This window comes from Microcaecilia unicolor, chromosome 1, assembly GCF_901765095.1.
Source record: "Microcaecilia unicolor chromosome 1, aMicUni1.1, whole genome shotgun sequence".
NCBI lineage: Eukaryota > Metazoa > Chordata > Amphibia > Gymnophiona > Siphonopidae > Microcaecilia > Microcaecilia unicolor.
This window is the reverse complement of record NC_044031.1, coordinates 701,378,319-701,486,493: the sequence shown is the minus strand read 5'-3', so window position 1 is coordinate 701,486,493 and position 108,175 is coordinate 701,378,319. Positions and strand designations below refer to the sequence as shown.

At 43.7% G+C, this 108,175-nt stretch overlaps 1 protein-coding gene across 2 annotated transcripts; it reads left to right on the top strand.

The window, feature by feature from the left end:
* The first annotated feature begins 23,777 nt into the window (after positions 1–23,777).
* On the top strand, positions 23,778–97,522 carry FAM81A (family with sequence similarity 81 member A). Of its 2 annotated transcripts, none has more exons than XM_030190408.1 (9): positions 23,778–23,823; positions 32,746–32,811; positions 38,192–38,462; positions 42,078–42,196; positions 63,882–64,011; positions 77,714–77,820; positions 88,771–88,906; positions 91,467–91,662; positions 97,050–97,522. In XM_030190408.1, exons 2-9 carry the CDS (start codon positions 32,765–32,767, stop codon positions 97,172–97,174), a joined length of 1,131 nt encoding a protein of 376 aa, XP_030046268.1. In that variant the 5' UTR covers positions 23,778–23,823; positions 32,746–32,764; the 3' UTR covers positions 97,175–97,522. The 2 variants fall into 2 exon arrangements, with proteins under 2 accessions (XP_030046268.1, XP_030046267.1); XM_030190407.1 differs by lacking the exon at positions 23,778–23,823 and adding an exon at positions 23,951–24,125.
* Positions 97,523–108,175: the final 10,653 nt, after the last annotated feature.

Sequence of the window (108,175 nt, the reverse complement as noted above, 5' to 3'; positions counted from 1 at the left end):
ATTGGAGTCATCAGAGCAGACTGTTTATTGGTTGTTTATTTTGTGTGCTTTATTAAAGTACCGGTAGTGTGGTTGCCATTTGAATGCATCAACTGCTTTATGCATAGTGTGCAAGATATTTGCGTTGTTCTTGTGTTCCATGCTGTAGATCTCTCCCTAGGAGATAGTATCCTGCTATGCTGTTAATTATTAAAGAGTTGAGTGTATCTTTGCAGCTGAGCACATGGCCACCACACAATGCCAATCATCATCCTGCCAGAATCTAACAACCATATGTAATTACTAGTAAAAAAAAGGCCCGTTTCTGACACAAATGAAATGGGTGCTAGCAAGGTTTTTCTCCGAGTGTGTATGTTTGAGAGAGTGTATGTGAGAGTGACTGTGTGTGTGAGAGAGAGTGAATGTGCGAGTGTGTGTGTGTGAGAGAGAGAGTGAGTCTGGGTGCAAGTGTGTCTGTGAGAGAGAGTGTGTGTGAGAATGAGAGTGTGTGCAAGTGCGTATGTGAGACAGTGTGAGAGGGAGACAGTGTGTTTCACACAGATACAGTGTGTGCGAGAGAGTGTGTGTGAGACACAGACTCTCTGTGAGACTGAGTGTATGAGACCAAGAGAGAGTGTGAGTGACTGTGTGACACATAGAGAGTGAATGTGATAGTGTGTGAGACAGTGTGTGAGAGTGAGAGAAAGATATTGACTATGAGAGAGAGAGAGTGTATGAGAGAGAGAGTGTGTGTGTGTGACAGAGATACCTTCCCCCCCCCCCCCCTCTCTCTCTGGTGTCTGAGCGTTACTTGCAGGACGCTGAGCTCTGGCTGTGCTTCAAGGAACTGACCAATCCTATTTAATAGAATGCACCTCCAACATTCTGAAGCCGAGAAACCTTGTGTGGTTGGTCACTTCTGCTTGTGACGAACCCGGAAGTATGTGATGTCAATTCAGGAGATGGATACAGAGAGCAGGAATGCCTCAGCCATGCAGTCAGCTTCAGAATGTTGGAGGTGCGTTTGATTATATAGGATATTTTGCCCAAACCGTACCCTCATGCTTGTACTGAAATTTGGTGTTCTTAGTATTGTTGTTGACAAGGATAAAGTTATCACATTTCAACAGAACTGAGCTAAAATAGCAGCTTTCTATTTTTCCTTCACCCACATGTGGACTACAGTTTCAAAAGAGTCAAACTCTATTGCAGATCTGGAAAAGATTCTACGTTAAATGGTTTTAATTGGTTAAAGCTGAGAGACAGCAAACACATTCAGAGTAGTTTTCGGTGATAAGGTTACTTACTAAAATATATTTTCCATTCTGCAAACAATAGAGGCATGTTTTATTGATCTTCATAATTATAAACGTGCATATATTTGTCCACAAATCTCAGAAATATAGTTACAACCAAATCCAAGAATGTAATCACTCATATACACTGACCACATCTTTCTTAAGAAAGTAGGAAAGATGTAACAGTGCTGTGTTATGACAGATAAACTGACAATTAACACTCAGACCTGAGACCCATTCAACCTTAGGTCCAACCCCCCCCCCCCCCACCTCCCTTCCATGTCTCCCCCCTACCACACCTTTTAACTCCCCATATTGCATTAATCCATTAGTGCCCAATGTTCCCATAAGAAGCCATATGGGAACAAATTTGTTCCCATATGGGAACAGTGGGCACTAATGGGTTAAACATGACACAACTTGGAGTAACAAAAAGGCCACAGCTTTATTTATTAATACAAAATATGGCAAAAAACAACAACTTAATCCGAGCTGCATACAATACCTTTTTGACAAAACTTTGTTCCCCTCCCCCTCACCACCACTCATCAGCAGAGTGGCAGAATTCTTCCATGACATCATGTAGATGAACTCCTTAGCCTTGCCCTAGACAGCAGGGGCCTATGAAGTAGGCATGGACTTCCATGCCTGTTTATCCAGGTCACTTGACACAATAGCTAGTCTCATGATTCATCGCCTATGAGCCAGAGACCCTGTAGCTCATAACATAAGAACATAACTGTTGCCATACTGGGACAGACCGAAGGTCCATCAAGCCCAGCATCCTGTTTCCAACAGTGGCCAATCCAGATTACAAGTACCTGGCAAGATCCCAAAACAGTACAATACATCTTATGCTGCTTATCCTAGCAATAAGCAGTGGATTTTCCCCAAGCCCATTTTAATAATGGCTTATGGACTTTTCTTTTAGGAAGCTAGCCAAACATTTTTAAAACCCTGCTAAGCTAACTGCTTTTACTACATTCTCTGGCAACAAATTCCACCGTTGAATTACACATTGAATGAAGAACTATGCTCTCCAATTCATTTAAAATTCACATCTACCCATTCCACTCAGTATTTTATAGACCTCTATCATATCTCCCCTCAGCTGTCTCTTAAAGATGAAGAGCCCTAGACGCTTTAGCCTTTCCTCATAGGGAAGTCGACCCATTCCCTTTATCATTTGTGTCACCCTTCTCTGTAACTTTTCTAATTCCACTAAAGCAACCTATGGAACTTTGTAAGTCTAAGTGCTTTGAAAATGAGCCTCTATCTATTTTTTGAGATGCGGTATGTGCCCCATGTGTAAATGCACAAAAAGGTAGCACTTACTTGTGTTAAGTACTTAGATTGTACCATAGAAAGGTAATATTTATTTATTTACCACCTTTTTGACTGCCTGCTGTGACAAAGGCTTCTGGCTCCCATATCCACGTACTAGGTCAAAGAGAATTAGCAGATGAGGGGTGGGAAGGTGGGAAAGCCGCCTCTGAGGAGCAGGAAAGCCCTGCACCTCAGAGGGGGGCAGTTTAAATACTCTGACCCCCAACTACTCCTGGCCATTAGATCCGCCTGACCAATCCCAACTCTAGTCAGCCCTGCATACACTTGAATGGGCCAATAGCTGTGCCTATAGCTGTGTGTCATGTTAACTTTCTTTCTCTCCCTCCCCACCCTTCCTGCTCCTGCCGCCCACACCACTAACCTCTTGAACCTTCGATGCCTTGACTTTGTGCCCCAGGTGAGTGGGCCCAGCCTTCTGTTAAAGTCACCCTTGAGACAAGATCTCGAGCTTGTTAATTCTGATCCAGGGGTTTTTATGAAAGCCCTCTCTCTTTGGCACAGCACTGTTTGTGCAAATTAATTTAACAAGGAGCTCCAAAAAACTCAGTGACCCTCTCCATCTCCAGCATATTATTGGTGCTGTATTCAAAACAGCACTTGAATATAGCAGGCAGGACTCTCCTGATGGCTCAATGGTGGGGCTGTAGGTTGCCCTTTATGAGATTAGGGTTCAGATCCCAAGCTTGTCTTGTGCTCCTTGGCTTAACTGGGGCTGGAGACGTGGAAACAATGCTCACAATCCCAGGAAAGAGGAATGCAATCCCCCAACACACCCTATGGTTAGTTTTTATAGGCAAGTATATCAAGTTCAAGAGGGAACCCTCTGGATCTCCTGGCCAAAGGACTGTTACTGCACTTTGTCCATGGGGGAAAGAATATGGGAATAGCAGGCAATTTGGAAATGAAAGCATATGGTGCGGTAAACCCAGAGGAACAGGAAGAAATTACTAGGGTGTGTGAAGGGCAAAAATGTTCATTCTATTTAGTTTCCCCATGATATGTGTAAGAGTTTTTATTTCTTTTTATTTAGTTGTTTTACATTTTCATGTCAGAGGCAATGCCATTAATAATGCTCTCTTCACAAGTGCACTATTTGCAAAGAGTATGTACTGTTCACAGAGTCAGACACAGCAGCAGAAGAACAAGTCTTCGCAAACAGCACAGAGCTTCAAAAAGCACTGTTAAGATGATAAAAACCATACAATGGTGCTAAGAAGTTTGAATAAAGAACTTCTTAGCACCATTGGCAATGTATGATTTTTGTCATCTTCACTGTGCTTTCGAAACTCTGTTCACAGAGTTCACACTCTGGCCTATTTTTGCACTATTAATGACATCAGGGCTCATTTTTAAAGCACTTAGACTTACACAGTTCCATAGGTTACTATGAAACTTTGTAAGTTTAAGTACTTTGAAAATATGCCTCATTACCTCTGAAACTAAAATGTACAAAGCTATGGGGAATGTTTATTAAGGTGTGTCAGCATTTTAAACGTGCCTTTAAAGTTAAAGTGAATTAAATGCTAACATGCCAATACATTCCTATGAGCGCATTAGCATTTAACGTGTATCAAATATTAATGCGTGTTAATAAATGCTAACGTGCCTATAGCGTGCCTTAGTAAACATAGGGCTTAGTAAGCATTAGGGCTCACAAGCGACAGTGAGCCTTAATGCATGCTTACTGCAACTTAAAATGGTGTACTTTTATTCTTTATTTATTTATTGCATTTGTATCCCACATTTTCCCACCTCTTTGCAGGTTCAATGTGGCTTACAATACATCATGAATAGTGGAAATAAGAAGGGAATAGACGTTTGGTATTACAGAAGGATTTTGGGTTACATGATAATGAAAAACATGATAGTAAAATAACAAGAGAACATTTTAAGACAGTATTGGACACATGTGGGGGAGATCATATGTGTTAATCTTTGTTGTATGTCCTGTTAAAGAGATGGGTCTTCAGTAGTTTGCGAAAGTTGGTTAAATCATAGATCGTTTTTAGGTTGCGCGGCAGTGCATTCCAGATTTGTGTGCTCATATATGAAAAGGTTGATGCGTGCATTAGTTTGTATTTTAGACCTTTACATAGTAACATAGTAGATGACGGCAGAAAAAGACCTGCACGGTCCATCCAGTCTGCCCAAGAAGATAAATTCATATGTGCTACTTTTTTTATTTGTACTGTCCTCTTCAGTGCACAGACCATATAAGTCTGGCCAGCCCTATCCCCGCCTCCCAACCACCAGTTGGGGAAATGTAGATTAAGGAATGTGCAGATGATTTTTTAGCATTCCTGGGTGCGTTGAGGTATCCCATGGTACTTTTGACATGTGCATGCGCTACCAGCATGCTAAAAAATAAAATTAATTTTTTAACTGAGGGGAAGTGTTTGGAGGCAGAGAGTGGGTGTACCTGTGCTAATCAGTTAGTGCAGGTACATTACCACATGATGATTAGTGCAGGATTAGCGTGTGAGCCCTTACTACCTACAGAATAGGTGATGGTAAGGTCTCACACGCTAATTTTTGTTAATGGCCCCATGCTAATAGCAACATTCGCATGGCCATTAAATCAGTAGCTGCATTTACTGCCACCTCAAGAGGATGAAGGAAGTGCAGCCACACTACCGGCAGTCCTGTAGTTTGGCTGATGTTGATCCAAGGTCTGTGGCAGCACTTCAACCTGCCCTGTCAATCCCTCTCCCTGACACCACAAAGTGCAGTGAATCCCCCTCCCTCCCTCCCTCCTATCCCCTGACACCAAAAAGTGCACTCAATCCCCTTCCACAGACCCCCACCATTGCAGCTCCCCAGCTTTTAAACCTCTCCCCCTGGCCATAATCCTGCCCCCAGAGAACAACCTCTTCACACACTCTGACCCTCCCCCGGGTCATATCTGTAGAAATCATTGATGGTAGAGTCGGGAGGCAGCAGTCCCCCTATGCTGCCACTCAGGTCAATACCATCCTCCAAAATGGCACTTCTGCCCTCTAGTGGTAGTCTTGTAAGTCTCCTGCTGAGGGAGGGGAGTCATCCTTTCATATATGGTGAGGGAAGGGAGGGAAGGAATTGGGTGCCCTTTGGGGTGTTGAAGGGGGTGGAGGGGGGATATGATGGTCTTTGTGGTGTCAGCAAGTGTTGGGGATCGGGATTGGATGCACTTTGTGCTGTCAGGGTGTGGGGGTGTGGTTGAATGTGCTCGGTCACTTGATATTTATCTATTTCTGGATATATATAAGGAGTGATACAGTGTAAATAATAGAAGTTCTTCAACAAAACTTTCAAAAGTTGAAAAGGATAAGCAAACCAGTTAATATATTATGTACAAAAAATATAAGTGGAGAAAAAAAATCTCAGTATCTCACATACAACAAACAAAGTAAGAGCAAAGAATTACATCACTGGTTAAAAAAATACCACTATGTTTTGATGAAAAACCATATGTAGTAAATAATCTTTTAGAAACTTCTTTAACTGTTGCTCAATCCTTAACAAAAAGATGCAGAACAATTGAAAAGGGCGATTTTAATAGAAAAAGTGGCCATTTTACCCCATTGGTAAAGATGGCCTTAGCACATCCTTACAAGGGTCATTCCCGTGCACTAAGGCCATCTTTACCACTGGGGTAAAATGGCCACTTTTTCTATTTTTTTTTTTGCTATTTTATATCTCTTTCCTATATGACTAAGAGGTGTATTTTCAAAGCACTTAGACTCACAAAGTTCCAAAGCCGACCTAGCGGCTGCCATGCAGCAATGCCGACACAGCCCATTCAAAGGGAATGGGCTGTGCTGGCATTACCGCACTGCCAGCTGCTAGTGCAGCTTTGTAAAAGGGGGCCATAGTAACCTATGGAACTTTGTAAGTCTAAGTGCTTTGAAACTGAGTTCCCAAGTCACTTAGAGGACCTTTTCTGAAACAGAAGTAAAAACTGGCCTTAGCACATCCTTACACGGGTCATTCCTGTGCACTAAGGCCATCTTTACCACTGGGGTAAAATGACCACTTTTTTTCTATTTTTTGTGTTAATGGCCACGCACTAAATTTCCCATTAGTGCATGGTCATTAGTACGTGAGCCTCTACCACCACCCATTCTGTAGGCAGTAAGAGCTTACATGTTAAGCACATGCTAATCAGTTAATGCACAGCAATGTAGCTGCGCTAACCGATTAGGGCAGAACACACCACTCTCTGCCCCCAAACCTGCCCCAGCACTAAAAAAAATAAATGTTATTTAGCACATGGGTAGCATGCACCAATCCCCAAATTACCCACGGGACACCTGAACATGCCCTGTGGTAAGTTTTTTTTTTTTTTTTGCTGTGGTAAGCACAGCTTTGTAAAAGGGCCCCTTAGCTTTTCAACACTGCTCCAGAAATGATATACTGCACCCAAAATCGCCTTTCACACATCACACCCTGACAGAGAATCCCTATTTTACATGTTGCTGTATCAAAGGAAATTTCACTATTCTATCATCCATGTGGCTTCAAAGATGCAGTGCACTGAGATTTTTTTTCTCCACATCTTATATATTTTTTTGTATATAATATATTAGTTGGTTTGCTCATCTTTTTCAATTTGAGAAAGTTTTGTTGAAGAGTTTCTTTTATTTATGCTGCGCCAGCACCATGACACATGGCATGGTTCTGCTTAATATGCCACTGCAAGTAATGCAATGCTATGCAGTGCGGTAACTCTGTCTTGGTTGGTAAACACAGAGCAAATACAGAGAAAAGATTGTGCACTGTATGCAAAAAGATAGCGCACAAGTGTCACAGTTCGTGCATTCACACATTATTGGGAAAGAGTGCAATCTCTTTGCAAATAGTGCACAGTTTGCATAGTAGTGCAATCTTATTGGCAAACATGAAAAAGTCATGCCTTTTCTGTTATTTTCATTTGTTGATGACATGCAAAATGGGATTTATTGACCTTTCCTAAGTCATTGCAAAAGACAGCCCATCCCTAATTACTATATTGGAGTGGAAGCTTCTTTTCACTGTACTTTTCTCATTAAAGGTCTCACTATTCTAATGTTCTGAAGATAGATATTCCATTCTTGATATAGGTGGGATGAAAGGGCAGATTGGGTTATGGATGAAGCCATGGGCATAGTATCAGATCCGTACTGCAAGCATGTTGTGTACATAGAAGTTTTGTTTATCGATAAAAATAGTGGCATGTTTCCTATGGTGTGGAAGGTACAAAGGTAAATTCATGAATATAGTAGCTATGGCTACTGAGTTGGTAATTTTCCCCCTTAATGTGAAGGAATTTAATAACCCTATTAAAAGAAATAACATTTTGGATTTTGTTCAGAAGCGAAAGACAGATATTAATTTTTTGCAAGCGACATATTTTCATTTAAAGAAAATTGTAAACTAATAGCCAAGTAAATTGCTGAAAGTTTGTTTTTTTTGCTGCTCTGAACTAAAAGAATGAAGTGCCAAGTCTTACCAGGAAACATTCTAAGGTAGGGGTTGGACACATCTCAAACGTGAATATGACTTGTAAAATGAGGGCCATAAAGATTTATCTCACCCTCAGTCTATCCCAAGATCACTCCCCTTTTCAGGACACATAACTTTGGTTGTTTGTGAATAAAGCAGTAAAAGTTATTTAAAGAACCTTCACAGATTTTTTTTTTTAACAGATGCACTTATTTGGTTGGTGCTGCTACCAAATCATATAAATAACATAGTAGATGACGGCAGAAAAAGACCTGCATGGTCCATCCAGTCTGCCCGACAAGATAAACTCATATGTGCTAGTTTTTGTGTATACCTTACCTTGATTTGTATCTGTCTTTTTCAGGGCACAGACCGTATAAGTCTGCCCAGCACTATCCCCGCCGCCCAACCACCAGCCCCGGCACAGACCGTATAAGTCTGCCCAGCACTAGCCCTGCCTCCCAACCACCAGCTCTGCCACCCATTCTAGGCTAAGCTCCTGAGGATCCCTTCCTTCTGTGATTATCGATCCATATGTTTCTCACTCATTACAACCTTTTTCCTGCTCATGCTCCACTCTACAGACTGACTCAGCCAAAAGTAAAAATACCGCTAAGGCTGTGGGAAAGATGTGTGGAGATTGCAGCATGTCCACTTTGAGCTGCCATTTTGCAAGGGAACATAAAACTACTAGACAAGCCATTTGAATGCCCAAGAATACAAGTGGTAGTGAGAAGTTACGAATTTAGAGAAAAGGACTGCTTAACTAGCTGCCAACAGTCTGAACACAGTCACTACATTTTCATTGCAGCAGTAGCAGATGTATTGCCACATCAAAGTTCCCACTATATACTATGGGCAGCTATGACTGCTGGTGGCTCTGGAACTGGGTGGGGGAACGTTAGATGTTTATTTTAAGGCACAAAATCTAAAACTTGTAATTGCATAAAGATCTGATTTGGAAACCATAGTTTAAAGGCCATTTAATTTCTGGACTGTTAACTCTTCCATTTAAAAGTCTGAGGGCTTCTTTTACAAAGCCACACTAGCGATTCCCACAAGGTAAATGAGAGGAAGCCCATAGGAATTGAATGGGCTTCCTCTCATTTGCCACACTGAGAATTGGTAACGCGGCTTTGTAAAAGAAGCCCTGAATGTTTTGGAATCCTATTATTATTTTATGAAGAATAGCTGCAAACTTAGGGCTCCTTTTACAAAGCTGTACTAGTGATTTTGGTGTGGCAAATGCGACAAAGCCCATTCAATTCCTATGGGCTTTGTCACATTTGTCACGCCAGAATCATTAGCGTGGTTTTGAAAAAGAAGCCCTTAGGGAATGCTAATTTATTTGAAAACTAGGAAAAAAATGCCCGTTTCTGAGCGGAATGAAACGGGCGCTAGCAAGGGGCCCCCTCCCTCCGTCCCTCGAAGCTACTTGCCTTGTTCGCCCTCCCTCCGTCCCTCGAAGCTACGTTGCCTTGTTCGCTGTGTTTCGGGCCTCGAGTGTCAACAGCTCCGCCCTCGACGTCATGACGTTTTGACGCGTCATGACGTTTTGACGCGAGGGCGGTGCAGACACTCCAGGGCACACCGGATATCTCGGGCGCCTCAACTTCCGTGGAGGCTTCAGAACGTTGGGGTTGCCTTTTATATATATAGATTAGCTACACTTAGGTGCTCATTTTCAAAAGAAAAAACTATCCAAAAAGTGTCATAAAGCACCACTTGCTACTGGGAGCTCAGGGCCTTGGGACATTGTTCTTTTGCTTTTTAGTTTGTCTTTCACAAGCAAGATGTTGATCAGTTCTAGGCAAGACCTGATAGCATAACAGACCAAAGGCTCTATCTACTAAACAGTACCCAAGTACCAGAGTTTGCTGAATCATACAGATGCCCACTGGATGGAAACAGAATGATCCCCCTTTACTCCTCCAGTGGTTACTGACCCCCTCCCACCTCCCAAAAATGTGACTAAAAATAGTACTCACCAGTCTCTATGACTGCCTCAGATGTTATAGCCAGGTCCATTAGAGCAGCATGCAGGTCCCTGGAACAGTGTAGTGGTGGGTGCAGTGCACTGTAGACAAGTGGACCCAGGCCCATACCTCCCCCTATCTGCTATGCTTGTGGTGGAAACTGTGAGCCCTCCCAAACTTACCAGAAACCCACTGTACTCACATATAGGTGCCCCCTTCATTCATAAGGGCTATTGTAGTGGTGTACAGTTGGGGGTAGTGGGTTTTGGAGAACTCAGCAGACAAGATAAGGGAGCAACGGTCAGATGTGTACCTGGGAGCATTTATATGAAGTCCATTGCAGTGTTCCCTTTGGTGCCCCATTGCTCTCCTGAGATGTCTGTGCGACCAGTCTGCTAAAAATGCTGGCCCATTCTACATTCCAGTTGCTTGATTGTGTTCATTTTTAACTTGTGCAGTTTTTTTTCTGAAAATGGCTTGCAAAGATACTACTACTACTACTACTAATAGCATTTATATAGCGCTACCAGACGCACGCAGTGCTGTACATTTGACATAGATAGACAGTCCATACTCAATGAGCTTACAATCTAGGTAACACAAACAGACAAGACATTACGGGCAAGGAAATTACAGGATAAAGAGGAACAGGGAAGGAGGGCAAATAAGTAGCGGTTAGGAGCCAAAGGCAGTAGTGAAAAGGTGAGCTTTCAGCATAGAGGTGAAGACAGGCAGAGATGGAGCTAGACGTATGGGTTCGGGAAGACGGTTCCAGGCATAAGGTGCCGCAAGATAAAAGGAACGAAGTCTGGAGTTAGCGGTGGAGGAGAAAGGGGACGACAAGAGAGATTTGTTCAGAGAGCAAAGATAAATGCATACAGCACAAAACCTTGTTACAAATGGTATTTAAAAAAATAAAAGATAGACATTTTGCTTTTTTGAAAATGGTTACATTTGATATTCAGGTTTGGGATATTTAGTGCAAAATTTCCAAAGTCTGACTTAGACATCATATCGAAAATGCCCCTTTTTGTTTACGTAATTTAGAAAATATATGCTATAATACATATTAGTAGATGTGAACCCTGATTTTGCATAGGTCATCTAGGTAACGACAGGAACATTCAAGTCTGGACATCCACAATTTACACAATATTTTACAAAAGGCTTGCTGAGCGAGCAGCCTTTTATAAATACCCTTAAGGATGTGGGAAAAATATGTGGAGTTTGCAGTATGTCCAGCGTGAACAGCCATTTTGCAAGAGAACACATTGAAAAAAGTATGCATCACTCGGGGTTTTGAACATGTAGGTGCCAGTACTTCCATATGTGAGCAGCAATTTTGCAACTTATATATGTAAGCTATCGAAGGGGAGCCAATTAATAAGTGAATCTACAAAAAGTGATGCTTTTCAGGTGATTTTGAAGTAAACACAATTTAACTCCCATCACTTCTCCAAAGCCCAGGGCCTGACACTTACAGGGTATATGAGCCTCAAAGCAGGTATAAATGCTAATGTCTTGATCTTATGAGGAAGATATGTAAGATATGCATTTCCTTTACAAAACAGAAAATATATGCATACTTTCAGGCCTGGCCAAACCATGCCCAACAACATGAAAATGCTGTGGAAATAGCTCAAAATTGAACTTGGCAATCTTCAGCAAATCTCACCACAATAGCAATCTCAAACTGAAGCACAAATTGTTTATAATTATTCCCTTCTCTAGGTCTGCATTTTCATCACCATGAAAAATGAAAATAAAGATCAATATACATGTGAAAAAAAATATATGTATGGAGGAAAAAGACCTCAAATGTCCTTATCGTGGGAGCAAGCAAAAAGTCCTAGGGGGTCTTTTGCTAAGGCACACTCACGTTTTTGGCACGCGCTAAAATTGTAGGCGTGCTAAACGTTAGAGACACCAATGCATTCCTATGGGCGTCTCTAACGTTTAGCACGCCCACTATTTTAGCGTGCACTAAAAACGTAAGCGTGCCATAGTAAAAGACGCCCTTAGTGTCCACATCATTTGGAGCACTTGCTTTTGAACATAATTCCCAACGGTGATCTCCGTTTCACGTTCTTTCAAAACTTCATCAGGGTACTAAGTGCCGAATATCCCATACGATCATTTATCATGGTGCTGAATACTAAAATGATAAATGAGTGTATGGGATATTCGGCACTTAGTCCCCTGATTAAGCTTTGAAAGAAAGTGAAACGGAGAGCCCCATTGGGAATTATGCTCAAAAGCTAAGTGCTTTGTTCAAGTTTTATTCCCATTACGTTTTGCACAGTCATTTTGAATTGTGAAGATTGTTTAATAAGTGCATGATACATACGCAAGTAAAAGAGCAAAAAATGAAAGAATGTTACATGAATATGAAAAGTAAAGATATTTAATTAACAAGGAGGTTTTTTAGACTGATGAGAAAAATGGAGTCCAAATGTGGGCACTAAGACTTTTTGCTTGCTGCTACGAAAAGGATATTTGAGTTTTTTCCCCTACATTTTTCACATGTATATTGATCTTTATTTTCATTTTTCATGGTGATGAAAATATAATCCTGAGAGAAGGGAAGAATTATAATCAATTTGTGCTTCAGCTTGAGATTGCCATGCTGTGGACATACCCAATGGAAGAGTAGCCTAGTGGTTAGTGCAGCAGACTTTTATCCTGGGGAACTGGGTTTGATTCTCACTGCAGCTCCCTGTGACTGGGCAAGTTACTTAACCCTCCAATGCCCCAGTACAAATAAGTACCTATAGATACTATGTAAACCACTTTGAATGTAGTTGCAAAAAAACACAGAAAGGTAGTATATCAAGTCCCATTCCCTTTCCCTTCCCATGAAAGTAGGATCTTTGCTCAAATGCATTGGACCATTTACCCAAATAAATCCACTATTTACACATACAAATATTATGCAAGCCTTCTAAAATGACCACTGAAATCTACCAAACATTTAGAACAATGGTGGACATTATCAATGCAAAAGGAGAGACTGCTGGGAGCTCAGGGCCTTGGGACATTGTTCTTTGCTTTTTAGTTTATCTTTAACAAGCAAGATGTTGATCAGTTCTAGGCAAGACCTGATAGCATAACAGACCAAAGGCTCTATTTACTAAACAGTACCCAGGTACCAGAGTCTACTTAATCATGCAGAATTCCTTTACTCAAGTTGCTGTGGCTAGGAAATGACATGCTCCTGGCTATGGAAATCTATGATGGCAGCCTCCGATCTTGTGGCAGCCATTTCAAACAGGGAACAAATCCTTCAAAAAGCCCCTCATCCTTTGTAGAAAAAACTTTCATGGTAATCTATAGACCTTGATCTCCCATGCTACCTATCCAGGACCAGTAATGTGCAGTCTTAGCCTTGACCTTGTAGCCCAACCCTGACCATACAGCCCTATGGAGTTCGATCGGATGAGGGAAAGGTGAGCAGTGGAGTGCCTCAGGGATCGGTGCTGGGGCTGATTCTGTTCGATATATTTGTGAGTGACATTGCCAAAGGGTTAGAAGGTTGCCTTTTTGCTGATGATACTAAGATTTGTAACAGAGTGGACATCCAGGAGGGAGTGGAAAACATGAAAAAAGATTGCGGAAGCTAGAAGAATGGTCTAAGGTTTGGCAATTAAAATTCAATGTGAAGAAATGCAAAGTGATGTACTTAGGGAGTAGAAATCCACAGAAGACGTATGTGTTAGGCGGTGAGAGTCTGATATGTACAGACGGGGAGAGGGATCTTGGGGTGATAGTATCTGAGGATCTGAAGGCGACAAAACAGTGTGACAAGGCGGTGGCCATATCTAGAAGGTTGCTAGGCTGTATAGAGTTACATACATATTTAGCTAATTGCTGCTAAATTTGTACTTAATTCGAGATAAGTATCAATAATTGGCACTAATTAGAAGTTGCATGTATAACAGATTTACGCTCCCATAACTTCCATAGCACCCAAGTGCAAAGGACGCATTGGGAAGAGGGGCAAGGGTGTGTCAAGGTTGTTTCGACTATTCCTGCGCACGCACTTTACAGAATAGTTGTATTTACATGCCCAACTGCTGCTTTTAGGCACCAGTATTTAAGCCAGTCATAGACATGATGTACGAGGGGTTTTGCTTATAGTTTAGTGCGTAACTGCAAACTTACACTAATATTCTATAACAGATTTGGTGTAGAACTCTGATGTTATAGAATACTAGCTTAGCATCCAGTTTTTTTGGCACCTTTTATTTATTTTATTTGTTACATTTGTATTCCACATTTTCCCACCTATTTGCAGGCTCAATGTGGCTTACATAGTACCGTAAAGGCGTTCACCAATTCCGGTATGAACAAATACAGTAATATTGTGGTAGAATAAGGTTCGTGTGCAACAGACACATTAGGGAATCGTAGAGAGGAATAGTTATTATATGTCCATTATGAGCTTTGGTTTCATTCTGTTGCAGGGTACAGGCATTTAAGTTGGGCCAGTAGGGTATGCCTTTTTGAACAGGTTAGTTTTTAATGATTTCCAGAAGTTTAGGTGATCATAAGTTGTTTTCACGGCTTTTGGTAATGCGTTCTATAGTTGTGTGCTTATGTAGGAAAAGCTGGATGCATAGGTTGATTTGTATTTGAGTCCTTTGCAGCTTGGGTAGTGGAGATTTAGATATGTTCGTGTTGATCCTGTTGTGTTTCTGGTTGGTAGGTCTATGAGGTCTGTCATGTATCCTGGGGCTTCGCCATAGATAATTTTATGAACCAGGGTGCAGATTTTGAAAGCAATACGTTCTTTGATTGGGAGCCAGTGCAGTTTTTCTCAGAGGGGTTTGGCGCTTTCGAATCACGTTTTTCCAAATATAAGCCTGGCTGCCGTGTTTTGAGCGGTCTGAAGTTTCTTTAGCATCATTTATAGAATTCCCTCCTTTACATGGAGTAAGTGCAGCATGTCAACTGCCACATCCCTTCTTCACCCACTCTCTGTCCATGCTACAGTCCCCACACTTAACACCTAATTTACCACATGCTAAGTGTGAACATACTGCAAAATCTCTTAATGCAGCTCTCAGCTAGCAGTTAACCCAGTGCAAGCCAGGCGTTAAGGGGTAGATTCTACAAAGGGCACCAGAAATACAGGCACTAATCGCCAGTGGCGTTCCTAGGGGGGCGGACACCCGGGGCAGCACCTCCCCCGATGCAGCGCGGACCCCCCCCCCCCGGGTGCAGCACCACCCCCGATGCAGCGCGGACCCCCCCGGGTGCACGCCGCTGGGGGGGTGCCACAGCGCGCGACTGCTCAGAGTTCCATGACTTCGCGCGTTCGCTGCAGCTCCCTCTGACCCGGAACAGGAAGTAACCTGTTCCAGGGCAGAGGGAGCTGCAGTGAACGCGCGAAATCAGCGAACTCAGAGCAGGCGCGCGCTGCAGCACCCCCCAGCGGCATGCACCCGGGGCGAATCATCCCCACCGCCCCCCCTTGGTACGCCACTGCTAATCGCCAATTCTGTAATGGCATTTGCACATGAAACTGCCATTATAGAATAGAATGCAAGTCGGCATGCATGTGCCTAACTTTAGGCACAAGCACTTATGCCATGTCAAAGGCTTGCGTAAATGCTGGCTCCTAAAGTTGGTAGTTACACCCATGATCGATAGTATTCTCTAACATATGTGTGCAACTGCAAGACATGCCCGTGACCTGCCTATGGGCGTGCCCCCTTTGTAGTTGTGCACTGTAGCATTTAGGCACTATGTTTACTGCAGTTGCATGCATAGGAGTGGCCTAGTGGTTAGGGTGGTGGACTTTGGTCCTGAAGAACTGAGTTCAATTCCCACTTCAGGCACAGGCAGCTCCTTGTGACTCTGGGCAAGTCACTTAACCCTCCATTGCCGCATTGAGCCTGCCATGAGTGGGAAAGCATGGGGTACAAATGTAACAACAACTGCAAATTAGTGAAAATTAGCACTAATTAACACCACCTAAAGGCTATTATTGGTACATGCCAATTGGCACCTAATGTAATAATTTGCTCTATACTTATGTTTCTTTCAAGTTGATTACTATATTGTGTATTTGTATTTTATCGAATCAGAGCCTGCCTCTCCGGTATTGTGTAAGCCACATTGAGCCTGCATCTAAGTGGGAAAATGTGGGATATGTGTTAAATAAATAAATAAAGTTAGGTGTGCAACTGGCACTATTCTATAAACTGCATGCTTTTTGGAAATCTGGGCACCTGATTTTATAGAATTTGGAGGTAAGTGCTTAATGCTATTTAGTAAAACGGCCCCTGAATGACTTTATAAATCTTACCATAATTTCTGGTTCAGAGAGAGATTTCAATGGTGTGAAGTCTATTTATGTCAAAACTGTTTATTTAAAAAAGAACAAACATCTCCAAATTAAAAAAAAAAAAAGAAGAGAACTAAAAGAGCAGAAAGAGCTTGATTTCTTATAGGCCCCTGGCATAGTCAAATACTATAATTCTTCCAACGGAACCTCCCTCCCCCAACCAAAACCAAAAGATTACAACAATCCGATGAAATGGAAACAGTAAAGCTTCGTCAAACTCTCCTATCTTCTGCTAGGTGTGTAAATGCGATTCAGAATCAAGCTTCATGCTTTCTGTGTAAGAGACTGTAAATATGTATCCCATATATAAAGATAGTTCTGCTCTATTTGTAGAAAGTGCTGCATCTCTCGCCTCCCACAATGCCAGGCAATGAACCCCAGCTTGCCAGGACCAAATAAACGGGGGCTCCAGGGCTACCCATGAATCTAAGACGCATTTTCCCCTATGATAATAAACTTTCGAAGTAGTGCCTTCTGTGTCTTGCCCAAGCTACCCCCATAAGATCAAAAATAACCAAATCCACTTTAAGTGAATGTGAGTATGTAAGAGTGTTCACATATAGAGCAATGGTCGACCAGTAGTGCTATATAAGGGACATTCCCACAATGCATGATAAAAGGTATTGTCTTCACCATTGCATCCAACACATGTCAGAGAAGCCAATCTTCCCACTTTATGCATCTGTACTTGGGTGAAATATGCACGATGGAGCACCCGGAATGTACACTCTTTCATATTGGCCCCCAGACCAGCTGGGGTCTTCCATGAATGATTTTGGCTACATTCCACTCCAAAAAAGATTGGTTCTTTTTAAATAGATTTCACACCTGGGGCAGACAGTTTTAGGGTGGAAACTTTTGAGGGCCATTTTGGTGTATATGTGGACAGAGCAAAGAACAGAAAGAGGTAAATGAGATGGCTAGAGGGAATAAAAATATTATTTAAAGAAGAGTTAATCACTTAAATTTATATTTAAAAAAACCCATTTATACTCCAAAAATACCAGAAATTCTCACATCATATTTCGTCTATTTTGTGTCTTATTGTTGATTCTAGGACTGTCACACAAAAGATACATTTATGATTATTTCATTTATAGCCTGCCTTTATCAAAGGCGGGTAACAACATAATGTACACAATTTCAAAGACACAACAATACAAACTCAAAGACACAATGGCATCAGTTCAGCATAAATACTGCAGGTCAAAGGAAAAGCAGCATTAGGAATCAATAAGATGGTCTAACAGTTAGCACTTCATCATCTGCTTAAATGATACAGTACACTGCTGAGATTTCAAAAACAAAGGTAGCTTATTCCATGCTTGAGGTCCGGCTACAGAAGAGTATCAGTTCTGGTAATTTATTGCAAATGCCTCAAATCAGCTGTTGAAAGTAAACCAGCATGAGCAGAACGCATTGCCCTTGATGGTACATAGAGCTGGAAAGCAGTGTTCAAACACCAGGGAGAGTCATGATGTAATTCTTGGTGAACCAATAACAGTAGTTTGAACTTAATCCATTGCATCATAGGTAGCCAGTGCAGTTGCCGCAACAGAGGAGCTACATGGTCAAATCGTGAAAGACCAGTTATTTATTAATTTATTGCATTTGTACCCCATGTTTTCCCACCTCTTTGCAGGCTCAATGTGGCTTACAATACATCATGGATAGTGGAAATAAGAAGTGAATATACATTTAGTGTTACAGAAGGATATTGGGTTACATGGTAATGGTATACATGATAGTGGTGTAACAGAATACATTATAAGACATTACTGGATATAAGTGGAGAATAGTTACGGGTGTTGATCTTTGTGGTGTGTCTTGTCAAAGAGATGGGTCTCCAGTAGTTTGTGGAAGCTGGTCAGTTCATAAATCGCTTTTAGGTTCAGGAAATCGAGACTACCCCAACTTGACATTTCGTCCTTTAGATTGTAAGCTATTCTGAGCAGGGACCATCCTTAGTTATTAATTTGTACAGCGCTGCGTAACCTAGTAGCGCTCTAGAAATGTTAAGTAGTAGTAGTAGTAGGTTGCGTGGTAATGCATTCCAGAATTGCGTGCTCATATAGGAAAAGGTAGATGCGTGCATTAATTTGTATCTTAGACCTTTACAGTTGGGAAAGTGAAGATTAAGGAATGTGTGAGAAGATTTATTTGCGTTCCTGGGTGGTAGGTCTATTAGGTCTGACATGTAGGCTGGGGCATCACCATGGATGATTTTGTGAACAAGGGTACAAACTTTGAACGTGATGCGTTCTTTTAGTGGGAGCAGTGTAGTTTCTCTCGTAGGGGTTTAGCACTTTCATATTTTGATTTTCCGAATATGAGTCTGGCTACTGTGTTTTGGGCTGTTTGGAGTTTTTTGAGTATTTGCTCTTTGTAGCCGGCGTAGAGTGAGTTCCAATACTCCAGGTGACTGAGTACCAGTGATTGTACCAGATTCCGGAAGACTGTCCTTGGGAAAAATGGTCTTACTCTTTTCAGTTTCCACATTGATTGGAACATCTTTTTGGTTACGTTCTTCGCGTGATTCTCAAGTGTTAGGTGCCGATCGATGGTTACTCCAAGAATTTTCAGGGTTTCTGAAATTGGTAGATTTAGATTTGGTGTGTTGATGGTGGTAAATTTGTTCGTATTGTGTTGCGAAGTAAGTATTAGGCAATGGGTTTTTTCTGCATTGAGTTTCAACTGAAATGCATCTGCCCAGGAATGCATGATATGTAAACTTTGGTTGATGTAATTGGAAATTTCTTTTAGATCTTGTTTGAATGGTATGAAGATCGTTACATCATCAGCGTATATGTATGGGTTGAGGTTTTGGTTCGATAGTAGTCTGGCCAAGGGTATCATCATTAAGTTGAATATGGTCAGTGAGAGGGGGGCTCCCTGTGGAACTCCGCATTCAGGTGTCCATGTGGCTGATGTAATCGAATTTGATGTCACTTGATATGAGCGTGTAGTTAGGAACCCTTTAAACCACTTGCGAACGTTGCCTCCAATACCAAAGTAATCAAGGGTGTGTAATAGAATTCCAGGGGAGATCCGGGAAATTATAGACCGGTGAGTCTGACGTCAGTGCCGGGGAAAATGGTAGAGGCTATTATTAAAAACAAAATTACAGAGCACATCCGAGGACATGGATTACTGAGACCGAGTCAGCACGGCTTTTGTGTGGGGAAATCTTGCCTGACCAATTTACTTCAATTCTTTGAAGGAGTAAACAAACATGTGGACAAAGGGGAACCGGTTGATATTGTGTATCTGGATTTTCAAAAGGCGTTTGACAAGGTACCTCATGAAAGGCTACAGAGGAAATTGGAGGGTCATGGGATAGGAGGAAATGTCCTATTGTGGATTAAAAACTGGTTGAAGGATAGGAATCAGAGAGTGGGGTTAAATGGTCAGTATTCACAATGGAGAAGGGTAGTTAGTGGGGTTCCTCAGGGGTCTGTGCTAGGACCGCAGCTTTTTAATATATTTATAAATGATTTAGAGATGGGAGTAACTAGCGAGGTAATTAAATTTGCTGATGACACAAAGTTATTCAAAGTTGTTAAATCGCAACAGGATTGTGAAAAGTTACAAGAGGACCTTACGAGACTGGGAGACTGGGTGGCTAAATGGCAGATGACGTTTAATGTGAGCAAGTGCAAGGTGATGCATGTGGGAAAAAAGAACCCGAATTATAGCTATGTCATGCAAGGTTCCACGTTAGGAGTTACGGACCAAGAAAGGGATCTGGGTGTCGTCGTCGATAATATGCTGAAACCTTCTGCTCAGTGTGCTGCTGCGACTAGGAAAGCGAATAGAATGTTGGGTATTATTAGGAAAGGTATGGAAAACTGGTGTGAGGATGTTATAATGCCGTTGTATCGCTCCATGGTGCGACCGCACCTTGAGTATTGTGTTCAATTCTGGTCGCCGCATCTCAAGAAAGATATAGTAGAATTGGAAAAGGTGCAGCGAAGGGCGACTAAAATGATAGCGGGGATGGGACGACTTCCCTATGAAGAAAGATTAAGGAGGCTAGGGCTATTCAGCTTGGAGAAGAGACGGCTAAGGGGAGACATAATAGAGGTATATAAAATAATGAGTGGAGTGGAACAGGTGGATGTGAAACGTCTGTTCACGCTTTCCAAAAATACTAGGACTAGGGGGCATGCGATGAAACTACAGTGTAGTAAATTTAAAACAAATCGGAGAAAATGTTTCTTCACCCAACGTATAAATAAACTCTGGAATTCGTTGCCGGCGAAAGTGGTGAAGGCGGTTAGCTTAGCAGAGTTTAAAAAGGGGTTGGACGGTTTCCTAAAGGACAAGTCCATAAACCGCTACTAAATGGACTTGGGAAAAATTCACAATTCCAGGAATAACATGTATAGAATGTTTGTACGTTTGGGAAGCTTGCCAGGTTGCCTGGATTGGCCGCTGTCGTGGACAGGATGCTGGGCTCAATGGACCCTTGGTCTTTTCCCTGTGTGGCATTACTTATGTACTTACATGCTCAACCATGTCGAAGGCGCTTGACATGTCAAATTGTAAAAGTAGTATGTTCTTGCCGGTTGCTATCATTTGTTTGAATTTGGTCATGAGCGTGACTAGTACGGTTTCAGTACTGTGATTAGAGCGAAATCCTGAATGGGAGTCTTGTAGTATTGAGAACTTGTTTAGATAGTCTGTGAGTTGTTTGGTCACCATTCCTTCCATTATTTTGGTAATTAAGGGAATGGATGCTACTGGTCTATAATTAGTTAATTCAGTAGCATTTTTCTTTGCATCTTTGGGTATGGGGGTGAGTAGAATGTTTCCTTTCTCCTTTGGGAATAATCCATTTGTAGCAAAAAGTTCACGTGGTTCGTTAGGTCTGTTATAAATTGTTGAGGGGCCACTTTCATAAGGTTATTTGGGCATATGTCTAGTTTACAATGAGATTTGGCGAATCTTTTAAGCGTTTGTGAGATGAGATCTTCCGATATTATTTCGAATTCAGTCCAAATCCTATCTGCTGGGTATACCCCATGTTGTGGGTCTAGACAGTCTAGGAGTGTAGTGTATTCGATGGGGCTGACAGGTATTTTGAGTCGCAGTTGTATGATTTTCTCCTTGAAGTACTTTGCGAGGTTGTCAGCTCCTGGTGTGTCTTTGCTGTTGTTCGTGACTGGTGTGGTGTCTAGTAGTTTATTCACGAGTTGGAAGAGTTTGTGTGTCTTTGTAGTTTGGTCCAATTTCAGTTGTGTAGTATAGTCTTTTGGTTTGTCTTATGGTATATTTATATTTTGTTTCCAAGCGTTAAGTGTTGGATCATCTTTCTTTTTATTCCATGCACGTTCTAATTTTCTCACTTGTGTTTTGCTCAATAAACGTAATTGAAAATACAATTTCTTAACCACTGCTTGAAGGCGGGGCCAGAGACGTAATGCTTTATCCACTTATCCTTGTGTTCAATATTCAACACACCTATCCATTCAGAGCAAATATGTGATCCTAAACTTTTGTGCAGTCCACCTAAACATATCTCAACAGTGGTTGAATAGTGCTGCTTTATAAATAAACAGAATTCTGGTCACCGCATCTCAAGAAAGATATAGTAGAATTGGAAAAGGTGCAGCGAAGGGCGACTAAAATGATAGCAGGAGGACAACTTCCCTATGAAGAAAGATTAAGGAGGCTAGGGCTTTTCAGCTTGGAGAAGAGACGGCTGAGGGGAGACATGATAGAGGTTGGCAGCGGATTGGCCGCTGTCGTGGACAGGATGCTGGGCTCGATGGACCCTTGGTCTTTCCCAGTGTGGCATTACTTATGTACATTTCCCTTTTCCTCATGGCAGAATGGATCTGCATCCTTTGCTACTGCACACCTGTTTCCTTAGGGGCCCAATAGTCTTTATGCCACCCGCGCAGTGCCTGATCAGTGCAGCAGAACGTCCCCATGGCTCCTGTTGCTTTTCTGTAGGCAGGATTACCAACCGGCGCCATCCAAACGCTTCCGGCTTCATTGCTGCCCTAAACCGGCCACCCAGACTCCGGTAGCTTGCTTTAGGCACCCAGCTCTTGCCTACCTTGGAGCTCGACCCGCTCCTCCCACCCCCACTACCTCTGCTTCAGGCACCTGCGGCGTGGCCGTGAGCCTTCTGGGCTCGGGCTAGTGGCTCCCTTTCTTGTGCAGCGCTATAGAAATAACTACTACTACTACTACTACTATTTAGCATTTCTATAGCGCTACAAGGCATACACAGCGCTGCACAAACATAGAAGAAAGACAGTCCCTGCTCAAAGAGCTTACAATCTAATAGACAAAAAATAAATAAAGTAAGCAAATCAAATCAATTAATGTGAACGGGAAGGAAGAGAGGAGGGTAGGTGGAGGCGAGTGGTTACAAGTCAAAAGCAATGTTAAAGAGGTGGGCTTTCAGTCTAGATTTAAAGGTGGCCAAGGATGGGGCAAGACGTAGGGGCTCAGGAAGTTTATTCCAGGCGTAGGGTGCAGCGAGACAAGGCACGAAGTCTGGAGTTGGCAGTAGTGGAGAAGGGAACAGATAAGAAGGATTTATCCATGGAGCGGAGTGCACGGGAAGGGGTGTAGGGAAGGACAAGTGTGGAGAGATACTGGGGAGCAGCAGAGTGAGTACATTTATAGGTTAGTAGAAGAAGTTTGAACAGGATGCGAAAACGGATAGGGAGCCAGTGAAGGGTCTTGAGGAGAGGGGTAGTATGAGTAAAACGACCCTGGCGGAAGATGAGACGGGCAGCAGAGTTTTGAACCGACTGGAGAGGGGAGAGGTGACTAAGTGGGAGGCCAGCAAGAAGCAGATTGCAGTAGTCTAAACGCGAGGTGACAAGGGTGTGGATGAGGGTTTTGGTAGAGTGCTCGGAAAGAAAGGGGCGGATTTTACGGATGTTGTAAAGAAAGAAATGACAGGTCTTGGCAATCTGCTGGATATGAGCAGAGAAGGAGAGAAATGCTAAATAGTAGTAGTAGTAGTTTGTCCGACCCCTCTTCTTGGACTTTTGCCCCACGGAAAGATCCATCAAGGCGAGTGAAACATGTTTCTTTCTTGTGCTGCTCTTTAGGTTTATTTGCTCTTTTCTTTCCTCTTTTGGTGGAAAATCGTTCATCTTTGCGAGAAGTGCCCAAGGTTGGGTACGGCCGGCACAAAATTTTTTTTTAAGGCCGTGCGATTTAGATCCGCGGGGTCCATAGGATCCACGTTTTACCCAAACCCGTTGAGAATTTTGCCCTCCGTGCCCCCTTCAGATCACGAGCCAGTATCCAGGATTAAAAAAAAAGTTTGAAATATCACGGGACCGCCCTGGATTAAAAACATACTAACAAAACAAGTCAACTACTTCCATTATTCCGGTGTATTAACGTTGGGGAACATTTTTTGTAATGCAAATCCAAGACGAAAGTAAGTAACTAATCAGTCACTGACTCTGTGTCTGTCAACTTTGTGGGACCCGGTCCGGACAAACAAAAAACAGCCCAGCCGCTCTCAGGAGGCACTGACGCATAAGTCCACCCACCTGGTTGCTAAGGAGCCGGCGTTTTGACTAGGGCCCACGCAAATAGCAGCTGGCTATATGTTCTCTTTTCCCGCTTCCCAGGCCGCTTGATGAGATATGACACGACTTGGATGTTCACTTTAGCCTTGACAGGAGGAAGGAAAGCACCATAAATAAATAGACAGCCGCGACGGTACATTAAATCTCGGTGAGTATACTGGTAGGAATCGGACACCAGGAAGAGAGATTGAGAACAGGAGGCGGCCTGACGTAAAAAATCTGAAGCCCTCTCTTCTCCCCGCGCAATCGCCATGTTAACACACCCAAAACAAAGCTAACAAACCTATGAGGTTGTTTGTTTGTTTGTTTTTTAATTGCTGGTAGTATTTTTATCTGATCTCGCTTATATTTTCACGCCGGTTTGTGCAGCATACAGATGTATACTGAGGAAGTATCAATACAGTGGTATATTATAAAAATGCACTTGATTTTTTTTTAATTACTACTATTTCAAACACAGGTGTTGAATAATGAGGGAGGAGCTTCCTTCAAGCAGAAGTTCTTTCCCTAGTCAGTCTAAATATGCCAAGGTTGTCTAGTTCTGTTGTATATGTTTATTTCTTTTTAAGTGTAATTGTAAAAGCCATTTTTTTTTTTTTTTTGCTTTGGAATCTTTGTCTTCTGGCTTTGTGTTTGTTTTTAGATTAGTATGATTTTATTAGGCGGGCAAACAGTGCACTAACAAAATACTGTAGCAGGCTGCACACCAAGAGCCGCAAAGTTCAGTAACGTTCAGTGGAAAATAAATCTGTTATCTGCCTGTTGTGTGAATATTCCATCACTGTTTTATTATTGCTACTAAGTATTACATATTATGGGCATTTGCTTTAAACTTTGATGGTTTTAATTCGTTTATCTGGACCTTACATGCACATGGTATTGCTTTTTAAACCCAAAGGCAAAACCTAAGGGTGGTTGAACAATTAGCTATAAACTGTGTTGTTTCTGACTTTCCTTTTTTTGGACTGCTTTGGATCCTACTGATCTGTATATCTTTTGTCTAGAATTTTGGAAGATGGAAATGAGGAAATAAAAATTAAGTTTTGAATGTACTTTGTAGAAGTTGTTTACTCTTGCAATGTGTGTGTGCATGTGATAATGTTTGAATAATTGTCTATACTTATGGCTATGATTTCTGAACATGCGGCATCATTAAAGTATAGACTTTTAAATGTCCAGTTGGGTATATATGCTAATCTCAACTTTGTTAAATGTTTCAGACATATCCATCTGCTTGCTCTCATGATACTGAATTCTATTGTTCTGTCTCACTGTATTTTCAAATGTAAGCAACATTGAACCTGAGTTTGCTGGAGATAATGTGGGATATAAATGAAATAAAAATAAAAAAAACAAACTTTTATCCTCCACCTTTTTAAGGTGCCGCCTATCCAACTGGATGGTGATGGCACAAGGAAAAGCAAATTTGGTCTAGTGAAGACTAACTTAAAATAACCTGTTCCTTAGCTGAGTTCTAGTATTACCATATTGAAAATACAATCATACCATATCTTTGTGGTCATGTTCCACTAATAAGTTAAATGATTAACTTGCTTTCTTGAAAGGATTATGGGGCTCATTTTCAAGGCACTTAGACTTACAACGTTTTATAGGTTACTTTAGAACTTTGTAAGTCTAAGTGCTTTGAAAATACACCTCTGTATAATCTTTTGATGCATGACTAGGAACACAAACATACACTTATTTATTCAATATCACAATTCCTCATGTATAGCCACAAAACAACCTTTTAGGGTGGATAGTGTTCACAGTGAGCTCCCTTTTATTATTGATCAGCTAGAAGAGAAGAGTTTTCAGTTTTGGCACAGTATAAGTCAGCACAAGAACAAAATAGAAAAAAAAACAATGGACTGCATTATTATTATTATTAATAACATTTGTATAGCACTACCAGACGTGGCTTATAGCCCAACAAATGACAGAGCTGTATGAAACATTTTTATTAATCTGACATATGGTAAAAATAGAATAATCCATTTGTGCATCTAAAATGTAAACTTTTACAAAAGATATGTAGTGAAGATGTGAGTCCATGTGCTCCAATGAAAGGAGAGTTTAATTTTACTTCTTCCAAGGCAGATTACAACAACAGTTAAGATGAATCCATCAGGAAATAGGATATCCTCACTTAAATTTGGCCATGCATTACTGCATTCTATAGAAAAGTTTAGAAAAATTAGCACAAATAGAGTTTATTACTGCTGTTTCTACCATCTACAATAATTTTTAAGCTATTTTAGTGATATTCAGTTTTATTTCATGATATATATCTAGACATAGGAAGCTTTCAAATAAGTAAAAACAAAAAATCTTTTTCCTTCACCTTTTAAGCCACTGCCTATCCAACTGGAACAGCTTTAGACTTTTTTATAGATGGACCACACATAGGCAGTTTTATTTCTAATAATCTTTTGCTATTGTGAGTAAACTAAATTGGCGGCAATCGCCGCCTACTGGCTTCAGCCCACATACTGGGTCAGATAGCCTCATGCCGTCGCCTGTTCTCAATCTAACCTCCTTGTTTGGACCACAGCCTTCCTCGAAACTTAGGTCAGCGTGCTTAATTGTTTAACCTCTGCAATTGGCCAGGAAATGATGTCAGCACAGAGTGTCACTTGGAAACAGCCTAGTCGCTTAGGTTTTGTCCCCTGGACCTTGTATTTTATGGGTCAAATGCTTGCTGAAATAGCCATGTCTTCAGAGCCGATTTAAAATTTGACAGGTACAGTTCACTACGAATTGTAAGTGGCAGAGAGTTCCAGTGAGGGAACTAGAAAACAGAAGGCACTATGCCTAAGACTCCAGATGAGCTAAGCGGTGGGCCGGATTGGCATGTGCCAGTGTTGCGGTGGCTCTACTGCGGCATTGTAAAAGAGCCCTTTTTTGTAGAAGTTTCTTGTGCACTCTGAGGATTTGAAATGAAGCAAACCTCAATGCAGGGTCTCAATTTGAAAATTCTAACATCTTGGCAAGTGTTTTTAACTTCATTCTTGCCTCTGTATTACAGCACTATCACTCTTTGATTATACTCTACTCTTCCTCAGCTCATTTTCAGATGTTACTGACATCAGCTGAGCAAAGTTGCATATCTAAACAAACAGGAGTAATGGTGCTTCTGCTTGGTATAATGCTGCTGGCAACATATACTCCTGGGGCAATTTTGCACAATTCAGAATTTACTCAGTTTTCTAATTCCATGAAGAATTTTGCATCTGACTTGCAAAATTTGGCACAGGGATCCAGGAGCTAGCAGTGCCAGCCAGGTGAGTTAGGAAGAAACGTTAGCCATAATTGAACAAAACAAAAACGTCCAGGGCTAACTTGGAAAGTTTGGGTCTAGACCTGTTATAACAACTAAGGTACAAAAAATGCCCTAAATGACAAGAGGACCCTTGGAGGAATAAAGAAAAGACCCCCTCCCACCCCCTAAAGATATGAATGAAATAGTGCATACCAGCTACTATGACAGCTTCAGATGTTATGGCCAGTCCTATTAGAGCAGCAAGCAGGTCTCTGGAGTAGCCTAGTGGTTGGTTCAGTCAGTGCACTGTGGAGAAGGGGACCCAGGCCCATAATCCACTCATAACTGTTACACTTGTGGAAAGTATGAGCCTCCCCCCAACCCATCCAAACCCTATTGTACCCACATAAAGGTGACACCTACAGCCATGAGGGCTCTTGTAGTGGTGTATAGTTGGGTACTGGAGGGCTCCTCAAACAATATGAGTTGGTAAGGGTGAGATGTGTACTCGGGCCCTTTTATGTGAAGTTAGGATGCCCCATTGTTCCCCTGGGATGTCTATGTGGCCAGTGTACTAAAAAGGCTGGCTCCTTCTACAGCACAGTAACTTGATTTTGTGCATTTTTCACTTGGACGTTTCTTTTTTTTTTCGAAAATGGTCCAAAACGTATTAAGCACAACAATGTCTGGGAAATTACCATTTTTGTTAAAAAAAAAAAAAAAAGATAAGACGCTTTACAGTTTCAAAAATGGTCATGTTCGCTATTCAATTTTTGGAGTTAAATATTCAGACTGACCTACACATAGAACACAATGTCCTATATCAGTGATTTTCAAGTTTTTTCAGCTTGCGGCACACTTACAAGTCACAAAAATTGTCAAGGCACACCACTGGACTCAAAACCCAAACCCACCCATCCCTGCTAAGATCCATCCATTCTCACCCGTACCTATAACCTTCACAAATAGTTATTTCATGTAGTGATGCATTGAAATAGATTAGAGTACCAATATACCTGCTACTGGAAACTGGAACAAGATTCCTACACAAACAGCAGAATCCTTCACCTAAGTTGCGGATTCAGAACATGATTCTCACCTGATATAAAATGAGGAACTGCAAAAAACATGCAGCCAAAACCTGGAAGAAGAGATACCAGACTCTGTAGGTCGTGCAACACCAGAAAAACAGAAAGAAATACATGTCCTCCTGTACAGTGCAAAATAAAGCCGATAGATGTAAATTCTCATCTCCAACCTAATTCAATCACTAAACCAGTGGTTCCCAAATCTGGCCTTGGAGGCACTCCAGCCAGTCAGGTTTTCAGGATTAGAATATTCATGTGAGAGATTTGCGTGCACTGCCTCCACTGCATTGAAATCTCTCTTATGAGTATTCATTATGGATATCCTGAAATTTTGACTGGCTGGGGTGCCTCCAGGACCAGGTTTGGGAACCACTTTACTAAACTGAAAATAAAATCATTTTTCCTACCTTTGTAGTCTGGTGATTTTATTATTCTAATCTAGTGGAATTAGAAAAGGTAAAGAGAAGGGCGATGAAAATGATAAAGGGGATGGGACGACTTCCCTATGAGGAAAGACTGAAGAGGCTAGGGCTCTTCAGCTTGGAGAAAAGACGGCTGAGGGAAGATATGATAGAGGTCTATAAAATATTGAGTGGAGTGGAACAGGTAGACGTGAATTGTTTGTTTACTCTTTCCAAAAATACTAGGACTAGGGGGCGTGCGATGAAACTACAAAGAAATAAATTTAAAACGAATCAGAGCAAATGTTTCTTCACTCAACGTGTAATTAAGAATGTGGTAAAGGCGGTTAGCTTAGTGGAAAAGTCCACAGACCATTATTAAAATGACTTGTGGAAAATCCACTGCTTATTTCTGGGATAAGCAGCTTAAAGTGTATTGAACTTTTTTGGGATCTTGCCAAGTATTTGTGACCTGGATTGGCCACTGTTGGAAACAGGACGCTGGGCTTGATGGACCTGTGGTCTGTCCCAGTATGGCAATACTTATGTACTTATTTTGTTCCCAATCTTTGGTTCTGCTCTCCTCTGTATGTGCTCTTAGCTCTGTTTCCAGATCCTCCTTTCCATTTACTATTTTGTTTCTCACCTCCTGCCCTATGTCTGTTTGGCGTTCAGCTTTCTTCAATTTCTCTGCCCCCTTCTCAAATCTATTTTGTTTTCTTTGTCTCTCTTCCCTTCATATGCAGTCTGTTCCCCTCTTCTCTTCCCTTCCCTTCATGTGCAACATTTCACTCATTTTCCTTTCTGGTAGTCTCTTCTCCTCCCCACCTCCGCAGTTCCCTTTTGTGGATCCAATATCTTTTCCTACCTTACTCCTCAGGCCTCTTTCTCTTCTCTGTTACAGTTCTACAAACTTTGTGGTTGCCAGCAGCTGTTAGAACAGGCCTTCCTTTGGCTGTCCGGAAGCTGTCCCTCTGTTCCATCTCTCCCACGCAGCAAAAGGAAGTTGTATCAGAAGGAAGAATCCCATGGCTGGTCAGAGGAAGGCCTGTAACTGCTGGAAACTGCAAAGTTTGTAGAATTGAGGTGGGAGGAGGAAGATAGTGAGGCGACACCAATGACCTGAAGGGGATTCCTGTGGGATTCCTGCGGACTCTGCAGCACACCAGTTGAAAAACACTTCCCCTAGATTCATTGAAAAGAATCCTGTTTGGTATATTGATATTGCCATTCCTAGACACAGTTATATGGAAGATAAAGATTCAAAAAGTTCATCAAATACTGAGATTTGAAAATAGAAATTGAAAAAAATTGGAAAAAGAAATCAACAGTGATAAAAGTTGTCATCAGGGCATTAGATACAATACCATGAGGACTTGGAAGAAATTTGAACTGTCTAAGATTGGAATAAATTGCAATAGCCCAAATACAGACAACTGCATTGTTGGACATCTCATACATTTATCAGGTGCTAGTTTCATGATTCCTAAGCCCTCAGCTGTGATTCAAATCATGATGAAGGGAACTAGCCAACATTGGCTGTGACACATTATTTGTGAAATGTGGATAATAATATTGTTGACATGTATTACTACTGTCTTTAGGTGCTCAATTTCAAAGCAGTTGGACATCTTAAAATACCTTAAAAATCCATCTGCTAAAAATGTCCACAACCTGATTTTGGAAAGTCAGAATTTGGACGTTTCATACTGCAGTTTGTCCAAATAGCAAGGGGGGGGGACTAGGAAGGGCCCAAAATAGGACGTCCAATAGGGATTTTCTAATGGTAATAAATGTCTATGTCTAAAAAGGATGATTTTGTCTAGACCTGTTTGTCAAGTCCAAGTTGAAAAAAATTGCTCTAATTGAGCAGCTGACCACTAGAGGGATTAAGGCATGACCCTTCCTTAATCCCCCAGTGATTGCAGTCCCCTTCATTCTTCCATGAAAGTGAAGCGGAAAAGGAAAACCAGACTGTCAGCTGCAAGTATTAAGGCCATTCTGAACAAGGCAGCAAGTAGGTCAGAGGAGTTACCCTAGTGGTTAGTTCAGTGTCCTTTGAACCAAGGGACCCAGGTTCAATTCCCACTTCATTTTTTTTTAATCTGAGCCTTCTAGAAACAGAAAAATACCTACTGTACCTAAATATTTAAGACACATGCAAGCCCAAAGGCTATTGAAGTGGTGTATGTTCAGGTACAGTAGATATTTTTAAAGTCCTGGAGGATTCATGTTTACAAAAAGAATTATAGTGGGATTTGAATCAGTTTCTCTTGGTTTACAGTCCAGCTCCCTAACCACCAGGCTTCTCCTCTGTTCTTTAGGGACCTCTGTGTGGCCATATTTTTGAAAATGATGCTAGACAGATGTTTATCTTTTGTTTTTTGGTATTTTTTTGTCATTCAAATGTTGAACGTTTCACTTTGAAAAATGACTATTCATTTTGAATGTTTTCAGTGCAAAAACATCCATCTCACAACCATAATTGAACAGGAAATCTAGATGTTTTTCCTACGAGATGGACGTTTATTTTTTTTGGACATTATGAGCAGGGTGTTTTTTTTTCTCTGGACTTGAACTTTTTTTTAATACCCCTCTTAATATTTTATTTAAATGTCTATTTAAATAAATAATAAACTATAAACTATGGAACTCACTGCCAAAAGCTGTGAAAACAACCTACGCCCATCTAAACTTCAGGAAATCACTAAAAACCAACCTGTTCAAAAAGGCATACCCTACCGACCCAACATAAATGCCTACACTCTGCAACACAGCAAAACCAAAGCTCGGAATGGACACTATATAACCTCTCCTCTCTTCGATCTCCATTGTGCCTGAACCTTAATCGACCATAACATCACCATATATTTGTTTCTCTACCGGACTTGGTGAACGCCTTTACGGTACTATGTAAGCCACATTGAGCCTGCAAATAGATGGGAAAATGTGGAATACAAATGTAACAAATAAATAAAATATTTATAGACACAATTATTCATAGTTCTAGGCAGTTTACAATGAAAACATACATGATAAAATAAACATAAGATACTTGGGGGGTTGTTTACTAAAGCTTAGCTCGAGTTATCTGCAGCAGGGCCCATAGGAATAAAAATGGTCTCTGATGCAGGTAACTCGAGCTAAGCTTTAGTAAACAACCCCCTTAGGGCTCCGTTTACTAAGGTGCACTAGCGCTTTTTGGGCATGCTAAAAGTTATTCCTGTGGAAGCCTCTAGCAGTGTACACTAATTTTTAGTTCGGCTTAGTAAACAGGGCCATTAAAGCATTACATAACATAACAAAAAGCATACAGTTGTAGTAGTACAACATTCAAATTATTCCCCATCAATGTACAACTCAATCACTAAATGCTTAGCTAAAATATTGCTTCTTGAGCTATTTTCTATCGGTATAGCAGTGGCGTTCCTAGGGGGGCTGACACCCGGGGCGGATCGCCGATGCACCCTGCCCCCCCGGGTGCAGCGCCCCCCCCCCCCCCGGCGAAAGAACCCCCCCCCCGGGTGCATGCCGCTGGGGGGGGGGGGGGGGCCCGCGCGCCTGCCGGCTCTTCGTTTTCATGATCCCTCTGCCCCGGAACAGGAAGTAACCTGTTCCGGGGCAAAAGGAGCATGAAAACGAAGAGCCGACAGGCGCGCGGCACCCCCCCAGCGGCGTGCACCCGGGGCGGACCGCCCCCACCCCCCCTTGGTATGCCACTGCGGTATAGTAGTCTTCTAACATTCTGATTTCATCTTGTTTATATATAAAATGCTTGGCAATAGAAAAATTCAGACATTCATTACAGTATTTTTCATATCAAAATTCTTTTCCTTACTGTTTCACAGAATTATTTTGGCTGCTAGGTTTCTGAATCATCAAGAGTGGCCCAGTTTCTGAAAACTTCAGGGTCAAAATTTCCAGCATAATATTACGAGCTACTTAAACTATATATGCAAAGTCAATTCACTGTAAGATATAAGCTTTTAAATAATATATCGTAATTTTTCTTCACAGACAAAATACTGGAAAGAAAATGATTCAAAGACCATCGTTGTTTCCTTCTCTAGTCCCCGTGGAAAGGTATGGAATTGTATATAGGACTGAGAGAAGGGGCATGTACAGCGTGATTCTGTAGTAGGATACCCACTAGAGACACTGGTTATGGCACGGAGCCTATTCAAAAAAAAAAGCATGTGCCTACTTTTCTTTAAAGAATACTAGTGCAAATGGCCCAAAATATGCCTACATTAAGGTATGATCAGTTACAGCATCCCTACAACTAGTGAAAATGCCTGTACTTGGATGTTACCATGTGTCGCATAATGCCTGAGTGCTATCTCTAGCACCCACCTAGAGTTAACCTGTGGCCACCCGGAGGGTCCTACTCAGTACTGCCCAGGTCTTCTTGCACCTGAGCACGTGTGCCTACACTGGAATACTCTCCACCCGCTGCCTGCTGGGTCTCGCTCGCCTGTGGGCGAGTTTCCCACCCGCAAGTTATTTCCACAGTGGTTTCTAGGGACACTGGGAGCTGCAATCCTAGGGCTCCACAGTTCCCAGAAAAAAAAATTCAGACCAAGAACACAGTTCAGGACAACAGAGCTAACAAATCTAATAGGTTTATTATCAAAAAAGTAGAACAGTGAACAATAAAAGCTGTAAAACAGCAAACAAGAACAGGTAAAATAGCGAGGATTTAATGTTAAATTTAACTGAACAGTTTACTACCTAAGTAGTACCTGGGGAGATCAGGGAAAGAAATTGCTCACAGGAATTGAACAGGGTATCATTGTAGAGGTCTACTCCCTCCACACTCCTGAGACTGGGGAGTTCTTCTAGCACATTCTGGGCTAGGTCTTTGTCTTCAGTGCACAGAGCATTAGTTCTGAGGATGTTTTGCCAATGACACCACAGATTTACTTTTTTCCTCAGGGTTTTTCCTCTTTTCTTTAGGGAAGGTAAGCTACAAAGAAAACAGACCTCTGCTACAGCTATAATGTAGATGTCAGACACCACCTGCTGGCCAATCAAAGGAAATATACTGAAGAGAAGAAAGGTGTCATAGGGCAGCATTACAAATCACAAAGGGCGTCTTTTACTAAGGCGTGCTAAACGTTAGAGACGCCCTTAGGAATGCATTGGCGTCTCTAACGTTTAGTGCGCCCGCAGTTTTAGTGCGCACCAAAAACATGAGCGCGCCTTAGTAAAAAACCCTCAAAGCATGAAAGTCCCCAACTTGATCACACTTGTACTTGCGTAAATGACAGTATTTTATAACTTATGGCATGCCTGTGTGCTCTGGCCAAACTTCACCCTTGTACATGCCCACTGGCAAAGTATGTACCATCAAATCTTGGCGCATACTTTGTTGCTAGTTGCTATTCTATAAAAGGTCATTTACATGTGTATGTATAGCTCAGTGAATTATGCGCCAAAAAATGGAACATTGTGGGAAAGCAAGTGCTATACATTTTTACATAAATCAAATAGAACAGAATTTTAATAGCAAGAGAAACATGTACAGGTACTTTAATACATTGCAACAGTGTGAAGTGGCTTATATCATTGCAAATGATCAAAGAATACTTCTTGATCAAATACCTCAGGATGCTGATATTCTGTTCATCTCTCACATGCACATCCCAAAACATATAAACACTTGCATGTGGCTGCCATAAATACCTCATCTTGCATGGTGCCTCAACACGCACTCACTACAGCAGAAGAATAAAATTTTGTGTTGCCACGAGTGAAGGTTTTGTAGCAAATTCATTTTAAGTAGCAAAGAATAAACATATAACCTTTATGTCTGGTATTTTTTTTCATTCTCTGAAGCCACCACTCTCTTTTTCACTGTGTGTGGCTCTTTCCCTCTTCCCAAACTCTTTTTATCAGCTAGTCTCCAACACATCCCTTTAAGTTCCATTTCATTCAACAATGCTCGCCAGCTTGTCTGTCTCCACAATCTCTCTTGCAGATTTTTTTGCCCAGCTCTGCCTCTCTGATTTCTCTTTTCTCTTTCCTGCTCACCTCCTGATTACCAGTACAGCTTTCCCAACATAGTCATTGGTTTCCTGCACTGTGTGGCTTTTTTCTTTTTTTTTTATTTTTTTTTGACCGTTTTTATTTGTATTATTAAATTGGAATGAAAAGGAATGCAGCAAAACTAATATTGCAAACATTATGAGGTTCTTTTACAAAGGTGCGCAAGTGTTTTTAGCGTGTTCGTTAAATATGTGTGCGTTAAACATTAGAGGTGCCCAAATATTCCTATGTATGTCTCTAATGTTTAGCACATGCTAATCATTAGTGCGTCCTAAAAATGCTAAAAACCCCCTAAGTAAATTAACAACCAACAAACCCCCACCCCCATCCAACACCTCCCACACCCCTTCCCCCTCCCAGGAATGCAGTAACCAATTAGGAACAAGATCCCAAAAGGGATGTGGATCTCCAGGTTTCATTAAAGGTGTCAAACTGTGGAAAAGCAGCTAAGGGGCAGATGATCGAAAGCCCTGCGCTGTTCCAAACATCACTCTAAAAATAGCACTGGAACAGTGCGGGGCTTTACCGCCCCTATGATCACAGGGGCTGGAAGTCCATGGGACCACCTAGTACTCCTTCCAACACGTTCAGGGGGGACTGGAGATCCGGTGGGTTTCCAGCCCCCCCCTAACAGCCCTTTGCATCACCTCAAGAGCCCTTCTGACCCAGTGGGCCATGAATCAACCCCCCCCCCCACCCCCTACCTTTGTTGGAGGAGGAAGGTGGCTTCCCTCTTCCATCAGAGCTGCCTTGAAAATGGCTGTGCCCAGCCCTGCCCAGTGCATTCTAGGAGCGCTGGCCCACCAGACCTCTAGCCTCTGTGTCACTGGAGGGGGGGATCAGGTCGGCGTTCCTGCTCCTGTGTGTGTGTGGGGGGGGGCTGCTAGCATGCGAATGCATGCTGGACAGGGCTCACCATTCCTCCCCAATGGTCTACAAACCCTAACTCTAGCTCCAAACTGGCATAGGGATTGCCGCAGACAGTGCGCCAATGTTTGGCTCGCTGATGATTGGGGAGGAATACCTTTAGCATGCATTTGCAAGCTACTTGCACTAAGAGCCCTGTTTTGCATGCATTTGCCCACGAGTGCATTGGTTCATTTGCTCTGGGGTTCTGACCATGGGGCGGTAGCAAGCGCAGGTGCTAGTGTGGCGATGCCTCTAGCATCTGCGTTTTGCTTCTGACCATCGGCCCATAAGTGTCCATTTCTCAATGCAGTCAATTTGGCTGTGTGGCTTTTTCAGAGTGTGGCTGCACAGTGCCTGAGGACCAGAGCTGTTCCCAAAGGTTTGCAAGAATGTCTCAGGACTTCAGGCACTACAAGGCTCTCGTATATTGAGAGAGCTACAGTGTGCAGGAAGAATATGGAATGGTTTCTCTTTATAAAATGGATTTCTGTGCACTTAAATGGCAGGTTTTTAACCACCAAAAATCACAGCAGAACTTTACTAAATTTGTTTCCTTCGGTGCAGAGCTTTTGATGGATGCAAACGAGTAACATAGTGCTACTTTTTGTGTATACCCTACTTTGATTTGTACCTGTCCTCTTCAGGGCACAGACCGTATAAGTCTGCCCAGCACTATCCCCGCCTCCCAACCACCAGTCCCACCTCCCTCCACCGGCTCTGGCACAGACCGTATAAGTCTGCTCAGCACTCCTTCATTGCAGATATAGGACAATAGGATTCTGGAAGAACATCGGGTTTACCAGGCTTGGGTATCAACATTATAAACGCCATGCTGGTGTATAAGGGTAAAGCACCTGTTGAGATGGAAGTATTATAATATGAAAGCAAGGGGGCCACAGGCCTGTGCCATCATAAGTTTGTAAAATTCAGATATGTAGCCATCCGGTCCGGGAACTGTACAATTCTTTAGGGCTTTAACACCAGGGAAATATAAGGTAAGGTAGGGGAGGGAATGTGGAGGGTAGGGAGTTGAGGGAGCTGTAAAAAAAAAAAAAAAGGTAGCAGGTGCAAAAGCTGATCTTAGATGCACTGTTCTAAGTATACAGAAAATATGCCCTTATTTTTTCTTTCAGAATCTAAACAGTGGGCTTGTCTGATTAATAATGGAATAAAAGATGTGCTCAAATGACCTTTTACTATTATATGAGATGGATACAGAACTGCTCCTGCTCAGAACGTCTATTTTATTGCCCTTTCTAGTGAGATGCTAAGCATTAATATTTGAGTGGTACTTCTACCAAATTGTCTTTACCTTGCAACTTTTTTGAGCTTCCAGCCCCTGAGAATATCAGATAAGCACACTTAATTTATAGGAATACTTCTGAATGCAGCAATTCATAAAACACAGAAACAAAGTGAACTATATTACTATTGGGAGCTTTAGTAGAAGAAAGACACGTTTTGTGTTTTACTAAACAGACATACAGTGTAAGTCATTTTTAAGATTGAGCTTCCGCAGATCTGCCAGTTAACTTAATCTATCAGGGTGGGATACAGTTCCTGTATTTATGCTCCAACTATGAAGAATCTCAATTTATATCTTTTCCATTTTTCATTTTGGAGGTAACTTTATAATTGCCCCCCTTACTACTACTACTACTAATAGCATTTATATAGCGCTACCAGACGCACACAGCGCTGAACATTTGACATAGAGAGACAGTCCCTGCTCAAAGAGCTTACAATCTATGCGTATACTTCTGTGGACTTTGCAGGATTTTCAGCGTGAAAGTACATAATAATTTCACTTTGTAAAATTGTCCCAGGAAAAATCCCCACACATTTTTACCTGTTAATTTGTCTAAATACCTTGGACAAAAAGACATTTTGTATTTTTTGACAATTAATAGTATGCATGTAGTTCCAAACCTCACCCCATACATAGGAGCCAGCTCTGTGGGTGCTGAGACCCTCACCTCATATTGAGCAAGTCCCTTCATTGTGTCCATTGAAGTGTAATTTGCATTGTGTTTTGTACATGCTTCCAAATATTGTGGGTAAAAGTACATATGAAATGGTGCTTTGTGTGTAATTTTAGCCACAAATAGGTGGAGGAGGGTGGAATTTATAAAAGCCCATTTCCGCAGGTAAATCACTGTTTTACGTGTAACAATAATTTTGAAAATTACAGAGTTCATAATGTTTCTAATGACTTCATTTGGTTGGCTAGTTTGCTGTATTAGAGCCCTCTAAAGAAAGTTCAGTGGTTCAAAATTCAAATTTTTTTCAATTGATAAACAAATTGTTCAATAATATCAACTGGTTCTAAGCTATATTATCCACACTTTTGGATGTAGAAAATGTTTGGGTCAAGCAATATTCAGCTTTAAGAACAATGCAAAGTTATAACCTTATCAGCTGGGATCAGTCATCAACAAAAAACTTTAAAACGATAAAATGTAGTCTAGTGAAAGAAAATTTAAATTTATTGCATTTCTTCTTGTAGACGAGTAAAAACTACTTCCCGAGATAACCAGGCTTTGCCAGTCACGCCATTTGTATCTGCAAGTCTGGTGGACCATTTGGAAGAACGAATATCGACCCATGAAAAGACCATGGCAGACCTTCTGGAACAGGCTTTTCACATCAAAGAAGAGATTGCTAGTGCTCTGCATGGAATGCATAATAAAAGCAGAGACCACTTGACTAAACATCTCCTGGAGGAGCACATTCGAAATATTATTGCAATAGTGAAGCATCTTAGTAAGGACATTGAGGTAGGCTGTGATTCTTTCTTAAGTTTAAACGTTTTTAAGACTACTCTTAAAGCAAAGCTGTGCTCAAACTGTATTGCATGGATTTTATGTTAAGGATGTAATGCTAGTCATGTACAAAAACTAATAGGTCAATACTGAACTGTGGCAGTCAGTGTTAAAAAAATAAATTCATATATTTTTAGCATTGGTATCCAGATAGGACCGAATTCTATATATGGCACTGAAAAAAATGAACGCTAAGCGCTATTCTTTAAACAGTGCTCTGAATTGAGTGCCGTTTATAGAATAATGCTTAGTGCCGGGATCTATGCCTAACTTGTGGGGTGTAAATCTCCGTGCCTAAATGAGGCATGGATAAGTCATATACTATAACAGTGCATGCAGATTTTTAGAATGCCCATGATTTGCCCATGTCCCTTTCATTTCATGGCCATACCCCCTTTTCAGATTCGCACACATCTTTATAGAATAGTGCCTAGAAAGATATGTGTGCAAATTCAAATTATTGCCAATTAGTGCCCAATTATCGGTGCTAATGGTTTGTTAATTTAAAATGTGTACGCAAATTGGGTTTGTGCCTAAACTTGCACACACAATTTTAAGCACCATGTATACAATCCAGGCCCAGGGCTGAATATCTGGATAGAGGCAAGTAGCTATACTATCGGTCACTATCTGGATATCTGGGATTATTCAATCCACTATCCAAACAGCTAACCAGATAAAGATGATACAGCCTTTTCACTTCTAGATTAACCCAGCTATTGCTGCTAACCATTGTTCTGAGGACTGCTCACAGACTGCCTTGGCACTATCTTGGATAGTGCTGAGATGATCTGTAGGGATATTCAACTGCAGTATCTGTATAGGTACTGATATCTAAATAAGGGGCTCATTTTCGAAAGAGAAAAACATCTAAAAAGTGGCATGAAGCAGCATTTGGACGTTTTTCTTATAACATCGTCCAAATCAGTATTTTCAAAACCTATTTTTAGATGTTTTCTGTGAAGTCCATCAGAAGCACGTTCAAATCACAAGGTGGCGTATCGGGGCGTTTCAAAAGTGTGCCTAACACTTGGACATTTTACAGCCATAATGGAACAAAACAAAAACGTCCAGGACTAAAACTAAGACGTTTTGAGCTAGACCTGTTTTTATAACGAATAAGTCACAAAAAGGTGCCCTAAATGACCAGATGACCACTGGAGGGAATCAGGGGTGACCCTCCACTGACCCCCCCACCCCCACCCCACAAAGATGTGAATAAAAATATGACCATCCTCTATGACAGCATCAAATGTTAAAGTCAGGTCTATTGGAGCAGCATGCTGGTTCCTGGAGTAGTGTAGTAGTTGGTGCAGTGCACTTGGAGTGTGGGACTCACTCAGGTCCTTATATCCCTTTACCTACAGTTTCCATCACATTTGTGGTGAAAACTGTGACTTCTCCCAGAGTCACCGAGACCCTACTCTACCCAGTTATAGATGCCCCCTTCACCCATAAAGGCTATTGTAGTGGTGTACAGTAGGGGGTAGTGGGTTTTGGATGGATTTTGGAGGGCTCAGGGGACAAGATAAGGGTGCAAAGGTGAGATGTGTACCTGGGAGCATTTTTATGAAGAGCACAAGAGTACCCTCAAGGGTGCCCTATTGCTCTCTTGGGATGTCTGGGGGACCAGACTACTAAAAATGCTGGCTCCTCCTGCATGCCAATGGCATGAATCTCAGCGTTTTGCACTTATTTGTTTGTTTTTTTCCCCCGCAAATTAACCAAAAAACAAAATGTCCAAATCAGAAAACCTTTTTTTGAAATAGCATTTTCGAAAAATGTTTTCTTTTTCGAAAATGACCTTTCTTATTTGGATTTTGGGCGTTTTGTGCAAAACATTCAGTAGGACTTAGATGTCATATTGAAAATGCCTCTCCATGTGTCACTGAAAATCAGACTGTAAGAATTTTGCTTTTATAACTGTATTATTGGAATGCTTTGCCATTTAGGAGTAAGGCTTGAGATTAATAATAGTGATTGAACTCCAAGCAGAGGAATTATCTTGCTACCAAAAAAAACCCCAAAACAAAACAATTGACTACAACCACAGGGTATATTCTATTTTTAAAAAATAGAATTCTGTTTTCAGAATTTGAGTGTGGTTTATTGTCCAGTGGAGTGAAAGTATTCAATCTGCTGAATGCTTTAAACACAATCAGCTTGTGAGCTGACTTACATTGCAGAAAACTCCCTGCTGGGGCATCCATTCTTTTAGTAGCAGAGTAGTAAGAGTTGTCATCACCACTTATAGTTCCCACAGTGGGTGGTGGAGACAAGACTGGGAGTGAAGGTTTCCTTAAATCAGTACTCTGCTACTGAAGCAGCTCTATATAAAATATTCTAGTGTTTTATTTTAGGCTGTGGGTTGCATTCTCTGGAACTGATGATGAAAGCCATGCAGTTGAGCAGCACATGGCTTCTACTGTGAAATTAGCAAGAAAATCTACTGAGGCTATGAACTAAGCAATAAGCATGCAAATTACTGGCGCATTAAAAATATGGAAGTAATCTGCAGCTCATTGCAAATTCTCTGAGTACAAGCAGAATATCATATTTTCACATGTGGGTGACATCATCCACATAGCCCGGCATGGGCAGTGACCGCTGTGCATGTGCCTTCCTGTCCGTCATCCTTGTACAGGACCAAGGCAGTTATGTTCTGCAGAGCAGAGAGGACACATGTTTTGTTCTCTCCTCTGTTTATACTATCTTGTCGTCTATATTTTTGTGGTTTCACCTTGTTTCCTTACTTTTCCATGGCTCCGTAGGCCCCGTTAGGCCTAGAACGTTTTGGCCAGGACAACCCCACCCCCCTCTTTTTTTTCCCTAGCATTCTGATACCATCAAGTCACTGTCCTGGCCCACTCCTAGTGCAGCCTTCTCTTCCAGAGGTACTTTGGTGGAGGGCAATAGAGGACCTACTACTCTCAAAGGCATAGGTTTTCTCCACTCTGTCATCCCAGACAGCCCAGAGTTCTAGCTCCTGCCAGCAGCAGCAGAGAGTCCAAGCTGGCTCCCCAAAGTAGGGGACAATCTCTTTTGACTGGCTCCATGAGAGCATAACTGCAATAAACATAGCTGACCTGGACGACCTACTGGTAGAGGGAAGGTGAATTTTATTTCCAAGAAAGGTGGCCTCTTATAACCTCAGACCAGTGGGTTCTCAAGATAGTTCAGACAGGCTACACTCTGCAATTGAAAAGAATCCCTCCAAACTGCCTACCAATAGCATCAAAATAAAATTCTCAGCAATGTCTGGTGTGAGGGCAAGGCCCTAGACCCCTTCTAATGCCCTATACAAAAACTGCTTGAATACCTTCTGCACTTATCTGAGTCTGGTCTGAAGACAGACCAATGTAGAGTGATAGAATAGAATAATGCCTTTTTGTTCCATTTGTGGCCCACTGCACTGTATCTTTGGTAAGCTTGGTAATATAGCCATTTGTAATTGATGAGAGATTTGAATACAACTTAATTTAAATTGCCATAACGTAATGCAAGGACAAAACAATGTAAATTACCCTAATCTATTGGATTTACAGAATTTTGAATGCTAATTCTGTATAGGTGCTGCAGGAAAACATACACATAAGGGATAATATTAACTATGGTACCAGCTCTGCAGTAAAGAATCTGGAAATGCATCAACTTTCTGTTTTGGGAGATCTTCGAGGAAGAGTGGCAAGGTAACTATCAAAAGCTATTGGGAAGAATCAAATGACTCTGTGGCAGTGCGGTGCATGGCTATGTTGCAAATCTGTGCTCATTCTAGATCAGGGCTTCTGCTTTTCCAGCCAGCTGTAGAGAACCACTTAGCAAGCTGAAATTTCCAATAATGATAACATCACCGTGAGCTGTTACCACATGATATAATAATTCTAATTTATATTGTGGAGAAAAAGACCTTAATAATCTATGCTTGGCAGCAGACAGGAGTGGGCTTCAATGACAGCTCTAGCAGTTGGAACATAGGGATAGGGCCAGATAGACTTCTATGGTCTATGTTCCAGAAACACAAAAGAAAGACCATAATCAGAAGTATATAATATCACACTTGTTGATTTAATCATGAATTGATGAGTGTGACTATTGAGCAGACTGGATGGACCGTTCAGGTCTTTATTTGCTGTCACTTACTATGTTACAATTAATCCTCTTTGCTCCTGGACTGATGCGCAGGCCTCAGCTCTGATACAGGCATGAGCATCGGATGTTACCTGACCTATTGGCGCATGCATGTGGTGACCTCTCAGCACACAGTGCCAGTAAATCAGAGACAAATCTTACATGTGCACACCAGAGTGTTCCAAGTTTCAGCTTCCATTCTTTCCTTGCCTACAGTGCTATGGCTCAAATCCAGAGAGAGACTGAGGGAGCTGACTGGAATTTTCTTTTATGTACCATTAAATTCTTACGGGGATGGGTTAAATTCTTGCGGGGATGGATGGGGATGGGTAAGATTCCAGTGGGGATGGGTAAGATTCCAGTAGGGACGGGCGGGGATGGGTAAGATTTCTGTCCCTGTGCAACTCTCTAGTTTTAACCCTGCCCAAAACCTACCTTAACCATGCTGTCTTGCAATAAACATGTATTCTTGATTGGACATATGTATTCCAGCTTTCTAAAACTGTGATTTAGATTTGTATGGGATACTCGTGTATAAATGCTGACTTATACACATTCGGATTATGACTAGGGCTTTTAAAATGACTGCCTTAAGTTGGTTGAATATATGCCAAAGAAATCTTTGTTTCTTTCTGTCTTCTATTTCTTTCTAAAACTTGCTTGACCACCCTAAAGAATCAAAGGACTAGCAGAGCGGTTTACAATCTAAGGGAAACAAAGAAAAACAAAGCATAATTACAATAAGACTGCTAAACAAAAACAATTACCCCCCCCCCCCCTCAACTAAAACAGCTAGCCTCAACAAGGCCAGAAACTAAGCAAACAAGGTACAGTTAAGAACATAAGACTAGCCATACTGGGTCAGACCAATGGTCCATCTAGCCCAGTATCTTGTTTGTAACAATGGCCAATCCAGGTCACAAGTACCTGGCAGAAACCCAAATAGTAGCAAGATTCCGTGCTACAAATCCAAGGGCAAGCAGTGGCTTCCCCCATGTCTGCCTCAATAGCAGACTATGGACTTTTCTTCCAGGAACTTGTCCAAACCTCTTTTAAACCCAGATATGCTAACCGCTGTTACCATAGATCAGGGGTAGGTAACTCCGGTCCTCGAGAGCCGCAGGCAGGTCAGGTTTTCAGAAAATATCCACAATGAATATGCAGGAGATAGATTTGCATACCATGGAGGAAGTGTATGCAAATCAAGTTCATGCATATTCATCGTGGATATCCTGAAAACCTGACCTGCCTGCGGCTCTCAAGGACCGGAGTTGCCTACCCCTGATCTATGGTAACAGCGGTTAGCATATTTTAAAATTAAAAATAGCAACAACCTCTGCTGTAACCATCTCTGCGGTAGTGCCTGATGCAATTATATAGTAGAGAAACTCAGCCCACCCCCGGCTTTAGTATGTATGTCTGTAGTTTGGCACTGATTTAATATTTTATTTAAATGATTTCCTTACACAACAATTCATTTGCATGGAAATCGTTTTTTTTTTAAATTTGTTTGTTTTGAAATTTTACAAATAAAGTCTCATACCAAAACATCATTAGTGCTGTCAATGCTTATTGTACGTTATTTATCTTATCTCTAGTAACAAATATAGTGGCTATACTTCTCTCCCTCCCCTCCCCTCCCATCCCTTCCCACCCCTCCCTTCTCCGCTGTTTCTTAATTCCCTCAATAGGAGAGTGAACCATTAGAGTATCTTTCATGATTTATCATATATATCCCATATTTTTTGGTATTGGATAATTGTTCCTTTCCGGATAGCTGTCAGTTTAGACATTAGTCTCACAAAGTCCAAACGTTCCAGTACTTGTTGCAATCCCAGTACCTTCAGTTGCTTCCATGCTGCTGCTATAGCCATTTTGCCTGCTACAAATAAATATGCAGCAAATCGGTGAATATCTCGTTGTATCCCTGGAGGTTTAAAATGTATTTGGCAGCATTCCATCGATACTGGGTATATCACAGGGATTAGCTTATTTAGGTAAGAAACAATGTCCGTCCAGAATTGCTGGACATATTTACAGGTCCACCACACATGGAACATGTCACCTTGCTTCCCGCATTGTCTCCAACACGAGTCCGATACTGTTTTATACATTCTGGCAAGTTGACTAGGTGTATTAGTACCAGCAGTACAAAATTTTGTGTCCATTTTCAGTTAAAGTGCTAGATGTGGACATTTGCAGCAGGGATTTAAATGCTCTATTCCAAGCTGCAGATTCCAAGGTCTGTCCCATTGCTATCTTCCACTTAGCAATGTAATGCTCCACTGGGTTGTCATAAGCCAGTAAAGCCTTATAAATTCTGGAGATGCCTCCCCTTCCCCCCCTTTCATCATAGCTTGTTCTAGTCTTGTTTCAGTCAAGCTCAATTCTTCTTTTGCTCTGCGTTTGATAAAATCTTTAAACCTGATAATACTGGAGAATCTGTATGGAAGATAACCCATAGTCTCGATTTAACTCTGTGTATGGTACTATATGGTCTTGTTCATACATTTGACCGAGTTCACACAGGCCCATGCATTCCCATTCTATGTATGTCCCATCTACTTGTCCCGGGCCAAACTGGGGTGCAAATCTAAGATACATATGTGTGTAGTACGTGCGTTCTGGAAAGAATTTATCTCGCAATTTATTCCATACTTCTAGTGGCCATCTCATTAATGGGGGGCTCGCCTTTGTCACCTCAAATAGGTCTTGTTTCGAGAGCCATGGTACTGCCTCAAGGGGGTATGGGCGCCACCATCCTCGTTCCATCTCGCTGCCTAACTTCCTCCCCTTCTGCAGCCACCCTGCCAAGATTCGCAAATGTGCTGCTTGATAATAGGCCTGCAGATCAGGCACTCCCATCCCCCCCCCCCCCCTCCCCTGTTCTCTCGGCTGATACAAGACCTCTCTCCTAACTCTGGGTGGTCTTTTTTTCTAAATAAATGCAAAAATTTTTCTCTGAGTCTCTCTAATAAAGCCCTTAGGCAATTCTATGGGTAATCCATGAACAGGTAGAGGAGCTTAGGAGGGAGCATCATTTTGACTGCGTTTATTCGCCCCATCCAGGAAATCATAAGACCTTCCCATCTCGTCATATCTGCAAAACGTTCTTTAGTTTTTTCCAGGAAATTCCCTACAAAGAGTTCCTCTAGCGTACGAGTTATATTTATGCTTAGGTACCGGATATGGTTTTGTGCCCATCTATAAGGTTATTGGCTGCTGTAATTGTTCCTCAGGGATATTTATATCTAAGGCCTCGGATTTTCCAAAGTTTATTTTAAAGCCCATATTCCTTAATCATCCTACCTAAGATCGGTAGTGAAACCGTGGGCTCCTGTAAAGTCAATAAGATGTCATCCACAAATAGTAGAATTCTAGTCTCCAACCCACTCCGCTTGGGTCCTCTAATCCCAGGGTGTGCTCGTATCTGGATAGCCAGTGGCTCCATCACCAGTGCAAACAGCAATGGGGATAGTGCTGTTTATTTTAAAGCCCATATTCCTTAATCATCCTACCTAAGATCGGTAGTGAAACCGTGGGCTCCTGTAAAGTCAATAAGATGTCATCCACAAATAGTAGAATTCTAGTCTCCAACCCACTCCGCTTGGGTCCTCTAATCCCAGGGTGTGCTCGTATCTGGATAGCCAGTGGCTCCATCACCAGTGCAAACAGCAATGGGGATAGTGCACAACCCTGACGTTTGCCCCTGTATAATCTAAGGGTGGGAGATAGATATCCATTGACTCGTACTGATGCTTGCGGTTCCTTGTATATCATCTTAAGCCATCTCCCAAAACGCCCTGTGAGACCTATTCGCTCCGCAATTTCAAATAGGAAGGGCCAGCTCACCCGGTCAAAGGCCTTCTCGGCATCTAGCGACAAAACACACAGCTGTTGCTTTAGTTTGTGTGTGTTTTGTACGAGATATAGAATGCGCCTTATATTATCCAAGGTTTGTCTACCCTGAATAAAGCCTGCCTGGTCTTCATGGATCAGCTCCGGCAGGTAATGTTGTAGCCGGGTAGCTAAAATCTTAGTAAAAAGTTTATAGTCTATTCCCATCAGGGAAATAGGTCTATAGGAGCTACATTGTTGCGGGTCCTTTCCTGGCTTTAATATTACCACTATAGTGGCCATGTTCCACGTCGATGGGATCTGGTCTGCAGTCTCTAGGGAGTTGAGGACTCTTAGCAGCAAGGGGGCCACATACTTGCTAAAGATCTTATAGAATTTGGCAGTAAAGCCGTCGGGTCCTGGGGCTTTACCTAATACTAGAGCTCTAATAGCTTGTTCCACCTCTTCTAAGCTTATAGGCTTCGACAGCTCTGCTTGGGCAGTCTTTGGCATTTGGGGAAGGTCGATTCCTTCTAAATATTGTTTTATAGCCTCTATATTGTATGGCTCTTCTGGCGTATACAGCGCTTCATAATAATTCGCGAAGGCCTTTTGAAGGTACTGTTCATCTGTCTGTACCACCCCTGCCTCATCTATTAAGCCCCCCACTCCATTCCTAGTAGTATGTTGTTTTAATTTATAGGCCAAAAGACGGCTAGCCTTATTCCCGAATTCAAAATGGGACTGGCGTACCCTCTGCATCTGTTCCGAGATATCTGCTAGTTCTAGCTCTCTTAATTGATCCCGAAGACCCCGTGCCTGCTTCGCCAGCTCCCCTATCGCCCGGGGCCCCTCCCTTTGCATTGTGCTCTCTATTTCTTGAAGGTGCTCCCGTAACCTACTCTCCAAGGTAGAGCGTTGTTTCCAACAATGTGAGCTCAAAGCTATAAGGTGTCCCCGCATGACTGCTTTAAAGCTCTCCCAGAGAGTCACTGGTGTAACATCCCCTGTGTCATTAAAGTTAATAAAATCCTTAATGTGTTGTTCTATCTTTGCTATATTTTCCGGGTCAGCTAGCAGGGCATCGTCCAGGCGCCATGGACGTTTCCTTTTTGTGGAGCCTCCGCGTTTAAAGTGGAACAGGACTGATGAATGATCGGACCAGGTGCATGGGAGAATCTCTACTGTGTCAGTACAACCTATTATCGTCGCATCTCCTAACCACATATCTATCCTCGATGAGGTGTGTGTATTGTCGCTGTATGGGGTGGACCCTACGCCATATATCTGTCAATTGCCAGTGATGCATCAGATCCTGTAGTTGTCTTCTGTTGTGTGTGGCATATCGCACTTTAGTATGTGAATTGTCTAAGTGTGGTTGTAGCGTGACATTGAAGTCTCCACCCACTATCAAGGAGCCCTCCACATGTCGAGTTAACAGTTGGCCAGTTGCCTGGTAGAATTCCCCCTGGTTCTCATTCGGGCCGTATAGGTTAACTATGGTATATTTTATTCCTGTTATTGAGACTATTGATATAAGGTATCTGCCTCCCTTATCCCGCACTATTTTTTCCACTACCCACTGCTTAGAATGTCGTAGAGCGATTAACACTCCCTTACTCTTGGACGTATTAGAGCTTGATGCAAAAAATATTAAGGGATACTGTTTATGGGAACAGAGCCTTTAATATCTATGTTTCAGGTGGGTTTCCTGTATCAGAGCTATGTCCACTCGTAGGCGGCACAGCTCTCGGAACATTAGGTGCCTTTTTCTAGGGGTATTTAGCCCTTTAACATTTAGGGTCAGCCACTTTAAATCACCCATTAAGGTTGGTACCAATCATCCTGGCATGTATACCCTAACCCAGATCCAATACTCATCAGCAGACTTTCCAGTTCCCTATTTGCGGTTCTTTTCCCTCCTATATCGCTTTTAACTTTCCCCCTCCCACCCACCCAATCTTCTCACCAAAATGATGCCTAATGATTCTCCACCAGGCACCATTCCTGAGAGAAAGTGAGAAATAAGTCATACACCCCTCATCCCAATATGAAACTTAAAACAAGTATAACCAAACCATTCCTACAAGTCTCATAACTGGCAGATATGCTTATCCACTGAGTCACCCATAGTCCCACCTGACCAATCAGGTAGTTCTCGCTGGAGTCTCAAGGAACTCGTGTTGTAGATTTTTGGTGCTGGAGATGTTTGGTTCCTTTATCCGCTCTTCTCCATTTTGGCGGGGCCATCGGCGTTGTACTCCGTTGTGCCCTACGGGCATCTGCCAGTTCTTTGTCCATTGCCGCTTCTGGGCACGCCGCATAAATGTCCGGAGTGCTCTCTGCTTGCTACCTCCCTGTGGTGCAGCCCTCGGATTTGTGGTGTCTCTTTCTGGGTCTGCTATTAAATTAAAGTCCCCACAAATCATCAGCTTTAGTGATGTCCGGGCGGAGCAGTGCTTTATGATAGTTTGGAAGAAAGTGGTGGAATAGTCATTCGGCCCATACAATGAGACCACCAAAAATTCCCTGTTTTGAAGCCAAAGGTGAATCATCATGTAACGCCCCTGGGGGTCCGCCGCTAATAATTCAGCTTTCGCTGGTAACCCTTTTTTAATTAGAATGGCCACTCCCCGCTTCTGTCCTTCCGCCGAGGTGGAGAACACCTGTCCCACCCATGCTCGCTGCAACTTTTTATGTTCCTCTGCCGTAAGCCTTGTCTCCTGGAGGCAGGTCACATCGGCTTTATGCCTCTTCAAGGCCTGCAGTATCTTTGCCCGTTTAATCGGCGTTGCAATGCCCCTCACATTCCAGGACACAAACCTAGTTACCTTTGTCATCCCTGCCCGCCAGATGGTGCATTGCGCAGTATGTGTACATGTCTGTTATCAGGGGTTCGGGTGCCCAGCCTCACCCCCCCCCCCCCCCCCACCTGATACCTCAGAACTTTACCCACCAGAGGGCGCGCTACAGTCAATGCTCCATACATCTGTTCCAAACTCTGGAGTTTAGAGGATCTGTGAATTTGCATTGGTTGCTATTCCCCATCCTTACCCTCCCCCCATCTACTCTCACTCCCCCTCCCTCCCCTCCCTCCCTCCTATACTCCCCTAAACATCTCACTACCGTGGTAGTAGAGCAAAGGTCACGTGATTATGGGCTCCCCCCCTCCCCCGAGTTTGTCCCTATTCCCTCTAACTTTTACCTTTGCCTATAATCCCAGTCATGTCTCCTGTGTCTCTCCTCCCTCCCAGGGCCCATCATTCTGTGGGAGCTAAGACAGCAACCCTAGGCGTGCTCCGTTTGGGTTGGCGAGGCTTCTGTTGTGTGCGTTGTATCCCCACTAATCGCCCCTCCCCCCTTGCTGCCTCAACACCTATAAACATTCATAACTTCTAACATTCATACCATGCGCTCCAGAGCCCAACGCCACATAAATGTACCTCCAGGGGCCCTGTCGGCCATCTCCTCTAAAACCGTCCGGCCTCCTCCTCATAACCGAGGTCTTCTCATCTGTTCTGTCCCGTGCCCGCAGAGGGCTCCGCTCGCAACAGTTCGTGGGCCTCCTCAGGGGACATAAAAGTTTTCCAGCCCACCGATGTTAACACTTTCAGCTCTGCGGGATACAAAAGCATAAACCGCTGATTTGTCCCGGCGAGATGCCGGCACAGTGGCCCAAAATCCTTCCGACGTTCTTGTAAGGCCGCTGAGTAATCCTGGAATATCTTTACACTGGTGCCATCATAATTCAAAGTGTCCCATTTAGTTCTTGCTCCTCGCAGGATTTCCTCCTTATGAAGGAAGTTATGAACTTTTACAATCACCGCTCTGGGTCTGTTCCCTGCGTTGGTCTTCCTGCCCAGCCGACATGCCCATTCCAAGCACAGCGGGCCTATGCTATCCGATAATGCAAATTCAGTCTTTAACCAGCGTTCCAACTGCATGGGAAGCGAGCGGTCGGGGATCGTTTCTGGTATGCCGATCAACCTCAAATTAGATCTTCGCGACCTGTTTTCCATATCGTCCAGGTGTTTCGCCTGTGCTTTCAAGGTTTGTTGTAAACTTTCTATTATTTTGTCCTTCTCGGTCGTGGAGTCCTCCATTGCAGACATCCGGACCTCCAGTTCCCCCGTCCTGCGCGTTGTCTCTCCCAGCCGGGATTCGACCCCCGCTAGCTGTTCCGAAAGTTTGGCAAACTGGGGATCGAGCGTGGTCTTAACCGCATCAACTATTTGCTGCAGTTGAGTCGGGTGGAACTGTGGAGGAGGGTCGGGCATCGGAGCGGGCGCCATCTTGGATTCCTCCGCGTTTTTTTTTCATTGTCCTGCTAGGTGTTGGGCGCATATCACGAGTCACAAAGGGATCCATATATTGTCCCCGTCGGGAGGCGTAGGTAAGGGCACAATTTGAGTGTTTTATCGCATCTGTTTTGCCGCGAAAGGGGAGGGGGAGTCCCGGAGATACAGAAGACACGACTTCCTCCCTCAAACCATCACGTGACCTCCCGCCACCTCTGACCTTAAAGATTGTAAGTTTGCGCTGATTTCTTCAAGCCAGCTTTTCAGCTCCGGAGCGATTCCCACTGATGTCTCTGCTGCCCCGTGTTGTGTAAGCATGGGATCAGCTGGTCCAGCCTCTGCTGTTCACAAGTGCATCGTTGCTTGTCCCAGCTCTTCCATTTTGCTCTCACAGTCTTCTGCTCTCCGTTTGAAGGCAAAGCGCGTTAGATCTGTGTCAGGCGGGCGCTGGCTCATAAGGTTAGTATCCACCAGCTACTCAGCAAGTAGTGCACGCCAGTTGGTCGTCTTTTAGCGAAAAATATAATGGTTTGGTCTCTATTCTAATTGCTTGGGAGCGGGAGCTCAGCTCTCATGCGACCATCTTTGCTGATGACGTCACTTCCTCCTTGGAAATCTATTTTTTGAGAGTCTTCAGCATTAAAAACAAAAAAACATGCTGAATATTATCATCAGTTAGGCTAAAAGAATTTGCATTCCAATGAATGAACTTCAGTAATCCAAATTATTTATTACTGTTCCTCGTCTTTTTGGAACTTTTCAAAATCTTTCAATGTGGTTCATCAGTATGCTTGGCAGTTGAATGAATTGGGGCAAGGAGGAGTTCTAACCATCAAGATAAAGAGAGAGAATTTCTTCTGTTCACTTATATATAACATTCTTACCACTTCTGAGAAGGACATAATTACAAAATATGAATTTAAAAGAACATTACCATAGGAGAAAAATAAACAGGGAAAACAGTTTGTGTGACACAGTGACTCCCAAAATATAGAGAGAATTACCTTTTTTAAATTTAGTTTACTTCCCAAAGATAGCACTAAATAACAGCATACACTCAGTGGTGGTGGTTGTTTAAAAAAAAAAATAGTCAAAATGTTTTTTGTATTCTTCCATTTTATAACACTAAGGGCCCTGTTTACAAAGGTGCGTTAGTGTTTTTAGCACGCCTACATGGTTAGCGTATACGCTAACCATGTAGGCGCCTATAGCGATATTATAGGCATGTACGTGGTTAACTTGCGTTAAAAATGTTAATACACCTCTAACATTGCTTAGTAAACAGGGCCCTAAGTGTTCCTTTTAAAATTCATTTAACTCCCATGTGCATTAGTATGAATTTCATAGAAATTTTAATATTCAAAGATTTTAAAACCTTTTTTAATCTCTATTTTTCATTTAGAGGCAGGTTTTAGAAAGAACATAGAACTCGGTACTGATTCTGAGATGGTTGGGACATACACAGTAAATGATGGCAGATAAAGACCCACATGTCCATCCAGTTTCCCAACAAGGTGGTGAGAGCTGCGCCCACCACTGTGTGCGGGTCCCAGTCATCCATGCTTAAATGCTGGTTGTCGAGTCTCCACCATGCCAACCATATAGGCAGCCAAACATGATAGGGTCTTAGTTATAACCGCATATCATCCCCAAGAATTTCTGACAATATTCAACTTACCAGTCGTCTTTCCCTCCCCTCCAAGTTGCACAGCACCCTCACTCACAGCACATGACAATAAAGTGATCTGCAAAACTGGAGTTGCTGAAGCTTCACCTGTCTTTCACCATTTGTGGGACGCCAGTGGCGTTCCTAGGGGGGCTGACACCCGGGGCGGATCGCCGATACGCTCCCCCCCCCCGGGTGCAGCATGACCCCCCCCCCCCCCCCCGGTGAAACAACGGACACAAATGGCCGGGCGGGCGGGCGCGGGACTCCCCTCCCCTTACTCTGCTATCCCTGGTGGTCTAGAGGTACCTCTTCGTCTTCGGGGCAGGAAAGAGCCCCCTCTTTCCTGCCTGGAGCGCTGCTGCTAGCTGCATACTGTGGTGAGACCAGCTCTTGGCGTTTCAAAATGGCCGCCGAGAGTTGAAGTCTCGCGAGGCTGCTTCAACTCTCGGTGGCCATTTTGAAACGCCGAGAGCTGGTCTCACCACAGGATGCAGGGCAGCTGTCAGCAGCGCTCCGGGCAGGAAAGAGGGGGCTCTTTCCTGCCCCGAAGAGGTACCTCTAGACCACCAGGGATAGTAGAGTAAGGGGAGGGGAGGTGACGGGGGGGGGGAGTGGAGATGCCAGGAGGGAGGCAAGGTGATTGGGGGAGGAGGGGAATATGCTCCAGGGGCGGGGTGAGGGTGTAGAAGGGGCGGGGCTGGGGACGTGAAAGGGGCAGCTCCCCCCGGCGCATCGACCCCCCCCCCCCGGCGCATCTTTACCTGCTGGGGGGGGGGGGGTGGCACGCGTCTGTCAGCAATGCTCGTTCCCTGCTCCCTCTGCTCCGTTACAGGGGAGCAGAGAACGAGCGTTGCTGATAGACGCGCGGCACCCCCCCAGTGGCGTGTACCTGGGGCGGACCGCCCCCCCTTAGTACGCCACTGTGGGACGCAGAAGTCTGTCTGGCATCAGCTTTGGTTCCCTCAGTGCTGCTGTTGCCAAATCTTCTTTCAATCTATTGCCATTTTTGGGACATGTGGAGGAGCATAATTGAACGGGGTGCCCAAGTTTTCCTGGGGCCGTCCTTGCAGGACGGCTCCATAATAGGGCGGGGAAACCCGTATTATCGGAACAAGATGGGCGTCCATCTTTCGTTTCGATAATACGGTCAGGGACGCCCAAATCTCAACATTTAGGTCGACCTTAGAGATGGTCTAAACATGCCCAGGCCACACTCCCTTGCCATAGGCACATATTTCAGATTTACAGATTCAAATCCCATCTTCCTAAAATCCCGGCTTTCTAAACTTAGCCTTTCTATGTTGATTCGATATAGACGTATGTATGCTGGTATTTGTACATTTTCCCCTTCATTCTATATCAGGTCTCCTAAATTTAAGCACTATTTGTGTGCATAAATTTATAGAATACTGCTATTTATTGTAAGTGTACACTTACACACATATATGGCGGTACTGCACTTAACTGCTCTTCCGTGTTTATGTGCTCAAATGGCTTATTGCTGGGGGTGTTCACAAAGGAGGGGCATGGGCATTTCCTAGGCATGACCAATCTTTATATGGACTCCTTCCAGAATACTTTGTTACAGGCATGAATTTAGGTGTGCCCAATTATGCCAGTCAAAGACCTGGCATAAATGTGTGTGCCTACATTTAGGCGCACCACTGTTTTCTTGGAGGAAAAGTCTGCTATTGAGACAGACATGAGGAAGCAACTGCTTGGCTTGGGTTTAATAGCATGGAATGTTGCCACTATTTGGGGTTTCGGAATCTTGTTATTGTTTGGGATTACGGAATGTTGCTACTAATTGGGTTTCTGCCAGGTGCTTGTGACCTGGATTTGCCACTGTTGGAAGCAGGATACTGGGCTAGATGGGCCATTGGTCTGACCCAGTATGGCTATTCTTATGTTCTTGTGCAGATTTTAGTATGAATGTTATTTTTGTAAACTGCTCAGAATAGTAGATGGTGTGGGTTATACATGTTTTAAATAAATAAATAAAAATAAATCAAGGAGACTCTGCTTACACAAATAGAAGGAGCTCTTCCCTATGTACCACAAATGATGTGAACTGTATTGACTGTTGATGCAAAGGAACTGTAGAATGAAGCTGGACAGCAGCAAAGGCAGATGTAGCACAAAGAGATACTCTTCTGCCAGTTAGAGGAAAGAAAGGGCTATAAGAGCAAGTCTATAATCTAGGCATCTTTATTTGCACACATAAATGTCTAGAATACTAGCACTTACCCAGGTATGTGTACACTTACCCATTCAAGTTCTGGCAGGGCGCCCAAGCTTTATTCTGCAGATACTCAACTTACTTTGCAAGGAAGGCATACACATGGGCAGGAAATGAATAGGATCCCACTTATGTATGTAACTTTCAGAAAACTGTAAGTGATTCATGTCCTTTTTGCATTTAGTTGCCTACACATTTCAGGTCTATGGCTGGTGTTAACTGCAAGTGCGCCAACACTGGGTTACACTAGAATTATACATAACCCAGGTCTCGGAGCCCCACAGCTCAGCTCAGTTTCACTGCTTCAGTCCAACCTAGGCTACAAGCACAACTCTTTACCATGGTGTCACAGGGGACCCCACACTCACGGTCCCAATTCGCCTGTAGTCTAGCTTGGGAATGGGTAAGTGATCTGAAATAGAGATCTGGGGTATTGGGAAGGTAGTTCAGACTGTCCAACAGCTCTTCACTAGTCGGAGAGCAAGTGTCCAGGAATTTTAGTCAATGCAAAATAACTTTACTGGAACTTCTGCAACTGGCAGTCAAACACTTAAGAACTCTTTAGATATATTGTCTCTCCAAGACAATTTTTGATAATCTTAGCTTCTCCACTTCACTCTTTGAATATTCCACATGCTCCTGTCCTTTACCCCCATCCTTTTGTGCCAGCAATAAACCCAATGCTGCTCCTGTTACTCATGATACCAATCTAACTCTTTCAGTTACAAACCCTTTAGTCTGTCCTTCCAGCAATGCACCTCGCAAGGCTGCACTTTGGCCTTGAACAGGCTTCCCCTGCTCTGGTTCCTGCTTCCAGGCTGGATTCCCCTTATCCACCTAAAGCTGTGTCTCCTCCTCAGTTGCCAATTTTAGGGTCAGCAACTACTTTTTTCTCCAAATACAAGCAGGCTTTTAATTCTCACAGTTGGGTAAACGCAACCTGCGTTGCCAATTCTGGAGTTTATTCAAAGCTTAAAAGAGCTTTGTGGAGCGAGAGACTAGCTCCACTATGCATGAGCAAGTGCCTTCCCACCCTCTTTGAGAGCGTGGGACTATCGTTTTTTTTTTATCACGGTGGGGAGTGGACACCATTTTTCTCTGCTCATCACAGTCCCAGTTCAGAAAGAGCTTTGAATGCTTTTTGGTGTCTTTTTTTTTTTTTTGCCATGTTTTTTCTTATTTCCCCATGTTTGGGTTCTTCCTTTGCCCTTCCCTTATTTTTTTTAGTTAGCTTTTCCCCGCTTTTAAGTTTCCTTTCCTTTTCTGCATTTTTAAGTCACAGTTAGGCCTTGACTGGTTGGGTTCTCCCTTTGTTGTTTCTCTGGTGGTCTGCCCCTTTTTCGGCACCATCGAGTCATTTGATTTAGCCATGGAAGTTTTTCCTTCCATGCCCACGAAGGTTCCCAGTGACCTTAAGCGCTGTTCCTGGTGTAATAGGACCATCTTTTGTAAAGACACCCATTATTCATAGCCCTTACAACTGTTTCCTGTGTGTTTGCATGAAGAAAAGGGATTCAGCTGGCTAGAGAGGCTCAACGTGATTTTTGGAGCCTTGTACTGAATCCTCGATGTCTGCTTTGGCATCAGCATCAGGTGTTGCATTGAGGGCATTGGTCTGTATGGCTGCTAGACCTGTAGACACTGGGAGCAGTTGTGCATTGAGTGAGTCTCTCTCCACCTGCGTCAGTGCCAACTGCTGTGCAGAGTCCCCAGGATCGACGTGCATCGGACCCGATCAGGATTTGACGTAGTCCTCGTGAGCACCAAGGAGCCTCGATGACCAGCATCAATCAAAGGCCAAGAAACATTGGCGTCGATCATCCTTGATGCAAGGTGCCAGGAGCTCTGGGACACTGAGAGAGTTGGCACCCAAGAAGAGGCGGTGCCGGGAGGACCGCTCCCCCTCCATACAAGAGATGCTGGTGCGATGGTCTCCGTGCAGCCAGGACCAGCCTCCCGTCTTGACCCCACTAGTTCTGCAGACTGTCTCTAAGCAGACACCCCATCCTTTCCTGGTGTCAGCCCTCAGTAAGCACCTCTGGGCTTTGTTGTAATTTTAAGTCTGTACACTGCCATGGTCTGCCAGTTAGTAAGGGCGGTATAGAAAGTGAAATAAATGAAATGGATGAATGAATGAATTGCTGGCTGGCTTCGTTCAACAGAGTGCATCGGCATTGAGGGTGCTTGCGGCTGCCATACCTCTAGTTGCAGCCCCGCTTGGCTCTCAGCCTGTGGTGAGGCTGCCAATGCCAGTGTTTAGTGTGGCTTCAGCATCAACTACTGCCCAAGCTGGCACTTCCTCGATGTCATTGGAGGAAGCTTCACCGGAGTGGATGTGGGAGCCTACTCCTTGATGCTCCTCTTGGGGACTTGTTTTTTCTAGGTTGTGGCAGGCTCTGTCTCTGCCTTCTCCAGAGGAGTTTTTGGCTGACACCGATGAGGAGCGCTCTTGGGACTCAGATGATAACCTTCGGTACTCTTGGAGTAGTCGTCTTATGGGATACCATCTGATGCCTTCTCTCCACAGGAAAGGAGAAAGTCTCCTCCAGAGAGCCTTTCCTTTCCCTTTTTATTAAGGAAATGGTGGCTGCCATTCCATTTCCTTTGGAAGTGGAGGATGTGCCCAAAGTCAAGATGCTTGAGGTCCTGGACTATGAGTCTCCTCCTAGAGAGGCTGTGACGGTCCCGCTTCACAGGATCTTACATATGTTCTCATGTGGAATTGGGAGTTCCCTCTGTTCGTCTCTGTGATCCCCAAGAAAGTTGACACCATGTACACGATTCAGAGTACTCCTGGGTTTGATAAGTCTCGGCTGCCTGGTCATTCCCTGGTGGTTGAACCTGCCCTCAAAAGGACCTAGAGTTCTAGAGACTATGCTTCGGCTCCCCCAGGCAGGGAAGCTTGAACCTTTGGACTCTTTTGGGTTCCTCACTTCAATCCCTTTTATTATTTTCCAACTCCACCCCCTGCTGTGACTCACTACAAGGAACTACTTTATCTCTGTAATTTCTCTGCCAACTCCTCCCCTGGGCAGGCCTCCCAAACTTACTCTCCAGCCCACTGGCAGGGACCTCTCTCCCCCTCCCCCCAGGGCCTCTGGAAAAATCTCTCTCTGCTGTCTTGATAATACCCATATCATGGGTTATTACATGTATAATAGCACCTAGGTACCCAAGTTCCATTATAGAATAGGCTTCTACCGTGCAGCGTTGGAGCACCTAAACAGAGGGGCCCAGTTCACAAATTGACCCGTATATGGGCAGGGATAAGGGTAAAGAGATTGGTGTGAGGATGAGAAGGAATTAAGTAAAGTTTACAAGAGTATTATAGAAAAGAGAGAGAAAAGACTGTGCAGGGTGTGGCATGGAAAAGAGAGCAGATCACACGGTCCTCTTTGTTCATGGCACATCCACACCCTTGCTATACCACATAATGGTACAGACTAAAATTATGAGGCAAGGCCCAAGACATTTCTAGAAATATTCTGATCATACACTCTTTAATGCAATAAAAAGAGGCAGTATGAATTCTATATGGGTGGTCTTTCTAACAATGTAAATGTTTTCAACATATCTTTTAATGAAGGGTGTTAGTTGCTTTTCTCCTGTGTTATAGCTGCAAGGGTTACACAAATATAGAAAACAATATATGGTACGTCAGTGATGCTGAATGGCAGGAGTACAAAATATGATCTGAAAAAGTTTTCTACTTTATTACTGTGCCTTGATTCAATGCTTAGTTTAATGTTTACTGTTTGATTCAACTATAAAACCATATTTAAGTTCCACTCAACCCCACAAAAAAAAAAAAAGATATCCAGGCATCTGTTTTCATATGGTTTTATTAATTTAGAAACTTGAACCACCATTATGTGCAATTCTAAAATTGTACAAAAGGCAAATTTCTGTAGCCAAACCTTTATATCAAACTACATCTGATTGATTTAGGTAGCCTCTTGGCAACATTTATTTAAGATTTTCCAAAATGTGGAAGTGGGACTGTACCAAGTAACCAAGGCTGACCACTGGTAAAAAGTTTATTTGCCAGTGGTAAATCTGACCCAATAAACAGGACCCAACATGGGCCATGTTTCGGCTGGAGAGCATTCCTCAGGGGTCAAATCCTTTAAAACAATAACTCCACAGAGTTATATAAACGCCAAGTGTCTAGCGGTAGTTGCAGCATTGCTACGCAGACTGGGAGTTCATGTGTTCCCGTATCTTGATGATTGGCTGGTGAAGAGCACCTTAGAGGATGGTGCTTGAAAGTCCATGCAGATGACTATTCGGGTGCTAGAGCTACTAGGGTTCGTTTTAAACTACCCCAAGTCCCATCTACACCCTGTCGAGCGATTTGAGTTCCTAGGAGCCATGCTCGACACACAGAGGGTTCAAGCCTACCTCCCAGAGGCGAGAGTGGACAATTTTGTCTCTCTGGCGTCCAAGGTTCGTGCCTCTCAGCAGGTCACAGCTCAGCAGATATTGAGATTGCTGGGCCACATGGCTTCCACAGTGTACGTTACACCTATGACAGGTCTTCACATGAGATCAGCTCAATGGACCCTGGCTTCTTAGTGTTATCAAGCCATGGGGAGTCTACAAGATGTCATTCAAATGTCCCCAGAGCTTGTACTCTCTCTTCAGTGGTGGAAAAGTCGATCAAGTTTGACTCCAGGACTTCCATTCCAAATTCCTCAGCCACAAAAAGTGCTGACGACGGATGCATCTCTCCTGGGATGGGGCGCTCGTGTAGATGGGCTTCACACTCCAGGAGCTTGGTATTCCCAGGAAACAAATCTTCAGATCAACCTCCTGGAGCTTTGGGCGATCTGGAACGCTGTAAAGGCTTTCAGAGATTGGCTATCTCATCAACTTGTTCCCATTCAAACAGGCAATCAGGTTGCAATGTTATTACACCAACGAGCAGGGGGGCACCAGATCATGCCCTCTTTGTCAGGAGGCCATCCAGACGTGGCATTGGGTTCACCAACACGGCATGTTCCTTCGAGCCACTTACCTGGCAGGTGCAAACAATACCCTGGCCGACAGGCTGAGCAAGATAATGCAACCGCACAAGTGGTCTCTCAATATGGGTATAGCCCACAAAATCTTCAGAGCGTGGGGCATCCCCTTGATGGATCTTTTTGCCACTCAGATCAACTACAATGTCCCTCAGTTCTGTTACAAGCTTCAGGTCCACGACAGACTAGTGTCAGATGCCTTCCTCCTCAATTGGGGGACAGGTCTTCTGTATACTTATCCTCCGATACCTCTAGTGGGAAAAACTGTGTTGAAACTCAAGCAAGACCGTGAAACCATGATTCTGATTGCGCCGTACTGGCCGCAGCAGATAGGACTCCCTCTTCTTCTGGAATTATCCTCCTAAGAACCATGGAGATTGGAGTGTTTTCCAACACTCATCATACAGAATGAGGGATCGCTTCTATATCCCAACCTCCAGTCTCTGGTTCTCACAGCTTGGATGTTGAGATCCTAGAATTCATTTCCTTGGGTCTTTTGGAGGGTGTCTCCCGAGTCTTAAACCGATATACTCGTATCACCCCTCTCCTCAGGTCACTTCACTGGCTTCCAATCAGATACCGCATACAGTTCAAGCTTCTCCTTCTTACCTACAAATGCACTCAGTCTGCAGCCCCTCATTACCTCTCTACCCTCATTTCCCCTTACGTTCCCGCCCGTATCCTCAGCTCACAGGACAAATCCCTCCTCTCAGTACCCTTCTCCACCACCGCCAACTCCAGGCTCCGCTCATTCTGCCTCGCCTCACCCTATGCTTGGAATAAACTTCCTGAGCCCTTACGCCAAGCCCCCTCCCTACCCATCTTTAAATCTTTGCTCAAAGCCCACCTCTTCAATGTTGCTTTTGGCACCTAACCTTTCAGGAAATCTAGACTGCCCCTATTTGACTGACTGTACATTTGTCCTTTAGATTGTAAGCTCCTTGAGCAGGGACTGGCCTTCTATGTTAAATTGTACAGCGCTGCGTAACCCTAGTGGCTCTTTAGAAATGTTAAGTAGTAGTAGTGCTGGCTTCCAGGAAAGATTCCACTGAGGTGCTACTCTTTAAAATGGAGGAGGTTTGCCGTCTGGTGTGAGAGCAAGGTCCTAGATCCCCTTACCCAACACAGACCCTGCTTGAGTACCTTCTACACTTGTCAGAATCTGGTCTCAAGACCAACTCTGTAAGGGTTCACCTTTAGTGCAATTAGTGTTTATCATCAACATGTAGAAGGTAAGCCCATCTCTGGATAGCCTGTAGTTGTTTGCTTCATGAGAGGTTTGCTTTTGTCAAAGCCCCCCTGTCAAACCTCCACCAGTGTCATGGAATCTCAACGTCGTTCTCACCCAGCTGATGAACTCCTTTTGAGCCACTGAATTCCTGCCATATGAAGTACTTGACTTGGAAGGTCATTTTCTTGGTGTCTGTTACTTCAGCTCTTACTACTACTACTACTTAACATTTCTAGAGCGCTACTAGGGTTACGCAGCGCTGTACAATTTAACAAAGAGAGACAGTCCCTGCTCAAAGAGCTTACAATCTAATAGACAAGTGAACGGTCGGTCCGATAGGGGCAGTCAAATTGGGGCAGTCTGGATTCACTGAACGGTAAGGGTTAGGTGCCGAACGCAGCATGAGCTTCATGCCTTAGTGGTGGATACACCTTATACTAAGTTTCATCACAACAGAGTAGTCCTCCGCATGCTCCCTAAGTTCCTACCGAAGGAGGTGTGATAGTCGCATCCAGGATAGTTGGGTTAAGGCAGTTTCAGTTTGAAATACAGGTCCCAGAAGGCATTGCAGGCAAGGAGCCAGGGGGTGAGATGAAGAACCCGGACTGGACTCCTAGCTGCAATCAGGGAAGACAGGGGTATAAGCTGGCAGGATGTGTAGAGTGGCTGCCACTTGGGGGAAAGAGAGCTAGGAAACCCTGTGTGCAGGAGCTCCTCATTAGTCTAATGCTTAACTTAGCTGGTATGGGTGTGGGGGAAGCTAGTGGAAGGAGATTGATTGGTTGTGGTAGCAGAAGCCAGGGATTGATTAGGCAGGTGGGAAGGAGTCTCAGGAGTTCAGTTCAGGAGGAGAGAAGCAGCTGCAGGCTGAAAATCCTTGGGTAAGAGAGGTCCCTAAAGTACTGAAGTAGGCTGAAATCCCTTGGGTGTGAGGAAGTCCCTAAAGTATTGAAACCTCCTGAAGGTAAAGGCTGCTTTGTGATTTAATTGGGATGATGAACTGAATGGAACTGTTTGTCTTGGGAATTAAACTACTGTTTACTGTGCACTGGATAGAGAGCCCAGACTGAAGCTGACTGTGAGCCTGTATTGAATCCTGGTAGGTGCTGGCAGCCTACTGCTTAAAGGGGACTATTTGCCACACACTTTCAGGTGGCTTACATATGTTTAAGATTGAAGAGGAATGCTGCTGTTGGAACCGTGTATCAGGTCTACTAGAAACCTGCATGGAATAAAAGCCTTAAGATTGAAAAGTTGCTGGTGGACATTTGTTTCTTGATTGTACCAGGAGCGCTCTCCCTGGTGACAGTGGTGTCTGAGTTCCATCCGAACCAGTCGATTGTCTTACCAACCAGTGGCGTAGCCACAGGTGGGCCTGAGTGGGCCAGGGCCCACCCATTTAGGGTTCAGGCCCACCCAACAGTAGCACACATTTAGTAGTAGCTGGTGGCTTTCGCAGTGCCGAAACTCTTTGAATATAACACACACAATAATGTATGTGCAAATCGGGCAAAAAACAGTCAAAATGGAACTTGTCAAAAGCTTTGAGCATTGGCCCCGAATTCCAAGTACAAATAGTATTTTTCTACAGCTCTAATGCTATGTCTTCCTGACCATTTGCTCTGTCTTCTGGGTTCATTTAGAATCCACTTGCCAAAGTGCCTTTTGTACTGGTCCAACCCTCTGGATTATATTACTTGTTACTCTTTGTGCAGAGACCTATAAGAAATTCTGTTTCGGCTTGAAGACCCACATTTTTGCACAGGCCTTATGCATTGTGCTAGGTGGGTGCTGCAGACACACAGTAGGCGAAGTTCTTACCTGTCTTTTTAAATTATATGTTTCCTTTCTTTCCTTTTGTCTGACTATACTCCATTTTACCTCTCTCTTCTCTTTCCTGTCAATAGAGAAGAGAAGCAGAAGAGCTAGAGGACATGAATTGAGGTTACAGGGTGGTAGAATTAGCACCCGGAAACTTTTTAATGGAGAAGATGGTGGATGCCTGGAATTGCCTTCTGGTGAAGGTGATGGAGACAAAAACAGTGATGGAATTCAAAAATGTGTGGGATAAACATAGAAGATCCCTTTATGGAAATTAGGATGAAATAAAAATAAAACTTGAATGATCTCATGGCTGATGTATTATGATGAACAGGAGTGGTTCTTACTAAATAAAGGTGAATTACTCCAGCATTTTGGAAGTAAGGCCAGTACTGGGCAGACATCTATGGTTTGTGTCCTGAAAATGGCAAAGACAGATCAAGATGAGCTGGAGTAGGCTTCGGTGGCAACTCCAGTAGTTGGGAAGTAAGGTTGTTCTGAAAATGGCAAAGATGGGTCATGATCAAGTATTCATATTTTATATCGCATTTATTTCATGAGCTATGAGTGTGGGTGTTATGCATCACTATGGGGTGATATGCATGGTAACAAATTGTCAAGTGCCCTGGTTGTGATGCTAGTGTTCAATCATGAAGGAGTTTAACCTGCACAGAGTAGCAGGTGTGGCTCTGGCTACCTTGTTGGGCAGACTGGGTAGATAACGCTGGGTTTTTTCTTCTGTCATTTATTGTGCTACTGTGTATAATAACTTGGCATTCCTTTCCTTTGTTTTTATGTAAACCATTTTGATTGGTAAATGTGGTATATATCAAGAACCAATAAACATAAACGTAAATCATTTTTACATTAAGGTTTGTGAGTCTTGTGATTTGAAGCTTAGGGCCCCTTTTACTAAATCACGCTAATGATTCCCGGTGTGGCAAATGTGACGCAGCCCATTCAATTTGAATGGACTTAGTCGCATTTACCGTGCGGGAATTGCTACTGCGGTTTAGTAAAAAGAGCCCTTAATTTTCTCTGTGCATATTGACTGGACATTAAAATAGATTGGTATTTCATAACTGGTTGTGAGAACATTTCCTTAACTCTGTGCCCTTTTGTCTGACTAGATGCGATGCCAATATATCCCGACTGTCTGCAGACCACAAAACAATAGAAGACAAACTTCAGAATCTTAGTAAGGAAAAACAAACTGCTAAAGTCATCATGGACTCCAAAATCAAAGATGTAGAACAACAGGTATAGTATAACAGAAGGTGCTGGGCTCCAGGAATTCTGCTGGAAACGTGTGTCATGAAGATGTTAGTAGTTTATGGGAAAGACTTCTTGCTTCATTTTCAACTTTGCAACACTGACAGATGTACCATTGTAAACGTCTTGCAGCAGCTGCCTAATGCATGTTGTAATGAGACCAACTGTTCACTTTGAGGAGGAAGTCTTGGGATGGACATTCCAGAAGGGCCTGGGGTTTTTGTTTTCAAGGATTTTGTGTATGGTCCAGATGCTGAAATAGTCTGTTGTCTTTAAAGTGGCACCTATACACTCTGAAACACCTGAATTTTTATTGTTAGTATTAGATTAGATGTGACGTTTTGTAAAGGAAAGAATACAATGGCGGTTTGGTGTAATTTTATCTGCTGCCAGAGAACCTTGAGCAAAATTTTATCTATGAGTTTCAGGACATGTACATTTGCACAGGTGCCGAATATCTTGCACTGTTGTAAACTGTTGATTTCTCAGGCCCATAGTCTGAGGAGAGCACACATTATTTCATAAAATGAAACTTAGTAGTCCAGTTAAAATACAATTGCCCAATAGCTTTTAACTAACTTTTAGATCTGCTGATTCCTGTTAAAGAAGATAAGTGGTGTCCATATACAGCACAGATATTATGATACTGGGTATGATGTGAGGCAATGACATTAAAATCCATATTATTTTTGCATTTTAAGGGATTCATAACTTTTAAAATAAGAATTATAACATAAACATATTTCTCCGAGGACAAGCAGGCTGCTTGTTCTCACTGATGGGTTGACGTCCTCGGCAGCCCCCTCCATCGGAAAGTTTACTAGCAAAGGCCTTTGCTAGTCCTCGCGCGCCCATGCGCACCGCGCATGCGCGGCCGTCTTCCCGCCCGAAACCGGCTCGAGCCGGCCAGTCTTCTTTCGTCCGCGCTCGGTACGGTCGTGTTACGCCGTTCGTGCCCCAGAGAGTCGACCTCGCGCGTCCTTTTCGACGTGTTTTTTCCTTGTTTTTCTTTAAAAAAGTTCGGGGAGCGCTCCGGAAGTGTTCCGGAAGACCCTTTCGGGTTTTCTGCCCTTCCCGTAATTTTCTCAACTTTTGCCCCGTAAGTTTTCTTTCGTTGTCGGGGTAGGCCTAGTTTGGCCTCGGTCGAGATTTTTCTCCCTTTAAATTTTGGTGCTTCAATTTTCGCCATTTCGGCCTTTGATTTCGCCGGCGTGATTTTTCCGCCCATGACATCGAAGCCTTCCAGCGGCTTCAAGAAGTGCACCCAGTGCGCCCGGGTAATCTCGCTCACTGATAGGCACTCTGCGTGTCTTCAGTGTCTAGGGGCCCAGCACCGCCCTCAGAACTGCAGTCTGTGTTCCCTGTTACAAAGGCGGACTCAGGTAGCGAGATTAGCCCAGTGGAACGTTTTGTTCTCGGGCTCTTCGTCGACATCGGCACCGGAGGCATCGAGTGCATCGACGTCGTCAGCGTCCGGACCATCTTCCTTGGCTGCCGCTCCATCGACTGCATCGAGGCATCGGACCTCTGCATCGGCGCTGAGGCATCGGGCGACTGCATCGACGTCGGTGGTACCGAGACTTCGTCTGCTGATGTCGTCGGACGGAGGTGCATCGTCAGGAGTGCAGGTGAGGGCTGTCCATTCCCCTGCTGGTGGCGGTGAGCCTTCGGGTGGGTCTCCTCCTACCCTGAGGGCTCCTGCGGTACAGCCCCCCCGGGATCGACCCTCTTCGGTCTCGGCCCCGAGGAAGCGACGGATGGATTCTACGTCCTCGTCGGTGCCGGGGAGCTCCGGTGACATGCTTCGGAAGAAGTCGAAGAAGCATCGACACCGGTCTCCTCCCCATGTCGGCACCGAGAGCTCTGGGTCGCCGAGGGATTCGGCACCCAGCAGGCATCGGCACCGAGAGGACCGCTCACCCTCTGTTCAGGAGGTGTCGATGCGCTCCACTCTGGACAGCCCGGAACAGCCTCCTCGCCCGGAACAGGTTCTGACGTCGACGCCTGCATCGACCTCTCAGCCTTTTTCTGCAGCCACTCTGAACGAGAGCCTCCGGGCCGTTCTCCCAGAGATTCTGGGAGAGCTGTTGCGCCCTACCCCTCCGGTACCGGCGGTGCTTGCGCCTCCGGTACCGTCGAGTGTGGCGCCGGCTGGTCCATCGCCCAGGTTGAGGTCCCCGACGTCGGTACCGCGTGCGGTGCCGACCGCGGCCACCTCCCAGGAAGGCTCCCCGACTACGTTGGCGGAGGGAGCTTCGCCGATGCGGGCGAGGGAGTCTACCTCTCGACGCCCCCATCGTGGACGTGGCTCCACGGAGTCGAGCCGGGCGAGGTTGCAGACACAGGTCCGTGAACTTGTGTCTGACACCGAGGGTGAGGCCTCGTGGGAGGACGAAGAAGACCCCAGATATTTCTCTGACGAGGAGTCTGAGGGTCTCCCTTCTGATCCCACTCCCTCTCCTGAAAGGCAGCTTTCTCCTCCTGAGAGTCTGTCTTTCGCTTCCTTTGTCCGGGAGATGTCTACGGCCATCCCCTTCCCGGTGGTTGTGGAGGACGAGCCCAGGGCTGAAATGTTTGAGCTCCTGGACTATCCTTCTCCACCTAAGGAAGCGTCCACTGTTCCCTTGCACCATGTCCTGAAAAAGACATTGCTTGCGAACTGGACCAAGCCATTAAGTAATCCCCACATTCCCAAGAAGATCGAGTCCCAGTACCGGATCCATGGGGACCCAGAGCTGATGCGCACTCAGTTGCCTCATGACTCTGGAGTTGTGGATTTGGCCCTAAAGAAAGCTAAGAGTTCTAGGGAGCATGCTTCGGCGCCCCCGGGCAAAGACCCTAGAACCTTAGACTCCTTTGGGAGGAAGGCCTACCATTCTTCTATGCTCGTGGCCAAGATCCAGTCTTACCAGCTCTACACGAGCATACACATGCGGAACAATGTGCGGCAGTTGGCGGGCTTGGTTGATGCTCTTCCCCCTGAGCAAGCCAAGCCTTTTCAGGAGGTGGTCAGGCAGCTGAAGGCGTGCAGAAAATTCCTGGCCAGAGGAGTGTATGACACTTTTGATGTTGCGTCCAGGGCCGCTGCTCAAGGTGTGGTGATGCGCAGGCTCTCATGGCTGCGTGCCGCCGACCTGGAGAATAGACTCCAGCAGCGGATTGCGGACTCGCCTTGCCGTGCGGACAACATTTTTGGGGAAAAAGTCGAGCAGGTGGTAGAGTCTCTCCACCAGCGGGACACCGCATTCGACAAGTTCTCCCGCCGGCAGCCTTCAGCCTCTACCTCTACAGGTAGAAGATTTTTCGGGGGAAGGAAGACTGGTCCCTATGCTTCTGGTAAGCGTAGGTACAATCCTCCTTCCCGACAGCCTGCGGCCCAGGCTAAGCCCCAGCGCGCTCGCTCTCGTCAGCAGCGTGCGCCTCAGCAAGGCCCCGCGGCTCCCCAGCAAAAGCAAGGGGCGAGCTTTTGACTGGCTCCAGCAGAGCATAGCCGACATCCCAGTGTCAGTGCCGGGCGACCTGCCGGTCGGAGGGAGGTTGATAGCTTTTCACCAAAGGTGGCCTCTCATAACCTCCGATCAGTGGGTTCTGCAAATAGTCCGGCAAGGATACACCCTCAATTTGGCCTCAAAACCTCCAAATTGTCCACCGGGAGCTCAGTCTTACAGCTTCCAGCACAAGCAGGTACTTGCAGAGGAACTCTCCGCCCTTCTCAGCGCCAATGCGGTCGAGCCCGTGCCATCCGGGCAGGAAGGGCTGGGATTCTATTCCAGGTACTTCCTTGTGGAAAAGAAAACAGGGGGGATGCGTCCCATCCTAGACCTAAGGGCCCTGAACAAATATCTCGTAAAAGAAAAGTTCAGGATGCTTTCCCTGGGCACCCTCCTCCCCATGATTCAGCAAAATGATTGGCTATGCTCTCTGGACTTGAAGGATGCCTACACTCACATCCCGATACTGCCAGCTCACAGACAGTATCTGCGATTTCAGCTGGGCACACGCCACTTCCAGTACTGTGTGCTACCCTTTGGGCTCGCCTCTGCGCCCAGGGTGTTCACAAAGTGCCTAGCTGTAGTAGCAGCGGCACTTCGCAGGCTGGGGGTGCATGTGTTCCCATATCTCGACGATTGGCTGGTGAAGAACACATCCGAGGCAGGAGCCCTGCAGTCCATGCAGATGACTATTCGCCTACTGGAGCTACTGGGGTTTGTGATAAATTATCCAAAGTCCCATCTTCTCCCAATGCAGAGACTCGAATTCATAGGAGCTCTGCTGGATTCTCGGACGGCTCGCGCCTATCTCCCAGAGACGAGAGCCAACAACTTGTTGTCCCTCGTCTCGCGGGTGCGAGCGTCCCAGCAGATCACAGCTCGGCAGATGTTGAGATTGCTGGGCCACATGGCCTCCACAGTTCATGTGACTCCCATGGCCCGCCTTCACATGAGATCTGCTCAATGGACCCTAGCCTCCCAGTGGTATCAGGCCGCTGGGGGTCTAGAGGACGTGATCCACCTGTCCACGAGTTTTCTCAAATCCCTATATTGGTGGACGATTTGCTCCAATTTGACTCTGGGACGTCCCTTCCAAATTCTTCAGCCACAAAAGGTGCTGACCACGGATGCGTCCCTCCTGGGATGGGGAGCTCATGTCGATGGGCTTCACACCCAAGGAAGCTGGTCCCTCCAGGAACGCGATCTGCAGATCAATCTTCTGGAGTTACGAGCGATCTGGAACGCTCTGAAGGCTTTCAGAGATCGGCTGTCCCACCAAATTATCCAAATTCAGACAGACAACCAGGTTGCCATGTACTATGTCAACAAGCAGGGGGGCACCGGATCTCGCCCCCTGTGTCAGGAAGCCATCAGCATGTGGCTCTGGGCTCGCCGTCACGACATGGTGCTCCAAGCCACATATCTGGCAGGCGTAAACAACAGTCTGGCCGACAGGTTGAGCAGGATTATGCAACCTCACGAGTGGTCGCTCAATTCCCGTGTGGTACGACAGATCTTCCAGGTGTGGGGCACCCCCTTGGTAGATCTCTTCGCATCTCGAGTGAACCACAAAGTCCCTCAGTTCTGTTCCAGGCTTCAGGCCCCCGGCAGACTGGCATCGGATGCCTTCCTCCTGGACTGGGGGGAGGGTCTGCTGTATGCTTATCCTCCCATACCTCTGGTGGGGAAGACTTTGTTGAAACTCAAGCAAGACCAAGGCACCATGATTCTGATTGCTCCTTTTTGGCCGCGTCAGATCTGGTTCCCTCTTCTTCTGGAGTTGTCCTCCGAAGAACCGTGGAGATTGGAGTGTTTTCCGACCCTCATCACACAGGACGAAGGGGCACTTCTGCATCCCAGCCTCCAGTCGCTGGCTCTTACGGCCTGGATGTTGAGGGCGTAGACTTTGCCTCTTTGGGTCTGTCAGAGGGTGTCTCCCGCATCTTGCTTGCTTCCAGGAAAGATTCCACTAAGAGAAGTTACTTCTTCCATTGGAGGAGGTTTGCCGTCTGGTGTGACAGCAAGGCCCTAGATCCTCGCTCTTGTCCTACACAGACCCTGCTTGAATACCTTCTGCACTTGTTTGAGTCTGGTCTCAAGACCAACTCTGTAAGGGTTCACCTTAGTGCAATCAGTGCTTACCATTATCATGTGGAAGGTAAGCCGATCTCAGGACAGCCTTTAGTTGTTCGCTTCATGAGAGGCTTGCTTTTGTCAAAGCCCCCTGTCAAGCCTCCTACAGTGTCATGGGATCTCAATGTCGTTCTCACCCAGCTGATGAAACCTCCTTTCGAGCCACTGAATTCCTGCCATCTGAAGTACTTGACTTGGAAGGTCATTTTCTTGGTGGCAGTTACTTCAGCTCGTAGAGTCAGTGAGCTTCAGGCCCTGGTAGCCCAGGCTCCTTACACAAAATTTCATCATAACAGAGTAGTCCTCCGCACTCACCCTAAGTTCCTGCCAAAGGTCGTGTCGGAGTTCCATCTGAACCAGTCAATTGTCTTGCCAACATTCTTTCCCCGTCCTCATTCCTGCCCTGCTGAACGTCAGCTGCACACATTGGACTGCAAGAGAGCATTGGCCTTCTACCTGGAGCGGACACAGCCCCACAGACAGTCCGCCCAATTGTTTGTTTCTTTTGATCCCAATAGGAGGGGAGTGGCTGTAGGGAAACGCACCATATCCAATTGGCTAGCAGATTGCATTTCCTTCACTTACGCCCAGGCGGGGCTGGCTCTTGAGGGTCATGTCACGGCTCATAATGTTAGAGCCATGGCTGCGTCGGTAGCCCACTTGAAGTCAGCCTCCATTGAAGACATTTGCAAAGCTGCGACGTGGTCATCTGTCCACACATTCACATCTCATTACTGCCTGCAGCAGGATACCCGACGCGACAGTCGGTTCGGGCAGTCAGTTCTTCAGAACTTGTTTGGGCTTTAGGATCCAACTCCACCCCCCGAGGGCCCTGTTTGTTCTGTTCCAGGCTGCACTCTCAGTTAGTTGGTAAATTTTTTCAGGTCAATCTCAGTTATGTCCTCGCCGTTGCGAGGCCCAATTGACCATGGTTGTTGTTTTGAGTGAGCCTGGGGGCTAGGGATACCCCATCAGTGAGAACAAGCAGCCTGCTTGTCCTCGGAGAAAGCGAATGCTACATACCTGTAGAAGGTATTCTCCGAGGATAGCAGGCTGATTGTTCTCACAAACCCGCCCGCCTCCCCTTTGGAGTTGAGTCTTCCCTTGAAGTGTATTGTCTTGCTACATACTGGACTGGCCGGCTCGAGCCGGTTTCGGGCGGGAAGACGGCCGCGCATGCGCGGTGCGCATGGGCGCGCGAGGACTAGCAAAGGCCTTTGCTAGTAAACTTTCCGATGGAGGGGGCTGCCGAGGACGTCAACCCATCAGTGAGAACAATCAGCCTGCTGTCCTCGGAGAATACCTTCTACAGGTATGTAGCATTCGCTTTATTTATTTATCACATTTTTACCCCACTTTTTCCCACAGGATGGGGGCTCAAACTGGCTTACAGTAGTCTTATGTGCTGCTATGGCCTCTCAGTTCTAAGCGGCTTACAGAGCAAAAGAAGCTGGAGCAGAACTCTAGGACTATTATACATAATGGACCTAATAAAATAAATATTCAGTGACTCAGAAATACTAATTGTTACTGTATTTATCCACGTAGAGGGTAATTCTATAACGAGCACCTGATAGGAGCCTACTTTCCTTTCTAGAATACCAGTATAATGGGGGAAGTACACATGCATACTCTTAGGCACAGTCACTTACATGTGCCCATACTGCACCCACGTGTATACTCACCCGTCAGCTAAACGCCATGGACTAGATTCAGTAATTATGGCACTGAAAAATAATTGACGCAGAATGCTATTCTTTAAACAGTACTCAGAGTTGTTTGTCTTTTTATAGAATAGTTCTTTAAGTGGCGCATGAAACAATTAAGATGCACACACATCTCGTGATCATGCGTATCTTTTAACACCAAGGGTATTAAGAGAGGTAGGAATTTACAGTATAGTGCTTAGGTGGAATTTTGCCATATATGTACATATTTGCACACATACGTGCATGTATGATAGCATTCTAAATATTTATATGCATAATTGGTGCATAAATGTTAGCATCTTCTTTATAGAATTGTGCCAACTATGAGCCCATTTTATATAGAACATAGAGATTGGAAATCAGATGTCCAACCTGGGACGTGCTCTGTTCCAGCAGTATTTTAGAAAAAGCTCTGCTAACGCAATGCCTTTTCTAAAATACAAAGGGGCCCATTTACTAAGCTGCGCTAAAAAGTGGCCTGCGCTGTTTTCTGCATGCCGAGGCCACTTTTAGCGTGGCAGTAAAATAGCCACAAATTCAATTTTCCTAATGGCCATTAGTGTGTAGCCATTAGTGCATTAGCCCTTACCACCACTTATTGCTAGGCCCACAAGCAATGCCCCTGTGATGAGCCCACTAGTGCAGGTGGAATACCTGGTACAGTCAGGCAGCTAGACTATCTGATATATCAGTGAAAGGAGAGTCTTCTAGGGGCATGCCGAAATGGAGAGCCCACAGCCACATCTGGGTAGTTTCCTGACACCAAAGGCCCACAGCCACATCCGAGTAGACTCCTGACATCAAAGGCGGAAGCCGGACAGTTGGTGATGAAAGTTGTACAGTGCAACTTGAATGTCTGTGTTTATGAGTACAAAGAAACTAAATAGGAATCCACCACAACTGTTGAGAGTGTGTGTCAGGTCATCTCTAGGTCCAGAAAGGAGAGAGAGACTAGGGGGAGAGCTGTCCCCCTGGGAAGCAAACACAGAAAAAAGGGAAGGCCAAATAAGGAGCTTCCCATACTAAGTGGGATGTAGCCACCGTTAATACACGATGAAATGAGAAAACAAACAAGCCATGTACCCAAACAATAAAGGTCATGTGGACAAACAACCGCAACAGCCGCCGAGGTGACCTGCTCATGGGACTAGCCCAAGTGACAAAGACAAGAAGGTCTATTCTGTACAGGAGAAGAATAAGCAAAGAAATGTAACATACAACAAGTGCTCCGTAAGGAGTTCAGAGAACTGGGTGTCGGCATGCTCTGCAGGAACCAACTAAAGAGAAGAATAAAACACATGGACCAACAGCCAGCACAGAGGTGGTGCCAAAACCACTAGACACACGGTGAAGATTGCAGGAGCAGCTGCAAGCCAAAAGGTAGATGCAAGACAGGGCGTAGATAGTCCCCATGCGAAAGCAACGAGAATGCCCATGCAAAAATATATTCTGAGAGCAGAGGCAATGATTGCCTAGAAGGAAAGAATGCTCCTAGAAATACTCTGGTACTGGTTTGTGTTAAGTTTTTTTTTGTTTGTTTGTTTTGGGTTTTTTTTAAGCAAAAAAAAAAAAACCCTCGATGTTCGTTGATGCAAGGGAGTATCAGGAGTAGATCCGCAACCTTTGACCTCCATAAGAAGAAGGAGTCGAATGTATGGGCCTGCAGAAGGGCCTTTCTCTTATTTGGGAGCTCTTCTTCAGAGTACTGTGGGCCATGGGGACGCAGAAGGGAAAGGGAAGAAGTTTCTTCTACTTCCACTCCTCCGGTTTTTGCCTCATGGTCTAGACATTTGAGGTTTTCCATTGGCTTCTTTCCGTCTTCACATCCTTTGCTGGCTTTTTGGCTAGCTTCCCTTTGGAACAATTTTCTCTTTCAGTGGAATTGGTTGGCTGTCCAATAGGCATCCCTTCTGCATCTCTATCAGCCTGGTCTCACCCACCTTGCTGGTGGGGTGGGGGGGGGGGGGTTGCCTCTGTTTATTCAGTGCTTTCTACTTTTGTGTAGGAGATTTAACTATCTTTTTGCAGTCTCTACTACTTCACTTCTTCAGAAATTTGCTTTCGTCACAGCCCTAGTCACACCTTCGTATATATATATATATATATATATATATATATATATATATATACTGGAACATACTGTAAGGGTCTCCTCTCTTCATAAGTGTTGCTTTTGTCATGCTTCTATTCCCTGTCCTGTTTGCATTCTGGACAGACTTGTTTTCTGGTGGCTGTTTCCTGTGGTTTTTGATGTCCTATGACCTTTGGCCCTGGTAGCGGTACTGATCTTTCTTCGGGATGGAGTGGTTCTCTGCATGCACCCTAGGTTCCTGCCCCGGTTTGTTTCGATGTTCTCTCTACATACTTATCTTGCTACCATCCTTCCTGTAGTATCTTGCCCCTAGCATGCATGGACTGCACTGCTGGGCCTGCAAGCGAGTCTGGCCTGAGATGGCCTGTATGCCACGGGTTTCTCCCTTTTTGTTTCCTTTCCTCCCCATATGATGTGAATCACCACTGGGGAATGTTCAGTATTGGTTTAGCTACCTCATTCTTTTGCGTTCTTTACGCCTAGGCTTGGCTGACCAGAACAGTCTTCTTCAGTCTGGTAGTGTCAACGCCATGGCTAAGTCTTAGTCTCTTTTGGGGAGTTTTGCTAGGCTGCTGTGTATTCGCTCCATGCATTCGCATCTTTTTCCTCCTTTTGATAGCATGCTTGCAGCAGAATGCCCATGTATCAATTTCTTTGGATGTGATAGTAATACTGTCTTAATTTGGGTTCTGGAATCTGACTCCACCCGCCTAGGCCCGTTTTTTATTTTGTCCCAGGCTACACTTTCGACGATTTGTATGTGTATTCAGGTTTATCTATGTTCTGGCCTCGCTATTGTGAGGTGCAATTAGTCTTTGGTTATTTCCAGTGAGCCTGGTAGCTAGCGATTCCCCAATTGTGAGAATATTAGCCTGCTTGTCCTCGGAGAAAGCGAAGATACTTACCTGTAGTAGGTATTCTTTGAAGACAGCAGGCTATATATTCTCACATACCTTCCCACCTCCCCTTGGTGTTGTCTTCTATTCTATAGTATTGTACTGTTGCTCCTGAGTCTGCGCGGCAGGCGGGAAGGCACTCGTGCACTGGAGCGTGTCGAGCTCCATGAAAAGCTTGATACGAGCTCTGGACCGGGCAACGCGGTGTCACAGTACCCAGATGTGAAAATATACAACCTGCTGTCCTTGAAGAATACCTGCTATAGTTAAGTATCTTTGCTTTTCCTGGATTGGAGGGTTTTAAATACTTGATAAATAAATAAAATCCATTTTTAAATGGACACTCATCTTCAGATTCTTTGAGAACAGAACTTTAAAGAGTGCCATTAAGCTCAGCTTAAAGGATTTCAGGCCAATAAGAGCCATGATCTGTTTCTTCGGCAGAGGTCATGGTAAGCATAATACCATTACCCACATAGACGTCCTTTTACTAAGGTGCACTAACAGATTTAGTGCACACTAGTGATTAGCATGCGCTAAATAAGACACCCATAGGAATATAATGGGCGTCTTACCATTTAGTGCATGGTAATCATTAACGCACCTTAGTAAAAGGACCCCATAAACTTATGCACACATAGCGGAGGCATTGCTGTGAGGGGGGGGTGAGGGCAGAGGTGGCACTTAATGCACATACTTTTACAATTTCAAAAGTATGCATTTTAAGTTTACACGAGGCAGATTTGTGTACATACTTTTCCTGTGTTGATTTTTTTGGGAAAAATCATTTCCTTTTGAACATCGGTATAAAGCGTGGAGGGTAAAAAAAAAAAGTACCTGCAGATTTATGCAGAGAGTCTGAAATTTGCCCTGTAGCAGTACATATGTAAACACCCTGGGTTTTGCTTTGCACCATAGAATAAGGTATGTTTTTTTTTTATTTTTAATATTTGACTCTACTACTACTACTACTACTACTACTTAACATTTCTAGAGCGCTACTAGGGTTACGCAGCGCTGTACAAATTAACAAATAAGGACAGTCCCTGCACAGAAGAGCTTACAATCTAAAGGACGAAATGTCAAGTTGGGGTAGTTTAGATTTCCTGAGAAAAGGTGTAGTGATTAGGTGCCGAAGGCGACATTGAAGAAGTGGGCTTTGAGCAATGATTTGAAGATGGGTAGGGAGGGGGCCCGGCGTATGGGCTCAGGGAGTTTGTTCCAAGCATGGGGTGAAGTGAGGCAGAAAGGGCGAAGCCTAGAGTTGGCGGTGGTGGAGAAGGGTACTGAAAGGAGGGATTTGTCAAGAGAGCGGAGGTTACGGGTGGGGACATAAGGGGAGATGAGAGTAGAGAGATAAGGAGGGGCTGCAGATCGAGTGCATTTGTAGGTGAGTAGGAGAAGCTTGAACTGTATGCGGTATCTGATCGGAAGCCAGTGAAGTGACTTGAGGAGAGGGGTGATATGAGTATATCGGTTGAGGCGGAAGATAAGACGTGCGGCCGAGTTCTGGATGGACTGAAGGGGGGATAGATGGCTAAGTGGGAGGCCGGTGAGGAGTAGGTTGCAGTAGTCAAGGCGAGAGGTAATGAGAGAGTGGATGAGAGTTCGAGTGGTGTGCTCGGAGAGGAGGGGGCGAATTTTGCTAATGTTATAGAGGAAGAAGCGACAGGTCTTGGCTATCTGCTGGATATGCGCAGAGAAGGAGAGGGAGGAGTCGAAGATGACACCAAGGTTGCGGGCAGATGAGACAGGGACGATGAGGGTGTTATCAATTGAGATAGAGAGTGAAGGGAGAGGAGAAGTGGGTTTGGGTGGGAACACAATAAGTTCCGTCTTGGCCATGTTTAGTTTCAGGTGACGGTTGGACATCCAGGCAGCAATGTCGGATAGGCAGGCCAGTACTTTGGCCTGGGTTTCCGCAGTGATTTCTGGTGTGGAGAGATAAAGCTGGGTGTCGTCAGCATAAAGATGATAGTGGAAACCATGAGAAGAGATTAGGGAGCCTAAGGAAGAGGTGTAGATTGAAAAAAGAAGGGGCCCAAGGACAGAACCCTGGGGAACTCCAACAGAGAGCGGGATAGGGGAGGAGGATGAGCCATGAGAGTGCACTCTGAAGGTACGATGGGAGAGATAAGAGGAGAACCAGGAGAGGACAGAGCCCTGGAACCCAAAGGAGGACAGTGTGTCGAGAAGTAGGTTGTGATTGACAGTGTCAAAAGCGGCGGATAGGTCGAGGAGGATGAGGATTGAATAGTGACCTTTAGATTTGGCGAGGAACAGGTCATTGCAGACTTTAGATAGTGCTGTTTCTGTCGAGTGTAGGGGGCGAAAGCCGGATTGAAGCGGATCGAGGATGGCATGAGAGGAGAGGAAATCAATGCAGCGGCTGTGAATGGCGCGTTCAAGTATCTTGGAGAGGAAGGGTAGGAGGGAAATGGGGTGGTAGTTGGAGGGACAGGTAGGGTCAAGTGATGGTTTTTTGAGGAGTGGTGTAACCACGGCATGCTTGAAGGTGTCTGGGACAGTTGCAGTGGAGAGAGAGAGGTTGAGGATATGACAGATGGTGGGGGTGATAGTAGGAGTGACGGTGTTAAGTAAGTTGGTGGGGATGGGGTCTGAGGAACAGGTGGTGGATTTCGAGGAGGAGAGGAGATGGGCGGTTTCCTCTTCGGTGATAGCAGGAAAAGAGGAGAAGGAGGCCTGGGTAGGTTGGTTGAGAGAGTGGGTTATAGGAGGAGGAGAAGGTTTAGTGGTGAATTCAAGGTTGATCTTCTGGACCTTGTCACGGAAGTAGTCGGCCAGAGATTGCGGAGAAAGTGAGGGGGGAGTGGGAGCGGAGGGCACTTTGAGGAGGGAGTTGAGGGTGGCAAAGAGACGACGAGGGTTAGAGCTGAGGGAATTAGTCAATTGGGTGTAATAGTCCTGTTTAGCGAGGAATAGGGAGGATTGGAAGGAGGATAGCATGAATTTGAAATGAATGAAGTCATTATGGGTGCGAGATTTCCTCCAGAGGCGTTTGACTCCAGATCTCGATTTGAGTGATGTTGCAACTCAGACCCTGGTTGTTGTCTTATCACAGAAGAGCTATTCATAATGTTCCAATGTATAATGAACTAGATTATAAGACTTATTGGCCTTTCATTATAAAGGGCATAACTGAGTATGTAATTCAGATCTTTTGTCAAATATTAAAATAATTGAAAGCATATTTAACTTGTGTTGACTGTTTTGAATGGTTTTATGTTTATGATCTATCAAGTTTTGTAGGACTTTATCCTATTTAGTTTTTTTGTTTAATTCTTCCATACGTGATGTATGATAGGATTCAAGAGACATGGGAGATGTAAGCGTATAATTCTTTTCCAGATTTCACAACTTTTGAGTAGAATAGACAGTGCTACAACAGATCAGGAAACAAAACTGAAGCTCACACAGAAAGAAGGTAATGAGCAGCTCTACCTTCTGGATATGAAGTGAGTAATTTTCAGCAGTGGAAAACTGTACCACAGTCAAATGAAGTTTGGTGAACATGTTTGCACATTGTTATTAAATAGTCTCTTCTTTCTTGTTAAGAGTGCATGTATATTGTACATTCTAAAAATAAATATCTTTAGAAGTTGATATCTTGATAAGAATAATTTGGGGAAAAACATCAGTATTAATTATTTCTTAATTTTATGCCATGCCTAATCCATTCAAGACAAATTACAAAAATGTATTTAAGCCACTATTTTCTAATGCCTGATGCTGAATAATAGCATTAGTAAATAAGAGCCTTAAAATATTAAGGGGTAATTTTCAAAGCTGGATTCATTGTTATAACACTTTGATATATCTACAGTCATGGCCAAAAGTTTGTGACCAAGCTGTTTTCAACTGTATCACACTAGGTTCTTGATTACTTATATTGTTTTGGGCTACTTTGGCCTATAGTCTGTTTCAGGCAAGGCCACTGAGGGGTGGGGGAGTAAGATTTACCCAGTCCCAGCCTTCAAGGAGGGCCCAGCACCAGCAGCCCAGGTGAGATCCAGTTTCTTTCCCTCCTTTCAATCCTCCCTGGTCCTCTACTTGCCTGGAGTCATTGAATGACAGGCAGCAGTGATAGAGAGGCGCTGCTCTGCTGGCCACTGGTCCTTCTTGCCGCGTCCTGCCTCTTGTGAAGTATTGTCCTGTTTCCACATGGGTGGGATGTGGCAGGAAGAAAGACCTGTGGCCAGCAACCAGAGGACTGGGGAGGGGGTGGAGGGGCTGTAGTGGCAGGCCTATTAACAGCTTTGTCTCTCGGTGGCCCTGGTTTTGGGCTAAATATTTCCTTTTTTTAACAGTTTCAGCCAATTACATGTTAGATTTTGCATTCCGACATGAAAAGTATGTGTCACCTTTTAATATTCCTGTTGGTATAATTTTTGGTATGATCAAACTTTTGTTATTTGTCAGTGTAAAAATAAATAGCAGTCATAGCTGTGTGTGATAGTAGAGGTTTATTGATGTCTTAGTATTAGTATTGTTTGAGTAACTTGACTGTAACAGAGTCAGATCTATTAAAATTTGATGCTGAGTTGAGTAAAAAAATCTGCCGTGTTAAAGATACAAACTGAATATATATTATTATGTGATCTGCCTTAAATTATTTTGTTTTAGGCAAAATAGACAAATTGGATAACGTAATGTATGCTATTTGGTTAATTTGTTCACTTAACTGGATAATGTATTTTGTTTACAAGGTGCTACAAAATTAAAATCTAAGAGACCCTTTTACTAAGCTGCAGTAAGCATTAATGCGTACTTACCACAGGTTAAAAACTGCTGCAGTGTGTGCTCAGGCATCCTGTGGTAGTTTTGGAATACATTACTTCTCTCCTTGCTACTTGATTTAACAGCACAAGAAGATAAAATTTGAAATTTTGCTGCAGATTAGAATCTTTAAGTTTAATAATATGGATCAGTGAAGAATAGCTGCAATATATCTGAATTACATTCTTCCTGCTTCTAAATGGCTATTTTTGGGCTGAGTATCTGAAAATTCTGACAGATCTGACAAATAATTGTTAGTTTGAAAGTGTATATAAGGGGAAATGTTTTGTTTCATATTGTAAATTTTCCCTCCATTTGTGAAGATTTGATGCTGGTGTGCTTGAGTCGTTGTTAAATATCTGTCATAAATTGTGAAAATGATAGTAGTCACAAACTTTTGGCCATGACTGCATTCCCTTTTGAAAATAGCTTGTGATAAAGTACCCACAGAGATTTGTACCTACATTTCTTGTAGATACTTTTTCATTTGAAAGCAATGTGCATAGATTTGAAAATAGTTATTGTTTTTATGTGTTGTTTCACTCTCTTGACCTATATGCCTTATTTTTACACTGCTGAAAGTACCAAAGTTGATCCCTGCATGCACCTTTTGCAGGGTAAAGTCTGGACAATTTTCAGACAGTTGTCAGAAGTCATCCGTAATTATGTGGATAAATGGCTTATGAAAATTGCCTAGGAAATGCACACCTGAGGGAAGGGATGTGGCAGAGACGTCAGTGACTGGTGGAGAGTGCAAAGGTTTAGGGTGCTGGCAGGAAGGCTAGTTTTGAAAGGGTGAGATGCTGGACCCTGATGATGGTGGTGGTGGGGGAGTAGGAGGAAGATGGCAAGATGCTGGCCTGGTAGGGGGAGGGAGAGGGAAAGATGCTGGACCAGGGGAGGGGGGAGCGAGTGTGCCAGGAGGGAGAGTGAATGTGTCAGGGAGGGTTTGAGGGAGTGAGTGCCAGAAAGGATGAAGTGGGAGAGAGAGAGTGTGTGACAAGAAAAAAGAAGGGAAACATAGAATGTTGTGAAGGGGGGGGGGGGGGAGAGAAGGGAAGATGACGGGAGAAAAGAGATGAATGTAGATTTGAAAAGGGGGAGATAAAGGAGGAAAGAGAGATGGGTAAAGGGAAGATGAGATGGGTGTAGGGGGAACAGCGTGAGAGCAGAGTGGGTGATCAGAAGCTGACAAAGCAGTATAATTTTGTGGCTTATAATGTGATAGGAAACCCAGATCTTTAAGTCCTTTCTCATTGCTGTCAAGACTTTTGAAATGAAGATACTTTATGTTCCTGGATTGTTTTAAAATTTCCTCTTAGTATTCTGACTGATTGATGTAATGTTCTGGTCTTGAAAAATACTCACCTACAGAGATATTGCCTTAGTTTGCTTTGTTGTGTCTGATGTGGTGCCTTTGACCCATCTCCCCACCATAGCAGTCAAATCAGTGATAGCAACTGTTGAATTGTAATTTCTATAAAATAAATCCAAATCTACAAATGGTAAGTGAAGTCAGACATTTATTTTAGATTTACATAACCTAACCTGTTAACAGGGCGGAGAGACCAGCAGGGACATTGCTTTCCTTAGTCTCTCCTAACCTAAAATCTAAAATGGATACATTTTTATAGCCTAACCCACAGATGAGGTATTGAATCCATTCTATTCATGGATAACAAAATACAAACATAGGGGTTAGACAGAATACAGATGGCCAATTCCAGGACTATAACAAATGATACTTTCTTAACTATAAATAAGCCACGTTGGAGCCTGAGAAAGGGTAAGAAAACATTCCTCAATAGTCATGCCTGTAGTGCTTGGACAGTCAATCTACAGTGATTGGTTCTTTCTGAGGTAAAGGGTGAAGGCTGAGAGATCAAGTTAGTCTTATATACTGTAAATTAACAACATTTTCTACTATTTTTCAATTTAAAAGAAATTAACCCTTTGTTGACCAGTTCCACACAACACAAACTCCCTCCACTACCAGACAACTCCCACTTGCCCCCTTGTTAGCCCCCAGCCCCAGACTGGTTTCATCATCCCCCCTTCTCCTTTCTGCCCAGCACTACTAAATCCACTTCAGGGAAGGGAGCTCCTTTCTTAGCTCAAGCCACTGGTATCACACAGAATTTGAAATTTAGAGAACAAATACTTCCTATACTACACATGAAACAGAAAGTATATTCTCTCTGATTTTAGCAGCTGTGTGGTGCCAACAGCCAGAGTACATAAGAGTAGCCATACTGGGTCAGACCAATGGTCCATCTAGCCCAGTATCCTGTTTTCCAAACAGAGGCCAAGCCAGTTCACAAGTACCTGCCAGAAACCCAAATCGTAGCAACACTCCATACTACAAATGCCAGGTCAAGCAGCTGCATCCCATGTCTCTCTCAATAACAGAGGGACCACATCAGCAGAGGGAATCTCTCCGGACTCTAAAGGTCTATTAAATAAATCCTTAAGAGGTCCAATTTCTCGGAGCTCCCTCAATATCCTAGGATGTATTCCACCTGACCCCATAGCTTTGTCCACTTTCAGATTTTCGAATTGTTTATAAACACATTCTTCTGTGAATGGTGCAATATCCACTCCATTCCCAGATAGACTGCAGTTGGCTTCCGAGGATATATCTTCAGGATTTTCTTCTGTGAACACCAAAGAGAAGTATTTGTTTTACACGTTCGCTTTATCCTCATCACTCTCCACATAGCTATTCACAGCATCTTTCTGCTTTACTATTCCATTCCTAGCTTTTCTCCTTTCCCCAATATATCTGAAAAAGATCTTCTCACCTCTCTTTACATCTTTAGCCATTTTTTCTTCCACCTGCACTTTCACTATCTGTATTTCCCTCTTCACTTCTTTGATCTTAGCCTGGTATTCTTTTCCATGATCCTTTTGTTGCGTGTTTCTTGATTGCAGCCTCTTTTGCCCTTGTTTTTTAGCCACTTGTTTGGAGAACCAAATAGGCTTCCTGTTTCTCTTATTTTTGTTTACTTTCCTTGCATAAAAATATGTTGCCATATTTATGGCGGCTTCTACTTCTCCTATGCCTACCCATGCCATCAGCTCCTTCTTCTTGGTTGAGAGGTGCCCAGCTCTCCCACCGGTTGCCTTCTCAGGTGCCGTGGAGGACTTGCAGCTCATCTGCATATCCTCGGAGCCTTCGCCGGAGTGACTCCCAGGTCTGTTCCGATCCACTCGGGGCCTCTGCTCAAGGTGCCGGCGCGCGAAAGCTTTCCTTCTAATAAGTTCTGGGAGAAGAGGATATTTCTCTGGTAAGTGAACAAATTTTGCTTGTGCTTTCGGAACTTGAAGATTGGGGTTTAAAGGAGGAACTGTAAGTTAGTGATAGGCTGATATCCTTAATACTTTAGCAAGTTTTAAATTACGGAAAAACTCAAAAAACACTAAGATGGAGTCAGCAGTCCAGCAGCGAGAGGGGTGCTATCCAGTCTTTTGCATTGAGTGTCACATGTATGATTATCTCCCAATTGGTGAGGTGTCATATGTGTGTGCCCGATGCAAAGAGCTCCTAGCTCTCAGAGAACGTGTCCGTTCTCTAGAGGCTAGAGTAGCAGACTTGATGGAGCTGAGGGAGACAGAGAGGTACATAGAGGAGACCTACAGGGATGTTGTAGAGAAGTCCCACCTCCAGTCAGGTAGCCCCTGTGCTACCTTGGAGGAGGGAGGTCTCCTAGAAGGAGAGCATCACCCTGGTGAAGTAGGAAGTACTCCTGTAGCCAGGACCTGCCCACCAGGGGATGTATTATCCTTTCGCACCGAGGATATATCTCCAAATGTTGCCCGGGAGGGAAAGGTTAGGACAGCTGTTGTACTTGGTGATTCGATCATTAGGCATATAGATAGCTGGGTGGCTGGTGGACGTGAGGATCGCCTGGTGACTTGCCTGCCTGGTGCGAAGGTGGCGGACCTCACGCGTCACCTAGATAGGATTTTATATAGTGCTGGGGAGGAGACGGCTGTCTTGGTACATGTGGGTACTAATGACATAGGAAAATGTGGGAGAGAGGTTCTGGAAGCAAAATTTAGGCTCTTAGGTAGAAAGCTGAAATCCAGATCCTCCAGGGTAGCATTTTCTGAAATGCTACCTGTGCCACGCGCAGGGCCCAAGAGACAGGCAGAGCTCCAGAGTCTCAATGCGTGGATGAGACGATGGTGCAGGGAGGAGGGCTTTAGATTTGTTAGGAACTGGGCAACATTCTGGGGAAGGGGGAGCCTATTCCGAAAGGATGGGCTCCATCTTAACCAGAGTGGGACCAGGCTGCTGGCATCGGCGTTTAAGAAGGAGATAGAGCAGCTTTTAAACTAGAAATGGGGGGAAGGCCGACAGTCGCTCAAAAGAGCATGGTTCGGGATAAGGTATCTTTCAAAGATATCACCATAACAGGGAAGATAGAGTATCCTGATAGTGAGGTTGCAAAAGAGATTGTAGTAGATCGGGTATCTTTAAATAACAATAAAAATCAGACAAAAGATTGCCAATTAATACTGTCAAGTACTAAGCATGATGTACTTAGGAACAACAAACATAGTTTGAAATGTCTATATGCGAATGCCAGGAGCCTAAGAAATAAGATGGGGGAGTTGGAATATATTGCACTAAATGAAAAATTAGATATAATAGGCATCTCTGAGACCTGGTGGAAGGAGGATAACCAGTGGGACACTGTCATACCGGGGTACAAATTATATCGTAGTGATAGGGTGAATCGGATTGGTGGAGGGGTAGCATTGTATATTAACGAGAGCCTTGAATCAAATAGATTGAAAATTCTGCAGGAAACAAAACACTCCTTGGAATCACTGTGGATTGAAATTCCATGTGCAAAGGGGAAAAGGATAGTGATAGGAGTGTACTACCGTCCGCCTGGCCAGGACGAACAGACGGATGCGGAAATGTTAAAGGAAATCAGGGACGCAAACAAACTGGGCAACACAATAATAATGGGGGATTTCAATTACCCGCATATAGACTGGGTTAATGTAACATCTGTACACGCAAGGGACATAAGATTTCTTGATGAAATCAAGGACAGCTTCATGGAACAGCTAGTTCAGGAGCCGACAAGAGAAGGAAAAATACTAGACTTAGTCCTTAGTGGTGCTCATGATCTAGTGCAGGGGGTAACGATACGAGGGCCGCTTGATAACAGTGATCATAATATGATCGGTTTTGATATTGGCATTGAAGGAAGTGAAACTAGGAAATCAAGTACACTAGCGTTTAACTATAGAAAAGGTGATTACGACAAAATGAGAAAAATGGTGAAAAAAAGACTGAAAGGAGCAGCTCGCAGAGTAAAAAACTTGCATCAGGCGTGGATGCTGTTTAAAAACACCATCCTGGAGGTTCAGGACAAATATATTCCACGTATTAGAAAAAAGGGAAAAAAGACTAAACGTCAGCCGGCGTGGCTAAACAGTAAGATAAAGGAAATCATTAGAGCCAAAAAACAATCCTTCAGAAAGTGGAGAAGAGAACCAACTGAAAGTAACAGGATAGATCATAAGGAATGCCAAGCCAAATGCAAAGCGGAGATAAGGAGGGCAAAAAAGGACTTTGAGAAGAAATTAGCGTTGGAAGCAAAAATACATAGTAAAAATTTTTTTAGATACATTAAAAGCAGGAAACCGGCCAAAGAGTCGGTTGGGCCGCTGGACGAAAATGGTGTTAAAGGGGCGATCAAGGAGGACAAAGCCGTAGCGGAGAAGTTAAATGAATTCTTTGCTTCGGTCTTCACCGAGGAGGATTTGGGGGGGACACCGGTGCCGGAAAGAATATTTGAAGCGGGGGAGTCGGAGAAACTAAACAAATTCTCTGTAACCTTGGAGGATGTAATGGGTCAGTTCAGCAAGCTGAAAAGTAGTAAATCACCGGGACCTGATGGTATTCATCCCAGAGTATTAATAGAACTAAAAAATGAACTTGCGGAGCTACTGTTAGAAATATGCAATCTGTCCCTAAAATCGAGTGTAGTACCGGAAGACTGGAGGGTAGCCAATGTTACTCCGATTTTTAAGAAGGGTTCCAGAGGAGATCCGGGAAATTATAGACCGGTGAGTCTGACGTCGGTGCCGGGCAAGATGGTGGAGGCTATTATTAAGAATAAAATTGCAGAGCATATACAAAAACATGGACTGATGAGACAAAGTCAGCACGGATTTAGTGAAGGGAAGTCTTGCCTCACCAATCTAATGCATTTTTTTGAGGGGGTAAGCAAACATGTGGACAATGGGGAGCCGGTTGATATTGTATATCTGGATTTTCAGAAGGCGTTTGACAAAGTGCCGCACGAAAGACTCCTGAAGAAATTGCAGAGTCATGGAATCGGAGGTAGGGTATTATTATGGATTAAGAACTGGTTGAAAGATAGGAAGCAGAGAGTAGGATTGCGTGGCCAGTATTCTCAGTGGAGGAGGGTAGTTAGTGGGGTCCCGCAGGGGTCTGTGCTGGGTCCGTTGCTTTTTAATGTATTTATAAATGACCTAGAGATGGGAATAACTAGTGAGGTAATTAAATTCGCCGATGACACAAAATTATTCAGGGTCGTCAAGTCGCAGGAGGAATGTGAACGATTACAGGAGGACCTTGCGAGACTGGGAGAATGGGCGTGCAAGTGGCAGATGAAGTTCAATGTTGACAAGTGCAAAGTGATGCATGTGGGTAAGAGGAACCCGAATTATAGCTACGTCTTGCAAGGTTCCGCGTTAGGAGTTACGGATCAAGAAAGGGATCTGGGTGTCGTCGTCGATGATACGCTGAAACCTTCTGCTCAGTGTGCTGCTGCGGCTAGGAAAGCGAATAGAATGTTGGGTGTTATTAGGAAGGGTATGGAGTCCAGGTGTGCGGATGTTATAATGCCGTTGTATCGCTCCATGGTGCGACCGCACCTGGAGTATTGTGTTCAGTACTGGTCTCCGTATCTCAAAAAAGATATAGTAGAATTGGAAAAGGTACAGCGAAGGGCGACGAAAATGATAGTGGGGATGGGACGACTTTCCTATGAAGAGAGGCTGAGAAGACTAGGGCTTTTCAGCTTGGAGAAGAGACGGCTGAGGGGAGATATGATAGAAGTGTATAAAATAATGAGTGGAATGGATCGGGTGGATGTGAAGCGACTGTTCACGCTATCCAAAAATACTAGGACTAGAGGGCATGAGTTGAAGCTACAGTGTGGTAAATTTAAAACGAATCGGAGAAAATTTTTCTTCACCCAACGTGTAATTAGACTCTGGAATTCGTTGCCGGAGAACGTGGTACGGGCGGTTAGCTTGACGGAGTTTAAAAAGGGGTTAGATAGATTCCTAAAGGACAAGTCCATAGACCGCTATTAAATGGACTTGGAAAAATTCCGCATTTTTAGGTATAACTTGTCTGGAATGTTTTTACGTTTGGGGAGCGTGCCAGGTGCCCTTGACCTGGATTGGCCACTGTCGGTGACAGGATGCTGGGCTAGATGGACCTTTGGTCTTTCCCAGTATGGCACTACTTATGTACTTATGTACTTATTCTCCCATTTTCACCGAACTGAGCACAAAATCCAATACTTTGAGTTTTGTGTGTTTGCACTCCGCTTTTGCTCTTATATCAAATCATATTGTGTGATAATCACTATTGCTTAGGTGGATTGGAATGTCCCATCAGCAGAATCGCAAAGAAGCAGAGAGATTGTGCATGCCACCAGATGTTGGAAATACTTTCTCCATTTGTGAGCACTAGATCCAGTGTTGACTCTTCCCTTGTGGGTTCAGTCATCATTTCTCTGAGCAAAGCACTTTAACAGGCATACACGATCTCTCTGCTTCTTTCCGATTCTGCTGATGGGACATTCCAATCCACATCAGGCAAGTTGAAATCTCTCAGCAACAACACCTCCCCTTTCATTCCAAGAATATGGATGTCTGACCTGAAAGGTGGTGGTCATTACTTTGGCATGCAGGTTCAGTGAACTGCAGACCTTTGTGACTAATCTCTGTGAAGTTTTTCAGAAATAGAGGGATGGTATATACCCCTCTTAAGTTCCTTCCTAAGGGAATATCGAACTGCCATCTTAATCAATTGTCCTGTTAATATTTTTCTCAAAGCCATATATGTCCATAATGGTAGACCACCTGATGTTGGACTTCATGAAAAAGATATGCAAAGTTGTGACATAGACTTCAGTCCACTCATTTGTCATTTGAAAAAGGATTCCCAATGCACCAATATGTTTAGTCAGCCTGTCTTTAGGAATCTCTTTGAAGCATAGGATCCAATTTCATTCCCGTTAGTTCTTGTTATCTTTCAGGTTGCCTTCATTATAAAATAAAAAAACAAAAACTGAAAGGCTCAGTTTCAACAAAAGCCCGTTGGCATGTAGCTTTTCTTCAAGATTCCTTTTTTTTTTTTTTTTGTTAAATGCTGCTTTTACCTAGGGTTTCCCATAAGCAAGAACTTCATATCCTGCTTGTCCTTAGCGAAAAGGAAGTTGCATACCTATAATGGGTGTTCTTTGAGGATATAAGTCTTCACAATACCTTTCCACCTCCCCTAGGAGTTGGTTTCTCTGCATTACAACTGCTATTTGTTAGCATATTATTTCCTGTGTTTTATAGTGTGACTGCCAAAAGCCATTAGCGATTGGTGGGATAAAAATGTTTTCAATTAAATATGTTTTACTGTTTTGGGATCTTGCCAAGTACTTGTGACCTGGATTGGCCACAGTTGGAAACAGGATGCTAGGTTTGATGGACCTTTGGTCTTTCCCAATATGGCAATACTTATATACTTGTTTTTTTAGCATGCAGTAAAATTAGCATGCGCTAAACGCTAAGATGGGCTTGATGGACCTCTGGTCTGTCTAAGTATGAGAGTGCTTATGTTCTTGAATACATTTTAGCTTAGCATAGAGCTGAGTTGGCTCCTTGTGATGCCAGTGTGGGAAGTCTTGCACATCCACAGGTGATTGTACTTGAAAGCTCTGTAAACTTCAAGAGCTAGATACTTTTTTCACCATATCATCACAGGATGTCACCCATCAGGGAGGGTATATACTTCTTAATTCTGTGTATATATAGCACTCAAAATTACAAACTGTGCATGCAATTTAACTAGTTAAGCCAATTAGCCCTAACAATTATTGGCACTAATTGGAATTTATATGCACATCTTTATAGTCATTATGTATGAAGATGTGTATGTAAATTTTTCTGCACAGATCTGAAAAGGGGCGTGGCCATGGGCATGGTATGGGTGGGTCATGGCTGTTCTGGGATTTGCACGCAGTATTATAGAATTCGGGAGATCTGCACCTAATTTAGATGTGGGGATTTACACCAGGGTTCAGTTGGTGTAAATCCTTGTGCCCAAAATTGAGTGTGGATCCTGGTGCTAAGCACTATTCTATAAATAGCGTTCAACTTGGAGCACATTTTTTTGGGCGCCATTTACAGAATTGAGTCATTAACTTGTAATGCTTGAAGATCACTTGTTACAAGTAAGCAAACTTGATTTATTGTATAAGGATGATTTGCTGTGATTGATTTGATCTCCTTTGTTTTAATAAATAATATAAATTCTAAGATCCTTATTTTTATATTAATGCATTCATTTTTAGCTGCAAAGGCATGACAGAAGATCTAAAGAGTCAAATCTTATCTACCCGGAACTGGTTAGAACAGGAACAAGAGCGTGTTGAAAAGGAACTGTTACAAAAAATTGAGGAACTGTCATTGTCCATTAAGGAAAACCGTGTAGGTTTCTCTATTAAAGAATAAGAGATGTTGGTGTATCTACAAAAAATATGTTTAAAGGGATCTTTTGCACTTAGATAAATTTGGAAAATATTTGGGGGCAAACTGTGGAAAATCCAGTAATTAATGTATATTATTAGCATGTTAACCAGATGTTTTGCCACAGTATTGCATGCCAAGTTCATTGTTATGCAAAAAGAATAACAAGCTTGGAGTGGAGGAGTGACCTAGTGGTTAGGGTGCTGGACTTTGGTCCTGAGGAACTGAGTTCGATTCCCACCTCAGGCAGCTCCTTGTGACTCTGGGCAAGTCACTTAACCCTCCATTGCCCCCTGTAAGCCACATTGAGCCTGCCATGAGTGGGAAAGCTTGGGGTACAAATGACACACACAAAAAAAAAAAGATTTGCAAACTCTGTTATTCCAAGAAAGTTAATTATACCTTAAGAGGTACAAATGTCTTCCCCGAGGAGCATCGGGATGCTAACATGCAAACTGAGGCTGGCACAGAAGATTTTAAAGGACATTACCAAGTTTAAAAATAAAAACCCCTCTACCCATTGTATAAAGATCACTGGTGGAAAGGTGGAATAGTGATAAGGAGACCACAAACAAGTTACAAGGTTCCTGTAATTGCCTTGATACTATTGGGTACTACAGATATATATTTGTAACTACAGTGGACTCGAGTAATTCTGTTCCCCCTCCTGGGTCGTCCCTATTTTTCTGTGTTTGGAAGAGTGATAAGAGACATGCCCCCTAACTCCACCTGATAAAGTGTAAAAAATTGACCCTCCATAGGCACTACCTCTCTTTAGGAAATAAAAGGCACACCTTAGCAATTTCACTGACCCTTCCACTACACCTGCTGGGGCATCTAGGGCTCCAGTTGGGGCCAAGAGTGATCATGGCCAGAGATGCCATCTTGAAACATAGTGCTGTCAGTACAGGAGGGATTCCCAGAAATTCTCTGGTAGGTGTAAGATACCTTTTTGTTTCTAAGGGGAGGCCCTTCTTGGGAAGAGGAGCAATTGTTTACACTTTTAAATCATAGGATGGGGAAACATGGAGGAGTAGCATCCCTCTCACTACTATCTCAAAAAGGATTTTTACATCAAATGAGAGGTATTATTATTTTTAAATTAGGCCAGCTTCTTTAAAGGATGGCAGACCTTGGATGGTAATCTGCCATATCACATTGCTGTGGTCAAAAATGAGTGACACTTTCAGTCACAGCAATGCTATAAAAATTAATGTGGGATTTACTAAACTGCAATATTTGGATACCACAGTAATTTTCCTGCAGTAGTATAGTAACAAAGCTGCGCTAGGGTCTACCGGTGCTGTAATGCCGACAAAGCCCATTCACTTTGAATGGGCTATGTCGGCATTGCCACACGGCAGCCGCTATCACGGCTTTGTAAACAGGGGGGTTAGTAACACAGTAGATGATGGCGGATAAAGACCTGTACAGTCCAACCAGTCCACCCAACAAGATAACTCATAGCATAAGGTATGATGTCATATTACATATGTGTACTTGATATTGATTTGTCCTTGCTATTTTCAGGGCACAGACCGCAGAATGGAAACGTGCCCTTTTGCCGCAGCTTAATAATAGGCCTCTTATTTACTAAAAGCCCATTTTCCAATTATTTTCTTTTCCAGTATTTGATATTCCAGTTTCAAACTAGTAAGAGGTAAATGAAAAACTGTATTCTTTTTTTGACTAGGCTAGGAGAGCATCTAATGATTTACTGTTTCTATTGATACTTTGTGCTACTAAGTAAATTAACTGTACTTGGAAAATATACAGGCTGTTATTCAGCTGTTGTGGTCAGCATTTTTAAAAACTCAGGCTGCGGCAGTTAAATAAAATTTGGATATTGAGCACCAGTATATGGATTGCAGCCAGCACTGAGTATCTGGATAGAACAGAAAGCAGTTGTGATATCATATTCAAATTGCTGTCCAGACAACTGGTTACAAGTTAGGACAGCAATTTTTCTATCCTAACTTTATCCAGATACTTATCTGGTTTGTAGTCTGGATATTGCTGCTAGTCAGATAACTGCCTACACACTGCCCTAGTACTATTAAGATAGCATGGAGGCAGTCTGTAAGCATATTCATTGACAGTGTCTGAGTATCTGCAGCCCCACAGTCATGGAGTCACGGCCTGAAAGAGGTTGATAAACACTGATTTAAATGTCTCTATAGTATCTTCGGTTTCTCACCGTTTCTCTAGGGAAGCACTGAACATATTCAGTATTGAAAATGTGCTTGACCTAAAATAATTTAAGGCATCTCCCAAACTGGGCTGGGCTACATAAAGTGGTTAATTGGTAGTAATGAAAGTTTGCTGGAAAAATTGGCAGCTGGTTCATTTTTCAGACTTGATCCATATAACCCAAGTGTGATATTTAAAATTCCTAAACAGACCAAAAGATTTGATTTGAAATATGAAATTGAAAGAGCGTTCACTTCCTGATTCTTATTCTCAGAGTAGAATGAACAATTACTAATAAAATAATCAATCCACTTATTTCCACTGAACTTAGGAAATGCATGAAAGGGCTGTAGCAGAAAAATTCCACCAGATGTCAGTACGACTTGGTAAAATAGAAGAGATGCAAAAACCGAATGTGGAAACTCACCAAATGAGACGTTCTGTGGATAAGTTAAATGCTCGTATTACCAAGGTTGAACTGCTGATGAATAAAGAAATAAAGGAAATTAAAGCAGAGCTTAATTCTGGTAGGTTGAAATTGGGAATACCAAGAAAACAGAAATTGATTCAATAGAAAGTTAAGGTGAATGTTTTGCTTGGAAATGCAATTGAAATGAAAAAGGGCAGTATTGAGCAGGATACTGTCTATGTAACTTTGTATGGATGAAACAACTTATGCAATGAAGTAAATCTGATGAATATATTTGTATAACTTTTATATGGCTAACTTGACTTTGTAAAGTTATACATGGTAATTCTGCGTTTGATTTTAATGCATAATATTATTTGGAGAGCAGATGAATTTTGCCACTACATAAGTACATAAGTATTGCCATACTGGGACAGACCAAAGGTCCATCAAGCCCAGCATCCTGTTTTCAACAGTGACCAATCCAAGTCACAAATACCTGGCAAGATCACAAAAAAGTACAAAACGTTTTATGCTGCTTATCCCAGATATAAGCAGTGGATTTTCCCCAAGTCCATTTTAATAATGGTCTATGGACTTTTCCTTTAGAAGCTGTCCAAACCTTTTTTGTTCCTAGAAAGATAGATCACATTTTCACATAGACAAGAGAAGCAAAGCCAGGTTTCAACCAGCTTGTTTAGATGTTATAGTTCTGTCAGAAAAATGTTTCAACAAAGATACAACTGGAAGTTTCACATCAGCCTCTCAGAGCTGCAACTTCAATTCCAACATAATACTAACAAAAAAAAAAAAATAGCATTGAATATGAACAGAATAAATCATGATTTAAATAAGACAAGCATCAATGTCTGTAATTAAGCAAATTAATTGCTGTGGAAGAATCCAGGATTCCAGAAGATTCTGATTACTATCATTATTGGAAGGAGTAACTTTAGACATTTCCCTTAAAATGTTCCTTGCCACTCTTAATTTTATCTGTATAAGTTTTGGCCATATTTGTGGTAATGTATTAAAGATTGTTCAGCATGTAAAGCAGGTTTTCTTCATCAAGAAGTAGGAATGAATTAGGGCCACAATTCTGGTGATGTCATCAGATGGCGCTTAGATGCAACAGTGTGGATTGCCACAGTTTAGAACTATTGTTAAGTTTTGAGCTTGCATAGTCTTTCCTGTGTACAACATTTCCCTCATTCTCCTTGGCTTAGTTTTTTTGTGCTCTACCAAATGGTGGTGAAAACAAAGATCTCCCAGAATTTTTTTAAAGAGATTCTCTTCATGTTTATACTGACACTGTTTTAAATGTTTCTCATTTTACTTCAGTTTCTTTTGTTGTTGTAGATCTATGGTGCAGGTCAAGCTGGGGTTCCAACAGTATCAGAAACATTGTTAGCAGTTATGCACATAAACTGTACATCCTCTATGACTGTTAAAGAGTGTGGCAGAATGTCCTCAAGTGCCTGGAAAACACACCTCTATTGGCTCAGGGAGCGCTATGAAATGGTGGAAAGGCTCTTAGATGGAGAGAGTCCTCACTGCAGTTGTCAGTTGGCTTTGCGCTGTCCATAGGTCCTTTCCTCATGATATTCATGCCGTGGCTGTAAGAACCTGTGGGGGGAAAAAGGGGAGCGCCATATCTCTTTGGAGCAGGCAGAAGTCTCAGCTGAGCCTTCCCAACCAAAAGATCAGTTACACTGGTCTGAACAGGAATAACAACCAAAAGGATATGGTTCAAAAACAGTCTTTACCACTTAAATGTAGTTGGCTATACCAGAGGCACAACCTCAAAGCACAGAAAGGTGGCTGACACTATTGATCTATCACATACACAGATGAAGTCCAGTTGCCTTTACTATGGTGTAGGAAAACTCCTCAAGTCATTCTTGGCACCATGTCCCATGTGGATCTCTAAAATATAATATAGTTTACTGCACCACTGACAGCTTAGAGTCTGCATTGTCATGTAGATGACTGAGCAGAATGCAGTATAGAAGGAGCATTTTTTTCTGGAAAAAAGTTGTTAAAACACATGTGGACTATGAAAAATTGCAGGAAGACCTTAGAAAATTGGAAAATTGTGCATCCAACTGGCAGATGGAATTTAGTATGGACAAATACAAAGTGACGCACATTGGGAAGAATATTCCAAATCATAGTTACGGGATGCTAGGGTCCACCTTAGGAGTTGGCACACAAGAAAAAAGATTTAGGTGTCATCATAGACAATACACTAAAATCTTCTGCCCAGTTTGTGGTGGTGGCCAAAGATGCAAACGGGATACTAACAAGTATTAGGAAAGGGATGGAAAATATGACAAAGAATATTATAATACCTCTGTATCACTCCATGGTGTGACCTCATCTTGAGTATTGCGAGCAATTCTGGTTTGCCATATTTCAAAAAAGATACAATGGAATTAGAAATGGTTCAAAGAAGGGTGACCAAAATGATTTAAGGGGATGGAACTCCTCTCATATGAGAAAAGGCTAAGGAGGTTAGGGCTCTTCAGCTTGGCTAAGGGGGGGGGGGGGATACAAAAGTATAAAGACTAGGGGACACTCAATAAAGTTACATGGTAATACTTTCAAAATAGGAAGAAATATTTTTTCACTTAATGAATGGTTAAGCTCTGGAACTCGTTGCTGGAGGATGTGGTTACAGGGGTTAGCATATCTGGGTTTAAAAATGCTTTGGACAAGTTCTTGGAGGAAAAGTCCATAGTCTGCTATTGAGATAGACATTGGGGAAGCCACTACTTTCCCTGGGATTGGTAGCACAAAATCGCTAGGTACTTGTGACCTGAATTGGCCACTATTGGAAGCAGGATACTGGACTTGATGGACCATCTATCTGACCCAGTATGGCTATTCTTATGTTCTTTTGTAGATAGGTATAAATATGTTAAAAAGCAGCAGTCCAAGTACAGACCTGTGGGGAACCTCACTTGTTTATTGAGAATTGTCTGTTAAGATAAGCAACTTTGTGTGGCATGTGGATACATGCTTTTATAAAATTGTGCACAGGTATACATGTGTAACAAATAGGAACAATGCAAGATAGCATCTACTTTTCCATGATACATGCATAGACATTCTGAGGGTGTAGTCTGAGTGATAGGCATTCTGAGGGTGTAGTTTGAGTGAAGTTGTGATGTATGCATATGTGGTGATGTGAACGAGGGCAGGCCCAGTGTCCAAGTAAAACATAGCCACGCAGTAGTTACAGGTAAAGGAAAGAGCATTTATTAAAGTTGGTAGGTCAGGGGTCCTGTTCCGTTCACAAGTAAGTACTCCATTGTCCAAAAGCCAACCTTTGGAGTGGAATATAACGCAGAAATACACCTTATGGACTAGTCTAGCAACTCTACCCTCTACAACACCACAAAAAGGAATGGCCACATGAAGCAGTCAAAGCAACTAAAGCCCCCCTCTGTGGAGCCCTAGCCAACTAACTGCAAGATATTAAATAGCCAACACATGTTATCTGTAGAAAGATGGGTTTTAATAAAGCTGGTCTGATCTGGATGAATCAGCTGTTCCATATAACCTTCCAGCCACAACTGCTAGATCTTCACTAAGGTTAGTATCGATTATAGAAATGGGGTAAAATGAATTCACATCTAACCCATTCTTCTTCTTCAGTAATGTCATTGTAGCATCAATCAATTTGACCAACACCCTAGGAGAGTCCCACATAGCACTAAAAATATCACATAAGACCTGGGCCTCTGAATCACTAATTTTGTTTTTTAAAATGAGTATCCATCTGGTCCTGTACTCCTACCCACCTGCGATGTCCCAATATAGCTCTGTAGACCTCCCCCACTGCAATTGACGTACATTACTCTTCCTTCTGATATCTGTAAGCCTTGTCGGGAAGAGCTGGTCCAAAAAGGCTTGCATCCCATGCTCCAAGGAGCTACCCGTAATGGCATACAACTCAAAGTGTAGCAGCAGGATATCTTCATGAAGTGAGGGATCTGGCTGAACCACCCCTGCCTTTTCTCTGAGCTGCAGTATTGTAGTTCCTATGACTTGCTATTGGATTCTCCTTGCCAACAACACTGCCATGTTTATAATTCTTTAGTACATTTCAAGGATCTCTTTAAATTTTCCACCTGTAACACTCTCAACTGCTGTTTCACCACGGACAACTTCTTAAATACCCTGGGGGAACAAGAGTCCTTATGTTGCTGTTCCAGGAACACTAGCTCTGCCTACAGCCATGCCACTCTCTGTTTGTTTTGTTTAGGTTTAATGATCTCTTAGACCATTGTATTAGTACTATTTTAACATAACTGTAACAAAGAATCAGGTCCATTAAATTGGATGCTGAGTTTAGCCAGAAATCTAGTGAAGCTAATGATATGTCTGCCACCAAAAAACCACATCATATTCTGTAGGATCATGAATCTCAGCAAACATCTGAATTTCCTGCTGTATCCTGGCTGCAAAGTCCTTCCTACCCAGAAATGAGTCATTCAACCTTGTGTCCTCCGTGATACTTCCCCCACCTGCAATACCAAGGCCACATGATAATGGTCTGAAAGCTGGCAGGACAGTAATTTGCACTCCACTGCATGTATCCTAGAGTTAGAGGAGCGTAGGAAAAAATCCAGGAGAATATAGGAATTATGCCTGGGTGAGAAGAAAATATAATTCCAGCTCCCTGGGTGGAGTACCTTCCAAATATTCTCCAATCCTAACCCAGTGCCTATCTGTTCCAGCAGTCCAGAGTCCCCCCCCCCCCCCCCCCCCCCCCCCCGGTCCCTGAGAATTGTCAGCAGAACTCTTGCTTGTCTGTAGAGTTTCTTTTGCCCACTATTGCTGGCTGCTGCCTCCATCATGGCCCTGGACAAACATAAAACAAAACTAAAACATTAGGGCAACTCCTCCAGACCAGGGCCATGCAAGCCTCACAATTTGGGGCTACTAGCACTGTGGGGCAGCTCAGGGGCTTCAAGTGATTTAAAATTTTTTTTTTATTATTTTTTTACTTATGCTTATTTAACAAAATTGCCATACACTCAGTAGCCATGACAGCTATTGCGTGGTAATGACCTGTGCCCTAGCTGTCATGGCAGGCCACTCCTTTGCACCATCCCAGTCGCACCTAGTACCACATTAATCTGTAGCACAGATTTTTTTATGGCGCTGGCACGTTTAATAGCGCATTAGATATTAGTGCTGGTCTGTGCTAATGTCTACCATATGGTAAAACCCATGTTAGCTGCTTAACAGAAATTAGTAAAGGTGACCTTTAATTTTACAATAACTGTCTCAGATTGTTAATGTTGAGTTTTTGTATTAAAGTTTCAGTTACCTTTTCATGAGCATTGCTTCTTAACTACTTACCTAGCCAGTTTGTTTTCATCATTGTGCTATTCTGGACATGAACTCTGCTATTATGTAGATTGGATTTTATTTTATAGCCTTTGATGTGCATATTTCTGAATGATACTCATGCTCATTTTAAATCTCTAACAGGATTTGCTGCTATCCATGAAAGCATTGGATCACTCAGACAAGTTCTTGAAACTAAAATGAAGCTAGATAAAGACTTGTTACAGAAACAGATTCATCAAATGAAGGAAGGAAGGAATCGTACATGAAGAGATTTCAATACAGTAGAATGAACTTTGGAGTTTATCATTGGGAAGAAAATATGCAATTTGGTATCCCAATCCTGTTTATTATAAAATTGTAAACAAATTGATTGATGGAATTATGGAATAGATAACGGGAACATATTTTCAGCTATAGGTAATAGTAATCTCAGATTCTTTCACCTTGTTCATTTATCTGACACAATTCCCATTCCCACTTCTAGTACAAAATCCTTTGTGTTGAGTGTTGTGAAGATATTGACAAAACTGGAACCAAGATTTCATAGGTCTTTTTTATTGTCTTTTGCTAAATTACTATTTAAGATTTAATAGGAATTGTATTTTAAAATTTGAATGCTGTAAAAGGAAATATTTTTATAAACCTTTCATTTTTATGTATGGTGGCTGTATAGTATTTTGTTAGCATTGAAGTCTAATAATATTCCTTCCAGTTACATAAGTGCATGTTTGTGTATCTCAGATAGCTGGAGCCAGCCTTAGTAGAGGGGTATATGGGACCCAGCTGCTATGTCACCGAACAAACCTCAGTAGCTGCAGCCAGATATTGTGCTCATTTTTGGTACCTACAGTGACTATGGCCACCCTGTTTCGGAGGGTTGCTTGGCTTGGCTCCCATGTTTCCCAAAGGATAAGAAGAAAATAATAGTAGTAGTTTTTCTCCCATAAAAGATAATGGGTGGGATATATGTGACCACAGAGGAGGCTGCTTGCACCCCAAACTCTGCTCATCTCAGGAGTAAATCAATATGGAGTACAAAGGTGAGTGAATAATACTTTGTTATCCGAGCTGGAAATGGAGCCCAGTAGTGGAAAGTAGGTGTGAGTGGTCCTCCTCCGTGTTATTACTTTTCAGTCCCATTCAAATAATGCTTTGCATATTCCAAAACACTGTGAATAGCATATAGATATCCCTTTTTCCTCTATAGACAAACAAGGTTTATCATGCCACAAAAGTGGGTCAAATGACTGCATATAGTACTGCACAGAACAAAATTTACAGAATTTTCTGGTAAAGATTTAAAGATTTTTTTTTCCACACACATATGGGACTTCTAGCATTGCAACTGCCCCACAGCTACTCTTTTTCCATTTTTCCACTGGCCCAGTATTCCATACAGATTTTCATTTGTGCTCACTTTCTCCTGGTAGTGGCCAGGAACTTTATTATTTTATCTTTTTGGTTCTTGTCACACAGGGGGTCTTTTACAAAGACACGCTAGCGGTTTTAGTGCACACCAATGATTAGCGTGTGCTAAACACTAGAGACACCCATAGAAATATATGGGAATCTTCAACGTTTAGCGCATGCTTATTTTTAGTGTGCACTAAAAACGCTAGTGTGCCTTTGTAAAAGGACCCCTTAATGCCTTAACAATAGCCCTGTGACTCACTCAGGGTTAAACCGGTGATACTTGAAGAATCCTGCTAAATACTGCTCAGGCCCCACTTGCACTGCACATATGCCCCCTACACTGACAAACAACCATCCACCCACCTTACAAGTTCTTCCTTGGCAGTTTCTAGGGGAAATTTGGACCCTGGAAAAATCTAGGGTCATACAGTTCCTAACAATGTACCTATAGACCAAACCAAAACAAATGCTGAAATCACTGACCAGTCACAGACACAGGACTAAAAAAAACAAAATAGTTTATAAGGAAAACCAGCTAAGTCCTGGTGAGCTCAATATTCAGCAGTATTATCTGACAGCTGTGGTACTATAGGATAATGTCAGGAGAGTCCTTGGGTGCAGTTGGGGAGAAGCGGCGGGCATTTTACTGGATAGGGGCAGTTTTCAGCACTGCTATCCAGATAAGTATCTGCAGCTGTCTTAAGTATATGCAGATTGTATCTGGATACTGATTGAATATTTCTACTATCTGGCTAGCCGCAGTACTGATCACAAAGTCTGGATAGTTAGCGGCAGACACCACCTGGGTACTGCCACTGAATATCTACTAGTTAATATTCAGCATGTAACTTTCAGCATTTTTCTAAACACTGACTGCTGCAAGCTGCATTAGGTCCCGATAATAACTATAACTAGGATAACTGGGTGCAGCCACCTTTACCTATATTTTTACTATTTTGTTTTTCCTTGTTCTTTTTAATTCAGTGCTTCTCAACCCTCTTCTGGAGATACACCTAGCCAGTTAGGTGTTCAGAATCATATGCATGAGATAAATTTGCACATAATGGATCTTGGCTGTATGCAAATTCATCCCACGCATATTCATTGTGGTGATCCTGAACACCTAACTGGCTAGGTGTATCTTCAGGAGAGGGTTGAGAAGCACCTTTCTAATTCTTGTTCCCCTACCTTTGCCATCAATGACTTGATTCAGTTGGGATATTCTTTTCCCTTCTTTTGTTGACTTCTTTTCTTTTTTTTGTCTTCATTTTATTATTAGGGGCAATTCTATAACTGAGCACCACAAGATAGGCGCCTAGATGCAACGCACTGAGTGCTAATTCTATAATGGCATCTGGGCAACAAGATTCTGTTATAAAAGCTAATGTAAGTTGGCATAAGAACAGCCTTACTGGGTCAGACCAATGATCTATCTAGCCCAGTATCCTTCTTCCAGCAGTGGCCAATTCAGGTTACAAGTACCTGACAGAATCCCAAATAGCAAAATTCATGCTACTGATCCCAGAGACCATACAGTGAGCCATGACTATCTCAATAGCAGATTATATACTTCTCCAGGAACTTGTCCAAACCTTTTTTAAACCCAGATACACTAACCACTGATACCACATCCTCTGGCATTGAGTTCCAGAACTTAACTATTTGTTGAGTGAAAAATGATTTCCTCCTGAAGGCGGTTAGCTTAGCAGAGTTTAAAAAGGGGTTGGACGGTTTCCTAAAGGACAAGTCCATAAACCGCTACTAAACGGACTTGGAAAAATCCAAAATTCCAGGAATAACATGTATAGAATGTTTGTACGTTTGGGAAGCTTGCCAGGTGCCCTTGGCCTGGATTGGCCGCTGTCGTGGACAGGATGCTGGGCTCGATGGACCCTTGGTCTTTTCCCAGTATGGCATTACTTATATATTACTTATGTTCATTTTAAAAGTAATACCATATAACTTCCTTGAGTGTCCCCTAATCTTTGTACTTTTGAAAGAGTAAAAAAATCAATTTACAGGGAGGAAGTGAAATCACTCAGCTAGATGGAAGCTTGATTGCTTCGCTCCCCTCCACTCCATTAGATATCGCCTTTCATCATTGCTTACCTGAAGCTGTTTGGGCAGATTTTGTGCACATCTGCTTTCTGATTCCTTTTGAGATGAGTAAATCACAGAATTTGGTGACTAAGAAGGCAGAGAGGAGCTTGTCCCAGTTTTCGGTGAAAACACCTCGCCGCCATGTTGTCTCGGCCCCTGCTCCAGAGTTGGACTCTGACTCTGCGCCGTCAGTTGCGGGCTCACTGGGTGAGACGGGGGAGACGTTTGGAGGCACCCGATGGCTGCGGCATTGGTTGGTGGAGATTAAGGAAGAAATTAAGGCCTCACGTGAAGATATCATAGAGCACATTGATAACTTGAGCGTGGACACGCGGGACCTGGGCAATCGGGTCACGGAGTTGGAATCTAAAGTGGAGGAGCAAGAGGAGCAGTTCACTATCCTTATTTTCGAATGAGAAGGCCGGCCATCTTCCGACACAAATCGGGAGATGGCCGGCCATCTCCTGAACCCGGCCAAATCGGTATAATCGAAAGCCGATTTTGGCCAGCTTCAACTGCATTCCGTCGCAGGGCCGGCCAAAGTTAAAGGGGGCGTTTCGGCAGGGTATGGAAGGCGGGGCAGGAGCGTGGTTTGAGATGGCCGGCTTCGGCCGATAATGGAAAAAAAAGGCCGGCTCCTACGAGCACTTCGCTGGCTTCACTTGGTCCATTTATTTTTAGGACCAAGCCTCCAAAAAGTGCCCCAACTGACCAGATGACCACTGGAGGGAATCAGGGATGACCTCCCTGTACTCCCCCAGTGGTCACCAACCCCCTCCCACCCTAAAAAAAAACAAAATTTTTTGCCAGCCTCTATGCCAGCCTCAAATATCATACCCAGCTCCATGACAGCAGTATGCAGGTCCCTGGAGCAGTTTTAGGGGGTACTGCAGTGCACTTCAGGCAGGCGGACCCAGGCCCATACCCCCCCCCCACCTGTTACAATTGTGGTGGTAAATGGGAGCCTTCCAAAACTCACTGTACCTACTGTACCCCTTCACCCATAAGAGCTATGGTAGTGGTGTACAGTTGTGGGGAGTGGGTTTTGGGGGGGGGGATTTGGAGGGCTCAACACCCAAGGGCAGGGAGCTATGTACCTGGGAGCTATTAATGAAGTCCACTGCAGTGCCCCCTAGGGTGCCCGGTTGGTGTCCTGGCATGTCAGGGGGCCCCTCCCACGACCAAATGCCTTGGATTTGGCCAGGTTTGAGATGGCCGGCATCAGTTTCCATTATCGGCGAAAACCGATGCCAGCCATCTCAAACCTGGCCATCTCTGACATGTGGCCGGCCCCAACTGTATTATCGAAACGAAAGGTGGCCGGCCATCTTGTTTTGATAATACGGTTTGGGACACCTCTTTACAGCACCGGCCTTAGAGATGGCCGCCCATATAGATGGCTGGCGCTGTTCGATTATGCCCCTCCACGACACAGATGCAGGTAAAGCAGTTGTGCGAGCAACATGAGGAATTATTGTACAAACTTCATGATTTAGAGAATCGTGGCCGCAAGAAGAACTTGTGGTTCCGAGGGGTACCAGTAGGAGGGGACACGGAGGATGTCCCGGTAATAGTGAAGACGTGCAGTCAGCTGCTGGCAGAGGGAGCTGAGTCGGAGCCCATCCTTCTTGAAAGAGCTCATCGAGCCTTGGGAAAATCTTCCTAGGGACTTTGTGGTGCACTTTGTTCATTAAAAAGATAAAGAGCTTGTTTTGTAGCAAGCCCGACAAGAGTCCTTTGTGCTATACAACGATTCCCGGGTTTTGATTTACCAAGGTGTTTCGGCATAAACCCTGCAGCATTGTCAAGCAATGCAACTTGCCTTAGACTTACTTGTATCAGCAAAAATTAAATATCGCTGGCTATTTCCATTCGCTTTAGGCTTCACTGCTGTAGGGAAAGTGCACTGCGTGCGTGAAATGGCAGAGGTTTGGAAGATACTACACGAGGCTGGAATTGCACCTACGGCACTTCCCCCACCACTAGTGGCTCCTTCTATGAGAGAAAAGTTGCAGCGGTGGAAGAGGGTTGAGAAGTGACGTAGGAAAAAGTGAACTGTTATGTTAAGAAGACTTTTTCGTTCTGATTTCCTATATGGGGCCTTGATGTTATGAGATGAGTGTGGATGAGCGTTAATTATGTGTGTATTATAACTTGTTTTGTTGAGAGGTTGATTACTTTTTGGGGGGTAAACGTATTGATGCTTGTACGGAGTGGGGGGGGTGAGGGCTGCGTCTGGTTGGGGGTTATGCCCTCATTTATCCCACCTGGTGGCTTTTTTTTGGATATGGAGAGCTGTCGGTTGGTGGAGGTGTTCAGTATGTGGGGGGTTGGGGGAGGGGGTGGGTAGGGGTCTTTGTGGATGAGGGCAATTTGGATTTAGGGTGCTGTGCTCTTGTTGACAATGTCATCTTGTTATAAGTTATATATTTGGTCGAATGTCAGCACTTAAGCTAATGAGTTACAATGTTAAAGGTCTTAATTCCCCTTATAAACGTTCAACTCTCTTTAGGAAACTATTGAAAGCTCAACCGCATGTTGTGTGTTTACAGGAAACACATTTTGTAAAACAACATGAGAAGTTATTTAGGCACCCTCACTATCCAAACATTTACTTTGCCTCTGATGTGCATGGGCAAAAAAAACGAGGAGTGGCCATACTATTTCATGAATCTTTATCTGTTCAGTTAATCAGTGTTAGGTGAGATCCAGATGGTCGTTTCCTTTTATTACATGTTTTCCTTGACCAAGATGGCAGTTACTGTAGCTTCGGTCTATGCTCCGAATAAACATCAGATCTCTTTTTTGCCCAGCTTCAGTCCACTCTGTCAGGCTTTGTCCATGGTAGGCTTCTTTTGGTTGGGGATTTTAATGCAACCATGCAGCCTGCTATGGACAAGATTGGTTCTTCATCATCAGTGGACTTGAGGCTGGCGAAGGCCTTGCAGAGCATGGTTGACTCTCTGGGCCTGTATGATGTTTGGCGGTTAGCACATCCTACTGCTATACTTTTTTTTCATCTCTCCATGCTACTTATTTTTGTTTGGATTATATTTTTGTAGATAAGACCTTGCCGGATGTGGACTGTTCTCCGGTAATTGGTAATATCACTATATCAGACCATGCTCCTGTGTGAGCGGCTATACCCTCCCTCTCACAGGAATCTTGTGATAGACGATGGACGTTGAATAACCTGTTATTACAGAACCAGGATGTATGTCAATCTTTCCAGACGTCATTGAGGGAATGCTTTGATCTAAATATGGATTCTGGGCCTTCTATGGGAACGGTCTAGGATGCTTTTAAATCAGTGGCAAGGAGTTTTTTCTTACAGAAAACTAGTAATCGGGCGCGAAAGCAAAGGAATAAATTGGCTCAATGTATTTCAAGACTAGGGATCCTGGAGGAGAGACATAAGGCCTTTGGGGAGGCAGCTGATCTTCAGGAACTTCAGGCGTTGTGTCCTGAGGTAGCTGCTATTCATGATGAACAAGTGCAATTTGCCAACTCCTGCCTGCCTGAAGCAAAATTACTACGAGTTTAGTAACAAAGCAGGTCGGTTGTTGGCTATAAAACTGCGGAGGGCGATAGCTGAGCGGCATATTCTTTGTGTGAAGGATGGTCGTGGGGGGTTCCTGACTAAGTCTTCTCAGATTAGGGAGAAGTTTCAACATTTTTATGAGGCCTTGTACACAGCAGACCCTTGTATTTCTCCACATGAGATAGATGCTTACTTGCAATCCAAATGTCTCTCATCCCTGTCTAACACCCAAAGAGAGGCTTTGGACGCACCTATTACAGCCCAGGGGGTTCTTCTGGTGGTAAAAAAAACCTGCCTGTGGTGCTGCCAGATTTGGTGCACCCGGATCAGGTGGGTTTCATGGCTAAACGTCAGGCTATGGATAATGTGCAGAGAACTGTTGATTTGCTTTATCTCTCATGGTGGGAGGGGTTACCCATGTGCCTATTGGGGTTAGATGTGGAGAAAGCCTTTGATAGGGTCCATTGAGAGTTTTTGGATAGGGCTTTGTCAAGATATAGGTTTGGGAGGGAGTTTCGTCACTGGATCCAGGCCTTTTATACGTCACCAAAAGCTTGTGTACATATTAATGGGGGTAACTCAACATTGTTTTCTCTTAGGGTATGCGTCAGGGATGCCCCCTCTCCCTGTTATTGTTTACTACTTCTACTATTTAGCATTTCTATAGCGCTACAAGGCGTACGCAGCGCTGCACAAACATAGAAGAAAGACAGTCCCTGCTCAAAGAGCTTACAATCTAATACAATCTAATGTTTACTTTGTTCATCGAGCCCTTAGCGGTGGCAATTAGGAGTAACCCAGATATAGTGGGCATTAGGTATGGATCTGAGGAATTTAAAATCGCTCTTATGCAGATGATATTCTTTTGTCACTTAGGCGCCCTTTGATCTCTCTCCCTAATTTAATTGCAGAATTAAGGGCTTTTTCAGCGGTCTTTGGTTATAAACTTAATGCCTCCAAATCCGAGGGAATGGTTATAGGCTTTCCGTCAACTCTTGTGGAGACATTGCGTGCCTCTTTTCCTTTTAAATGGGTGACTAAGTCTATTAGCTATCTTGGTGTAAATTTACCTACAGTGGTCGAGGCCATTTTTCAGGCTAATTACCCAGCCCTCATCCGTGAGATCTCTAGAGATTTGGATAGGTGGTCGGTGTTGGAATTGGCTTGGTTTGGTAGGATAGCCACTCTTAAGGTGAACTTACCTAGATTCTTGTATCTCTTTCAGGTACTGCTATTGCAGCTTCCCAGATCTTTTTTTGGCTGGGATACAGGATAGGTTCATTCGATTTATATGGAATAACAAGAGGCCGTGGCTTCCTAGGGCCTTTTTATATAAGGGAAAGCGTCAAGGAGGGCTTGCAGACCCGAATGTGTTCTGGTATTATAGGGTGGCACAGGCTTGTGCGGCCATTGAGTGGTTTCATGCATCTCCTCCTAAACGATGGATTTTTCTGGAACAACACATGATAGGGGCTTGTCCTCTAAAACATCTTATCTGGCAGCCTCGTAAATATCGCTCTGTGTCGTGAGATCTTTGTCCTTCCATTATTTCTATTTTTCATTACTGGGACTCTTTGTTCTCTAATCCTAAAGCTATGTTATCATGGCATACACCTATTGTGGGTAACCCCATGTTTCCCCCTGGGATGGGGATGGGTGGGGGTGTTTTTTCTCGGTGGGTTCGACTGGGACTGAGTACATGGGGCCAGCTATTTGAAGAAGGTGAGTGTATACCTTTTGCATCCCTAGTTGTTGAGTTTCAGCTCCCTCTCTCAGATCAGTATGCTTACACACAGCTGAAGCATTTTTTAGTTGCTCCTACTATTCCAGCATGTATTGCCAGAGATGATTCCTATTTGGAGGACTTGTGTGAAGACTTGAAGGGTACTTGGGGACTTATTACCTGTTTGTATCAACATTTGAGTAAACCAGTCCCCATGTACCAGCTTCACAGGGCTCATTGGGAGCGGGAACTGGGGTTAGTTATATCTCCTGACAACTGGCTCACCATGGAAAAAGCATTATTGAAATCCACTATTGCTGTCTCTGTTAAGGAAAATGCGGTCAAGGTGCTTTATTGCCTGTACCTCTCCCCAGTTAGGCTGCACCATATGTTCGCTGGAGTTTTGCCTTCCGTGGATGTCTGGAAAAGGGGACTATGGGTCACCTGTGGTGGTCTTGTCCCAAAGCAAGGGCATACTGGAAGGCAGTCCAGGCTCGCTTACAGGGCTGGCTAGGTGTTGGGGTCCAGTGGCATCCAGCGGTGTTTTTACTTGGCAAGAGGTCGCCCGGGCTCACTCAAAATCAGTTGAAGTTGGTACGTTATGCTTGTCAAGCCGCTCGTCTGAATCTGGCAGTACCTTCCTTGTTGGGAAGGATTTCTAAACTATGGTATATTTGTGACATGGAAAGATTGACTGCAATTAAGAGGTGAACCCAAGCGAGATGGGAAGATGTTTTGGCCCCTTATATACAGGCTTTCTCTGTGTAAGGATAAGGGAGGGGGTGGGAAAATGGGGAAAAATACAGGGGAATTTGAATTTGGCGATATATAGCTGTTGGATAAATGGTGTTCTCATCCACTGGGGAGGAAGGGGGTTAGGAGGGAAGGGGGTATCACTTCAGGTCTGTTGTAAAAGTTATGAATATTGTTTTACTGTATAGTGATCTTATTTCAAAACAAAAACATGGAAGAATGGACATTCTAGTTCAGTCTGTTGGAGTGGTCGGTCGGTCACTGAGTTCTGTTTTTGCAAACTATATGTTTGCTGTTATTGTTGGATAAATGTGCTTGATCCCTCAATAAAATTCTTCTACAAAAAAAAAAAATCAGTTTACATGTACCCATTGTACACCACTAAGTATTTTGTAGACCTCTACCCTATCCTCCCTCAGCCTTTTTTCCAAACTGAAGAGTCCTAACCTCTTAAACCTTTTCTCATATGAGAGAGGAGTTCCATCCCCTTAATCATTTTGGTTGCCCTTCTTTGAACTTTTTCAAGTTCTGGTATATCTTTTTTAAGATACGGTGACCAGAATTGCATACAATACTCGAGGTGCAGTCGCATCATGGAGCGATATAAAAATAATTTTAATATTCTTTCTCTGAGGACAAGCAGGCTGTAGTATTCTCACAAGTGGGTAAATGATTTGCGCCGACCCGGGAACCGGCATTCTGTATAGCAAGAACTTTTCTAGAGCCTTCTGAAACGCGGTGCGCATCAGACTGTGCATGCGTGGAGTGTGTCTTCCTGCCTGCGCGACCGTGCTCGGCTCTTTTACCACTTGAGGAGTGGCAGTTTTCTCTGCAGGTCCTCAGTAGGCTGGGAAGAACCTTGTAGTACCACTTTTGCCTTTTCGTTTTTTTTTCTTTGGCTTGTTTTGTTTCAATTGTATTTAAAAATTTTAAAATTCCCTTATTTTCTTAGATTTTTCGCCCACGTCTAAGTTTTCTTTCTTTTTTAGTTGCGGCCGCTCTTAGGCCTGTTCGTTTGGGTCTCCCTTCTTTTTGTGCTTTTTTTTACCAGCACAATTGCATGTTTTGATTTAGCCAGAACAGTCTTCCCTTCCATGTCACCGAAGACTTCCAGTGGCTTCAAACGCTGTACTTGGTGCAATCGGACCATCTCAGGCACTGATACCCATTCGTGGTGTATACAGTGTCTTGGGCCCAACCATAGCCCAGCTCATTGTGCCTTCTGTCTTTGTATGAAGAAGAGGACTCAACTTGCTCAAGAAGCCCAATGAGAGAAACATTTTGGGGCTCGGTCCGGTCCTTTAACGTTGGCATTGGCATCGGCATCGACGTTGGCATCGAAGGAAGCATTGACGGGAGTAGAGGTAGGGATGGCTGCAGAGAGACCAAGACACACTGGGAGCAGTGAGGCATCGAGTGGGTCTCCACCTGCCTTGAGGCCTCCTGCTCTGCAGGTCCCCCTGGGACCGTCCATCATTAGACCCGACCCCGAGGCAACGTGGGGATTCGACGTCCTCGTCGGCACTTTTAATAAATCTCTTCTATTTTGTCAGCCATTGGTTGATTCTTTTGGTTGCTTCCTGTCTGACAGGCAAAATGAGAGACCAGAGCGGTCTACAGTATTCAAACAGTAATGGGAAATGGGTCCAGTGAGCATTATCTGCCATAATATTTTCTGTTTCTCTGAGGACAAGCATATTCTCTTTTTGGGCCTATTACATTTATCAGTGACTAATG

What these genes read in the sequence shown, in the direction of transcription:
- FAM81A (XM_030190408.1), top strand. Translation starts at nt 32,765, where the DNA reads ATGATTCAAAGACCATCGTTGTTTCCTTCTCTAGTCCCCGTGGAAAG. An exon ending in ATCTTAGTAAGGACATTGAG is followed by an intron (nt 38,463 to 42,077) that starts GTAGGCTGTGAT and finishes AATTCTGTATAG; the next exon opens with GTGCTGCAGGAAAACATACA. An exon ending in CTCTACCTTCTGGATATGAA is followed by an intron (nt 77,821 to 88,770) that starts GTGAGTAATTTT and finishes ATTCATTTTTAG; the next exon opens with CTGCAAAGGCATGACAGAAG.